The sequence below is a fragment of the Saimiri boliviensis genome, chromosome 14 (assembly GCF_048565385.1).
Source record: "Saimiri boliviensis isolate mSaiBol1 chromosome 14, mSaiBol1.pri, whole genome shotgun sequence".
NCBI classification, from domain to species: domain Eukaryota; kingdom Metazoa; phylum Chordata; class Mammalia; order Primates; family Cebidae; genus Saimiri; species Saimiri boliviensis.
Window position 1 is genome coordinate 1,639,973 of NC_133462.1, and position 143,131 is coordinate 1,783,103.

The following is a 143,131-nucleotide window of genomic DNA, read 5'->3' on the forward strand; positions in this document are numbered from 1 at the left end:
CTACTGACTAGGAACTATGTGCATGGAACAATTAGGATAAAATCCATATTAACATCTCTGCTCTTCTGAAGCTGAAAATCTAGTTGGGCATAAGAGTTATGCAAGATCGAAGATAGTAAATTAGGCACCTCCCAGACCAGATAAAGGCCAAAGGATTGGCCATGTAATACTTGGGAGGTTTTCTTTTTTTTAAGAGATGGGGTCACACTTTGTTGCCTAGGCTGGTCTCAAACATCTGGGCTCAAGTGATCCTCCTACCTTGGCCTCCCAAAGTGCTGAGATTACAGGTGTGAACTACTATACCTGGCCATGATTTGATTTTTATCCCAAGAGTTAAAGGAAGCCATAAAACGTTTTAAGGAAACGTAGTGGAGGCACAGTGAGGGGGAAGTAGAGCACTGTTAAATGTGAGATGGTTCTCTGGTTTCAGCCTAGAGAATGGATTGAAGAGAAAATGTGGGTAAGAGGAGACTCAGTAAACTGAAATGATAGATGATTGGAAGGACTAGGAAGAGGTGGTCGATTGTACAGAAGTGGAAATACTTGAGAGACATTTAATACTTAAAAATGACAACTTTCTGATGGCAGAGGAGGGAAGAAGAGATTGAGATAAGCGTGGTGAGCTGGAAATTTCTGGCCTAGGTAACTAAACAGTGCCATGTAGTAAAGAGGGAAGACTGAAGTAGATTAGAGTCAGGGAGAAGCATTTTATTGATCTTATTTACATCAGGTAAGGAATGAGGTATCTTTGAAACATCTATGTGACGATAGCAAGAAGATAATTGGTAATTCAGGTCTAGAGCTGTAAGGATTGCTCAAGACGGGGGTATTATATTTTCAATGCCTTCAAAGTAAGGAAGATAATTGAAGCCAAGGGCACATATGAGGCCTGGAGAGAGGCCATATGAGGTAAAAGAGCCTTGGACAAAACCTTCAGGTATTTCAACATTAAATGGACAGCTAGATACGGATGACTGCACAAAGAAGGGAGAGAAGGAGGGAACGAATGAGGAAAAAGATGTTACAGAGCCAAGGAAAGAGAACATATTTCAAAAATTGAGTATTAGACACAATGAAATTCTATTGATGGCCCAGATAAGCATGAAGTCGCTTCTGACCTTAGTCACAGTTTTGGAGACGGTGGCACTGTAGCAAGGAGTTTCACAAAGAGGAGAGGTTTGGGAAGTGGAGAGAAATAAAGCAAGAAAGAGGTAATGGAGAAGTGAAAATATTACGCAAGGAGGAAAACAGCTCCCACAGGCTCCTCTGTTAAAGGAGGAGAGGGAGGAAAGGACAAATAATCAAGCTGGAGAAGCCCATACACACCTAGGAACGATCATCGTGCTGGCGTCTGATACTCAGGCAGAAGTCAGTTACACAAAGATAACTTAGGAAGGGTCAAAGTGACCTTCCTAAGCAGATGAAAAACAGGCTTGTAGGTGGCCATGATGACAGCTAAGGCAAATGTCAGGAGGAAACTCAAGATTGCAAAGGAGGTGACGACTGCTTACATGTGATTGCAGGGATCAACAAGAGACCAAGTGAGAAGGGAACACTTCAAACGTGTCATTTTACCCAAGAGCAGGGACATGGAATAGCACTGGGAAGAGCAAAAGTAGCAGACAGATATGTTGAAAGGCTGTGCAACTGTAACACTGTAGGTCATAGAGAGTTAATGCAGATGCCCGAGGATATCAAGAAAACAAATGATGTCGGTAGGACTGAAAAATAAATAAACAGAAAGACATTTCTTCCTTCGAACCTCCAACAGTTTGGAGAAATGACAGAAACAATAATGTTTGTTTATCTGGGGCCCCCAGCTAGTTGTGCTTAGCGTTTTTCAGAAGTGCCCAACAGTAAGAAGGGCATCTGGAACTATTTTTCTGAAGTCTTGACTATTGAGATCACTGGGATCCTACCAACGCAGTGGGCCCTTCAATGTCTGGTTCCTAGTAAATTCACCTAAACAGTCCCCCCGGCATTGATCCATCTTCCAATCCATGGTTCTATACCATTTTTGCTTGTTGCAGATACCCAGTACTCTAGAAATCACATAGAAATGTAACTTCCATGTAATGGATTGAGTAGGCATTTTGAAAGGCCAGTTTTATTATTCAGATATGGTGAGGCCAACAGATCAGGAGATACTGCCATTAAAATACTTGGCTATTGGTCAGGCACAATGGCTCATGCCTGTAATCCCAGCACTTTGGGAGGCCAAGGCAGGCAGATCACGAAGTCAGGAGATCGAGACCATCCTGGCCAACATGGTGAAACCCCATCTCTACTAAAAATATACAAATTAGCTGGGTGTGGTGGCACATGCTGGTAATCCCAGCTATTTCGGAGGCTGAGACAGAAGAATCGCTTGAACTAGGGAGCTGGAGGTTGCAGTGAGCCAAGATGGCACCACTGCACTCCAGTCTGGCAACAGAGTGAGACACCATCTCAAAAAACAAAAAAAGAAAGAAAAACGAAATACTTAGCTACACAGAGTTCCCAAGAAAGGGGCGCACATGAGGCAGCGTAGGACCACACGGGGAAGCACCAGGATCGGAAAAGCGGGAGTAGGGGGAAAGCATGGGCAAGAGCCTTCACTGTGCTTTTGCAAGAATGGTCAAGACAGGGTAAGCAAGCTAAGCAGGGTTAGGCTTGGCTTTTTTTTTTTGAGACAGGTTCTGATTCTGTCACCTAGGCTGGAGTATAGTGGTACCATTGTAGCTGACTGCAGCCTCAACCTCCTGGGCTCATTTAATACTCCCACCTCAGCCTCCCAAGTATAGGCATACACCACCATGCCTAATTATTATATTTTTTGTAGAGATGGGGTCTCACTATGTTGCCCAGGCCGTTCTCAAATTCCTGGATTCAGGCGATCCTCCCACTTAAGCTTCCCAAAGTGCTGAGATTACAGGCCTGAATTTCATTAGGGGCTGTCCCTACTTGCTTAATATTTGACCTTGAAGTTGTTACAACAGGAATATAGTGGCTCCATGTGTGAGGCCTTGATAAAGGAGGTGGTAGAAGGGAATGGGCACTGAATTGTTTGGTTGCATACGAAAGGCACATACCCAGGTGAGACCTTTGCTACCACTTAAAATTATCTAGTCCTGGGATGGGCAGTTGGTCAGGATCAGCAAGGCCCCACCTGCCAAACAGCTGAATAGCCAGTACAGTGGCTCATGGCTGCAATCCCAGCACTTTGGGAGTCTGAGGTGTGAGTTTTACTTGAGCCCAGGAGTTTGAGGCTGCAGTGAGTTATGATTGCACCACTGCACTCCAGCCTGAGTGACAGTGAGACCCTGTCTCTCCCTACCTCTAAGCAAACAAAGCCAGCTTAAGAAACACACATGTGAATACATGGATCTCCAAATAAAATGAGGCAGAGTAGCTATGAATGTCCTTTCCAGCAGCTAAGAGCAAGGACAGAAAGTATAAGCAGGAAGTCTGTCTCCTAGGTCCACACCCCTGACACTGCTCCAAAAGAGGCAAAAGAAACTGTCCATTCACAGTTTAGCTGAGAACATTCAATTGTGAGATACGAAACGCAGATTTTGCTATGAGCAAAAATAATCCATTTCTTATCAATCATTAAAAATCTTCAATCCTCAAAATTAAAATACATCACTGAGCATTGTGGAGCCTCCTCAGCTTCCCACAATGGAAAGCTGGCTGCGGGCCAGAGTTTGAGTACAAAGAGGAGGTACACATACAAGAGACCAGATTCCTCAAGGTCTCTAGCACCATGTCTCTGTAAGGGCCCTCTCAGCTGGCGCCAGCTGCTCCCACTTCCTCCAAGCGAAACCCACAGACAGATCCACAAAAGTGACTAAGCCTGGAACAACATATTCTTTAATCTCAAATTATCCACATCTAATGATACAGGAATTATTATGGACTCCATATTCTTCAACTATCTCTGTTGTGGCCAGAGTAACAGAGATAGCAAGAACAAAGAGTAGATGAGAAACTGACATATGTGCTACTGAAAGAACACAGCATTTACCTACCCATCACACTTTTTTTTTTTTTTTTTTTTTTGCTGAAATAAAAGCCAACAAAGGTTTATTTGCAAGTCAAACCACTTGAAGCGTATCTATGAAAGATACTAGGCGGAGGCAAGATCCTTTCTCACAAGACTTCCTGTTCCCCGTCATCAGTGAATTAAATCGTGGCTAGTTTGTTAAGTATTTTCACTGTGATTGATTTTTTTTTTTCTTGGTTACAATGGTTTACAGGTATGTAAGCCTTCATTTCAAAGCTATAGTTTTTGTTATAATAATTTTTATTTGCTTAATGTTACAGAAATGTAAGCTAACTCAGCATTTTTCCACTTCAGTTACTGTGAAAAAGAGACAACACAACAGGCCAGAGACTGCTATTGTTTGATCTTGCAAGGTTCACCCTTGGCTGCAGTCTGGGACTTTAGGTTTTCGGAGGTTTCCCATTGTTCCCAGTAATGAGAAGTAGCTCCATGTGCCTAAATTGTCTGTGTAAACAATGTGGCTTATGCTGAACACCTCCTATTCTTCTGGAGGTCTAGAATTATGGTATGTGCTAGAAAATGAGTCCAATACTAACTCTGAGCAATGGGTGCCCAATAAGACTTTCTGGAACACATCATCACACATGTTGTTCTAAGTCCCAGATGGAGCTTCAATTAAGCACATCCTGTGTGATTTATATTGAGATAAGATCCTCGAAGATTGTGCCTGGTTTCTTCTGGACTTCAGTTTGAGCCTTTTCCTTTTACTGAGTTTGCTTTGGATTCTTTCAGTGTGGTAAATACAGCCATTGAGTATGACAAAATGCTGAGTCCTGTGAGTCTTTCTAGCAAATCATCAAATCTAGAAGGGGTCTTGAGGGCTCCAGCAGTCATTCATTCTGAGTTTTAAGATTGTGTACATAGGTCCATCAAAGCCCATGTAGTTTCTCTTTGAGGTCAAGGTATGCCATATATGGTGCCACCGATATGCACAGCTTTGTGGGAAACTAAAAATTATAATAATAAAAATACTCTGCTGTGTATGGCCGTTCACCAAAACACACATATATATTGAGGGTCTACTAAGGAACAAAAGGGAATGGGGCAGTGGTTGAATGTGGGGATGATAAAGAAAAAAGAAATGGCCACAATGTGTCTGGTTTGGGTAACAAGACAGAAATTAGGGGGACTAGCTGATGTTCTTCAGGCATCTCAAACCACGTGGAACCACGTGCATGCCTTGGCCCTTCTCGACTCCTTCTCCCCACCCCTCCCACATTTCCTCAAACCCAGATATTCTCTGTCTTTTCTGCAGTCACAACAGCTTATACAGGCATTAAAGAGTGAGTTTGGTTTATCTCCTTTAATTCAAAGAATGGACAAGATGTACTATCAAATGAGAATATATTATAAATAAATGAGCACAGTTTGACCCATTTTAGTAAAAATAAATGGTGACCAGGAAACAAAAACCCGCCTTATGAGAAGCAATAAAGAGGTAAGGACAGGGATTCTGAAAGCAGTGTAGTGGCTTCCAGTCTCCAAACCCAAATTTCATAATTGTGAAACCTTTGACAAATTCCTTAATCCTTCTGTACCTCAGTTTTTTCATTTGTTAAAGGGAGAAAATAACACTGTGCACCACATGGAGCTGTCATAAAGGTTAAAAGAGCTGATGCATGTAAAACATTCAAAACAACGTCTGATACACAGTAATACTGTAGCTTTTGTTCTCTTACGATGATTACGGGTGCATCTCCATGGCCAAGGTCATGGCCACATGATACATGCATATAGGCTCAGTGAGTACAAATACAGAAAAGGTGTGGAATGATGACCAGTGGGTAATGACACAAGAAACATCCAACCTGGAGACATGGATTTGGGGAAACTGTGTAGATCATTGAGAGTAAAGTGTCTTCAGCGCAAATTAACTCACTCATAGGGTGAATGACAAGTTAGACAACAGCAAGGATCACGACAGATGGTGGGAAGTAAAGCTGTTTTACAGACGGAAGACAGACATAGACCCTAAGGAAAACGAAAGGAATTCACAGAGCCCAGGAAAGGACCTTCAAGTCAGAGATTTAGCAGTAGAGAGGTCCAAAAAGAGAGCCGGGGGAGGAAGAGGGGGTCAAAAGGGACTTTTGTGAGACCTGCTTAAGTCAGGCAACAGTGGTGGAAGTTGCCATTTAGTAGTATCTGGGGAGTAAAAGAAAATGTAAAGGGGTGGGGACAGGTAGTGCACAGAATAGTTACTCAGGGCATGTGTGTGAGAAGAAGAAGGAATAAGCAGAGCTTGACAGGCAAGGAAGGATGAAATAGTTTGGAAATGAGGCTTGAAATATGAAAGCTATAGATTATGGGGAAAAAGTTGGTTAATAAGGAGAAGACTAAACAACAGAGTATGAAAAACAGAGGATCAGGCCAGGTGTGGTGGCTCACACCTGTAATCCAAGCACTTTGGAGGCCAACACAGGCAGATGACCTGAGGTCGGGAGTTCAAGACCAGCGAGACCAACATGGTGAAACCCCTTTTTTTAAAAAAAAAAAAAAAAAAAAAAGCCGGGCACGGTGGCTCAAGCCTGTAATCCCAGCACTTTGGGAGGCTGAGGCGGGTGGATCACGAGGTCGAGAGATCGAGACCATCCTGGTCAACATGGTGAAACCCCGTCTCTACTAAAAATACAAAAAATTAGCTGGGCATGGTGGCACGTGCCTGTAATCCCAGCTACTCAGGAGGCTGAGGCAGGAGAATTGCCTGAACCCAGGAGGCGGAGGTTGCGGTGAGCCGAGATCGCGCCATTGCACTCCAGCCTGGGTAACAAGAACGAAAACTCCGTCTCAAAAGAAAAAAAAAAAGAAAAAGAAAGAAAAACAGAGAATCTAGACAAGTTTGGTTGGGGAGGAGTATGTGGGTCTAATAACAAAGGGTTCAAGCAATCTTAGAAGAAGAATGATCCCTTCTCCACTGAGGATATAATGAGGCTTACAGAGCTGGAGAACTTTACATACAACCTTCCCCTGGAATACACAACTCTGAATGATATGCAGATCACCCTCAGTTATAAGATCTGTTAACAGAAATATTTAAGGAGCCAGTATAAAAGACTACAGGACTTCTACTCCTCCAAATAATTTACGATTTCTATTCAAATATTGAGACAAACCACCAGAAAAGCATGACTTTGGAACTCAGTTTTGTCTGTTTTCTGAGTCCTTGAGTATTAAAAACTAAGCAAAGAAATAAAAGATGTACAAAAGAACCAAAGAGAAATTAAACAACTGAAAAATACAAAACCCAACATGAAAACTCACTGGACAAGCTCAACAGTAGACTACATATGGCAGAAAAAAGAATCAGTGAGCTGAAAAAAAGTCAAAAGAAATTAACCAACATGAAAAAGGGGAAAAATAGACCAGAAAAAGGGGGTAAAAATGAAAGCACAAGAGACCTGTAAGACAGTAACAAATCACTGGAGTTCCAGTGAGGAGAAAGAGTAGGGGTGAAAAAATATTTAAAGAAATAATGGTTAAAAATTCCCAAATTTGGCAAAAGGCATAAACCTACATATCAAAAAGCTGAGGAAAAACTCAAAAAAATTCCATGTCACACAACTCATAACCAAACTTGTGAACACTACAAAAAACAAAACAAACAAAAAATCCCTCTTTGAACGTAGGTTGATAAAAATGACACGCTTACGAACTAGGGACCAATGGTTCAAATGGGAACAGATTTCTCATCTGAAACCACAGTGGACAGAAGGAACAAACGTGTTTCTCAAATACTAAAAGAACTGCAGATCTTAAATCCTATATCCCACAAAAATATCCCTCAGGAATGAAGGGAACATAAAGACCCTTTTAGAGAAAGGAAACCAAAGAACACCTGTCACCAGCAGACAGAGCCTAGAAAAAAAGGCTACAAGTTCACCAAACAGAAAATGTTAATAGAAGGTGGTTTACAATTTCAAGAAGGAAGAATAATGGAATGGGTAAAGAGATCAACAAGCAATACTCCCTGTGACTTTTGTAAGATATATTTGACAGTTGAAGCAAAAATTACATTTTCAAACATGGTGCTCAATTTTGAAGAGGAACTACTTTAGACAATTATATTAACAGGCAAGGTAAAGGGACCAATGGAAGTAAGGTTTCTATACATCTAAGTGCTAAACTTTTCATACCATTAACTGTGATTATGTTACATATGTACAGTGGACTACCCAAAGCAACCACTAAAAAATTAATACAAAGAAATGTATTTAAAACACTACAAATATACCAAATGGAATTCTAAAAAAAATGGAAGACTAAAAAAAAAAAAAAACAAAAACCAAAAAAACCGAAGGAAAAAAACAACAGGAAACACACACACACAAAATCATAAAATAGCAGACATAACACTAACATAATTATTGTAAACTTAAATGGTCCAAATACACCAATAAAAGACAGAAGTATGCAAACTGGGGTCAGGCAGAGTGACTCAGACCTGTAATCCCAGCACTCTGGGAGGCTGAGGCAGGCAGATCACCTGAGGTCAGGAGTTCAAGATCAGCCTAGTCAACATGGTGAGACCTCCTCTTTACTTAAAATACAAAAATTAGCTGCGTGTGGTGGCGGGCACCTGTAGTCCCAGCTACTCGGGAGGCGGAGGCAGGAGAATCGCCTGAACCTGGGAGGCGGAGGTTGCAGACTGCGCCACTATACTCCAACCAGGACCACAAAGCAAGACTCTGTCTCAAAAAACGAAACAAAAAGAAAAACAAAAAAACTGGATATAAAATCACAACCTGAATATATGCTCTTCACAAGAAACTTACAAATATAGTGATATAGATAAGGTTTAAAAAAGTATAAATAATGCAATCATTAACCAAAAATGTAAGAGTGACCATATAAGTATTAGATAAAGAAATGATAAGAGTATTATCAGGAGCAATCAAGGACACTGCGTAATTATACAAGGGTCAATATACCAAGAATACCAAGCAAACCTACATGTGTATGTACCAAACAACAGAGCTTTAAATCACGTGGAGCAAAAACTGATAGAACTTCAAGGAGGAATAGATAATTCCACAGTTATAGTTCAGGACTTCAACATCCCTCTCTCAGCAATTGACAGAAATACTATACAGAAAATCAGCAAGGATGTGGGAGACCTAAATAACACCACAAACTAACAGGATCATACAAACATTTATAGAAACTTTACCCAGCGACAGCAGAACCCACATTTTTTTCAAGCAGCTATGTAAAACAAGACAGCCTATATCCTGGGTCATAAGGAAAAAAGTCAACAAATTTAAACAGTAACATCAAATGTAAAACAAATTAGATTATCAATAACAAATAAATAGCATGGAATACTCCAAACACTATTAAACAATATACTTCTAAATAATTCATGGGTTAAGAGAAGATGTCTCAAAAGGAATCAGGAAAACTTAGAACTGAGTAAGATAATCAAAAACATATTAAAACTTGTTGGATCAAACTAACAGCAGTGTAAGAAAAATGTATAGAACTTAAAGCTTATATTAGAAAAGAAAAAAGCCTTAAACCAGTGACCTAAACATCCACCTCAGGAAACCACTGAGTCGAATACAATCAAAGCCAAGTAGAAGAAAGGACACAATACAGATCAGAGCAGGTATCAGTGAAATTAAGAACAGAGAGTGGAGAAAAACCAGAGATATAAAGTGCTGTTTCTTTGAAATGATCAGTGAAACTGACGTATGTCTACAAAGACTGACAATGATAAGTGACACATTTCCAATATCAAGAATACAACAAAGAACATAAGTACAGATCCTGCTGCCATCAAAAGGATAAAAGGTAATATTTAAAAGAACGCTACAAATTAGAAAGTTTACATAAAATGAACAATTCCCTAAGAAATATCTATAAAAATTCATTCAATATGAAATACTCTGAATAGTTCTATAGCTATTAAATAAAATAAATACATAATTAAAAAGCATCTAAAAGTAAATCTCCAGGTCCCACTTGGTCACTGGAGAATGCTATCGAACATTAAAGGAACAAATAACACTGATTCTACATACTATCTTCCAAAAAAACAGAAGAGAATTCCTTCCAATTCATGTTGGGAGGCTATTTACCATCTAGACATCAAAACCAAATAACATTTATCATTATCACTCATGAAATTAGAGGAAAACTTCCTCAACAAAATACTAGCAAATGAAATACTGTAGCATGGTATATATACAAAATTATACTCCACGACCAAGTACGGCTTATCACAAGGACACGAGGCTGGTTCAATACTCAAAACTCAATCGATGTAATGCATCATATCAACTGACTATAGAAGTAACAGCATACAATTGAATCAATTGATGGAGAAAAAGCATATGACAAATTGGACACTTCTTAATAACAAAAAAATCCCAGCAAATTAGGAATAGAGGGAAACTTTCTAAACTCAACAGGGAAACTCTTTGGAAGAAACTTTCAACATCATACTAATAGGAAACTGTCCCTTTGATTTGGGTAGGAAAAAAAAAAATAGAGAAACTGAACATTTCCCCCCTAATATCAGGAACAAGGCATGGATGACTTGCCACTCTTCATATTCAACGTCACACTGGAAAGCCTACCTAGTCCAATAACATGAGAAAAGCAAATAAAAGGTATACAGATGCGAAGAAAGAAAAAAAACTGTCCCAAATTGCAAATGACATTTCTGTGTTTAAAATCCTAAGGACTACCAGGCGCGGTGGCTCAAGCCTGTAATCCCAGCACTTTGGGAGGCCGAGGCGGGTGGATCACAAGGTCGAGAGATCGAGACCATCCTGGTCAACATGGTGAAACCCCGTCTCTACTAAAAATACTAAAAATTAGCTGGGCATGGTGGCGTGTGCCTGTAATCCCAGCTACTCAGGAGGCTGAGGCAGGAGAATTGCCTGAACCCAGGAGGTGGAGGTTGCGGTGAGCCGAGATCGCGCCATTGCACTCCAGCCTGGGTAACAAGAGCGAAACTCCATCTCAAAAAAAAAAAAAAAAAAAAAAATCCTAAGAATTAGGCCGGGCGCGGTGGCTCAAGCCTGTAATCCCAGCACTTTGGGAGGCCGAGGCGGGTGGATCACAAGGTCGAGAGATCGAGACCAACCTGGTCAACATGGTGAAACCCCGTCTCTACTAAAAATACAAAAAATTAGCTGGGCATGGTGGCATGTGCCTGTAATCCCAGCTACTCAGGAGGCTGAGGCAGGAGAATTGCCTGAACCCAGGGGGCGGAGGTTGCGGTGAGCCGAGATCGCGCCATTGCACTCCAGCCTGGGCAACAAGAGCGAAACTCTGTCTCAAAAAAAAAAAAAAAAAAAAAAAAAAAAAATCCTAAGAATTAGGTCGGGCGCAGTGGCTCAAGCCTGTAATCCCAGCACTTTGGGAGGCCGAGGCGGGTGGATCACAAGGTCGAGAGATCGAGACCAACCTGGTCAACATGGTGAAACCCCGTCTCTACTAAAAATACAAAAAATTAGCTGGGCATGGTGGCACGTGCCTGTAATCCCAGCTACTCAGGAGGCTGAGGCAGGAGAATTGCCTGAACCCAGGAGGCGGAGGTTGCGGTGAGCCGAGATCGTGCCATTGCACTCCAGCCTGGGTAACAAGGACGAAACTCCGTCTCAAAAAAAAAAAAAAATCCTAAGGATTCTCCTAAAACAAATGACAAGAAACAATGAGTTTAGGAAGGTTGCAATACAGTAAAATAACACTGAAAAAATAATTATGTTTCCATATACTAGCCAGTATCATGTGAAATTGAAACTTTGAATATCAATGCCATTGGCAATCACTCAAAAAACTATGAAGCTATAAATCTTATTTAAAATGTACAGGAGCTATACTGTGTGAACTATAAAACAGTAATGAAATATATCAAAGAGTATTTAAATAAATGAAAAGATATGCCATGTTCATGAATCAAAAGGCTAATAAAGATGCCAATTGCCAACATTATCGATCTACAGATTTAACTCAATTTCTATCAAAATCGAAGCAAGAATATTTAAAAAACAGAAAAACCAATCCTAAAGTATATATGGAAAGCCAAAGAAATTAGGAATGCTAAATGAAATTTAAATAAAAATAGTAAGAAAGAAATCACATTACCCAATTTTGAGATTTACCATACAGCTACAGCAATCAAGTGAACCAAAAGATAGGAATCAAGAAAAATTCTGAGTGTTAGTGTTCAAATTCCATTAAAAAAGGATTTTAAAAATCAAAGACCTAAACAGTCTTAACTGGTGCAATAAAATGTGCACATTCATGTTTCCTTTTATCGTTAAATATAAAAGTATTTCATAACTCAAGCCTTCACATCTCTCATATAAACAAGTGCTTCCCAAGAGACAATGTGGTAGAACAAAGACATTATGTTCCCAGACCTTCCCTTACTTTCCTGACATTGGACAGAAATGTACATACAAGACAACAGTATAAAAGAAGCAGTGTTTGCATTTCATTTTCTTTTCTATGTCACCTCTTTTTATAAAAATTCCTGAGATAACACTGCACTGTAAACTAATGAGAAAGATGGAGCTAAAGGTTTTCCTAAGTGCATAATAACCACTGGGTGTTTTTCCAGGACGAATTCAGATGGAGAATAAGGCTCTAAGCTGTGTGATTTTCTAATATGTCTCCTTAGGTGACACATAATATTCTGCAACAGGTTTTCTCACAGTGAAGACACTTGTGGGGTTTCTCTTTGGTATGGTTGATCAGAAGCCATGTAAGATGCTTCCTCTTGCAAAAGATTTTCCTCAGTGGTGACATTCAAAAAGTTTTTCCCCAATAAAAGTTCTTCGATGTTGACTGAGGTCTGCCCACTTGTGAAAGGTCTTCCCACATCTGTCACACTTATAGGATTTCTCCCAGTATGCATCCTTTGATGCTGAGTCAGGGATGAGCTGCGACTGAAGGCCTTTCCACATTCACTGCACTCATACGGTTTCTCTCCAGTGTGGATGATGGAGTGTCGAATGAGGTTTGTGCTCCAGCAAAATGTTTTCCCACACTCGATGCATTCATAGGGCTTCTCTCCACTATGAATCCGCTGGTGCCTCGTGAGGCCTGACCTGCGGTTGAAGGCCTTCCCACACTCCGTGCACTCATAGGGCTTCTCTCCAGTGTGGATGCTGAAATGTCGAATGAGGTCTGCCCTATTGCTAAAGGCTTTTCCACATTCTTTGCACTCAAAAGGTTTTTCTCCAGTGTGGGCCCTTTTATGCAAGATAAAGGTAGAGCAGTGGGTGAAGGCCTTTCCACATTCACTGCACACGTAAGGCTTCTCCCCAGTGTGAATCCGCTGGTGCCTCTTGAGGTATGATCGGTGGTTGAAAGCCTTCCCACACTCCAGGCACTCAAAGGGCTTCTCCCCAGTGTGGATGACATAGTGGTGAATGAGGGCCGCGCTCTCACAGAAGGCCTTCCCACATTCACTGCACTCGTAGGGCTTCTCCCCAGTATGAGTCTGCTGGTGCCACATGAGGTATGACCTGTGTTTGAAGACCTTGCCACATTCGAAGCACTCGTAGGGATTCTCACCACTGTGGATGATGTAGTGTCGAATGAAACCCGGCCTATCTCGAAAGGCTTTGCCACACTCTTTGCACACAAAGGGTTTTTCTCCAGTGTGGCTCCTGTTATGCAAGACAAAAGTGGAGCGGTGGGTGAAGGCCTTTCCGCATTCACTGCACTTGTAAGGCTTCTCTCCACTGTGAATCCGCTGGTGCTGAGTAAGGTGTGACTTGCGGTTAAAAGCCTTCCCACATTCCATGCACTTATAGGGCTTCTCCCCAGTGTGGACCATGTGGTGTTGCAGGAGGTATGTACTCTTGCTAAAGGTTTTTCCACACTCTGTGCATTCATAGGGCTTTACTCCAGAGTGAATCCTCTCATGCCGAGCAAGCAGGCGTTTCTTGTTAAATACTTTTTCACATTCATTGCATTTAAAAATATTTTCCTCTTCCTGAATAACTGGATTTTTACCTGATCCATGTGAGTCACAGTCATGGACATCATCTCCTAAGGAGACTTGATCCTGTATAATCCTTGAACACACACTATCAGCTGTCCCTAAACCATCATGTTTGGGGCTCATTTTTCCAGGAAGTGTCTCCTTTTGGGAATCTATGCCTGGTCGCAAGTGTTCTCCCTGCATTTCTGAAAACCCATCCTGATCCTTGGGTTGCCCCAACTGGAAGTCTCCTGAAGTTCCTTGTCTTAGTTGGCCCCAGAGCGAGACTCCTCCAGACAAGGCTAGCTTGCAAGTGGTAGGTTCTGTGTTCTTGGGTTTTGCTTTGTCACCTGAAAGAAATCCAACACACGGGAGGGCCTGTTAGTAATGTAAAAAGAGAAGAAACAAAATCACCACTTCAGTAAAGAAAATGAAGTTATCAATGGTGCCTTTATGTCTGTTGTATTTTGCCATATTGAACCCCAGATACATAATTTGTTTCTTCTCTTTTCCTTGGATTTCTGACTCTTTGAAAAAGAGAACAAGCAGAGAGATCAGGTGAGGGAGCAGGGACTAGAGTGGAGCTATCACCTCAATTCGAGACTGAATAATCATATAAAGGTAACTCATTATGGGTTCCTAAACAGTTTATCCTAAATAGATGATTCTGGCTGACGTCTGGTGGCACCAGAAAGACCAACCAGTGAGTAGCAGGTTAGGCCTCTGAGCCACAAGATACCAGCTGAACTCTGGAAAAGGAATGAAGGTTGGAAACTCCACATGACAACGTGGGCAATGTCACGTGGGCAATTATTTGATAAACTGTGTGTACGTAATAAAGCTCAACAAACTCTAAAAACCAGAGCTTCAGTGGGCCTCGGGGGTTCGTAATGCTCTGTGCACATATTTTCACACATCATTGCTGGGTGGGTAACATGTCACTGAGGAAACTTTGTGTTTGGAACATCTTCAGCCAGCTCCACATCCTGTGTCTCTTCTAATTTGTAGGCTTTGTAATAAACATTACTGTGAGCATAATAGGTTTTAGAAAATTTTATGAGTCTTTTTAGCAAGTTACGAAACCTGAGGGTGGTTTCAGGAAATCCCTGAATTTGCAGTTGGAGTTAGAGGATTTGGGTAGACTGGAAAGTCCCAGGGGACTGTGTCCTCAATCTTGAGTTTGGCTAATCCTGGGAAAAACATCAAGACAGTTTTCCAATAGAAGGTACCCAATGAAGTAAGTCCTACTGGTGACAAGACAAAGTGGGAAAGACACTGCAGCCTTAGGAGACAGAATATACAAAGGAGCTATAGCACACGAGTGGATGGTGTTGATGAGAGGCTAGGGGAAAGATGAGGCAGAGGGGAACTGATTCCCAAGATTCTGACTAGGTGACAGCTGTGAAGAGCAGTGCCACTCCCAGGAAAGGGCTCATAAGGCAACGTGGTACTGTCATAGACATAATGCAAACTGGGAATGAAGAAAAAGAGAGTTCAGAAATCTACTTACACACAGCTGGAGCTTTGGTAGATGGCGAGGAGGCATAGCACCTCAGTGAGGAGAGACTACTAAGGAAACAGAGCTAGAAAAATTGGCTACCCATACGAGGAATGGAAATATTGTATTCTACCACATTCCATACTGAAAACAAACTTCGGACTGACAAAGACGTAAATGCCAAATGGCAAGTTTTACACCCTACGATAAAGTAAACAAGAATACCTTTTTGATATTGGGTAGGGCAACATTTTTTTCCACAAGGCACAAAATAATCAGGTAAATAAACCATAAATTAGACTACAGTATGTAAGAAACTATAAACTCTAGTGAACAAAGGATACTTTAAAGAGAGTGGAAGGACAAAATTAAAAACTAGACAAATATACCTGCAGCAAATATAACTGAGAAAAGATAGGTAGGCAGAATGTATAAAAATCAAAGCAAAAAGAGAAAGCCAAACAAGTTAATTGAAAAATAGGTATTTATCATCAAATAACATCTCACAGAAGAAAATACAGATTGGCTAAGAATCATATGAGACACTAAACCACCTTACCAATGAGGAAAATGCAAATCAAAGAGCACAACAGATCCACTTGATCAGCAAACACTGAGGGGCCTTATAGTTTCAAGTACTAGATAGGATACGGATCAATGGAAATGTCTAAAAATTCCTGAGAGAAATTTTTTGATATAGGTCCTTTAGAAAACAATGGGAATGATCTTGCAAACTAGAACATTTGCATAGTCCATAATCTAATTATTTCACTCCAGAAACATTAAAAATGTACCCCTACAATGTGAAGGATGAACAACATATATGAATGTCCACAGCATCACTGATTATGGAGGATAAAAACATGTAAACAATTAAATACTCAGATAGTGAATGAATATAGGAATACACTGTGAACCATGAACATTTAGTTGTTTTATTTTCTTAAAGGGTAAGGAAGTTGAGCATATTTTTATGTTGAGTACAGAAAGGATAAAGTTACAAAACAGGCAGAATATAAGTGAAGAAAACATGTCCATGAGAAGGTGTGATGTAAACTCTTGAAAAAACTGACCGTGGCCAAGGGCAAGACCTCTTCCACCATGGGAAAAGAAAAGCTACTGATAGGAGAGGTTGAAATGAATGTGTAAGGGTTGCTCGTTAAGCAATGTAAGTAGATGACACTGTCAACATGAAAACCCGCTGATACATCATCAGCAGTCATATGCTGAGACACTGGTGGATGGGGAAGTATTAATTGTCTGGAACGAGGTCTGAATGCAGGAGTACCCATGCAGGAAAAAGAGCTGACCAGAGGCATAAAGCAGATACAAATATTAAGTTTTGGAAATCTGTTAACATCCCCTAGAAAAAAGATGGTAAGAACTTAGAATAAGAACACAAGGAGGGCAGGTGTGGTGGCTCATGCCTGTAATCCCAGCACTTTGTAAGACCAAGGCAGGCAGATCACCTGAGGTCAGGAGTTCATGACCAGCCTGGCCAATATGGAGAAACCCCTTCTCTACTAAAAACACAAAATTAGCTGGGCACAGTGGCACATGTCTGTAATCCCAGCTACTCGGGAGGCTGAGGCAGAAGAACTGCTTGAACCTGGGAGGTGGAAGTTCTGGTGAGCCAAGATTGTGCCACTGCACTCCAGTCTGGGCAACAAGAGTGAAACTCCATTTGAAAGAAAAAAACGAACGGAAGGATAGGTCTGATGGAGGTGGTAGAGGGATGAATTCAGGAGACATGTATAATGTGAAATCAAAAGGATCTAGAGATGGCTGGATGCAGGGACTCATGTAGGAGGTAGAGGGTCTGAGGCTGGGTCCAGTCCCCTAATCTGCCTGGATGGCAGAACCATTCACTGAAATTTGGGAGGTGGCAGGAATGAGCATGGTCATGGGTTCCATCTTAGGCATGTTGAGTTTTGTGCTTTTCAAATTTTCACGTGGAGATGCGGCACTGAGGAGGGAATGATCTGGAACAGACTCTGAAAGGCTAAAAAGGGAGTGCACAGACATTCACGGACTGGATGAGCAGCTCCAGGGACCTCTGCAGGCAGAGGCCATGGCTCTGCAGTGGCACCAATCCACACACCTGACAGACGACCCCAGTGTCCCCTGCAGCCTGAATGTGGGACAGGTGTCATCTGTCACCCTGAGGGGTTTGGAAAACAGAAGATATAGGAAGACATGGAAAAAGGACTGCTTCTTAGTGTCTGACTGACACTCAGGGGACGGGTGGAAGGAGAAGATGGGAAAGGCTGGTAGGCAGAATATAACTGGAAAGAGAAACTGGGAGAGTAAGAAAGACCCTATTCCCCAGAGTTCAGAAGAAAATGTGACACAGCATCACTCTTTAGGGTTAATAATGACATTGTGACGAGTCGCTTACTATCATAAGCTATAAAGCTTTATGCATTAATGTATCAAATAACTATATCTTCAAACTGCCCAATGGCATAACAATATTTTTTTCTTTTTTAAATAAAAATAATTTCTAATAGCATTTTTCAGGAACAGACTGAATATAGTGGACTGAGTAGGTGCTCACCAAACCATCTGCTCTTCTCTTTGGACAGGCAGCTCAGCCACAATTCCTAGACTCACGAGCCCAAGTACAGCCAAATGCCCAGTTCCTATGCATGAAATATGGGGGGAGATGGTACTTATGGAAGTGGGTGTGACTTCCCTTAATCCCTTAATTCTCTACCAGCAAGAGGATGTCAGGACATCCTGAAAGCAACAGGTTAATGACATAAGGGCCCTGAGTCCTGAATAACTGTGTGGTAGAGAATTCCCTGCTGACCCACACAGACCTCAGTATGAGTGAAAAATAATTTTTATATGTGAACCATTTAAATTTTGGAATTTGTTGGATATAGCAGCTGGTGTTAACTTAGCCAAGCTCATGTACAAACTTCACTAGGGTCACAGAGTAGGTGACTGGGAAACCAGGTTTCAGGCCCACAAGGTTGAAGCCCCAGGACCAATCTCAGTTCATACACCTCACTTCTCCCCAGGAGTGGTGACAAGTGTGATAGGGCTGTGAGAACAGAGAAACAACAGGTCAAAGGGCTCCAAGGCTCCCAAACCCTTAGAGAAGCCACAGTGAGAAGCATCCCAAGAGATCCCAGGGCCAGTGGCCTCCTCACAGTCTCAAACCTGCTGGGATTCCCACTTGCCCAGATCTTGGCTCCTACCTGGACGGGTGCCTTGGGAGAGGTCTTCCTTCCTGGTCCAGGGCTCCTGCCCATGCTCTAGGTGGTAGATCAGCTCAGGTCTGGGAACAGGACACCCTGTTTATGGAGAAAGTGGATACATGGATGCTGGTGAAAGGAAATACAGACCTACAATCTAGTCTGGGACTTCAGGATGGGGACCAGATCTTAGAAGGAATCTGCTCCTGTGCATGGGAACAAAAAGCTGGCATGTGACCTAGAAACCAAGAGCAGGCCATGTCATGCTGCCATGGAATCTCTACTCCTGATAGTAATTCAAAAACAAGTACTTATAGGCTATAACCATGTCCAGGGGACTATGTCAAGCATTTAAATGCATTATATCATTTCAAAAGTGAACAATATTTATGGAATACCTTAGAGAAAAGTGATATACTTTAAATATTAAATATTGATTATTTTCACTCAAGGTATGTGTCTTCATTGATCTAAGTTTTTTTTCTTAAAAAACATCCTAAGCAAGGTTTTATAATGTTCTTTCTCTAAACCACAGACTCAATGAGTCTGTCTTCTAGGCTGGAGTGCAGTGGCATGATCTCAGCTCACTCAGCCTCCCAAGTAGCTAGAACTACAGGAGTGCACCACCACGCCTGGCTAATTTGTTTTGTATTTTTAGTAGAAATGAGGTTTCACTGTGTTGGCCAGACAGGTCTTGAACTCTTGATCTCAGGTGATCCGCCCACCTCAGCCTCCCAGAGTGCTAGGATTACAGGCATGAGCCACGGTGCTCAGCCATTAAATGAGGATTCTGGTTGAGGATTCCCTCACAGTATTCCTAGGAAGTCCATATCATAATCAACACTATTTTGTTGACAAAGAAACCCAGCCTCAGGAGGTAAAGTGATTTGCAGAAGAGCACAGAACTGGTGAATGGCTGAGTCAGTAAGGACCTGCTCCTGCCATCTCTGTCTGTGCTGTTTAACCACAAAGCTCCACAACGCTGCCCAGAAAGTGCCAGGTCCAGGATGCTGACGACAATAATCGTGATGAGATGACCGTAACAGTACTGGTGGCAACAGAGATTGCAATGGCTCCCTGCACACAGCCTGGTCTCCCAGGTGCTGTTCTGAGCCCTTTTCATGTAATAACCCTTGACCCTGACAATAGCCTTGGGATGCGAATACGGTAAGTCCTCATTTGAACCATCTGAACACTGAGGCACAGACAAGTTCAGTAACTTGCCCAAAACCACAGTTTTTAAAGAACACAGCTGGGGCTGGACACCAGAGTTCTAGCTCCAAACCTTGGTCTCCCAAGCACCACACTAAGGAGGAAACCACGAGCACCAGAGCGGCCGGTAGAGGGTGGTGCTGAGGCAGAGATATGAGCTGGAGGGTTCATCCTGAGGGACCAGCCACCAGAGCGAGGGGCCGGTTCAGTGACTCTAGACCCAGCATTTCATGAACCATTAAAATATTTGAAAACTGAACATCCTACTATGATATGATTACACGAGGATATTTACAGAAACTTCATAGAGCAGGACAGTGGCTCACATCTGTAGTCCCAGCTACTGGAGAGGGTCTGAGGATCACAGTGAGCTATGATCTTGCACCACTGTACTTCAGCCTGGGTGACAGGGTGAGACCCTGTCTCTAATATAAAGAAATAACGAGTAGTACCTACTTTCATCAATATTTTACAAAAGAAGGCTGAGTGTTGTGGCTCGTGCCTGTAATCACAGCACCTTGAGAGGCCGAGGTGGGCGGACCACCTGAGGTCAGGAGTTCGAGACCAGTCTGGCCAACATGGTGAAACCCCATCTCTATTAAAAATATAAAAATTAGCCAGGCTTGGTGGTGCACACCTGTAATCCCAGCTACTCAGGAGGCTAAGGCAGGAGAATCACTTGAACCCAGGAGGCAGAGGTTGCAGTGAACCAAGACTGCACCACTGCACTCCAGCCTAGGCAACAGCGAGACTCTGTCTCAAAACAAACAAACAAACAAACAATGTTGTTCGGTCCCTGTGAGCTCATGCTGCTTGTTCAGGGCTGTGAGCCTAAGGCTGCTCCCTCTGCAGAAAAGGGGAAATTACCAACAGTTTGCAGGATGTTAAGACTTGGCACTAAACCAGACTTCTCCTCAAATGCTAAGGAGGCAAGAAAAGAAATAAAAGAACGACTTCCTCGGGGTGTCTCTCAGTACCAGCTCATAAAAGTGTCTGTCCAAGCACTCTCCGAAAAATAGTTTCTCAACCTTAGCACAACTGACGTTTAGGTCCAGATAATGCTCTGTTTGGGAAATGGTGGGGAAGAGGAGGTGAAAGGATCTGTCCTGCGCATCATAAGGATGTTTAGCAGCATTCCAGGTCTCCACCCACTAGATGCCAACGTCATCATTCCACTTTAACGACCAAAATGTCTCCACACGTACCCTAGCATCCACTGAAGATCAACATCGTCCCTGCTTGAGAACCACTAGCTTAGAAAGACATGAACAAGGTAAAGGTAAGAGACTATGGTGAGAAAGGGGCCTCCCTGAGATTTAGTGGTCAGGGAACAGCTGGGTGAGGAGGCACCAATGGTGCTGAAAAGGAGCAGCCATGTGAAATGCTGCATTACCCTGAGAACACTCATCAAAGAGAACAGCAAATACGATGGCCTAAGATGGGTGGGCACTTGTGGAAATAGCATGAAGCCCAGCAAGGCTGCAGCAGAGTAACTTTAGAATCAGAAGACGTGACGGTGATTGAAGGGTTGTTTAGAATAATATCTGGTGGTACTGAAGGTAAATGTCTCCTGGGGACCTGCCTGACCCAACCCTTCTCGGAAAATATCCCACTGCCCCTGACACCACTAACTGGGCTGTGGAGCAGATACATGAGCAACCAGGCACACCCAGCCAGATCCTGCTCTGGAACTCAAAAAAAGACCTGCAGACAGAGGCCGTCTATGCTGGGCGGTGGCTGAGAGATGGAGGGAAGTCCGAGCTGGAGGTAGAGCAGCACCTGCTGCCTGAAGCACGCCTCATCGACGCCAGAGAAACAGACAAGAAATCTGAAGGGGAAGGAGAGATCACAAAGCATAAAGCCTTGGGTGGCTATTCTTCCCTTGAAGTCGCTGAGGTAGAAAAGAACCATACAGAGTAGACAGAGACTTAAGCAGACAGAGAAGCCAGGACATTACTGTGGCGGTTCTCAGTTCCTACACCAGCCCCTCGTAACACACAGGTGGAAAGCCTACCGTTGGGGTCTGCAAAACACCCTGTTTCCTTCCAACACCTCCTTTGGCTGGGAGCCAAAGAGTACTCTACCTGTTGCCCAAAGAGATACAGGGAGACTATACAGCAAGAGGTGAGTTAGAAAATGACTGGAGCGTGGGAAGGAGGCAAAGCAGGTTCGAGAGGCCTTCTTGACCCGTTAGGCGTGGAGTCAGAGGATGGAATGAAGGAGGTGGCAGGTCCCCTGCATGGTGGAGAGGGAAGGCCTTACCCAGAGACACCAGGAGCCCACAGTTTTCCAGCATCACCTCCTGGTACAGGGTCCGCTGAGCTAGGTCCAGCTGCCCCCACTCCTCCTGGGTGAAAGTCACAGCCACATCATCAAAGGTCACAGACACCTGAAATGTCAAATAGAGGGAGTAGAGTTTGCCCTGGGACTGTCATATGTGCTTTGCTGGCAAAGGTGCTGCAAGATCAAGGCCCAACTCACTGAGGACCTCCTGAGGGCCTAACTTTGTACCAGGCTGAAGGAGGAAGGTGGACACTGCTTTGGACAGATTCCTGTAATGTAAAAGAGAAAGGCCTTCTATACAGGAGCTATCAGAGAATGACAGCAGACAATGGCAATAACTTGTAGACTGTGAGATGTAGAGATGTAGACAATTACAGTTCAAGAACATCAAAGGAATGAGAAAATAATGACGATGAAAATAATAACAGCAATAATGTTGACAACGACACTGCCTGAGCCTCACTGGGCCAGCTCATGCTGAAGGCTTCATGTTCTGTTTTAAAGCAACTACAAGTCCCCAAGCCTGAAGTCAGAATTCTCAAGTTTTAAACTGAAACTGACACTTGCCAGTTTTTGTGATCTTAGGCACCTCATTCATTTCTGCTTCAATTTCCAAGTCAATACAGAATTCCCACATTTCCCAGTAACAGACATGAGTTATTCAGCGCTTGATGGACTTTAAGATTTTATTAATCCTCCCACAGCCCCTGAAGTATTTCTAAACACCACCAAACACCTCCATGTCACAGTCACTGACCTAAGGCTAAGGAAGCTCCACAGATTCTCCCAGTTATTTTTTGTTGTTGTTGTTGTTGTTGTTGTTTTAAGAGACAGGGTCTCACTCTATTGCCCAGACTGCAGAGCAATGGCATGCTCAGAGCTCACTGTAACCTCAATCTCCTGGGCTCAAGCAATCTTTCTGCCTCAGCCCAAATAGCTGGGACTATAGGCACGTGCCACTGTGTCCAACTTTTTTTTTTTTTTTTTGGTGGAGCTGGGATCTTGCTATGTTGCCCAGCCTGGTCTCGAACGCCTAGCCTCAAGTGATCCTCTCGCCTCAGCCTCCCACATCACTGGGACTTCAGGTGTGAGCACCAGGCCCAGCCAGAGTTTCACATCCAATAAGCAGACACAGGATTTTAACCCAGGTCCCTCTGCTTCAGGGTTTAACACTGTGACCCTAACAATCCTCCATCACCAACGTGAATCCACGATAACAAAGACACAAAGTTGTAAAGCATTTCTACATACTTTTGCTGTTTAATCTGTTTTAGCAGCTCCTGAAAATATTCCCAAGACATGGGCAAAGCCCTCATCACCAAACTCACGAGTGCCAAATGCCTGAGGAGTGGCAGTGCCCGGACCAGCTCACTCTCTCCCCTGGACCCCAGGGAGACTGCATAATGAACCATCAGCCTTTTGCCTCCTTGAGTCCTGCCAGCAGGAATCCATAATGCCAGTGAACTTCAGGACCAGGAAACTCAAGTGGCTGAGGACAACGCAAGCTGTGGTCATGAGAATCCGGGCTTATGATGGGCCAAAATACCTTATGGGTGGAGGTAGGATGAATGTCCAACAAAAGACCACAGGATCTTGCTCTTCCAGGCCACGTCTCAGCTGGTGGGGGATGGAGGAAACCATGGTAATCTCACAAGTCCTCTTGGACCTCCTTAAACAACCAATACACTTTGCCTTGGTCTACACAGTCCTCTCTACTTGACTATCTGCCTTTTGCTTCCAATGGCCCCTGTGACTTGCTGGAGGAAAACTGCAAAGTTCACCTACAGGGCTTCTCAGCCAACTGTCTGTAAAAACAAAGGCTCTGGTGGCCCACATACTAAATATGAGTTTCTGTTACTTAACTACTGTGACTTTCGGCAGGAAACTGAACAGGTTGGAGTCTTGACCTCTTCTTGTGTAAAGCAGTGTTGAGGACAGAATGTCACTTTAAGGAGATCAGGATTAAATGAGATGATAAATAATGCCCACCTCTCAGTTCACATCAAGGACTTAATGAAGCCGTTACAGTTTCTGTGTTATTATTTATGCTCTTTGTCCCTACAAAGTCTTTAAGACCTCAACTCAGTAGCTGTCTAAAATTTTGCCAGATTCTCTATGCAAAAACGCCAGACCAAGGGCAGGTGAGAAAGGGACTACTTTTAGTCTGAACTGCCACGGAAGGCCTCTTCAAAGAAGTGACATTTGAGCAGAGCCAACAAGATGTCAAAGGGTCTTGCAGAGATCTGAGGACAGTGTCTGAAGCTGAATGAACTGTAAAGGTGAAGGCTGAGGGATGAAAAAGAATTCTGGGTGATCAGATTCGTGTGTCTGAAGAGCTGAGCCAGGGAGGAAAGGGAAGAAACAAGGACAGAGGTGGACAGCCATAGCGGACCGGGTAGGGACTTGGGCAGCCCATGGCTGAGAATTCGGCTTATGTGTGTGATGGGAGTCCCTGGGGTGGACTTCATCTATCCTTCAACCGATTATTGAGCACCTATCAGTGGCCTGACACTTTTGGCGGTGGAAAGCTACAGAAGGGCTAACTAGAAGTGGGGCATATTACGTGATTGGTTAGGCTGAGCAGGTATGGCTTTCTCTAGGTATGGCTTTCTCTGCTCTTGGTCCTCTGTTGGAAGCGGGGGTAAAAATTAGGGGCACAGTCAGTTATTAATCAGTCCTATTTGGGGCCTACTGTCCACAAGTTATCGTTTAGTTTCCTGAAATGTCACCAGAGAGTAATCTAGCTCCTTGCAAGACGAACTTAAGGCAGACTGGCTACCGGAGTTGTTTATTGCAGAAAAGGAGACTGGTTTCCCTGGAAGGTTGCTACACATTGCACGTCATAGCCCTATTTCTATGTATAGTTTGGCTACTGTTCACTTGAATATTCATTCAGTCTCTCAGGTACCACCACGACAGGAGACAACCAAGTGACGAGCCTGCTCCACGTTTCGTAAACAAACAAAACTACAAAGAGGAGAATCCTGTGACTGTCTTGGCTTCCAGCCTGCCCAGGGGGCTTCTCCGAACTGGGAAAAAAGCAGCGAAGCCGAAACCTAGTCCACTCACCTGCGCCGGGTCCGTCAATGCCGTCGCCATACTGGGACCCTGCAGCCCTGGCGGGGCGGGTCCCGCGGGCTCGGCCGAGCCCCACCCCTTCCCTGCGCAGGGCGCGGTGACCTTGGCTGACAGTCGCACTACCCCGTGACGGGGAGGCTCACCGTTCACGCCGAGACGCAGAGGTCGCTGTCTGCCTCCTACCTGCTCATTTCCCCAGAGCCGCCCGGGAGGGGGCGGCGTTCCACCGCCCCCTCTCTAGAGCCGGCGTGGACGGAACCGTCGCGCTCAAATGACGCCACCACCCAAACGCCGGAAGTCCCGCCCTAAGCTTCGCGGCTTGTCCTGGACCATTATTGGCTCCAGCGCCCGCCACGTACCGGGCAATGCCTTCTGGTTAATGTAGTTTTCCCTCCACAAAACACTCGCAGAAGGGACTCATCCTGAGCCGCTAGGCCTCGGCGTAAAAGACGCCTGCCTCTGTCCCGGGGGCACAACTCGGAAGCCTGGGGCAAGCTGGAAACCGTCCATTCTTCGCCGGGGGAGATCGAGCCAGGGTCAGGGCCGGTACAGAGACTCTGGACCAGGCTCCGGACCCTGACTTCCACCTTGTGTTAGCTCCCGTCCCAATCCTCTTGTACAGATCAGTGGGCAGAGTCACCAAAGGAGGACGCCGAGCGGCGCGCTGGCCCAGCGCGTTGCAGGCAAAGGGGTCAGATCGCTTGAGCCCAGGAGCTCAAGACTAGCTTGAGCAACATAGGGAGACTGTACCAAACATATACATAAGTATGAAACAAGCGGAGTGTGCTGGTGCACAACTGTGGTCCCAACTACACAGGAGACTGCGGCAGGAGGATCTCTTGAGGACAGGAGTTTGGGACCGGCCTGGGTGACAGCGCAAGACCTCAGTGGCACAAAAGAACAAATAGTCCAGGTGTGGCGGCTCACGCCTGTAACCCCAGCGCTTTGGGAGGCATAGATGGAGCACAAATGAGCATAGATGGAGAAAGTAATGGAAAGAGGTGAACATCGTTAAACAAAAATCACAGGAGGCCATTGTTTTGGAGCTCCTATAGCAGGCCCCACGACCAAACCAAAATGGAGTCTCATACTAAATGTCATCTAATCAAACTGAAGCTTTAAGGAAGCAGACAGATCCCAAAACAGAGCAGTTTTTCCTAAAAGCAGAGTTCAGTCTGTCTGAACTAGTGAAATTAGGAAGTCCCTCTGTTTTAACCCTTAGGAAAAAAGTAACCTGTTAACTAATCAGCTTTTTATTCTATTGTTCCCTTTCATTTTTCTCACCTTACAAAACCCACTGTTCTGCCACTGCCCACTGGGAACTCTAATTTCCCCAATTCATGAATCATTAAAGCCAATTGTATCTAAAACTAAATTTGTTGTGATTTTTGCCTTTTGACAACTCTGAACTAACTGGTTGCAAACAAGAAAGCAATAAAGTCATGTTAGGAATTATGATAATCCTTAAATAATTACTTTATACAGACTGGGTGCCATGGCTCACACCTGTAATCCCAGCACTTTGGGAGGCTGAGGTAGGTGGATCACCTGAGGTCAGCTGTTTGAGACTAGCCTGGCCAATATAGTGAAACCCCATATCTAATAAAAATACAAAAATTAGCTGGGCTTGGTGGTGTGTGCCTGTAATCCAAGCTACTTGGGAGGCTGAGGCAGGAGAATTGCTTGAACCCAGGAGGGGGAGGTTGCAGTGAGCCAAGATGGCACCATTGCACTCCAGCCTGGGTGACAGAGCAAGATGCTGTCTCAAAAAATAAATAAATAAATAAATAAATTAATTAATTAATAATAATAATATAAAACCTTAGTAGTCTCCATTGGTGACTTTTTTCTCTTCTCATGACTATGAAGGTTAAAGAATAAAATCCAGCTTTCAATGATTTGACAGTACATATGTGTAGCAAGCCAGAGTAGCCCACCCCCTCTGGGGGGATCAGCAGCATAGCTGTTGTGAACTTTGGGTGAGCTCCAGAGAAGTGAAACCATCATAGGAGGATGTGTATAACTCCGGGTAGAGCAGACAGCCTAGAGAGATACCAGCTTTCACTGACCTTGCTGCAAGATAGTTGTTAGTTGAAGTATGTGAACTGAAGTATGAGAATAATAACCACAGGCTGTTCTAAGTCACTGCACCCTCCCTCTGCTATGTGCTTTGTGAACAAATAAAATAAAGTATGCTGAAACAGGTCGGGGCCAGAGAGACCGACATCCTCACACTCCTGGACTGCCTGGCCCAGCTTTCTTCATGTTTGTGTCTGTGTTTTTCTTTATCCCCCACCATTCCCTCTTAGGTCTTTGAACCCTTGTGCAGCATGGGACGCGGTACACACCAGACAAACGGTTATGAAAACGGAAACAGCATGCGCAGAAAATGCCCTCCAGAGATTTAAGTGCAGTGAAAGTATCATGACAGGATGTTAACTGAGTGGAAATGGAGATGGAATTAATTTACTAGAAGGTGTTATTTATAAAATGAGATTATTGAGAAATGTGGCTTAATTCGCATACAAGCTGTTAACACTGTTATTCATCATTGACAATACTATTTTGCCCAATTTAGAGGAGTCATAATTCTCCTTTTCACATGTGTATGACATTTAGGATTAAATTAATTTTGGCTTTGGATGCATAACAGATACTAAAGTTAGTATGTTTATATTCCATCACAGGAGACCAGAATGTCTGTAATCAGTCCAGGTGAGGAAAGCTATGTAGATATTGGAGACTTTTTTTTTTTTTTTTTTTTTTTTTGAGACAGTTTCACTCTGTCACGCAAGCTGGAGTGCAGTGGTGCAATCTCGGCTCACTGCAACCTCTGCCTCCCAGGTTCAAGCGATTCTCGTGCCTCAGTCTCATGAGTAGCTGGGACTACAGGCAAAGCTATCATGCCCAGTTAACTTTTGTATTTTTTAGTTGAGATGCGTTTTCACCATATTGGTCAGGCTGGTCTCGAACTCCTAACCTCAAATGATCAGCCTGCCTCAGCCTCCCAGAGTGCTGGGATTACAAGTATGAACCACCAGACCTGGCCTGGAGACACTTTTAAATCCCTCATGTAAAGTATGTCAGAGAGTTTTTCTTATTTAAACATATATCATCTGGTGGTCAATGCTGAGGCCCTAGTGATTTTTCTGTCCTTACTTGCCAAAAATTGCCCAGTGATGTCTTTTTCCAGCAACTAAAATGTGTAAATAGCAGAGTTTATATGTATGAACCGGTTAATTTATAAATTGCCATTTTTGAAATGTTAACTCAGGAAAACTGATAGGATGAAGCAAAGCACAGAGAAGAAAGCACTGTGTCTCCTCATGCAGCTAAAAGAAAGAAAAAACAAACAAAAAAGACACGTAAATACTCAATGTGCAGCTTAAAAACCATAAACCAATGTCTTAGAGTATTTAACTTACAGGTCTGCAATAATGGGAGCTGTTCATCTGAGTGAAGTGGCTGAATTATTTACACTTAAGTGGTAGGTCTGGTCTCGACAGAAATCATTCCTGCAACTGCTGGACATTTCACAATGAGGAGCTTGTGTGGAACATAGTGACAGAAATAACATTAACAAGACCAACTCCATACGAAGTGCTTAACAACTAAAGTCAGAAGAAATACTGGTGTAACTGAACTTACAGCTGAGGGGTCTAGATGCTTACTGTGGTAGTTTATAATGGGTACAGGGAACAGCTGGCACATAAAACTGTCACAGGTTACAGAAGGCTGGAAGGTCACTCCCCAAATTGCAGCACGCGATAATTTCAAAAGAGGTGATGTTATATTTATTATGAGGGATGACTTACTCTAATGTAATCAGAGTATGACACAACTCAGAGGTGCTAGTGTATTCATTTGAGAATTGGGTTGCATTGATGTGCAGTGAAACACTGTGTTTTTGTTGTTGTTGTTTAGAGTGCTTCATTATCAATGCAGAGAAACATTGTATTTCTAAGACAGCAGCATATTGATGTCCATAAAAAGAGTGGACTTTTGGGTTGATGACAGTCCTGTTTTACAAATGGTATACTCCTGAAAACATGGAGAAATGTAAGGTGGATCAAGGAGCCACTGTGATAGGTAGCAGGTTATATACCCTCAGGGCATTCATCTGTAGAAAGCAGGCAAGAGGTTTTGTTGTTTTTTTGAGACAGTGTCTCATTCTGTCTCCCAGGCTGGAGTGAAATGGCATGGTCTCGGCTCACCACAGCCTCTGCCTCTCGGGTTCAAGCAATTCTCATGGCTCAGCCTCCCGAGTAGCTATGCTTATAGGCACCTGCCACGATGCCCGGCTAATTTTTGTATTTTTAGTAGAGACAGGGTTTTACCATGTTGGCCAGGCTGATCTTGAACTCCTGACCTCAAGTGTTCTACCTGCCTCGGGATTCCAAAGTGCTGGAATTACAGACGCGAGCCACTGCGCCCAACCTGAAAGTAGGCAACAGTTTTCAAGGAGAATGAAGTCACCATTTCCAGTGTGGAAGGTGGGGGCAGCAGGGAGAACAACCTTGGGCAGTTCTCATGGGAAAGATTTCCCACAAAAAATAAAGATTCTACCCAGTCACATATTAATTCCTACAACTGTGAGGAGCCGGTACACAATGATTCAGCTTTTATTAAGTAGCATCTTACATCTTAAAAGAGAAAAAAAAAAAAAAAAGACAAATGAGGTGGCAGAGCTAGGAGATCTCCCTGAGCAAACATAAACAGAAGCAGACAGGGCTCAGGAAGCCATCTGAGCACAGGGAGGCAGCACCCTTCGGGAATGGGTCTGAACCCAGGCATGCCTCAGAATCTGAGCCAGGGGCAGTCGCTCCAAGGGCTGGTATCTGAGAAGCTTGGAAATCAGGTCCTGGGCCCCTACAGGCATTGATAGCGGAAACCTCACATCCACCTGATGAGGCCAGGAAAAAAGAAAGAGAAGTCTGGTTAATTTCTCTGGTCAATGTTTTCTCCTTTCTTTGAGTCTTTTTAAGACACTGTTCTGGACCATAGCAGACAACCTGTGTGTGTGCCCCAGTTCCCACAGCCATCACTGGCCAACTCCCCCATGAATGCCCAAAGGTGACTGTCCCACCTTGAGGATGCGTCTGTAAGTCTCACTGTGGGAGGTGCTCTCAAAAGGTGGATATCCGACCAGCAGCTCATAGCAAAGCACTCCAATGCACCACAAATCCACCTTTTCATCATATATTCTCCCCTCAACCATTTCTGGGGGCAAGTAGTCCAGTGTCCCACACATTGTCTTTCTCCTGGAGGAAGGCAGAAACGGGAGTATTAAGCAGAGGCCCAGGATGAGGGAAATCCTTCCCCAGCTTTCACTGAGACGCAGAGACCCTAGGACATCCTGGAAAGTCTCTCCCAAGCACAGGAGTTCTGAGAGATAAATTTTTAATACAGATAAAGGTTTGCAGAAGGTTAAGTACCGGGACCTACTATTAATAAATCCCTATTTTGGATTATTCATACAGTGATTTAGCTCATGCTCCAGAATGTTTTCACAAGAATATTCTCAGCGTTAAGAAAGATCTAGAACAAACTGATGGTATGTCAACAAGAACCAAATAAATAAATTACGGTAAGAAAATTTCTATATGAAAATTATTCATACAGAAAAATAGACTCCTGGAATTATGGAGCAATGACTTCATTTACATGCAAACCTACTGGTGTAGTTATACATTAATAAAGATCAGAAAATAAAAGGTCTGACTGGACCACATTATTGAAATCTACAAATACATACTAAGTATATGTGTTTGAAAAAGGCAGTATTGGCCAGGTGCAGTGGCTCACGCTTGTAATCCCAGCACTTTGGGAGGCCAAGGTAGGCGGATCACCTGAGATCAGGAGTTTGAGACCAGCCTGACCACCACGGTGAAACCCTGTCTTTACTAAAAATACAAAATTAGCTGAGTATGGTGGCGCCTGCCTGTAATCCTAGCTACTTGGAAGGCTGACGTAGGAGAATTGCTTCAAACCGGAAGGTAGAGGTTGCAGTGAGGTGAGACTGCACCATTGCACTCCAGCCTGGGCAACAAGAGCAAAACTCCATCTCCAAAAAAAGAAGAAAAAGGCTGTATGCCAACCAGGCAAGGTGGTGGCTCATGCCTGTAATCCCAGCACTTTGGAAGGCCAAAGTGGGTGGATGCCCTCAGGTTTAGGAGTTCAAGACCAGCCTTGCTAACATATCAAAGCACTCTAATGCTAACATGGCAAAACCCGTCTCTACTAGAAATACAAAAATTTCCCGGGTGTGAGGGCACATGCCTATAATCCTAGCTACTTGGGAGGCTGAGGCAGGAGAACTGCTTTAACCTTGAGGCTAAGATTGTGCCACTGCACTCCAGCCTGAAAGAGTAAGACTCCGTCTCAAAAAAAAAAAAAAAAAAGAAAAAGAAAAAGGCAGTATTCCAATACAAACCCCATGTTTGTATCTAGGTTTTGCATGAGGACACGTGTAATACAATACATTGGATCATTCTTAACTGTTACTCAGAACTCACCGCCCCCCCAACCCCCACCTGACCTACCTCAGGGAGGGGGTGTGCACAGACCAGCCAAAATCTGCAATCTTCACCTCACCCCTGAACCCCAGCAGTAGGTTCTCTGGCTTAATATCTCTGTGAATCACTTTATTCTCATGGCAGTAGATCAGGGCATCTGCCAACTCCTCTATTATCTGTGGGTGCAAAGAAAGGGCAACCTGGAAGTGAAGCCTGCCACAATTTCCATCTGGGGTGGAACACTCATCATGAACTGTAGGACTGCAGTGGAATCATACAACCCATCAACTCCATTTCCTCCTTTTTAAATTGTACTAGTTACTGGTGTGTGGGGCATGGGGGTGGATTTCCTCTGCTTTTTATGTGGTCTTATAGGATGGACGGTAAAATGGAACAGATCCTCCCTACTGCCCTAGTAAAGCAAGTAGCCAGACACAGAATCGACAATGAGCCATTCAGATGATCTCTCACAGGACCTGAGGCCCAAGGAAATGAAACAGAAACAGGAGGAAAGATGGAAGACCATCCATCCTGAGAGAACAAGCTAAATGGACCATTGCTGCTGGGAAAATCATTACAGTGGTTCCCTTTCTGGAACCCTCTAGAAATCTCTTTGTACCTATCTCTAAGCCAGTTCTATCCATTTATTCAGTGAACTCCAAAGTCTTCCATTTCTTTACATAAGGCAGTGGAGTTAGACTCTGTTGCTTACAACCAAAAAATCCAAACCTATACACAGTACTGGAGATACACTGGGGTTAATTAGGGCATCCAAGTGTGAAGCTGTAGAACATCTGTGTCATTATATTAAATTTACACAGTAAAATTCAGAAGTAAACTTTTAAAAAGGCAATCTGGGCCAGGCACAGTGGCTCAGGCCTGTAATCCCAGCACTTTGGGAGGCCAAGGCAGGTGGCTCACAAGGTCAGGAGCTCAAAAACATCCTGGCCAGCACAGTGAATCCTATCTCTACTAAAAATACAAAAATTAGCAGGGCATGGTGGCCTGTGCCTGTAGTTCCAGTTACTCAGGAAACTGAGGCAGGAGAATCGCGAAGGTTGCAGTGAGCTGCGATCCCACTACTGCACCACTGCACTCCAGCCTGGGCAACAGAGCGACTCGGTCTCAACAACAACAACAACAAAAAGCAATCTGGACACTCATGACAGCCAGCCCACAATAAACTCTTACACCCCACAGCCTCCAGTCCCCCAAATCACCGTGGCTGTGCGCTGTTCATCTAATTTCTCGCTTTTTTGCAGCTCCTTGTAGAGTTCACCCCTCGGAGCATATTCCAGAATCAGGAACACCCGGCGCGCATCATGGAAGTAGTTATACAGGCGCAGGATATTGGGGTGTCTGAAGGATTAATGTTGGAAGAGTCAGATTTCTCCCTGAGGTCTATCAAGTGAAGCCACTGTCACTGCTTGGTCACACAAATGGCAAATTATGCTGGGACCAGAATCACAACAGCCCTCTCGGGGAGAACAGAGGACAGGAACCAGGATTCGGGTGCCTGCCCCAGGGTGGGAGTTCTAGGGACTGTAAATGGAACGAACTGCAGAAAAAAATTCTTGAAGGTAGAAGTGAAGGGTTTACTTGGGGTTAGAATTCGGGGAAAATGCGGGGCTCAGACGTCAAAGATGAAAGAGGAAGCAGAGCCTGTCCTTACTGTAGATGCGCCTGGATCTCAATTTCCCGGCGCAGCTGGTGCTCCAGTCCTTCCTTCTCTATCTGCGACTTGAAAAGAACCTTCAGGGCCACGATGAAATGGCTCTCCTTGAGCCGAGCCAGGTATACATTCCCAAATTTCCCCTTGCCCAGGGGACGCCCGATTTCAAAGTCATCGATTGTGAGGCGCCGCCTGACAGGAGAGGAAGAAAGAGCCTCAGCTTGGGAGGTGGGGTAGGTAGAGGGAAAGTCAGGGACCCCAATGCCCCCCTCCCTCTTTCACTGTATCCTTACCCTGCGTTCCTCAGAACAGTAGTTCTGGGTCCCAGGAGCTAGCACGCCACACACCCAGCCTGCCCTTCACCCCCGCATCCCACCTCCTGTCCTTTTTCAGATACCAAACCCAAGGCGCTCACATGGTTGGGGTGCTGGGCTGCTGGGCTGTTTGGCTTGCTGCAGTCACTGAAAGAGAGGGGGAGGGAGAGAGGAAAGGGAAGGGAAGGAAAAAGGGAGAGAAAGGGGAGGAGAACAGTAGAGGAGGAGTGGGACAGACAGAGGTGAGAAGCAGAGGGGGAGATGAAGCGTGGAAGGCAGGAAGAGGAAGAAGAGCAGTAGAGGGAAACGGGAGGGAGAGGTGAGGGGAAGAGAAAGAGGAGAGAAAGGGGGGAGGGGAAGAAAAGGAGACAGAATGGAGGGGAAGGCAGGGAGATGGAAAGAGAAGAGTAGGAGAGAAAGAGAGGTGGAGGGAGAGGTGAGGGGAAGAAGAGGAAATATAGTAAGGTAAGGGAGGGAGAGGGGAAGGGAGGGGCAGACAGGGAGGCAGAAGGGACAGAGTGGGGGCGGGGAAGGGGGAGAGATGACGGGAGAATGGAAGTGGGAGGGAGGCAGGGGAACAGTTGAGGGGAACAGAGGGGGTTGTGGGGGAGGAGAGGGAGGTGAGACGTCAGCAGATGTGCCTTCTGCGCACCCGACCCCGGGCCTGCTCCACGTCCCGTCTCGGGCCCGGCTCTCACCCGCTTGGCCTGCAAGCTGAGCTGTGCCCGGTGGGACCGCAGCTCCCTGGGAGCTCATGGGGACTAGAGGTGACGGCTCGGACGCCTTCCTGAGCTCTCTGGATGGCTGTCCCTGTTCACAGGGCCCTGAAAAGGCTTGGAGGTCACTTTCCCGCCAAGCCCCGACGTGAGCAGGCTCCGGGATCTGCGGCCTCACCAAGACCCGACGTGAGCAGGCTCCGGGGTCTGCGGCGTCGTGAGCGGCACTGGCTGCGCGGCCGTCTTTTATACCTGGCGCGTGTTTTATACCTGGCGCCTCCCGCGCAGAGCGGCACTTCCTGTTTGGCTCCCATTGGCTGAAATTCCTGACGTCATCGTAAGCACGCCCAATAGAAAAGACAGAAATGGGAACTTCCGCTCAGGGCCCCGGGTCAGGACGGGGCGGAAGTGGCGCGCCGAGGCAGGGGCTGGTTGCTGAAAGCGAGATCTAGGGGTGAGGCCGGAGAAGGAAGGAGGCAGAGGGTGCAGAGAGGCGGTGATGGGAGCGGACCGGAGGGAACAGCGCAAACAGCCACGGGGTGCGCATGCGTAAACCGGGAAAGACCCGCGATGCACGTGGTAATGAACATCCACGCCACTCCTGATGCGATGGAGCCCGGTGCAGCCCGCGACCCTAAACCACCTGGTTTCAAGGTCACTGCTGATTCCAGCCACTCTCCAGGGTCACCGCTGGGTGTATTTTTTAGTAGAGACAGGGTTTCACCCTGTCGGCCAGGCTGGTCTTGAACTGCTGACCTCAAGTGATCTGCCTGCCTCTGCCTCCCAAATGGCTGGGATTATAGGTGTGAGCCACCACGCCAGGTTTTCAGTTATATTTCCGCAACACCTGTTCCCTGTCTAAAAGAATTAAAATTTAAATGTTTTTTAAACCGAAGCCCGTGGCTGTGCCTGCTCACGTATTTATTTGTTTAGCAAGCACAGAAGTTTCGAAAACATTTAAAATTGAATTCTTTTAGACAGGGAACAGATCTTGCATAAATATAATACAAGGCCTGACATACTGGCTCATGTCTCTAATCCCAGCACTTTGGGAGGCCCAGGCGGGCAGATCACTGGAGGTCAGCAATTCGAGACCCCAACAGGGCAAAACCACATCTTTACTGAAAATACAAAAATTAGCCAGGTGTGGTAGCGCATGCCTGTAATCTCACTTGTTTGAGAGGCTGAGGCAGGAGAGTCACTTGAACCTGGGGAGCAGAGGTTGCAGTGAGCTGAGATCATGGCACTGCACTCCACCCTGGATGACAGAGGGAGACTCTGCTCAATAAATAAATAAATAAATAAATAATAAATAAATAATATATGTAATTGAAAACAAAATCTCTGAATCCAGAAAACCTCACCATATATAGCAAGATGATTTAGGGTAATAATAAGTGCTCAGAGGAATAGAGAAGAAAGTGGTAAGAGAAAGTGCTTGGCTGTCGTCACTCATCTGGGAAAATATAATTCAAAACAAAATCTGTTCCCAACCCAGAAAGCCCTTTACTGAATAAACATCAAACCGGTATGTGATGTGCATTACAGGAAATATGGTAAGACACTGCCAAGACAGAAAAACAATATATAAAACAAACAAAAAAAAGCAAAGACAGGGAAAAATAAATCTCACCTTTTGATATTCTCCATTACATACATGTTCTCAAAATAAACAATATTAGTCCTACAGTCGCCAGGTGTGGTGGCTCAGGCCTATGATCCTAAGATGTTGGGAGTCCAAGGCAGGTAGATCACTTGAACTCAGAAGTTCGAGACCGGCCTGGGCAACATCATGAAACTTTGTCTCTACAAAAAATAAAACTAGGGGGGCATTGTGGCACATGCCTGTTGTCCCAGCTACTTGGGAGGCCAAGGTGGGAGAATCAATTTGAGTGCAGGAGGTTGAGGCTGCAGTGAGTCATGATCACATCACTGCACTCCAGCCTGGGCAACAGAGCAAGACCCTGTGTATTATATATTTAAATAAATCATAAAGTTAAAAGTTTGAACAATAACAGGGAGAGACTTCCTTAATTATAGTGAGAAGTGCCCTGTAGATTCACTCCCCAGTGAAAGTGGTGAAAATACTTAAAAGGTTGGGCATGGTGGCACTCCTGTAACTTCAACACTTTGGGAGGCCAAGGCAGGAAGATCTCTTGAGCCTGGGAGTTCAAGACCAACCTGGACAACAAAGTGAGATCCCATCTCTATTAGAAAAATAAATTATTAAAAACATACGTGAACCAGGTAGTGATACCCCTTTAAAAAAGCTAACAAATATGCTAACCAACACAAATGCAAACATTTAATGTCTCTGGAAATGGTCCTAGAGTTATATAGCAAATTAAGAAACATTTATTCAAGAAATGAATATAACTCTATGAGAAGAGCAAACCTGTAGTATTTGAAACAAGTCCCATCTGGGTGCAGTGGCTCACGTTGTAGCCCCAGCACTTTGGGAGGCTGAGGTGGGTCGATCACTTGAGGTCAGGGATTTGAGATGAGCTTGGCCAACATGGTGGAACCCCATCTCTACTAAAACAACAACAACAACAACAACAAAAAAAATTAGCCAGGCATGGTGGTGTGTACCTGTAGTCCTAGCTACTCAGGAGGCTGAGGCAGGAGAATCGCTTGAACCCAGGAGATGGAGGTTGCAGTGAGCAGAGAAATAAATCTCACCCTTTTGTATTCTGAAGCTGATTAAACCCACTACATACATGTTCTCAAAACAGTATCAGTCCTACAGTCACCAGGTGTGGTGGCTCAGGCCTATAATCCCAAGATGTTGAGAGGCCAAGGCAGGTGGGTCACTTGGTTTAGATGATTCTAAATATAGCAACAGAACAGAGACTCCGTCAAAAAACACACAAAAAAAACAAAACAAAACAAAAAACTAAGTCCCTCACTTACCCTGAACTCTCTAATTCAACAAAATGGAAACTACTCCACCGTGGTGCAGACAAAAATACAGGGCTCCCCCACTCCCAGCTCCCAGTTGGAGAGGGATTTTTTCTTCTTCAGATGGAGTTTTGCTATATGTTTGCTTTCTGCAAGGGTTGTAGACTGGGTATTTCTGGTTATTCATGTGGGTTCTGCATTCCTACATGAATGATCCTTATGAAAACCCTGGACACCAAGGCTTGGGTGAGCTTCCCTGGCTGGCAATACTGTGAATGTTTGGCATACAGCTTTGCTGTGTGCCCTTGAGCAACTGCACTGGGAAGGAACAGCTGTTAAGTTTGTTCCTGGACCAGGCGTGGTGGCTCATGCCTGTAATCCCAGCACTTTGGGAGGCTGAGGTGGTGGATCACCTGAAATCAGGAGTTCCAGACCAGCCTGGCCAGCATGGTGAAACCCCATCTGTACTAAAAATACAAAAATCAGCTGGTGTGGTAGCATGTACCTGTAATCCCAGCTACTCAGGAGGCTAAGGCAGAGGATTGCTCAAACCCGGGAGACAGAGGTTGCAGTGAGTCGAGAGCATGCCACTGCACTCCAACCTGGGCGACAGAGCGAGACTCTATCTCGGAAAAAAAAAAAAAAAGAAAGAAAGAAAAAAATTTTGTGCCTGGTTTCTCACAGTTTCCGCCTATGTGCCTTTTTCCTTTGGTGATCTTGGTCTGTATCCTTTTGCAGTAATAAACTGTAACCATGAGTGTAACAGCTTTTCTGAGTTTTGTGACTTTCTTTTCTGAGTTTTGTTTGACTTTCGGGCAAATCATCGAGCCTGAAGAGGTACTGTGGAGAGAATGTCACATAACCTAAAATGTCGAAAATGATTAGGGCTCATTCACCTAACAAATATCTGAATATATACTATTGACTAGAAACTATGCACATGAAACAAATAATTAGGAGAAACTCTAGATCTGTGTTCTCTTGAAGCTGGAAATCGAGTTGGGGAGACACTCATTATTCAATAACCAAACAAATAAGATAGTCACGAAAGAATGGGTATGACCTAGCTGGGTGCTCTCGTGGGCTTCTGTGACGGTGTGCTCTTTGGGACAAAATGAAGGATGCATATTCGCTAACTGGGCAGAGCAGGTGGTGGAAGCTCCATCTCAGGTGGGAAAAGGAAAGGGAAGCATGGGGTGAAAGGAGAAGAGCAGTAAGACTTGTTTGAGAAGAGGGCTGGGGAAATAAGGTTTAGGGTGTTTACAGTAAAGTAGGTGGCTGACCCCAAGAGTGCAGATGAGGTGTGGGGAGAGGCCAGTGAGAGGAGAAAGAGGCCTGGGACAAAGCCTTAGAAATTTCAACACCAGCGCGGTGGCTCATGCCTGTAAGCCCAGCACTTTGGGAGGCCGAGGCAGGCAGATCAGCTGAGGCCAGAAGTTAAAGACCAGTCTGGCCAACATGGTGAAACCCTGTCTCTACAAAAATACAAAAATTAGCCGGGCATTATGGCAGGTGCCTGTAATCCCAGCTACTCAGGAGGCTGAGGTGGGAGAATCTCTTGAACCTGGGAGACAGAGGATGTAGTGAGCCGAGATCGTGCCATTGCACTCTAGTCTGGGCAACGGAGCAAGACTCTGTCTCAAAAAAAAAAAAAGAAAAAGAAAAAAAGAAATTTCAACATACACGCCGATGCGCCAACATGAAAGGGGAAAAGGTGTGAGGGAGTGCAGGGGAGAAAACCAGGAGCATAACCTTACAGAACCAAAGAGTATGTTTGAAGAAAGGGGTTTCAAGTCCTGTCCATAGCCCAGAGAAGACAAGAACTTACGATCCGTAAACAGGGAGCCACTGACGACCTTCACCAGAGTGGCAAGAAAGGTGGCACTGTAGTCCGGGTGTTTACAAGGAGAGGAGAGGTGTGGAAAATGGAAATAATGCAAGGAAGACGTAATGGGAACATTACACGAGTAAAGAGCCCCAAGAAGCTTCTCCATGAAAGGAAGAGAGTGAGGAAAAGACAAAGAACTCAAAGCTGGAGAAACCCATACACACACAGGGACATGTGGAAGATCATACTGGTGATGTCTGATACTCAAGAAGTGTGAGGATAATTCAGAAAGGGTTTGAAAATGACAAAAGAACATGCAGATGATGATCAGATGCGGTGGCTCATGCCTGTAACCCCAGCACTTTGGGAGGCTGGGGTAGGAGGACTGCTTGAGCCCACGAGTTTGAAACCAGCCTGGGTAACACAGGGAAACCCCTATCTTTATAAAAAAAAATTAAAAAATTATCTGGGCATGGTGGTGTGCGCCTATAGTCTCAGATACTTGGGAGGCTGAGGTGGGAGGATCAATTGAGCCTGGGAAGTCAAGACTTCAGTGACCTACGATCGTGTCACTGCACTCCAGCCTGGGCAACGGGACAAGACCCTGTGTCAAACACACACACACAAACGAACATGCAGGTGGAAAACAGGCTTGTAGATGGCTGAAATGACATGTATGCCAAAAGTCAAGAAACTCAGATGAGGAAAGAGCACAATCACTGCTAAAGCATCATTTAAAAGATCAAGAAACACACTTTGAACATATGTGAGTTGTTAAACCTGAGAGCCAGGACATGGAATGGGACTAGGAAGAACAAGAGTGCAGAGACGTTGAAAGACCACACAGCTACAAACGGCTAAAGGCTTAAGAAAGAAGGGAGAGTCATCGAGAAAACACCGTGTAGTCAGGGCTCGGAGACGACATGCATCCTCCAAACCTCAAAACAGTGAGAAAGGACCCAGGGAGAATGGTATCTGAAGGCATTGTTGGTGTATTTCGGGCCCTTGATCAGTCGTGCTTGAGCTTTCTTGAGCGTTGGGCTATAAAAAGGGCATCAGGAGCTACCTTCCTAAAACCCCAACCCCTCAGGTCATTATTTTACTAACACAATGGTCCCTCAAACGCCTGGGTCTTACCAATGCACAGGGACAGCCCCTCTTTTGCACTGCTCCCCTCCTGCATCCATGGCTCTCTACTGAGTTCCAAGCTAAGTATCACATTTGGCTTGGTGCACTGACACAGTTCTTTGGAAATGACATGGAAATGGCTGATTTGCTTTGCTGAATTCTTGAAATCCATGAGCGCTTTCAGGTAGGTTTTTTAAAATGTAGATTTTGTTATTTAGCGTTGATGATGCCAACAGATCAGGAGATTGCCGCTGACGAGTATGTAACTCCCGGTTCCCATGAAGAGGGGGCATATCAAGCTGCACAGGGCTAAACAGGGAAGCCTCACAGTTGGCCAGGAGAGAGTAGCAGCAAGGAGAAAGTGTGGTAAAGCCTGTGTTATCATTCCTTCATTTTTTTTTTTTTTAAGAGCCAGGGTCTGGCTCTGTTGTCCACGCAGTGGCTTAATCACAGCTCACTGCAGCCTCAAACTCCCAGGCTCAAGCAATCCTCCCACCTCAGCCTACTGAGTAGCTGGAACTAGAGGCATGCACTACTGGGCTCCATGAATTAAGTTTTGTAGAGATGGGATCTGGCTATGTTGCTCAAGCTGGCCTCAAACTCCTGGCCTCAAGTGAACCTCCTGCCTTGGGTGCCCAGTGTCGGATTAAAGATGTAAGCTACCACACCAGGGCTGTATTGCCATTTTCAAGCAAAGAAATGGGCAAGGCAGAATAAACAAGTTATGAATTGGCTAGTTTGAATAATTTCAGGGAGCTTGAGAGTATATGGACCACTTTTAGCTGCTAACTGGTACTGAGATGATTAAGAAGGGAGTAGTAGCTCCACATGTGAGAACTTGCCAAAGACAGTTGAGGGGTAAGGCTGTGGACTGCCTGGTTTGCATGTGAAAGGCAAGCTAAAACGGTACACTTTTGCTACCTCTAAGAGGAGCAGTGTCTCCAGGATCAGCAAGGTCCCATCTGTCAAAACATCAGAATAAAAACACATGTTGAGCCAGGCAAGGTAGCTCATGCCTGTAATCCCAGCACTTTGGGAGGCTCAGGAGTTCAAAACCAGACTGGGCAACACAGAGATCTCATCTCCAGATTAAAAAAAAAAAAATCATCTGGGCATGGTGGCAAGCACCTGTAATCCCAGTTACTCAAGAGGTTGAGGCAGAAGGATCACTTGAGCCTGGGAGATTGAGGCGGCAGTGAGCTATGATCGCACCATTGCACTCCAGCCGGGTGACAGGATTTCATTAAAGCCACCTGGCCAGTCAATACAAGGCCCATGGCTCATAATACTGCCTCAAAGAGTATTTCTTCTTGGAGCAGTTTAGTTGAGACCACACAACTCTAAGATGTATAACATGCCTGTGGCAAATAGACGAAAAACTTTTAACACTCAAATCCCGAGGACACTACTGAGCATTCCAGAGACACTCCAGCTTCCCACAATTGAGAAAGCAAAGGCCATGGTGAGGTGAGCATGATAAAAAGGTATGTTGTGCAATTCCCACAAGCCAGAGTCTCATGGGTCTCTGGGATCCCGCCTCTGCAGAGAACCTCTTGGCTTGAGTCAGCTGTTCTACTCCTCCGAAGTAAAACTCAGACATCCATGATTCCAATAACATACTCTTTAATCCCAAGTCCTCTGCTTTAATAATGTAGAAATTATTATAAACCCATATTATTTAAATCTCTCCCCATTGAAGCCATGAACTAGTTTTAAAAGCAGCAATAGGATGACAAATTGTATACATATATACTATAGAAATACACATTGATCTGGCAGTAACATCTTTACAAAGGTGAACAAAGGGAGCACCTGCAAATCGCAGCACTTGTAACCATATTTATGTATTCATACACATGTATATGTGTGCATATATATATAGCTTGAAGTGGTAGACACACACACACACACACACACACACAGCAGACTAGGTCATTTCTTACAAGACTTTCTCTGTACCTTGTCATAGCTAAATTAAACCTCTACGCTAGGTTGTTCATAAGTTCCACTGCAACTTAGGATTTTCCTTCTCCTCTTAACAAAACTGAAGAAAGGAAATTTTTTTTTTTTTTTAGACGGAGTCTCACTTTGTCACCCAGGCTGGAGTGCAGTGGCACAATCTCGGCTCACTGTAACCTCCACCTCCCAGGTTCAAGCGATTCTACTGCCTCAGCCACCCAAGTTCCTGGGACTATAGGCATGTACCACCATGCCCGGCTCATTTTTGGATTTTTGTAGACATGGGGTTTCACCATGTTGGCCAGGTTGGGCTCAAACTCCTGATCTCAGATGGTTCACCTGCCTTGGCCTCCAAAGTGCTGGGATTACAAGTGTGAGCCACCTCACCTGGTCTGGATTGATTGCAATCATTATATAAGCTGTCACCACAAAGTCATGCCCATTATTTTTTTGCTGAAAAAAAAATATTTGCTTAATGTTAACATAAATTTGACTTACGGTTTTTTAGTACCATTTAAGTCACTGTAGAAAAGTTAAAACAGCAGATGGCAGGCTGCTATCCTTTGAGTTTGCAAAGTTCACCCTTGCCGGAGCATGGGACCTTAGATTTTGGGAGGTTTACTACTGCTCCACCCACCCAAACGGCAGTAGCTCAGTGCTGTTTTTAGGTGCTATTAAATAAGGCACATCCCGTGTGATTTCACTGAAACAAGACTCAAAAGATTTTGCCTGGTTTTCTCTGATTTTCAGCCTTTTCCTTTACAATTTGCTTTGTATTCTTTCACTGTAGTAAATCTTAGCTGTTGAGTACGACAGAATGCTGAGTCCTGAGTCTTCTCAGCAAATTGTCAAGCCTGGGGGTATTCTTTTTTTTTTTTTTTTTGAGACGGAGTTTCGCTCTAGTTACCCAAGCTGGAGTGCAATGGCGCGATCTCGGCTCACCGCAACCTCCGCCTCCTGGGTTCAGGCAATTCTCCTGCCTCAGCCTCCTGTGTAGCTGGGATTACAGGCACGTGCCACCATGCCCAGCTGATTTTTTGTATTTTTAGAGAGACGGGGTTCTACCATGTTGACCAGGATGGTCTCGATCTCTTGACCTCATGATCCACCCGCCTTGGCCTCCCAAAGTGCTGGGATGACAGGCTTGAGCCACTGAGCCCGGCAAGCCTGGGGGTATTCTTGAGGATCCCAAGACAGTCATTCATAACAATTTCTAAAATCATGTACAAGTGTCCAAAAAAGCCCTGGTAGATTCTCTTTGAGGTCAAGGAATGCCATATATGGTGCCACCTGTATGCACAGGTTCGTGGCAAACATTCTGTGAGAACCAAAAATTGCAATAAAGGCCAGGTACAGTAGCTCACGCCTGTAATCCAGCACTTTGGGAGGCCGAGGCAGGTGGATCACCTGAGGTCAGGAGTGTGAGACCAGCCTGGCCAACATGGTGAAATCCTGTCTCTACAAAAAAATACAAAAATCAGCCGGGCATGCTGGCACACGCTTGTAATCCCAGCTACTTGAGAGGCTGAGGCGGGAGAATTGCTTCAACTTGGGGGAGAGGGATGGAGGTTGCAGTGAGCTGAGATTGCAACACTGCGCTTCAGCCTGGGTGGCAGAGTGTGAGACTCCATCTCAAACCACCACCACCACCACAACAAACTTGCAATAAAAATACTTTGCTGTATGTGGCCATTTACCAAAACAAACACATATATATGGAGGGTCTATTAAAAAAAGGTGGAATGAACAGAATGGGGCTGTGACTGGATGTGGGGATGAGGTAAGAAGAGATGGCTGCAATGTGTTTGGCTTGCGCAACAAAGTTCAACTGTGGGAAATTCAGCCTGATCTTCTTTAGGCACTTCAAACACTCCTAAAACCAAATGCATGTCTTAGCGCTTCTCTACTTCTCTTTCCCACTGCCTTTTCCTGTGAAAAGGAAAAGTGACACTGTGTTTTCTACAAAATTACAACACATACTGTGCCCATTAAACAGTGGGTTTGGTTTACCTTCCTCAAGTTGAAGAAATAGCCAAGATGTATTGTCAAATGAAGATAGTGGATTACAGCACTGTTGAATCAACTTTAGTAAAAACCACGACCAGAAAACAAAATCCCATCCTATGAGAAGCAATAAAGTGGTTAAAGACATGAATTCTGAAGCCAGTCTGTGGCCTCGTTCCTAAACCCAAACTTCCTAATTGTGTAACCTTGGGAAAATTCTTATTTTTTCTTTTTCTTTTTTCATGACCATGCCAACTCTTCCTTGTACCTTGGAAAAAATCTTTTTTTTTTTTTTAAGATGGGGTTTCACCCTGATGGCCAGGCTGGTCTTGAGCTCCTCACCTCAGGTGATCCACCCACCTTGGCCTCCCAAAGTGCTAGGATTACAGGCATGAGCCACCATGCCTGGCCAGAAACATTCTTAGCCTGAGTCTATCTATATTCTGATCTGCAAAATGGAGGAAACAGCACCTACCACACAGAGATGCTGTGAATGTTAAAAGAGATGATGCATATAAAACATTCACAACAATGTCTGATACACAGCAACACTACATTTGCATGCTCTTATGATAATTATGGGGCATCCCTACAGCCAGGGCCACGGCTACAAGGCACATGTACACAGGCTCAGTGTTTGTAAATACAGAGAAGGTGTAGAAACCCGGCCAGTGGGTCACAGACATGAGAAACATCTGGTCCAGAGACATGGATTTGGGGAAATTCTGTAGATTACCGATGTCAAGTGTCTTCAGCAGGAACCATCTCATTCACAGAGCTTACAGCAAGTGAAAAAGCAACAACCAATGACGGATTCCGGGAAACAAAAACATTTAAGAGTCGGAAGGAAGGGCCGGGTGCGGTGGCTCACGCCTGTAATCCTAGCACTTTGGGAGGCCAAGGTGGATGGATCACCTGAGGTCAGGAGTTCAAGACCAGCCTGGCCATCACGGTGAAAGCCCATCTTAAAAAAAAAAAAAAAAAAAAAAAAGAGTTGGAAGGAAGATACAGACCCTCTGGAGTAGAAAGACAGCAACTTGCAGAAGCCAGGAAAGAACCTTCAGGTCAGAGGGGGTGGTCAGCAGTACAAAGGTCTAATAAGGCAGTAAAAGGACAAATGATGGAAGCTCTTCTGTAGCTGCCCGTGGAGTGAAAAAAATGAGAATGGGAGGGAACAGGTAGTGTGCAGAACAACTACACAGTCTGCATCCGCAGGAGACAGAAGAAGTGGGGAGACTGATGCGCAAGCAAGTGGAAACAGTTTGGGGATGAGGATAGAGACTTGAACACAGATACAGATTAAGGGGGAAAATCTAGTTGTTACAGACAAGTTGAAGACTAAACGAGGAAGTATGACAGAGGAGCCTAGAAACAATTGGGCAGGAAGCGGGAAAATGTGTCCAGTAACAAAAGGCAAGAGGGATCCCAGAAGAGAAGTGGCTCCTTCCTGAGGATACAAGGCTTAGAGAGCTAGGGAATTTCACAAACATTCTACGGACAACATGACTCTCAACAATCTGCAGATCACCCTCAGTTTTAACAGCTGTTCATAGAAATCTTTGTGTAGCACAACTGAGAAGACTGCAGGCTTTCTATTCCCCCAGATAGTTTAACATTTCTATTCAAATGTCAAGACAAACCACCAGAGAACCATGACTCTGGAATACAGCTGTCTATTCTCTGAGAGTCTTTCTTTGGCAATAAAAACTAAGCAAAGAAATAGAAGGTGTACAAAAGAACGAAATGGAAATTAAACAACTGGAAAATACAAAACCAAGATGAAAAATCACTGGAGAAACTCAACAGATTAAGTATGACAAAAGAAACAATCAGTGAGGACCATGGACAATCAACAGAAATTAATTAATATTAACAGAGAAAATAGACTGGAAAAAGAAAAAAGATGAAAGCTTGAAGGACCTATGGGAGTGTAAAAAAAGATCTGCCATTCATGTTATTGAAGTCCCTAAAAAAGACAAGACTGGGGGTGAAAAAATACTTGAAGAAATAATAGTTGAAGCCAGGCGCAGTGGCTCAAGCCTGTAATCCCAGCACTTTGGGAGGCCGAGGCGGGTGGATCACGAGGTCGAGAGATCGAGACCATCCTGGTCAACATGGTAAAACCCCGTCTCTACTAAAAATACAAAAAACTAGCTGGGCATGGTGGCGCGTGCCTGTAATCCCAGCTACTCAGGAGGCTGAGGCAGGAGAATTGCCTGAACCCGGGAGGCGGAGGTTGCGGTGAGCCGAGATCGCGCCATTGCACTCCAGCCTGGGTAACAAGAGTGAAACTCCGTCTTAAAAAAAAAAAAAAGAAATAATAGTTGAAAATCCCCCAAAGTTAGCAAAAGGCATAGTCCTATAGATTAAAAAGCTGGGCAGGCACCAGAGAACACCAAATAAGATACACTCAAAAAATTCCATACCACGCACATCATAGTCGAACTTCTGAACACCACAGACAATGAAAAACACTTTGGATGAAGCTCAACAGAACTGATGCATTGCAAAATAGGGGATGATTATTTGAATGGTAGTAGATTTCTTATATTAAACCATAATGGACGGAACAAAGAGACATGTTTCTCAAGTATTAAAAGAAAACAACTGACAACTCTGAATCTTACACCCACAAAAATATTCTTTGGGGATGAAGCAAACATAAAGATACCTTTAGAGAAGGAAAACAATGAACAGTTGTTGCCCTAGAAGAAAGGCTACTGTAAGTTCAGTAGTGTATAACAGAAAGGAAATGTTAATAGAAGAAGGCTTGGGATTTCAAGAAGGAAGAATGAACAATGGAATGGGTAAAGAGGTTAAGAGACAATGCTACTCATGACCTTTTGTAAAATACCTGAAAGATAAAGCAAAATTACATCATGCAACATAGTGCTCAATTTTTGAAGAGGAATTACTTAAGATAGTCACATTAATAGGTAAGGTAAAGGAACCAACGGAAGTGCTAAATTGTTGATACTTGCATCAGCAATTACAATATTACAATTTTATCAGTGATAAAATTATCAAATTGCTGATAACTTATTAAACTGTCATAAGTTACATATTTATACTGCAATAGTACGACAATCACTAAAATATGCAGATATATGTAGTCCCTGACTTACGATGGTTCAACTTATTACTTGACTTTACCGTGGTGCAAATGCTTCATGCATTCAGTAGAAGCCACACTTGAATTTTTATTCAAAATTCTTTGTAGTAATTTTATTATAAAATAGGCCTTGTGTTAGATAATTTTACCCAACTGCAGGCTAATGTAAATTTTCTGAGCATGTTGAAGGCAAGATCAGCTATGATGTTTGGTAGGGTAGGTGTATTAAATACATATTTGACTTAATATTTTCAACTTGCAATGGATATATTGGGATATAACCCCATCATAAGTCAAGGAGCATCTATACTAAAAAACACTACACATATACCAAATCAAATTCTAAGAAAAAAAGATGAATAGCCTATAGGAAGATAAGTAAATAACCCCAAATAACAAGGAGAGGAACAATAAAAAAAAAAAAGCATCAAAAAATCATTTAAAGGCAGACTTAAGCCCTAAAATATCACTAGTTATTTTAATTTAACTGATTTCAATATACCAATTAAGAGAGAAATATGCAAAATGCATGGCCTGAGGATATGCTGTTCAAAGAAACTGACTTCATAAATAATGATACAGATAAGATTTAAAATAAAATGAAGGAATATTAACCATGCAAACATTAATCAAAATATGCAGGAGTCACTATAAAAATATCAGTTAAAGTATTGACAAGACTATTAAGAGGCAAAAAAAGGACATTACATAAGGATAAGAGTCAATTCACCAAGAAGATTTGGCAAATCTACATGTATATGTACCAAATAATACAGCTTTGAACTTTGCGAAACAAAAAGTGATAGAACTTAAAGAGCAACATACAACATATTTCCACAATTATATTCGGACTTTTTTTTTTTTTTTTGAGACAGAGTCTCGCTCTGTTGCCCAGGCTGAAGTACAATGGCATGATCTCGGCTCACTACAACCTCCACCTCCCACGTTTAAGCGATCCTCCTGTCTCAGCCCCTCCTCAGTAGCTGGGGATTACAGGCATGCGCCACCATGCTTGGCTAATTTTGTATTTTTAGTAGAGGCAGGGTTTCGCCATGTTGGCCAGGCTGGTCTCAAACTCCTGACCTAAGGTGATTCGCCTGCTTCGGCTTCCCAAAGTGTTGGGATTACAGGTGTCAGCCACCACTGCACCCAGCCTATGTTGAGGACTTCAACACCAGTCTTAGCAAATGACAGAAATGTAGACAGAAAATCAGCGAGGACACAGCTGACCTGACTAACAGTGAGCAGGATCATACAGAAATTTATAGAAACTCGACCCAGTGACAGCAGAATGCCCATTCTTTTCAAGCAGCCATATGGAACAAGACAGACCCTATCCTGGGTCATCAAAAATGTTAACACATTTAAATGGTCAGATCAAATATGGTTGAGAAAACAGTAACAAACACACTGAACACTAGAAAATTAAACATACTATTAAATAATTCATGGCTTATTAGAATTGTAACGAAAACATATTAAAACTTGTGGGATCAAATTGTGAAGTTGGGTAAATTTATAGGATGTAATGCTTACATTAAAAAAGCAAAAAAAATCTCAAATAAATAATCTAAAAACCCACTCTGAAAACTTACAAAGAGCCAAATACAACCAAACCAAGTGGAAGAATACAGATAAAAGCAGAAATCAAAGAAATCAAGAACAGAAAGAGACAAATCAATAAGATAAAGTGCTAGCTCTTTGAAGTGAGAGATGAAGCAAAAATTACATCTTTCAGCATGGTGCACAATAGAACTGATTAATGTCTAAGAAGACTCAATCATAAAAAGAGTACACACATTTCCAATATTAAAAATAAAATGATGTTAAGTACAGATCTTGCTATCAAAACAATAAGGGAATGCTACAAATTTAGATGAAATATTCCTTCAAAAGGATAGACTATCAAAATTATTACACAAGAAATAGATACTCTGAATAGTTCCACCTATCCAGTAAAATAAATATGTAATTTAAAAGCCTCCAGAAGAAAAATCTCTGGCCCAATAGTTGACTAGAGGTAATCAAATGACAAGCACAAATAACACCAATTCTACACAGTCTTCCAAAAATTAAAACCCAACTCCTTCCAATTCATGTTCAAAGGTCATGGTCACTGAGACATCAAAACCACATATAAGACATTTGGAACATAAGAAACAAAAGGAAAAAGAAAAAGAACTACACATTGTTAGGCAATAAATTAGAGGAATATTTCCTTAACAAAATACAAACAAAGGGAATAATGCCAAATGATATATAAAAACAATTATACTCTACAAACAAGTGTGGTTTATTCTAAGGATGCAAGTCTGGCTCAATATTCAAAACTCTATCAAAGCAATACATTCTACCAATAGGATGTAGAAGGAAAATGGCATGATGCTATCAGTGAAGAAAAAGCATTGAACAAAATTCAACACTCATTCACAGCAACACAGAAACTCAAAAAACTGTGAACAGAGGAAATTTTTTATCCTTATAGAAAACATATGCTTTATAAGACTTATGTTATACTTTATGATGAAAAACTGAACATGCTGGGCACAGTGGCTCACGCCTGTAATCCCAGGACCTTGGGAGACCCAGGCAAGCAGACTGCTTGAACCCAGGAGTTTGAGATCAGCCTGGGAATCATGGTGAAACGCTGTCTTTACAAAAAAAAATACAAAAATTAGCCAGGCGTGATGGTGCATGCCTGTAGTACCAGCTACTGGGGGTTGGTAGGGGGCTGAGGTGGGGGGATCACTTGAGCCTGGGAAGTCAGGGCTGTGGTGAGACAAGATCATGCCACTGCACTCCAGCCTGGGTGACAAAGTGAGATCCTGTCTCAAACAAAACAACTGAACATTTCCCCCATAATATCAGGAACCAGGTAAGGATGGCCTTTCTCATTACTCCTATTCAACGTTATAATGAAAGTCCCAGCTTGTGCAATGCAAAAAGACCAACAAAAAGGATATAAGAGGTATACAGATAAGATGAAAGTTTAAAAATGGTCTATATTTGCAGATAACGTTTCTATAGAGAAAATTCCAAGGATTCTGTCAAAAGAAATTGCTAAAAATAAGTGAACTCACCAAGGCTGGAGGATAGCAAAACAATGTCCAAAAAATTATAATTGTGTATACTACCAAAAATTGTGTGCAACTCAAAGTTTAAACATCAATGGCATTTACAATCACTCAAATTACACATACACAAACGAAAAAGCACCATAGGATGCAAATTTTAACAAAAATGCACAGGGATCTATAAGCTGAAAATTTTACCATTAATGAAATACTTTGAGGAACACTTAACTATTATAAATTAAGAGGCCTACTGAACTCATGAACTACAACACTCAACATAGTAAAGACACCAATTCTTAACAGATTAATCGACAGACTTAATTCAATTTCTGTGAAAATCTGAGCAAGATTGTTTTGTAAATATGTACAAACTAATCCTAAAAACTATATGGAATGTCAAAGGAACTAGAAATGCTAAGTCAATTTTAAATAGGAGCAAAAAAGAATCACTTTACTCAATTAAAAAATTTACCAATGGTTGGGCGTGGTGACTCATGCCTATAATCCAAGCACTTTGGAGACCAAGGCAGGCAGATCACCTGAGGTCGGGAGTTCAAGAACAGCCTGACCAACATGGTGAAACCCCATCTTAAAAAAAAAAAAAAAAAAAAAAAAATTATCATTGACATTTTGAACTAAGTAATTTTTAAAAATTTAACAAATAAAAATTTACCATAAAGCTACAGTAATGAGGTAAACCAAAAGATGGGCATCAAGAAAAAGCCTGAGTGTTAAGACATGTAACCTTACTGATTTAAATGTTGAGTATTGGCCGGGCGTGGTGGCTCAAGCCTGTAATCCCAGCACTTTGGGAGGCCGAGGCGGGTGGATCACGAGGTCAAGAGATCGAGACCATCCTGGTCAACATGGTGAAACCCCGTCTCTACTAAAAATACAAAAAATTAGCTGGGCATGGTGGCACGTGCCTGTAATCCCAGCTACTCAGGAGGCTGAGGCAGGAGAATTGCCTGAACCCAGGAGGTGGAGGTTGCGATGAGCAGAGAAAGTACTATTGGGAACACAGAAGATGTGCAATTAAAGTTTGCAGACTTTTCCTAAACCAACTCTTCTGACACTGAATAGCAATAAATGTATATACAAGACACAAAAAGGGTCAAGGCCCTTTACCTTGAAACACTTCCCTTCCCCCAAATATACTAAGGAATCTATGACAAAGCACTGCAGGCTTGGCAGAGAAGTCTGAAAAGATGTGTGCTTGCATTTCATTTTTTTCTGTTTCCTCCTCCATTTAAAAATAATTCCTGAGATAACATTGCACTGTAAACTAAGGAGAAAGATGCAGCTGAAGGTTTTCCTATGTGCACAATAACCACCAGGTCTCTCTCCAGGATAAATTATCAGATGGAGAATAAGGCTCTAGACGGAATGAATTCTAATGTGACTCTTCAGATGACACGTAATGTTCAGCAACAGAATGTTTTCTCACAGTGAAGACACTTGTGGGGTTTCTCTTTGGTATGGCTGATCAGATGTAGAGGAAGATGTTTCCTCTGGCAAAATATTTGCCTCAGTGGTGACATTCAAAAAGTCCTTCCCTAAAAGAAGTTCTCGAAGGGTAACTGAGGTTTGTCCACTTGTGAAAGGTCTTCCCACATCTGTTATTCTGACAGGATTTCTCCCAGTATGCATCCTTTGATGCTGAGTGAGGGATGAGCTGCGACTGAAGGCCTTTCCACATTCACTGCACTTGTAGGGCTTCTCTCCAGTATGGATAATTGCATGTCGAATGAGGTTTGTGCTCCAGCAAAAAGACTTCCCGCACTCAACACATTCATAAGGCTTCTCTCCACTGTGAATCCGCTTGTGCCTCGTGAGGCCTGACATGCGAGTAAAAGCCTTTCCACACTCCACACACTCATAGGGCTTCTCTCCAGTGTGGATGCTGAAATGTCGAATGAGGTCCTTCCGATTGCTGAAAGCTTTTCCACATTCTTTGCACTCAAAAGGTTTTTCTCCAGTGTGGGCCCTTTTATGCAAGATAAAAGTAGAGCAGTGGGTGAAGGCCTTTCCACATTCACTGCACACGAAAGGCTTCTCCCCAGTGTGAATCCGCTGGTGCCTCTTGAGGTATGATCGGTGGTTGAAAGCCTTCCCACACTCCAGGCACTCAAAGGGCTTCTCCCCAGTGTGGATGACATAGTGGTGAATGAGGGCTGCGCTCTCCAAGAAGACCTTCCCACATTCACTGCACTCGTAGGGCTTCTCCCCAGTATGAGTCTGCTGGTGCCACATGAGGTATGACCTGTGTTTGAAGACCTTGCCACAATCCAAGCACTCGTAGGGATTTTCACCACTGTGGACAACATAGTGCCGAAGAAAACCTGGCCTATGTCGAAAGACTTGCCCACATTCTGTGCATACAAAGGATTTTTCTCCAGTGTGTCTCCTGTTATGCAAGACAAAATTGGATCGGTGGGTGAAGGCCTTTCCACATTCACTGCACTTGTAAGGCTTCTCTCCACTGTGAATCCGCTGGTGCTGAGTAAGGTATGACTTCCGGTTGAAGGCCTTTCCACACTCCATGCACTCATAGGGCCTCTCCCCAGTGTGGATCATGTGATGTTGCAGGAGATGTGTGCTCTTAATAAAAGTTTTCCCACATTCTGTGCATTCATAGGGCTTCACTCCAGAGTGAATTTTCTCATGTCCAGCAAGGAGGTGTTTCTTGTTAAATACTTTTCCACATTCACTGCATTTAAAGATATTTTCCTCTTCCTGAATCATGGGGTCTTTACCTGATTCACATGAGTTATGGCCATGGACTGTATCTGCTGGAGAGACTTGCTCCTGTCCAATCCTTGAACACACACTATCAGCTGTCCCTAAACCATCACATTCAGGGCTCATTTTCCCAGGAACTTTCTCCTGGGGATCTATTCCTGGTATGAAGTGTCCTTCCTGCATTTCTGATAGTCCATCCTGACCCCTGGCTTGCCCCAACTGGGAGTCCACTGAGTTTCCTTGTGTCAGTTGTCCCTGAAGTGAGATTCCCTCTGACAAAGCTGGATCACAAGTAGTAGGTTCTGTGGTCTTAGGCTTTCCTTTGTCACCTGAAAGAAATCCAGTGCACGAAAGGGCCTGTTAGTAAAGGACACCACGGAAAAAAGAATATTACCATTTCTGTGCAAACCACAGATAAAAATATTGGTTCTGTGTTTGCTATTTTCTGTATCTCAAATTATTGGGTTCGCAATTTCTTTCTATTCCGGTCCCTGGACTCGGGATATCCTGAAAGGGAGACCTAGTGGGGAGAGGCTGGGTCAGGAGACAATGAGTTTGCAGTGGGGCCACCTTCACAATTACACATTGGACCTGGGTGGACAGAGTAATGATTATACCGTGCATGGTAAGCTTCCTTTAAGCAACTAAGCAAGGACGTTCTGTGTTGCTACAAGAACACGAGGAAGGAGCACCTCATGAACCCACATGGAAGACAGGAAGTAAGCAACAAAAATTAATTGCCAAAAAGAAGTATGCTTGTTGTGTGAAGTCATGGAAAGTAACCTGTAAACAATTCCAAATTGTTTTTACTCATGGTGGGATCCAACGGCCCAAACTGACAGTTTATGCAAACAGGTAACTCATGGATTCCTCCACAGTTTATCCTGAAGAGATGACTCAGGCCACACCACAATACTAAACCACGTGATTAGAAGCTTAGGGCTTAATATAACATAAACGCTGAATCTCTGGAAAGGATGACATGCTGGAAACTGAGCCACACAAGTGATGATACAATCAACTGTGGTTATGTCATGAGGCTTCGGTACAATTCTGGGCAATGAAGAGCTGGTGAGTGTCCTGGGTTGGCAACACTCTTAAGCTCATATTGTCATATGCCAGACTGGGGCACAGTGAGTTCCTGAAGATACTGAGGCTTTGTGTTGGGAATCTTTCCAACTTCACATTCTGTGTCACTTCTAATTTGCTCCCTTTGTCTGTAATAAATATGACTGTAACTAAAATAGGTTTTAGGAGTTCTGTGAGTCTTTTTAGCTAATTAGTAACCCTATAGTGGCTTTGGGATCCAAACTTGCAGTCTGTGTCAGAAGAGCTGGACAGACCTGGTAGTTTTAGAGGACTGTGTCCTTGAGTTCAGCTGATCCTGGGTAGGAAGAAATCAGAGTTTTCCTAGAAGATGTGCTCGATGAAGTGAGTCCTATGCTTGTGAAGAAGAGCTGCCAGGGCCGGGCGTGGTGGCTCACGCCTGTAATCCCAGCACTTTGGGAGGCCGAGGTGGGTGGATCACAAGGTCGAGAGATAAAGACCATCCTGGTCAACATGGTGAAACCCTGTCTCTAGAAAAATACAAAAAATCAGCTGGGCACGGTGGCGCGTGCCTGTAATCCCAGCTGCTCAGGAGGCTGAGGCAGGAGAATTGCCTGATCCCAGGAGGCGGAGGTTGCGGTGAGCCGAGATCGCGCCATTGCACTCCAGCCTGGGTAACAAGAGCAAAACCCCGTCTCAAAAAAAAAAAAAAAAGAAGAGCTGCCATAAAGAGAAAGTGGGAAGGAAGGACATTGTAGTCTTAGGAGACAACACAAAGAAACTGCAGGATGGTGTTGATGACAATCCAGGGACAGAGGGCAAACTGATGGCCATGATTCTGAGCTGGGTGTCGGTGAAGGTCATGTGACTAATGCTACTATCAATCCAGGGCTCACAAGGAAAGAGGTAAGAGGACCTGGCTTCCATGTGTGTACCTATGCAACAATCTTGCATGTTCATCACCTGTACCCCGAAACCTAAAATGCAATAAAATAAAATAAAATAAAATAAAATAAAATAAAATAAAAAAGAGGACCTGGCTTGACACACAAGAGTCTCATATGCCCAGGGAACAGCCTGGTAAAAAGAGTAGCACCATACACATAATCGATGGCCAGGATGCTGTGTATGGTGCTACTCTTTTCATCTTAGCCTCCCAAAGCCTGTAATCCCACTGCTTTGGGAGGCCAAGATGGGCAGATTACTTGAGCCTAGAAGTTCAAGACCACTCTGAGAAACACAGCAATCCCCCATCTCTATAAAAATTTTTTTAAAAACAAAACCAAAAGCACATTAGCCAGACATGATGTGGCAAAATACCCTGTCTCTTAAAAACAAACAAAAAACCCCAAATACACATAATTAAGATGAAGAAAATTATAAATCTTATTTGAAGATAATAAAGATCTGTATCAATGAAGAATTTAATAATATGAACTGACAATTTGACCCAAATTATATAAATTCAATATAATTCCTTGTAAAATACCAACTATACTTAATTAGGGAACTTGATGGTATGTTAAATTAAGTAAATGAAGCTAGAAAAACTGGCTAGCCACATGGAGAATGAAAATAACTGTATTGCTATCTCACTATATAGTCCAAATCAACCTCACTGAAGAAATGTCAAGTGCCAAGTTTTAAAACTTTTAGAATGTATGTATTTAATATTAGGTAAATCAACATTTTTTATACAAGACAAAAAGTGTAAGAAAAGTCTTAGCCGGGCGTGGTGGCTCAAGCCTGTAATCCCAGCACTTTGGGAGGCCAAGGCGGGTGGATCACGAGGTCAAGAGATCGAGACCATCCTGGTCACATGGTGAAACCCCGTCTCTACTAAAAATACAAAAAATTAGCTGGGCATGGTGGCGCGTGCCTGTAATCCCAGTTACTCAGGAGGCTGAGACAAGAGAATTGCCTGAACCCAGGAGGCGGAGGTTGCGGTGAGCCGAGATCGCGCCATTGCACTCCAGCCTGGGTAACAAGAGCGAAACTCCGTTTAAAAAAAAAAAAAAAAAAAAAAAGTCTTAAGTTAGACTACAGTAAATTAAGCAAAAAAGATATCTTTCGGTGAAAAAGGTACTTTGAAGAGAGTAAGAGAACAAAATTAAAAACTAGAATATATTTTTCAGCATATGTAAGTGATAAAAGGTATGTATGAGAAATGTACAGAGAATCCCTATCAAGCAAACAAAGAAAGGAAAACAGGTTAATGGAATACAAATTTATTGTAAAATAAATAATGACTTGTATTTTCACAGAAGAAAATATAAATGAACTAAAAATCACAGTAAGTTGCTAAAACATTTCAGCAGCAAAAGAAAGGCAAATCAAGAGCACATGAGACTATTCCGTGTTCATTTAATGAACAAACATTGAGAAGCCTTATAATGAAAAGTTCAACAGAACCTCTCACTTTCCTGGTTAAGTGCAAACTGGCATAGGCGCTTTAGAAAACAATGGGAATGATCTTGCGAACTTGAGCATTTGCACAGCCTACAAACCAGTAATTTCACTCCAAGAATTATAAAAAAATATACACCTACACATGTGGAAAATGAAGTACATATATGAACGTCCACAGTATCTCTGTTTTTGTGAATGAAATGTAGACAATTATTATTATTTTTTGCCTCTGGTTCATGGTCTCTCATCAATTATTTTTACTTATTTTTTTGACATAGGATCTCACTGTCACCCAGGATGGAGTGCAGTGGCATGAATAAGATCACTTCAGCCTCTACCTCATGGGCTCAAGAGATCCTCCCACCTCGGCCTCCTGAATAGCTGGGACCACAGGCATGAGCCACCATGCGCAGCAATTTTTTTAAATTTTGTAGAGATGGGGGTCTCGCCATGTTTCCCAGGCTGGTCTCAAACTCCTGAGCTCAAGTAACCCTCTCACCTCAGCCTCCTAAAGTGCTGGGATTATAGGCATGAACCACTGGGCCAGCCAAATCTAGACAATTAAATGCCCACATAGTAAACAACTATATCAATGAATATATAAATATGTCGTGAGCCACAAGCATTTGTTTCTTCTTCAAGTGTAAGAAACTTGAAGCCGAGCATGGTGACTCAAGCCTGTAATCCTTGTACTTTGGGAGTCCGAAGTGGATGGATTGCTTAAGGCCAGGGGTTTGAGACCACTCTGGGCAACACAGTGAAACCCTGTCTCTCCTAAAAATACGGCCAGGCACAGGGGCTCACGCCTGTAATCTCAGCACTTAGGGAGGCCGAGGCAGGCAGATCACCTAAGGTCAGGAGTTCAAGACAAGCTTGGCCAACATGGTGAAATCCTGTCTCTACTAAAAATACAAAAAATTAGCCTGGGGTAGTGGCAGATGCTTGTAATCCCAGCTACTAGGGAAGCTGAGGCAGGAGAACTGCTTGAACCCAGAAGCAGAGGTTGCAGTGAGCTGAGATTGTGCCACTGTACTCCAACCTGGGCAATTAGAGTGAAACTTCGTATCAACAATAAATAAATAAATAAAAATAAAAATACAAAAATTAGCCAGGTGTAGTGGCATGCACCTGCTATCTCAGCTACCTGGGAGGCTGAGATAGCAGGTGCATGCACCACTGCACTCCAGCACGGGCTACACAGTGAAACTCTATCTTAAAAAAAAAAGGAAAAGTTAAAAAAAAGAAACATGCATATTTTTATGTTGAGTAGAGAAAGGATGAAATTTCAAAACAAGCAGAATATAAATGAAGAAAGGATGTCCATGAAAGGAAATGTGATCTAGACCCTGGAATAGGAATTGGCGGTGGCTGGAGCAACACCTTGTCCAGTAAGGAAAAGAGAGTTATCAATACAAGAAGCTGAGATGCACATGTAACGGCTGCTGATCAAGGAATACAAGAGAGCAGACATTCTTTTAACATGAAAGCATGCTGATACATCAGCACTCATATGCTGAGACATCTGTGCCTGAAGAGGAAAACCGTCCGGTTGGCTGGATGCAGGGACTCATGGAATGGTGGGGTTGACCTGTCTTGAGGTTGGGTCTAGTCTCCTAATCTGCCTGGATGGCAGAAGCATTCACAGAAACTTGGGAGGCGGCAGGAGTCAGCGAGATCATGGATTCCTTCTTAGACATGCTGAGTTTTGTGCTTTTGAGATTTTTCAAGTGGAGATGTGACACTGAAGAGGGAACAGTCTGGAACAGACTCTGAGGGCTGAACAGGGACTGTACAGACACCGGGTTGCAAGAGCAGCCCAAGGAATCCATGCAGGCAGAGGCCTAGGCTCTGCAGTGGCACCAATCCACACACCTGACAGATGACCCCAGTGTCCCCTGCAGCCTGAGTGTGGGACAGGTGTCATCTGTCACCCTGAGGGGTTTGGAAAACAGCAGATATAGGAAGAAATGGGAAAAGGACTGCTTCTTAGTGTCTGACTGACTCTCAGGGGATGGGTGGAAGGAGAAGGTAGGAAAGGCTGATAGGCAGGGTATAACTGGAAACAGAAATTGGGAGAGTAAGGTAAACCATGCAGTTTTATGCATTACTGTATCATATGATTACATCTTCAAACTGCCCAATGACATAAAAATAATTTCTGATAACATTTTTCAGGAACAGACCTAGTGTAGTGGACTGAGTAGGTGCTCACCAAACCATCTGCTCTTCTCCTTGGACATGCAGCTCAGTCACATTGCCCAGATCCATGGACCCAAGCCAAATGCCTAGTTCCTGTGGGTGTTGGTATTTCTGGAAGGGGGTGTAACCTCCCTTATTCTCTCAATTCTCTGCCTGCTCAAGGATGTTAGGATAATCTTAATTCAAGAGGCTGATGACAGAAGGAACCTGAGTCCTGAATAACTATGTGGTATAGAACTCCCTGCTGACCCACACAGATCTTGGTATGAGTAAGAATTTTCCTATGTGAACCACTGAGATTTTAGAGTCTGTCTGAAATAGCAGCTACTGTTAACTTAGCTGAATGTTATATATAAAGACAGGAGATCCTGCATCTTCATCAGGGCCACATAGCAGGTGATTGGCAAGCCACATTCCAGGCCCACACAGTTGGAACCCTCAGACACATCTCAGTTTGTAAATCCCACTCCTTCCCAGGAATGGTGACAAGTGTGATAGGGCTGGGAGGACAGAGAAACCACAGGCCAAACGGCTCCATGGCTCTCAAATGAAACATTGTATTGTGATTTATTATAAGAGTTATATATAGAGAGGCCACAGTGAGAAGCTTCCCAAGAGTTCCCAGGGCCAGTGGCCTCCTCACAGTCTCAAACCTGCAGGGATTCCCACTTACCCAGATCTTGGCTCCTACCTGGACGGGTGCCTTGGGAGAGGTCTTCCTTCCTGGTCCAGGGCTCCTGCCCATGCTCTAGGTGGTAGATCAGCTCAGGTCTGGGAACAGGACACCCTGTTTATGGAGAAAGAAAGTGGACACATGGATACTGGTGAAAGGAAATACAGACCTACAATCTAGGCTGGGACTTCAGGATGGGGACCAGATCTTAGAAGGAATCTGCTCCTGTGCATGGGAACAAAAAGCTGGCACGTGACCTGGAAACGAAGAGCAGGTCATGTCATGCTGCCATGGAATCTCTACTCCTAATAGTAAGTCAAAACCTAGTACTTATAGGATATAACCATGTCCAGTGGACTAGGCCACACAAGTTAAATGCATTATGTAATTCCAAAAGTGAGCATTTATGGAATATCTTAGAGAAAAACTGATGTGTTTACATATTAAATAATGACTCTTTTCATTCAAAACAAGGTTGTGATTTCATTGACCTAAATCTTACTTTTTTTGCATTCTAAGCAATGTTTTATAATGCTCTTCCTGTAGACCGAAGACAAAATGAGGATTCTAGCTGAGGATTTTCTCACAGCATCCCTAGGAAGTCCACATCATGATCAACACCATTTTACTGACAAAGAAACCCAGGTTCAGGAAGTAAATTGATTTGCTGAAGAGCACAGAACTGGTGAATGGCTGAGTCAATAAGCACCTGGTCCTGCCATCTCTGTGCTGTTTAACCACAAAGCTCCACAATGCTGCCCAGAAAGTGCTAGGTCCAGGCATGCCAATGACAACAATCGTGATGAGATGATAGTAACAGTACTGGTGGCAAGAGAATTGCAATGGCTCCCTGCCCACAGCCTGGTCCCCCAGGTGCTGTTCTGAGCCCTTTTCATGCAATAACTGTATTAGTCTGTTCTCATGCTGCTAATAGACATATCTGAGACTGGGTAATTTATAAAGAAAAGGAGGTTTAAGGGACTCGGTTTCACATGGCTGGGGAGGCCTCGCTATAATGACAGAAGGCGAAGAAAGGTACATCTTACAGGGCAGCAGGCAAGAGGTCATGAGCAGGAGAACTCCCCTTTATAAAACCATCAGATCTCATCAGACTTACTTGCTTTCACGAGAACAGCATGGGAAAAACCATCCCCATGATTCAATTACCTTGCGCAACACAGGGGGATTATTTCAATTCAAGGTGCGATATGGGTGCTGACACAGGGATGTGTGTCACCCTGGGATGCAGATGTGGTGAGTCCTCATTTTACCAATGAGAACACTGAGGCACAGACAAGGTCGGTAATTTGTCCAAGGCCACACAGTTTTTAAAGAGCAGAGCTGGGGCTGGGCACCACGGTTCTGGCTCCTGTCCCAAACATTGCGCTAAGGAGGAAACTACTAGCACCACAGAGTACGTGGTGGGTGGTGGTGATGATGCAGAGATGTGAGCTGGAGGACTCATCCTCAGGGACCAGCAGCCAGGGTGAGGGGCAGGTTCAGGGACTCTCGACCTCAGTATTTCATGAACCACTAGAAATTTTAAAAAGTAAACATTCTACTGTGATAGAGTTACACAAGGACATTTACAGAAACATCAAATAGTGTACTCCCAATATTTTATAAAAAGAGAACTTTTTTTTTTTAAGAGAGAGTTTCGCTGGCCGGGCGCAGTGGCTCAAGCCTGTAATCCCAGCACTTTGGGAGGCCGAGACAGGTGGATCACGAGGTCAAAAGATCGAGACCATCCTGGTCAACATGGTGAAACCCCGTCTCTACCAAAAATACAAAAAATTAGCTGGGCGTGGTGGCGCGTGCCTGTAATCCCAGCTACTCAGGAGGCTGAGGCAGGAGAATTGCCTGAATCCAGGAGGCGGAGGTTGCTGTGAGCCGAGATCGCACCATTGCACTCCAGCCTGGGTAACGAGAGCGAAACTCCGTCTCAAAAAAAAAAAAAAAAAAAAAAAGAGTTTCGCTCTCGTTACCCAGGCTGGAGTGCAATGACGCGATCTCGGCTCACCGCAACCTCCGCCTCCTGGGTTCAGGCAATTCTCCTGCCTCAGCCTCCTGAGTAGCTGGGATTACAGGCACGCACCACCACGCCCAGCTAATTTTTTGTATTTTTAGTAGAGACGGGGTTTCACCATGTTGACCAGGATGGTCTCGATCTCCTGACCTCGTGATCCACCCGCCTCGGCCTCCCAAAGTGCTGGGATTACAGGCTTGAGCCACCTCGCCCGGCCTGAGAACTTCTAATTAAAAAAAAAAAAACAAAAAAACCCACAAAGGACAGCTTCATAGATGAAGATTTATCTTCTAAACCGAGTAAGTTTAGGTTCATTCAGACCAAAATACAGTAGTCGTATATTTTCTTGACTTTGCTCAGAACATCGTGAAGCCTTTTCAGACTTTGGGAGAGACTGCTCCTCTCAGGGACAGGTAATTCCTAGGGTAACAAACTCTCCTGGAAACAAGCACATGCCTTTCAATGTGCAATCCACCTAATCTCAAACCATACCCTCAACCACTTCCTTAGCAAACTCTCATATACCAAGTATTTCCCCTGCCCTAAATCAACCCAGGGCCAGGTGCCAGACAACTAGAGATAGTCCCTATCCCCCAAACCTCACTGAAATTACTCAAATTAGCCAGCCCTAAACTGTTTACCATGCCCTGGCTTGCTTTTCCAGAAGACACCCCACTATGAAGGGAAAACTCTAATCATGTTTTTCCTTTACAGCCACACCGTGACAACAATCAATACAGAACAAGACTTCTTCTATGACCAAATGTGTGTGGGTTTTTCCCCAGACTCCAAGCAGCGGACACCAATGTGGGGTGAGTGTCCTCTAACTCTGTTCCCATACAATCCACCCAGAGATAGCTTCAGATCCCACAGGCTGCGGGCTGAGTCTACAAGACTGCCCCACCCTACATACCTGTCCAAAGTCCAGGCCTCCAAAATGTCTGATTGATGGGCTTTGAGTTAGGGTTCCCGAGACCCCCTTTGGGTTCAATTAATTTGCTGGAGCAGCTTATGAACTGAAGGAAACACTCATGTTTACCAGTGTATTATAAAGGAAATGCAAAGGATACAGATGAAGCGACTCCTAGGGCGAGATGTGGGTGAAAGGGCACAGAGCTTCCATGCCCTTCCTGGGGGGACCACCTGGAAGCTCACTGAACTGTGACTTCTTACACAGTCTCACTCTGTTGCCAGGCTGGAGTGTAGTGGCGCCATCTCTGCTCACTGCAACCTCTAGCTCCCTGGTTTAAGTGATTTTCCTGCCTCCTGCCTCAGTCTCTCAACTAGCTGGGATTACAGGCATGCACCACCATGCCCAGCTAACGTTTTTATTTTCAGTAGAGATGGGATTTCACCTTGTTGGCCAGGATGGTTTCCATCCCATGACCTCATGATCCACCCACTTTGGCCTCCCAAAGTGCTGGGATTACAGGTGTAAGCCACCGTGCCCAGCCAACTGTGACCTCTTGAGTCTTTATGGAAACTTCGTAACGGCAGCATTCCTTCCCCAGGGTCTAGGGTTGGGCCCACTCATAAGACCCACAATCAGAAAGGTGGAGGAACGTTAGAGTGAAAGGAAGGCAGGAAAAGGTCAGAGGCCTGCCCTCAAGGCCTAACGCACCCAACGTTTTAACAAAAGGGCTATGGTGATTATGAACCAGGAACGGTGGACAAAACCCAGCATGTTTCATAAGACCCCTTCATTCTCCCCTTCCACGCCCATAAGATCAATGAGATTATGCACATAACAAAAGTATTTGGAGTCCAGAGCTCGGGGCCAATGCTTGGGTCCGGGGGACCAACACTGTAAACTCTACTCTTGTGTCTTTATTTCCTTTTCGCAATTCCTCGTCACCACCAGGACTAAGGGCACTGACATACAGGGTTAGGACTGGTACCCAAAGTGAAGAAGCTCAGTAGACTGTTGCTGCTTTCTATCCCTTAGCCAGGATGTCTCTGAGAAAGGATGGGACCCAAAGAATAACACACTTGGTCAAACTTCATGCAGTCAACTTGGCACCAAATGCCCCATCTTCAAATTTACTGCAAACTACTGACTGCCTAAAAATTGTCCCTTTCCAGGTAAATAATTCTAAGAATCTCTTCCCTCACTGAAAAAAACAAATCAAAATCACACGTCTACCCAACCAAGGCCACAGTACAAAGCCTTGCCAGGACACTCTTTATTCTCTTTGGAGTTACAGACATTACTGATAATAACCAAGGCACACATTTCACTTCTCAGAATAAACAATGCCAGACTCTAGAAAGATGCAGGCAATAACACTTTTATATTCTTTTTTTTTTTTTTTTTTTTTTTTGAGACGGAGTTTCGCTCTTGTTACCCAGGCTGGAGTGCAATGGCGCGATCTCGGCTCACCGCAACCTCCGCCGCCTGGGTTCAGGCAATTCTCCTGCCTCAGCCTCCTGAGTAGCTGGGATTACAGGCACGCGCCACCATGCCCAGCTAATTTTTTGTATTTTTAGTAGAGACGGGGTTTCACCATGTTGACCAGGATGGTCTCGATCTCTTGACCTCGTGATCCGCCCGCCTCCGCCTCCCAAAGTGCTGGGATTACAGGCTTGAGCCACCGCGCCCGGCCCAACACTTTTATATTCTTAACAGGATTTGTCTTTCAACAGCATTAACCTCTCTCTATTGTCACCCAGACACTTCTATAAATTGAAATTCTTTGAGTACATAGAACAAAGTTGTGTGAGAATTAAATGAGTGGAGTATGGACAGTGCCTGGAACAGGCCTGACACCCAGCTGGTGCTCTGGGGGCCTGGAATGTGACTATTAACTGCTTTTCTTTTTTTTTTTCTTGAGACAGAGTTTCGCTGTTGTTACCCAGGCTAGAGTGCAATGGCGCGATCTCGGCTCACAGCAACCTCCGCCTCCTGGTTTCAGGCAATTCTCCTGCCTCAGCCTCCTGAGTAGCTGGGATTACAGGCACACATCACCACGCCCAGCTAATGTTTTGTATTTTTAGTAGAGACGGGGTTTCACCATGTCGACCAGGATGGTCTCGATCTCTTGACCTCATGATCCACCCGCCTCGGCCTCTCAAAGTGCTGGGATTACAGGCTTGAGCCACCGCGCCCAGCAACTGCTTTTCTTAAAAGTGATCCACTTTTTATTTTTCTTAGATTTCTTTAGAAAGGGAATCCTCATCACTCTGTTAAGTGGAAAACCCTAGAGCCATTTGCCTTGATGGCAGGTCACCATGAAAATGCAGCAATAAATCAAAACAATGCAGCCTATTCAGGGCTGTGAGCTTAAGGCTGTCCCGCTGTGGAAAAATGGAAATTACCAACAGTTTGCAGGATGTTAAGACTCTGTACTAAGCCAAACCAGACTTTCCCTCAAACACTCAAGAGGAAGGAAGAGAAGAAATAAAAGAACGGCTTCCTTGGGTGTTTCTCAGTGCCAGCTGATGAAGTGTCCAAGCACTCTCTGAAAAAGCTTCTCAACCTCAGCACAAATGACATTTAGGTCCAGATAGCTTTTTGTTTGAGGGAGAAGGAACCGGAAGAGACAGGGTCTGTCCTGTGCATTTTAAGAATGTTTGGTCACATTGCAGGTCTCTACTCACTAGATGTCAATGTCATCATCCCAGTTTTAAAAACCAAAATGTCTCCGCACGTTGCCCAGTGTCCACTGAAGCTCAACATCGTCCCTGCTTGAGAACCACTAGCTTAGAAAGACATAAATAAGGTAAAGGGAGGAGAGTGAGATGAGAAAGGGGTCTCCCCAAGATTCAGTGGTCAGGGAAGAGCTGGGTGAGCAGGCAATGATGGTGCTGAGGAGGGGCAGCCATGCAAAATGCTGAATTACTCTGAGCACACTCATCAAAGAAATGCAATGGCCTGAGGTGAGTGAGCACTTGGGGAAATAGTAAGAAGCCTAGAAAGGCTGTAGCAGAGTGAGCTCAGGATGAAAAGACGTGAAGGTGATTAAAGAGATCAGTAGAGTTTTAAATAACTTTTTATTTTTAAAAAATTTCATTACAAACTACCTAAACCTAAAATATTTTTTGTTTTTATTTTTTATTCATTTGAGATACAGTTTCACTCCGTCATCCAGACTGGAGTGCAGTGGTGTGATCTTGGTTCACTGCAATCTCCACCTCCCAGGTTCAAGGGATTATTCTCTCCAGCCTCCTGAGTAGCTGGGATTACAGGCGGGCACCACAGCACCCAGCTAATTTTTGTATTTTCAGTAGAGATGGGGTTTCGCCATGTTGGCCAGGCTGGTCTCAAACTCCTGGCCTCAGGTGATCCACCTGTCTCAGCCTCCCAAAGTGCACCTGGCCCCTATAACATTTTTCTAACTTCACTTTCTCTCTTCTTATTAACACAGAATGTCATTCCAGTTCCCTAGGGCAAGTCTTACCCTAAACTGTTTAAAGAATTGCCTGGATTTAAACTCTCCTTTCCTCCAAGCTAAATGGAGTATGGCATACCTCACGGAGACCAGAAAAATAGACAAGGAATCCACGGGGTCACAGAGAGAAAAGCCCGGGTGGTATGATGGTTAACACTGAGTGTCAACTTGATTGAAGGATACATTGTTGGTCGTGTGTTTGTGAGGCTGTTGCCAAACGAGATTAACATTTGAGTCAGTGGGCTGTGAAAGGCAGACCCACCCTTAATTTGGGTGGGCACAATGTGATCAGCTGCCAGCATAGCCAGAATATAAAGCAGGCAGAAAAAATGTGACAAGACTAGGCTGGTTTAGCTTCCACTTTTTTTTTTTTTTTTTTTTTAAAGATGGGGTTTCACCATGATGGCCAGGCTGGTCTTGAACTCCTGACCTCAGGTGATCCACCCACCTCAGCTTCCCAAAGTGCTGGGATTACAGGTGTGAGCCACTGCGCCTGGCCTTAGCCTATGCCATTCTCTCGTGCTGGATGCTTCCTAGCCTCCAGCATCAGACTCTAAGCTCTTCAGCTTCGGGACTTGGACTGGCTTCTTTGCTCCTCAGGTTGCAGACGGTCTACTGTGGGATCTTGTGATAGTATGACTCAACACGCCTTAATAAACTCCCTTTATATATCTATCTATCCTATTAGTTCTGCCTCTCTAGAGAACTCTGACTGATTTTGGTACCAGGAGTGGTTCTAGAAGAACAGAATATTAAGGATGGAGTTCTTTTGTTGGTTTTGGGGTTTCTGGAGTTGGCCGCCTAATATGATTAGACCCCAAAATACTAACGATTCTAACAGTATGCAGAACACTGATAGTCCTTGGAGTAAACTGTTTAGAGAGTTATGCAAAATAAATGAATTTGACACTCCTGATTCATAGCTCAAAAGAGGGAAGGAGTTTAGTGACTCTATGTAACACCTTTGACTGTATGTGGAGAACCAATGAACATAATGAAGTTGGTTGGTTGCTCCTAAGTTCACTGGAAGAAGTGATGAAATAAAATGATAAACTCAGGGGTCTTTCCTCTCGGAAGTCCTCTCTCTCTCTCTCACTAGAGACAGAGCCATTTTCCTTACTCTTCTGACTCTTAAACCTCCACTCCCGCCTCCCCCAAAAAAGAAAAAAAATGATGAACTCAGGGATTCTAACTCTTGGCTTCAGGAGCAGATATTGAGCCTCAAATCTGCTAGATTGTCCTGAGTGAGTCTTAGGTCCTGTACAGAAAGAGCTGAAATTGTGGAAAAACAGACACAAGCTCTGTCATGTGGGTGGCTGACCTGCAATGAAACATGCACAGCCTCACCAGGTGTCTACAGTTAAAGTGAGGGCATTAAAAAATAATAATAAAATAAAAATAAATAAATAAAGTGAGGGCATTGATAAGAAAAGGATGGGACCCTGAAACTTGGAATGGGGACGTGTGGGAGGACCCTGATAAAGCTGGGGATGCTGCTGGGGATAAACTCTGATGAACCTTTTTTGCCAGAAGAAACAGCTCTCCCATCCCCATGCGGCCACCAGCCTTCCCACCTTTGTCTGAGGAGAGAAACCCTGTGCTGCCTGAGGCAACAGTGATCGCTTCCCCTGAGGCAGTCGCTAGGCAAGATAATGTTGATTCTCCTCAGGAGCCACCTGCAACATCTTTGTTTGCTTCTAGACCTAACTACAGTTCCTATAACTAAAGAACCTTACCCCACAGAGGTAAGGTTCAGAGTGTGATTCATGGGGAGGTGACCTACACTCAAATAGAATTGCTTGAGTATTCCAATTTATGTAAGCAGAAATCTGGAGAACAGGCATGGGAATGAATGTTAAGGGTGTGGGACAATGCTTGAAAGAACACACACATAGATCAGGCTGAATTTACTGATCTGGGCCCACTAAGTAGGGATCCTGCATCTAATGTTGCAGCTCGGGGAGTTAAAGGTTCAAATAGTTTATTTCCTTGGCTAGCTGAAATACAGATTAAAAGATGGCCCACTGTGGGCAAGCCAGAAACGCTTCAACTCCCTTGGTTTAATGTAGAGGAAGGCATCCAAAGGCTTAGGGAGATTGGGATGGTGGAGCGGGTTATTCGCTTTAGATCTACTCACCCCAGCTTGGAGGGCCCAGAAGATACACCCTTCACCAGTGATTTGCAAAGCAGCACCTGCATCTTTGAAGAGCCCTGTAATTGCTCTTCTCTGTATGTTAGATCTAGCAGAGGGAAGCAAAGCCACTCATCTACAAAAATTTAAATACAATGAAAATAACTGGATTCCAAGGTGGCAGGGGCCAAGTGGCAGCACTCAACCAACAAAGGCAAGGTGGGTATAGCTACCATAATGGACAGCAGAGGCAAAGCAGCAATCAGAATAGTCTGACTCATGTAGAGTTCTGGCACTGGCTAACTAATCACAGTGTTCCCAGAAGTGAAACTGATAGGAAGCCTACTGCATTCCTACTTAATTTATGTAAGCAGAAAACTTCCAGGTCAAATGGACAAAAAACTAATTTGAATTACAAAAGCAGAGAATCATGGCCCCTCAATCAATTTCCAGACTTGGGCCAGTTTATAGACCCAGAACCCCTTGAATGAAGGGGAGGTCAGGTCCCCTGAGGAAGGACCCCACTATACTACTGACACTTTGTGCTGTTAATCTTTCTCCCATCCTTCCCCAAGACCTCTGGCTTTCTACCAGGGCAACTGTGCACTGGGGAAAGGGAAATGATCAGACATTTCAGGGACTACTGGACACTGGGATTGAGCTGATGTTGATTCCAGGTGGTCCTCAAATTAAAGTAGGGGCTTATGGAGGTCAGGAGTTTTAGCTCAGGTCCGACTTACAGTGGGTCCAGTGGGTCCCCAGACTCCAACTGTGGTCATTTCCCCAGTGCCAGAATGCATATTTGGCATAGACAAACCTAGCAGCCGGCAGAACCCCCACACTGGCTCGGACTGGTAGGGTGAGGGCAACTATGGTAGGAAAGTCCAAATGGAAGCCATTAGAGCTGCCTCTAGAAAAACAGTAAATCAAAACCACTATCACATGCCTGGAGGAAATGCGATTAGTGCCACCATCAAAGACTTTAAAGACGCAGGGATGGTGACTCTTACCACATCCCCATTCAACTCTCCCATTCGGCCTGTGCAGAAGACAGATGGATCTTGGAGAATGACAGGGGATCGTTGTAGCTTAACCTAGTGATGATTCCAACCGCAGCTGCTGTCCCAGATGTGGCTTCACTGCTTGAGCAAACCACCATGTCTCCTGGTACCTGGTGTGCAGCCGCTGACTTGGCAAGTGCCTTTTTCTACATTCCTGTCCCACCAGAAGCAGTATGCCCTCAGCTGGCAAGGCCAGCAATATACCTATACCGTCCTACCTCAGGGGCATATCAACCTCCATCCTTGTGTCATAATCTTAGTCAGAGATAACTTGATTGCTTTTTGCTTCCACAAGATATCACACTGGTTCATTACATTAATGACATTAAGCTGACTGGATTCAGTGAGCAAGAAGTAGCAAACACACTGGACTACTCGTCAGACATTTGCGTGCCAGGGGATGGGAAATAAATCTAACTAAAAATCAAGGACCTTAGCTGGGCATGGTGACGCGTGCCTGTAATCCCAGCTACTCAGGAGGCTGAGGCGGGAGAATTGCCTGAACCCAGGAGGCGGAGGTTGCGGTGAGCCGAGATCGCGCCATTGCACTCCAGCCTGGGTAACAAGAGTGAAACTCCGTCTAAAAAAAAAAAAAAAAAAAAAAAAAAAAAAAAAAAAATCAAGGACCTTCTACCTCAGCACAATTTCTAAGGGTTCAATGGTGTGTGGCCTGCTGAGATATGCCTTCCAAGGTGAAGAACAAATTGCTGCATTTGGTCCTTTCTATAATCAAGAAAGAGGCGAAACATCTAGTGGCCCTATTTGGATTTTGGAGGCAATACATTCCTCATTTGGGTATGTTACTCTGGCACATTTATCGAGAGATCTGAAAGGCTGCCAGTTTTCAGTAGGGTCCAGCACAGGAGAAGGTTCTGTGACAGGTCCAGGCTGCTGTGCAAGCTGCTCTGCCACTTGGGCCAAACAACCCAGCAGATCCAATGGTGCTTGGGGTATCAGTGGCAGGTAGGGATGCTGTTTGGAGCCTTTGGCAGGCCCACAGGCGAATCACAGCAGAGGCCTCCAGGATTCTGGAGCAAGGCCCTGCCAGCTTCTGCAGATAACTACTCTCCGTTTGAGAGACAGCTCTTGGCCTGTTACAATATGGGTCATCAAGTCACCATGTGACCTGAACTGCCTATCATGAGTTGGGTGCTTTCTAGCCCAGCTAGCCATAAAGTGGGTCATGCACAGCAGCATTCCATCAACAGATGAAAGTGGTGTTATATGTGACTGAGCTTGAGCAGGTCCTAAAGGCACAAGTTACATGAGGCACTGGCTCAAATGCCCATGGACTACATTCCTGCCACCCTGCCTTCCCTCCCCGAGCCTGCACCAATGATCAGTTGGGGGGTTCCTATGATCAATTGACAGGGAAAGAAAAGACGAGGGCATGGTTCACAGATGGTTCTGCATTATATGCAGGCACCATCTCAAAGTGGACAGCTGCAGCACTTCAGCCCCTTTCTAGGACATCCCTGAAGGGCAGCGCTGAAGGGAAATCTTCCCAGTGGGCAGAACTTCAAGCAGTGCACCCGACTGGTGTACTTTGCACAGAAGGAGAAATGGTCAGATGTGCGATTATATACTGTTTCATGGGCTGTGGCCAATGATTTGGCTGGATGGTAAGGGACCTGGAAGAAGCATGATTGGAAAGTTGGTGACAAAGAAATCTGGGAAGAGGGACGTGGATGGACCTCTCTGGGTGGCCAAAAACTGTGAGGATATTTGTATTTCCTTTGAGTGCTCAGCAACAGATGGCCTCAGGAGAGGAGGATTTTAATAATTAAGTGGATAGGATGACCCATTCTGTGGACACCACTCAGCCTCTTTCTCCAGCCACCCTGGTCATTACCCAATGGGCCCATGAACAAAATGGCCACAGTGGCCGGGACTGAGATTATGAAGGGGCTCAGCAACATGGACTTCCACTCACCAAGGTTGACCTGGCTGTGGCCACTGCTGAGTGCCCAATCTGCCAGCAACGGGGACCAGCCCCTCAATAGGGCACCATTCCTCAGGGTGATTAGCCAGCTACCTGGCAGCAGGCCGATTACACTGGACCTCCTCCATCACAGAAACGGCAGAAGTCTGTCCTCACTAGAACAGATACTTACTCTGGATATGGGTTTGCCTATCCTGCCCACAATGCTTCTGCCAAGACTACCATTCGTGGACTCATAGAATGCCTTAGCCACCATCGGTATTCCACATAGTATTGTCTCTAACCAAGGCACTCACTTTATGGCTAAGGAAGTGCAGCAGTGGGCTCATGCTCACAGAATTCACTGGATGGAATGGTGGAATGGCCTTTTGAAGTCACAATTACAACATCAACTAGTTGACAATACTTTGCAGGGCTGGGGCAAAGTTCTCCAGTAGGCCATGTATGCTCTCAGTTAGCATCCAATATATGGTGCTGTTTTCCCATAGCCAGGATTCATGCCCTGTGATTAAGGTCAATGGCAAATCACAACAGCTGAATTCCGGCAAGACTAAAAATGGTCCAGACTCTTCAGCAATGAAGGTCTGGGTCACTCTACCAGGAAAAAACAAAACACAACCTGCTGAGGTGCTTGCTGACAGTAAAGTGAATACAGAATGGGTAAGAGAAGAAGGTAGTCATCAATACCAATTACGACCACATGGCCAGTTGCAGAAATGAGGACTACAATTGCCGTATTTCCTCCTTCTTTTGTTAAAAACATGCTTGTGATGTATACACTTGTACTAAGAAAGTATCTGCATTTTATTTCATTTATCATGCAATATAAGATTTATTGACTTCATATAAGCATGTAAGTATTGTTACCTTTATGTAACAGCACTTAGGTTGAAGATTGGTGTGTTTCCAGTTGTATGAAGAATAGCTGTATTACGTTAGGCATAATTATGACCTTATTATTGTCTTTATTTGAAGATTATGTATGATCTCAGGAGATGTGTATGGGTTCAAGTTGACAAGGTATGGACTTGATGGTTAACATCGTGTCAACTTGATTGGACTAAAGGATGCAATGTATCGATCCTGGGTGTGTTGGTTGCCAAAGGAGATTAACATTTGAGTCAGTAGGCTGGAAAGGCAGATCCACCTTTAATCTGGGTGGGCACCATCTAATCAGCTGCCAGCACAGTCAGAATATAAACATGAAAAACATGAAAGGACTAGACCGGCTTAGCCTACCAGCCTACATCTTTCTTCCACGCTGGATGCTTCCTGCCCTCCATCATCGGACTCCAAGTTCTTCAGCTCTGGGACTCGGACTGGCTTTCTTGCTCCTCAGCTTGCAGACAACCTACGCGGGACCTTGTGATCATGTGAGTTAATACTACTCAATAAACTTCCTTTTTTATATATGTCTATTCGTTCTGTCCCTCTAGAGAACCCTGACTAATACACGTGGTCTCTCTTGTCTTCAACTCACTAAGGCAGAAAAAGCCATAGAGAATAGACAGTGACATGAGCAGACCCAGACAGAGAAGCCAGGACACCATTATGGTGGTTGTCCGTTCCTACACCAGCCCCTCATGAAGCACAGCTGAAAATTATACCTCTGGGTTCTGCAAAACACCCCACTTCCTTCTACCACCTTCTTCTCCTTTGGCTGGGAGCCAAAGAGTACTCTGTCTTTAGCCCAAAGAGATACAGGGAAACCAAAGAGGAAAAGGTGAGTATAGAAAATGACTAAAGCTGTGGGAAAGAGGCAGGGTAGGTTCCAGAGGCCTTCCTGTGTAGCCAGGCCTGGAATCAGAAGGCAAAATAAAGGAGGTGGCAGGTCCCCTGCATGGTGGAGAGGGAAGGCCTTACCCAGAGACACCAGGAGCCCACAGTTTTCCAGCATCACCTCCTGGTACAGGGTCCGCTGAGCTAGGTCCAGCTGCCCCCACTCCTCCTTGGTGAAAGTCACAGCCACATCATCAAAGGTCACAGAAACCTGAAAAGTCAAATAGAAGTAGTAGTATTGGCCTTTCAGCGGCTGAATGTGATCACATATTGTACTCCACTGGAAAAGGTTCAGAGAGATGGAGGCGTGAAACACAGAGCACCTCCTGTGGGCCTAGCTCTGTGCTAGGCTCAAGAAAGCAGGTATTATCCTCAAGCTTTGAAGATAATACCAGAGTAAAGGAGAGAAGTCTCCTATTTAAGAGCCATTAGAGAATGACACAGGACAATGGAAACAACTTGTGGATTGTGGGATACAGATACTAAGGGTTTTAAAACAATAGGGAAATGCCGGGCGCGGTGGCTCAAGCCTGTAATCCCAGCACTTTGGGAGGCCGAGGCGGGCGGATCACGAGGTCAAGAGATCGAGACCATCCTGGTCAACATTGTGAAACCCCGTCTCTACGAAAAATACAAAAAATTAGCTGGGCATGGTGGCGTGTGCCTGTAATCCCAGCTCCTCAGGAGGCTGAGGCAGGAGAATTGGCTGAACCCAGGAGGCGGAGGTTGCCGTGAGCCGAGATTGTGCCATTGCACTCCAGCCTGGGTAACAAGAGTGAAACTCCGTCTCAAAAAAAATAAATAAATAAATAAAAAATAAAAAAATAAAACAATAGGGAAATGAGGAAATGGTAATAATAGCAATTATGGTTACAACAGCAATACCTGAGTCTCACTGGTCCAGCTAGGTGCCTGCCCCATGTTGAAAGCTTCACATCCTGTGTTAAAGTGACTAGAAGCCCCCAGCTCCAAACACGTGAAACTGACACTTGACAGCTGTTACCTCAAAGACATCATTTCATTTCTCTGAGCCTTGATTTCTGGATCAATACAATAATACTTCCCACTAGTAACAGTTGTTAAATTTAAAGAGAAATTATCCAATGCTCAGTGTGCTTTGGGATTTTTATTAATCTTTCCACAGCCCCTGCAATCAACACCATCATTGCCTTCACAGTCAGTGACTTGATGTGAAGGAAGCACTATCAATTCACCCTGTCACACATCTCACTACCACAGCTTGGATCTAAACATGGGGTTACTATGATTCATGGTCTAATAGTGTAACTCCAACGCTTCATCAAAGCAAACTAATGCAATGAAGTTATAAAGCATTTCCACTCATTTCTGCCTTTAAACCCATTTCAGTTAGCCCTGAAAACCTATCTGTGGGCCAGGTATGATGGCTCAGGCCTGTAATTCCAGCACTTTGGGAGGTTGAGATTGGTGGATCACTTGAGTCCAGGGCTCTGATACCAGCATGGCCAATATGATGAAACCGCATCTCTACTAAAAATACAAAAATTCGCCAGGTGTGGTGGTACATGCCTATAATCCCAATTACTTGGGAAGCTGAGACAGGAGAATTGCTTGAACCCGGGAGGCAGAGACTACACTGAAGCAAGATTGCGCCACTGCACTCCAGCCTGAGCGACAGCGAGAGACCCTGTCTCAAAACAAAACAAAACGGAAAAGCTATCTGTGAACACGGGCAAAGAAAGCATAGCATTCCTCACCGACCCCACATGAGAGGCACTGGAGGGGTTTGCATCTGCTTGGAGAACGACAGGCCCCAGACCAGCTTCCCATGCCCTCTGGGCTCTCCCTGGGTCTCCCAACCCACTCTGCCCACCTCAGCCCCGCCCCAGGAAGTTCCGACATAACTTCTCTCTTGACGCCAGCATACTCTGAGCCCACGGAACACGAGTGGCCAAGGATAATGCAGGCTGTAGCCACGACAATAAGAGCCTCTGACTGGCCACAATGTCTGTATTAGCTGCGAACGGGTGGAACATCCAGGAAAAGACCACACACTCTTTCCCTCCTTGTCTCAGCAGCCGCAGAAAACCAGGGCAAGCTCACAGGCCTTCCTGGGCCTCCTGGAACACACAATACACCTGGTCTCTGTCCACGCACCTCGGTCGGTCTGCTGCTGGCCTGCCCTCCGCTTCCCCACTCAGATCCCCAATTTCCTGCTGGAATGAGACCGGGTCCACCAGAGTGGATGGATGCCCGCAGGCCCAGGAGGAAGGGAGTCCCCAGAGGAAGCATCATTCACTCGACAAGCTACGAAGCTCCGTCCAGCAGGCCCAACACCCCTCAGGACCAGGTATAAACCAAGCGACAAGCCAGCTCGACTACAGCGAAGACAAATCCAGGGGCAACCTGGGCTCCCACCCACTACGGGAACCGCCCCCGGGCTGGCAAGGGAGCGGCAACGGCGAAGCCACCATCCCTCACCTGAGCCCGGTCCGTCAGCACCGCCGCCGCCATCACGTCACCCCCCGGGCCGCAGAGCTGGGACAGAGGAGGCTCGGGCGGCTTGGCGGACCCCACCTGTGCCCGGCCCTGGCCAGCTGCCCGCGGCTTCCAGCCGCCTCCTCAGTGGCAACGGCGCTCCAGACCCAGCGCGCAGCCCCTGGAGACCGCAGGGCTGAAGGGCGGGGGAGGAGAGACCGCGGCTTGACGGCGACCCAGGAACAAGCCCGCTGAGGCTCGGTCAGGCTCGTACAAAGGTGCGGCGGGGATTCCTACTCTCCTCCCCTCCTCGGGTCCTGACTAGGGCCCCGGAAAGCGGCCCTGGCCGGGGCCCTCAGCGGCTCCAAACCGCTCCCGCCACAAGCGCAGAGAAAAATGGCGTCCGCAGCGGCGACCAACCCGGAAGTCCCGCCCCCGCCGGTGCGGGCCGCCGGAAACGTCCCCGTCCTAGGCCACCATTGGCCCAGCTCCCGCGGCAAGCTGAGTGCGCGGACTTGCAGGGGCTGTGGGTTTCCTGCTGTGTTCAGCCACGTGAGGAGCGCTTCACGGCGCAAGTCTTCCTCCCAGGGAAAGGCACTCGAGGACCCAAGGAGACGCTCCAGACCCGCCTCTTTGCGGTGGGCACAACTCGAGGGGAAGGATGGAGGCAGGGAACCGAGGGACAGGGGCTTAGCCTGCTTTCTTCTCTCGGGAAGATCGGAGCTCGGGACACAAAGACTTTGGTTCAGGTCAGGGGACAGGCTAAGGCGCAGAACCGGGTCCTCAGCTCGCCTGGCCACCGACCCTCTTTCAGATGCCTCCTCCCCGCATCATCTTCTTGGAAGCCTCAAAAAAAATAGCCTGATGACCGTCTGGAAGCCCTGCCCCGACACGTGTGCGCAAACGGCCCTCTTTGGGGCCTTCTTTGGACCAGCGCAGCCTCCACGCGATGCAGGGGATCCTGTACTTGGCCCAGAGCACACAGAAAGTGGATTTGCCCACTTCTGAGGTGGGGAGCCTGCAAGTGGAGGAGGCTTGTAGACTCAGGATGGTTAGTTTGAAATGTCTGTAAAACCACAAAGTTATCTCTGTCACAGCAATTGAACTTACTGAGTGTTGGAAGAAGGTTTGAGCATTGATACATGAATTTAGGAGTTGTTATCTTACACGGTTATTTCAAGTCATGATACCGAGTGACACCATCAAGGCAATAAATGTAGTTGGAGAAGAGAATAGACAGAGCATGAGCGGATGACCAAGTCTACATCATTAAGTGATTAATGACAATATTGCTGGAAAGGCCAGACTTTACATCTAGGTGCTTGCTGCACAGAAGGCCAATCAGTGAGACAATGAATGTTGCCAGGGATGAAGGCTTTATTCGGTGTTGCAGTTTAGGAGAATGGGAGATTAATACCAAATCCCTTTCCTCAACTGACCAAAACTAGGGGTTTATACATCAAGGAAGAAGTGTAACTATGTGTGAGAAAACAGGAATTAGGAAGGGGTCAGGAAGAGGAACGGGTCAACAGGCAGCAGATGGTTAGTTAGGCAGTCTTGATGGGTAAGGGGTACAGCATCTCATTTTCCAGATGTGGTAATCCAGTAAGTTTTAACTTCTTGATACTATTTGGGAGGCTTGATGTTTGGTTTCCTGAGAAAGGAAATCAGATTAGGCAACTCTAAGTGTCTCTAGTTTTAGGTATGGGAGGCTCAATGTCTATAACATGTTTATTCAAAAGAAACCATAAATATCAGGTTTTTTGGACACTGGAGCTGGTTTCAGTTCCCTCTTTCTGTTTATCAATTCCTCAATCATGGGGAATCTGGACTTGATCTTTCTGGCTGTGGGCAGCTCCATACCATAGATGACCACGTGGCCACTCAGATTAACCCAAAGATTAATGTAACACTATATTTTTCTTTCCTTCCTTCCTTCCTCCTTTCCTTCTCTTTCCCCTTCCTTTCTTTTCTTGGATGGGGTCTTGCTCTTTCGCCCAGGCTGGAGTGCAGTGGTGCAATCTCGGCCCACTGCAACCTCTGCTTTCCGGTTTCCAGTGATTCTCGTGCTTTAGCCTCTTGAGTAGCTGGGATTACAGGTGCCTACCCCCACGCCCAGCTAATTTTTGTATTTTTCGTAGAAACAGGGTTTCACCATGTTGGCCAGGCTGGTCTCAAACTCCTGACCTCATGATCCCCCTGCCTCAGCCTCCCAAAGTGAGCCACCACACCTGGCAGCACTGTAGTTTTCTATGGAAACACAGTTTTTCTCTCTCCAGTCCCTGACTTCCATCAAAGGCAAATCATAGTAGGAACAACCTATCTGCAAAACAAGCTTCTGTCCCACTATACTTACCCAAACAAAGTGCAGCAAGAATCACTGTTTATACAGTTCTTGCTAAATTGGCCTTGCTGGAACCCCTTACAAGGAATCTCTCAGACTTGACCTCCAAAGACCTCTCAAGCTCGGCCAAAGGTTTCTCTCCGCCTGCAGATACCTGCATGAATTAGGTGAAACCCCCTTTTCTTAAGGCTCCAAAACACCTTGAGGTTCCTGGGCCCGTTAGAAAATGGCACCACACCTGCCTAATTTATTTTTTTTTTTTTGTATTTTTTGTAGAGATGGAGTTCTGCCATGTTGCTTAGGCTGGTCTGAAACTCCTAAACGCAGGCAATGCACCTGTCTTGTTCTTCTAAAATTCTGGAATTATAGGCATGACCCACTGTGCCAGGCTAAAACTTTATTTATTGACTTCTTCCCCTCTAATTCAACCTGTACACTAGAAGCAACTTTCTTTTTCTAAACCCATTACTCTCATCTGTAAGATCACTTTTTTTGTATCAACCCTCCAAACTCATCCAAACTACAGCTGGGATATATCTAAATGTAATGCTTATACTTTTCTAGTTTCCGTTCTTTCTCACATAGACAAAGACACATGCAGAGAGCAACATTGGCATTAGAGGAGCATGGCATCTATATTAGTCTGTTTTCATGCTTCTATGAAGATGTATTCGAGACTGGGCAATTTATAAAGAAAAGAGTTTTGACTCACAGTTCTGCATGGCTAGGGGAGCCTTAGGAAACTTACAGTCATGACAGAAGGTGAAACGGGCACATCTTACATGGTGGCAGGCGAGAGAGGTGAGAGCCAAGTAAAGGGGGAAGCCCATTATAAAACCATCAGATCTCATGAGAACTCACTCACTATCATGAGAACAATATGGGGGAAACTATCCCCATGATTCAGTTTTCTCCACCTGGCCCTGCCCTTGCCACATGGGGATTATTAAAATTCAAGGTCAGATTTGGTGGGGACACAGAGCCAAACCATATCATCATCCTTTTTCCAGCATCTGGTTTATTGTAGTGTTTTGACTGATAGACCTTCATTTTATTCAACAAGCATTTGGGAATGCAGAGTTTTCCCTGATCATCAAACTTGGCTTTCGTTTGTCCTTTGACTAATTCTGATGTCCTAATAATGGACATTATGCTACCACATAAGTCCTCCTTTACAGCTTCATTAAAAAAATTAAAACTGCCGTAGAAGTACATATATACATGTAAATGAGAGATGTGGAGAACTGGTTAAATCTAAATGAGAACTACAGATTGTAGCAATGTCCATTTCCTGGTTTTAACTTTGTACGGTATAAAGATGTCATCATTTGAATAAGCTGGATGATGAATACACAGAACTCTGCACTATTTTTAATAATTTCTGCATCTCCATAATTATTTTTTAAAATCTAAAAATGCAAATAAAAAGGCACTATTTTAATTTCCAGATGTTTATATGTGTTCCCACTCTTACACAATCACTCAACATCCCATTTCTGACACCACGTCTAAAGGAAAAAGCAAACTGTTCTTTTCTTTCAACTCATTCAAAACAGAACACTTGTGTGACCAAATGAGTGGAGTTTTCATCCATCTCAATTCTCCAGGAGACATCACTAGGTGTCCTATAAATCAAATCTGACACTATCTACTTGAAAGAAGTGTCAGATCCCACAGGTTGAGGACTAAGTCCCAGAAAATTGCCCTTCACTTCAGATGCCAATCACAATCACCAGGTTGTGGCCTGTGCTTTTGACCAACTACATTAGAAATGGGGTTCCCACAACCCCCTGGAACTCATTTCTAGAATGAATCACAGAACTCAGAGAAACACTTTGCTTATCTTTACTGTTTTATAATAAAATACATCACAAAGGATACAAATGAATAGCCAGATAGAAAAGATACACAGGGCAAAGTATGTGAAAAGAGGTGTGGAGCGTCTATGCCTTCGCCAGGCATACTCAATGTGTTCAGCTGTGGGTAACCCATCTAGGCACAGAGGAAGGAGGGCTAAGCAGAACCCTGGCATGGTTAAGGCCTGAAGAATATCTCAGTTTATAGTGTTAGTACTCAGTTATTTCCCTTTATATAATCTTCTCTATATAATCATATAGCAGTTCACAGTATGAGTGCTTAAAGAATATTTCCCTACATATATGTATAATTATATCTTAGTTCGTAATTGGAGGAATGCCTAGAGTAGACATAGTACAGAGCATGAATTAAGAAATAAGCAGCTTATGATCGGAGGAATGCCTAGAGCAGACACAGTGCAGAGCGTGATTTAAGGGAAAAACAGTTATGCCAGGACAAGAATCCATGGCCCAGGCAGCAGCATTCAGTATTATAAAGATACCCACTGTATGGCAGGCTTGGGGCAAGAGCCACTCCTCCTGATAAAGGAGTTGTAGGACCTTGCTCCAGTTTTTATGGAAGGCTACCCTCAAACCAGTAATCACACCTTGGTGACTGTGAGCTTTATCAGCTCTTGTTACTGTGCTGCTCGAAAAGCATCTTCCTGTAGAACTCACTGGAAACTGCCAGTAGGTAGCAAGGTAGCAGTAACCCTGACAGCTCTGTCACTACTGTGTGACTTAAAGCATTCCCCCATAAATCTTCTTCTTCTTTTTTTTTTTTTTTTTTTTGAGACGGAGTTTCGCTCTTGTTACCCAGGCTGGAGTGCAATGGCGCGATCTCGGCTCACCGCAACCTCCGCCTCCTGGGTTCAGGCAATTCTCCTGCCTCAGCCTCCTGAGTAGCTGGGATTACAGGCACGAGCCACCATGCCCAGCTAATTTTTTTGTATTTTTAGTAGAGACGGGGTTTCACCAGGTTGACCAGGATGGTCTCGATCTCTCGAGCTTGTGATCCACCCGCCTCGGCCTCCCAAAGTGCTGGGATTACAGGCTTCAACCACCGCGCCCGGCCCATAAATCTTCTTAGAATTAGTTTGCCCATACATAGAGGTATTGCACACTGCACCCTCTTCACTGTGCATGGCCCACCTTCAAGCCTCGGTGACCTAATGGGGGTGGACCCCTTACTGCTCACAGCCCTTGCCTCAATGACCTAATGGGAATGGACCCCTTGCTGCGCACTGTCCACCTCTTAGCCTAGGTGACCGGGGTGGGGGTGGACCCCTTGTTTTATTGCTCACCACCCTATTACTATCCTTAAAGATGATTACACTCACTGCCCTGCCTCCTAACCTACACACAATAAATACTCACGCTTCTAGACATTCGGGGCCTCGCCTGACTCTGCTCATAGGTGGCGTGGCCCCTCGAGCCCAGCTGCGTTTTCCTTGTACTTCTGTGTCCTGTCTCTTTATTTCTCGGATCCTGCACTTCAGCACAGCATAAGAGACACCCCACGACCCTGTGGGGCCATCAGCCCTACACTCAGCATTCTGGAAAGCTAAAGTCTAGTTGTCCAAGAATTTTTATAGAGCTTCATGTCGAGCTACCCCACCCTTTCCCCTTCACAGAGGTTGGTAAGTGGGGCTGAAAGTTCCAACTCTCTAATCTTTCTGGTGACCAGCTTCATCTTGGGGCTCTCTAGGGGCTCCACTCTAAGCCATCTCATTGGTATAAACTGAGTTCTGATCAAAAAGTCATTACAAATAAAAGACATTTCAACACACAGGAAATTCCAAGGGTTTTAGGAGCTCTGTGATAGAAGTTAGAAAGTTAAGTACTTGAGTTTGGGGAGGCTATAACACTGGCTAATGTGAGCACCAATACAATGATAGAAATGGATTTTAATGCAGCAGATAAGAATCCTTGAGTCCATGTGGCTTCTAAAATAATTAACTCACTTAGAAAGGATGGGATGGGGCCGGGCGCGGTGGCTCAAGCCTGTAATCCCAGCACTTTGGGAGGCTGAGGCGGATGGATCACGAGGTCAAGAGATCGAGACCATCCTGGTCAACATGGTGAAACCCCGTCTCTACTAAAAATACAAAAAAGTAGCTGGGCATGGTGGCACGTGCCTGTAATCCCAGCTACTCAGGAGGCTGAGGCAGGAGAGTTGTTTGAACCCAGGAGGTGGAGGTTGCGGTGAGCCGAGATCGCGTCATTGCACTGCAGCCTGGGTAACGAGTGAAACTCCGTGTCGGGGTGAGGGGGGAAGGATAGGATGGGCTGGGCATGGTGGCTCATGCCTGTAATCTCAACACTTCAGAAGGCTGAGGCAGGTAGCTTACCTGAGGTCAGGCGTTCAAGACCAGCATAGCCAACGTGGTGAAACCCCGCCCCCTCGGCGCGCCCCGCCCTAACAGATTTCCCTTGGCTGCACCCCAGTGGGTAAAAGGGTAGACGTGGCAGCTCAGGGCACCTGCTTCCAGCAGGCTTCAGTCCCCACCCTCCCAGGGAGACCTACACACCTGCGAAGCCGCACAGAGGTGAAGCTGAAAGGTGGTACTGGAGATGACATCCCGGGTTTTGAGATCACAGAATTGAAAACTGGAGTGAAACATAAAAATGAAAAGAAATAAAAGCTCGTCAAGGTTTCTTTGTATTGTTGACGGTGTAGCACAAGTCAGATACCTGCCCTGCAGAAAGGTCAGGTCAGAAATCTAGGATGCAGAATGACTTGTGAGTCTTCTCCCAGAGGCTCCACCTGTGCATTGCTGGCCTCCCTTCTGCACGACTTCACCTGCATTTTTATGTACAATTTTAAAGTTTCTGGATATACGGTTGGAAGTGGAATCCTACCTGTGTCGTTTGGTAAACATTTACTAAAAGGCATCACATCTCGTTCTCCATTTTCACGAAGTGCACTCTCCCCCGCAACCCCCCTGGTCAGTACTTTAACCAGTTAGACAATTAAAATAAACATAGATCCAATTTAGAAGAATGCTATAAAGACACACAAAACATAAAAACAAAATATTGTTTTAAAATACTGAATTAAGAAAACACTTGCAGGACATAAGACAAATGCAGCACGATATTTAAGCCTCAAAGAACTGTTCTACCTAAGAAAGAAGCAAAGAATCGGAAAGACAAGAAAAATAGAATACGGCAAATACATTTGATTAAAGTTGTTCAAACACACTAGCACTCAAATTAAAAATAAAGCAGGCCAGGAGTGGTGGCTCACGCCTGCAATCCAAGCACTTCGGAGGCCAAGGCGGGCGGATCACCTGAGGTCGGGAGTTCAAGACCAGCCTGACCAAAATGGTAAAAGCCTGTCTTTTTATTTTATTTTATTATTATTATTTTTTTTATAAAGACGGGGTTTCACCGTGTTGGTCAGGCTGGTCTTGAACTCCCAACCTCAGGTGATCCACCCGCCTCGGCCTCCAAAGTGCTTGGATTACAGGCGTGAGCCACCACGACCAGGCAAGCCTGTCTTAAAAAAAAATGCAATAAGATATTATTTCCAGCTGTAAGATTTATAATGATTGAAAATTTGATGGCTGGGCATGGTGGCTCATGCATTTATTCTCAGAGCACTTTTGGAGGCCTAAGGGGTAGAATCGCTTGAGCCCAGGAGTTGGAGGCAAGAGTGAGCCATGGTTGCACCAGTGCACTGAAGCCTGGGTAACAGAGCAAGACCCTCTCAAAGTAAATAAATAAGTAAAAAGTAAGAAAAATATTTTAAATAAACGGAAACAGGTCAGGGTCACTGGTCTCATTGTTTAAGGTGTTATCTAAGCTCATGGTCTCATGATCAAGAAAATTAAGGAGTATGGACACAAAGAGTAAAAGTTTAATACGCTGAAGAAGAAAGTACTCCACAGAGGAGAGGGGTCCTGGACAGGTTGCCATTTTTACAGATGAATTCAAAAGATTTTTATCAGAAACTGCTCTTGGCCAGTCATGATGGCTCATGCCTATAATCCCAGCACTTTAGGAGGCTGAGGCGGGCAGACCACCTGAGGTGAGGAGTTCGAGCCCAGCCTGACCAACATGGTGAAACCCCATTTCTACCAAAAATATTAAAATTAGCTGGCCCTGGTGGCTTGCACCTGTAGCTGGTCAGGAGGCTGAGGAAGGAGAGTTGCTTGAACCCAGGAGGTGGAGGTTGCAGTGAGCCAAGGTTGAGCGACTGCACTCCAGCCTGGGTGATAGAGCAAGACTCTGTCTCCAAAAAAACCCGCAGAAAACCAAAAAAACAAAATCCAAAATACTCAAACTAATAGAAGCAGAGTGTAGAATGGTTGTTGCCAGGAGCTTGGGTGAAGAGGTACAAATTTTTAGTTTTGCAAGATAAGTTTAGGGGATTTAACATACATGGTGATGGTACTTGACATAAGTACGTAGTGACATTATGTGACATAGTTAACAAACTAAAAAAAAAACTTAAGATGCGATGTTCAGAAACAAACCATACTACTTGATATCTGCTGAAAGGATAGTTTTTTGTTTGTTTGGTTGGTTTTTTTTTTTTTTTTGCTGCAAGGATAGATCTTAAGTATTCTTCTGCCTGGGAGAGATAGAATGTTTTTTATTTTTATTTTTTGAGATGGATTGTTGCTCTGTTGCCCAGGCTAGAGTGCAATGGCGTGATTTTGGCTCACTGCAACCTCCACCTCCTGGGTTCAAGCCGTTCTCCTGCCTCAGCCTCCCCAGTAGCTGGGATTACAGGTGCCCACCAATGTGCCTGGCTAATTTTTGTATTTTTTTAAAAAGTCTGTATTTTTAGTAGAGACGGGGTTTCATTGTCTTGCTCAGGCTGATCTTGAACTTCTGACCTCGTAATCCATGTGCCTTGGGCCCCCAAAGTGCTGGGATTACAGGCGTGAGTCACCGCACCGGACAAATGATATTTTTTTAAAAAGTGTTCTGGCCAGGAGCAGTTGCTCACACCTGTAATCCCAGCACTTTGGGAGGCCAAGGTGGGTGGATCACCAGAGATCGGGAGTTTGAGACCAGCCTGACCGACATGGAGAAACACTGTCTCTAATAAAAATATAAAAATTAGTTGGGCATGGTGGCGCATGCCTATAATCCCAGCTACTTGGGAGGCTGAAGCAGGAGAATGTCTTGAACCTGGGGGCAGAGGTCGCACTGAGCTGAGATCATGCCATTGCACTCCAGCCTGGGCAACAAGAGTGAAATGCTATCTCAAAAAAAGAAAAAAAAAAAAAAGTGTTCTGACCACATACATTCACAAACACAAAGGATGTAATTTCAGGTGGTAAATACATTAATCAGCTTGATTTGATTATGGTAATCATATTATATGTGCATATCAAAATTCAAATAATATATTTAAAAAATATATATCATTTTTGGCTGGATGGACACAGTGGATCACTCCTATAACCCCAACACTTTGGGAGGCTGAGGTCGGCAGATCGTGAGTTTAGAAGTTTGAGACTAGCCTGACCAAAATGGTGAAACCGAGTCTCTAAAAATACAAAAATTAGTTGAGCATGGTGGGAGGTGCCTGTAATCCTAGCTACTCAGGAGATTGAGGCAGGAACTCAGGAAGTGGAGGTTGCAGTGAGCCAAGATTGGCCATTGCACTCCAGCCTGGGTGTGATTTGAGGTGGTAAATACATCAATCAGCTTGATTTGATTATGGTAATTATATTATATGTGTATATCAAAATTCTAATTGCATATTTGTATTATTTTTGTCAACTGTACCTCAATAAAGCTAAAAAGTAAATACAATATTTAATTGGAGTAAATATATTATGTAATATGTAACATATATAATGTATATGTTATATATACTATATGTTATATCATATACGTTAATATATAACAGATAATATGTTATGTATTACATAATATAGTATTTATTATATATCATATATTAATATAATATATTAGATAATATATTATAATTCCTTGTGAATATTCAATTGTATAAATTAACTTAAAACACATTCGTAATTGTAATATGTAATGTTTAAGTACATTTGCACATAATTTATATCAAAATAACATCAACATAAACAAACAGCGGAAAATTGTGCTCTAGATTTCCAAACAAATTTGGTGTAAAAAAGTTGTGACAGAATGTCATATGTAGAAAACGAAAACAACTTAGCATTTATTTAAATAAAGTGTAAAATTTTCCTCAAATATTATTTCATGTTATTTTCCTAGTTCAAAATTGTTTATCAAAAATGGCTTGATATCTGGCCAAATTTTATTTGTGGATGGTCAAATATATCAATAAATGAAATGCATATCACTTCTGTATGTGCTCTTAATAACATTTTAAAAATTACATGAGTATAGGTATGTAATAAAACATTCCCTTCCATTCTGTGGTATTGTCGATTACAGCTACAAACAGTGAAAACCACCAGCCAACTTCTCTCAAGGCTGATCAATGACTGATCAATGACTGGTCAATGGTGAGACGTCTTTTTCAATGCACAGGTACCCTCACTTGCATAACTTGCAGGTCATGCACGTGCAGGGTAGGATCTTCTTATTTACAATGTTTATGTTTTGTCAAGATGGACTTTTACATGATTTAAAAACACATTGCGTCCAAATATTATTTATCTTGATCATAGAATTTTTAGTGCCCCCTTCAATTTTGTTCCTGTCTCACTAGCCTTACTCTTATTTGATAGTAATTAGAAATAACACTTTAAAATTATTAAGAAAAGGCCTCTATGTCAACAGATAGGTGGAGAGCACGCAAATCTCATTTAAAGAAGAACGTATGTCTTTAACAAGCATTAAAAAAAATATATGTAAGCAGACTAGTACTCAAGGGAGTTGGGGGTGCCAAGGAGCGTGACTCTCTGTATGTGAGTTGGCATGGGGCAAAACGTGCTTCTTGTGATGATGGCTTAGGTGCAGGGATTGGTAATCGTTTCATGGAGGGTACGTGTTTCTAAGGAGTTTCTAAGGCGTGCTACAATTAGGGCGGAATTAGAGAATCACGAAACGGGTTTAAAAAAAGTGGGCGGGACAACCTGGTTCGACATATAAAAGCCAGCCTCGGTGCAGATTTTCTCCCAAACAGTGGCTCAGCCTCCGGGACTCTTCCAGCGTGGCCGGAGACACCTCTTCACACAGTAAGTTCCCTTGTGCTTGACTGAGCTCTTGTTGGTTTGGGGGAAAAAAAGGGCTACAAACCTAGTGGTCTTGTCAGAAGTGGTGAGAGTTCCATTCTTAAACTTTAAAATAACTGCAGCTGGATGAGGGAAAACCATCGTCTCTGAGTGATGTTAGGAAAATAGGCTGTTTCCAGTGCATTTGAGCATTAGGAATTTCAGATAGGTACAGATATTCAGGAACCAAAGAAGACATATTTGAGCCTCAAGAAGGAAGAGGGGAGGAAGGAACAGAAACGAGAACAAGGAGCGTGAGACAGATACTAAAAAAGCACCTGAGGGAGACATCACAACGTTTAGAGCTCAGAATATCCTTGGAATCAAAGCGCTTTCCAGATTTCTTTCTACAGAACTTTTGAACTTTTCTCCTGAACTTTGGACTGCATCTAATTGCCTACTTGTCTCTAACAGGCATCCCAGACTCAATGTGTTCCAAGCTGAACTCCCGATGTTCCTATCTAAACGATTCCTCCCATTGTTTTCTCCAGCTCAGGAGGTGCCAGGTCATGACTCATGTCTAGAAAACACCCTGACTCCGTTTTTTCCCTCATAACATTATCTAGTCAGGCTGAACATCCTGGTGGCTTTAACATTCAAATATTTAAGAAATTTGACCATTTCTTGGTCCATGTCATCAGATTATTGGTCTCTCTCTCTCTCTCTCTCTTTTTTTTTTTTCAAAGATGGGGTTTCACCATGTTCGTCAGGGTGGTCTTAAACTCCCAAACTCAGGTGATCCACTCGCCTTGGCCTCCAAAGTGCTTGGATTACAAGCGTGAGCCACCACGCCCCGGCCAGATGATTGGTTTCTCACATTAGATTATTAGTCCATCTCATTAGATTATAGGTCCATTGGGTTAGATATCTAATCCATCTCATTAGATTATAAGTCACTTGCATAAGATTATTGCAGTCCTTTTTTCTTTTTCTTTTTAGTGCTTATTTCACTGTATATTGCAGTCTTTTTTTTTTTTTTTTTTTTTTTGAGACGGAGTTTTCGCTCTTGTTACCCAGGCTGGAGTGCAATGGCGCGATCTCGGCTCACCGCAACCTCCGCCTCCTGGGCTCAGGCAATTCTCCTGCCTCAGCCTCCTGAGTAGCTGGGATTACAGGCACACGCCACCACGCCCAGCTAGTTTTTTGTATTTTTAGTAGAGACGGGGTTTCACCATGTTGACCAGGATGGTCTCGATCTCTTGATCTTGTGATCCACCCGCCTCGGCCTCCCAAAGTGCTGGTATTACAGGCGTGAGCCACTGCGCCCGGCCTATTGCAGTCTTTTAATTGACCTCTCTGCTTCCATCAATCTATTTTCAGCCCTGCATCTCATGTGATGTTGTTAAATTGTTAATTAAATCATGTTGGCCAAGCTCGGTGGCTCACACCTGTAATCCCAGCATCTGAGGAGACGGAGGTGGGCAGATCACAAGGTCAGGAGTTTGAGACCAGAATCAGCCAGGCATGGTGGCACGCACCTGTAATCCCAGCTACTAAGGAGGCTGAGGCAGGAGAATTGCTTGAACCCAGGAGGTGGAGGTTGCAGTGAGCTGAGATCATGCCACTGCACCCCAGCCTGGGCAACAGAGAGAGACTCTGTCTCAAATAAAATAAGATAAAATAAAAATTATTTCACTTATCTGCTCAAAACCCTCAATGACTTCTCACATTACTCAGAGTAAAAGGCACCTGGCCCTATTGTGCCCTAGGTAACCTGGAGGCCAGTATGGTCTGTGACTTCATCTACTTCCTTTTTCTTTTATCTCCAGACATTCTGGCCTCCTTGCCTTATGAGAAATAAGACAGCCAGCATCCCAGCCCAGGGGCTGTCCTCTCTTTCTGCAATGTGTCTCTCAAACATCAGCATCGCTTACTCTCTAATCTGCCTCAAGTCTTTGTTCATGTTATACTTTCTCGTGAGCCCACCCCTAACTATTGCACTTAAAACCCCTGCACTCTCTACTCTTCCCACTTCATTATCTGCCATGGAAATACTCATTATCTGATACACTACGTGTTTTACTCATTTGCTTGATATCCTTCAGCTCCTCATAACATCAAGTGTATCTTAATTGTTTTGTTTATGCTGCCTAGAATACGGTCTGGCTTTTAATAGGTGTTCAATACTTTTGAGACAAATGAAAAATTAGATGAAAATATTCTAGTTAATTCTACCAGGACTTACCTAGCCATTCCCTGAAGTGAATGCTTGATGTGTGGAGAAGGGTGAAGGGTCAGAAATTAGAATTCAAAGAATGACCAAAAAAAAAAAAAAAAAAAAAAATCTAGATTTTTTTTTTTTTTTTTTTGAGATGGAGTTTCGCTCTTGTTACCCAGGCTGGAGTGCAATGGCGCGATCTCGGCTCACCGCAACCTCCGCCTCCTGGGCTCAGGCAATTCTCCTGCCTCAGCCTCCTGAGCAGCTGGGATTACAGGCACGCGCCACCATGCCCAGCTAATTTTTTGTATTTTTAGTAGACACGGGGTTTCACCATGTTGACCAGGAACGGTCAACATTCTAATCCAGAAATGTAGAAGTTGAGGAAAAGCAAAATGGATTTTTTTTCGGGAGTGGCTTTCTGAGGTTAATTACAAAAGTAGACAGGATCAATTTCTGAAGGCATCAGGGCAGGTCTACGTAAATCTTATGAAGTGGTCTTTTGAGAGGGGTGGTGTTACTTACAAACAGTTATTTTAGGGCACTTGTTTTTAAAGTATGGTCTGTGGAGCCCCAGAGCCCTTTCCAGGAACTGTAAGGAACTGTAGTATCAGGGTAATACTGGCCCTGTAGAATGAATTTGGAATATTCTCTCCTTTTCTGTTTTTCGGAATAGTTTGAGTAGCATTGGTATTAGTGCTTCTTTAAATGTCTGGTAACATTCGGCACTGACGCCATTGGGTCTCAGACTTTTCTTTGCTGACAGATTTTTTTTATGGGTTCAATTTTGTTACTTGTTATTTGTCTGTTCAGGTTTTGGATTTCTTCATGGTCCAATCTTGGTAGATTGTATGTGTCTAGAAGTCTATCCATTTATTCTAGATTTTCCAATTTCTTGTCATATAGTTACTCATAGTAGCCTCTAACAATCCCTTAAATTTCTGTGGTATTAGTTTTAATGTCTGCTTTTTCGTCTCTAATTTCATTTATTTAGGACTTTGCTTTTTTCCCCCATCCTATTCCATTCACTCTCTTTCTTTTTTAAGTCTGGCTAAAGGATTGTCAATTTTATCTTTTCAAGAACCCAACTTTTTATTTCTTTGATTTTGTGTACTTTCTTTATTACAAACATTTCTTTCTTTTATAAAAAAAAACATTTTTTTTTTTGAAGGGCAGTGGTGTGATCTTGGCTCACTGAAACCTCTACCTCCAAAACTCAAGCAATCCTCCCACCCCAGCCTCCCAAGTAGCTAGGAATGTAGTTGCCATGCCCAGCTAATTTTTTTTTTTTTTTAATAGAAATGGGGTCTCATTGTGTTGCCCAGGATAGTCTCAAACTCTTGGACTCAAGAAATCCATCTGCCTTGGCCTTTCAAGGTGATGGGATTACGGGTGTGATGCCACCCATGCCCAGCCTAAACTGTTATTTTATTTTATTTTATTTTATTTTGAGACGGAGTTTCGCTCTTGTTACCCAGGCTGGAGTGCAATGGCGCGATCTCGGCTCACTGCAACCTCCACCTCCTGGGTTCAAGCAATTCTCCTGCTTCAGTCTCCCGAGTAGCTGGGACTACAGACGTGCGCCATCATGCCCAGCTAATTTTTGTATTTTTAGTAGAGACGGGGTTTCACCTTGTTGATCAGGATGGTCTCGATCTCTTGACCTCATGATCCACCTGCCTCGGCCTCCCAAAGTGCTGGGATTATAGGCGTGAGCCACTGCGCCCGACCTTTAATGGGTTTTCAAAACAGAGGATCCTGACTTTTTAGTCATGGCATTCAGATGAGCTAAAGAAGCTGCAGAATCGCCATTGTGTGTTCAAGAGCTCCCTAACTGTATGAGGGTAGTTCTCCTCCAGTGAGTTCCAGTGGATTTGGGAAGAGGAAATGAGAGACTAGCTTGAACCTGAAGTTTGAGTATAATAAATTAACCTATTAAATGCTGCTTCTTTTCTAATCTTCCCTCAGAGATGGTAGGAACAAATCATAGGCGCAGTCGCACCAAATTCACCGAAGATCAATTGAAAATCCTCATCAATACCTTCAATCAAAAGCCTTACCCAGGTTATGCCACCAAACGAAAACTTGCTTTAGAAATCAACACAGAAGAGTCCAGAATCCAGGTAACTTAAAGTTCTATATCTGCAGGACTGGAAGTAAAAGGAGGGAGAACCGCTAATGGGGCCCATGCTGTGTACCCGCGTGCTAAGAGCTTTCTGGGAGTGTCCCAACTGACCCTCAATCAACCCACAGAGGTGTTGCTGTTAACCTCACTTCACAGATGTGGATACCGAGGATGACCGAGCTCACAGGAAGCCAGAGAACCTGTGTAGGCATACCTTCAAAGAGGAGATTTTGAGCTGGCTTTTAAACATGTAATAATTGTAGCAGCTATTTACCAATTAAATATTAATAACTAGAGCAAATCATGTTGGGAGCAGATTGTGAAGGTGCTGAATGCCAAATCTTTTATTTTTTTGTTTTCATCTTTTTGAGACAGAGTCTCACTGTCTCACCCAAGCTGGATGCATTGGCTCAATCACGGCTCAATGAAGCCTTAAAATCCCGGGATCAGCCGGGCGCGGTGGCTCAAGCCTGTAATCCCAGCACTTTGGGAGGCCGAGGCAGGTGGATCACGAGGTCGAGAGATTGAGACCATCCTGGTCAACATGGTGAAACCCCGTCTCTACTAAAAATACAAAAAATTAGCTGGGCATGGTGGCTCGTGCCTGTAATCCCAGCTACTCAGGAGGCTGAGGCAGGAGAATTGCCTGAACCCAGGAGGCGGAGGTTGCGGTGAGCCGAGATCGCGCCATTGCACTCCAGCCTGGGTAACAAAAGCGAAACTCCGTCTCAAAAAAAAAAAAAAAAAAAAAAAAAAAAATTCCGGGATCAAGCAACCCTCCCTCAGCCTCTCAAATAGCTGAAACTATAGGCATGTGCCACCACAGCTAATTTTTCACTTTTACTTTTTGAGACAGAGTCTTGCCTTGTCACCCAGAGTGGAGTGCACTGGTGTAATCTCGGCTCACTGCAACGTCCTCCCCCCGGGTTCAAGCAATTCTCATGCCTCAGCCTTCCAGGTCGCTGGGACTACAAGTGCCCGCCACCATGACCAGCTAATTTGTGTGTGTGTGTGTGTGTGTGTGTGTGTGTGTGTGTGTGTGTGTGTTTGAGACGGAGTTTTGCTCTTGTTACCCAGGCTGGAGTGCAATGGCGCGATCTCGGCTCACCGCAACCTCCACCTCCTGGGTTCAGGCAATTCTCCTGCCTCAGCCTCCTGAGTAGCTGGGATTACAGGCACGCGCCACCACGCCCAGCTAATTTTTGTATTTTTAGTAGAGACGGGGTTTTACCTTGTTGACCAGGATGGTCTCGATCTCTTGACCTCGTGATCCACCTGCCTCGGCCTCCCAAAGTGCTGGGATTACAGGCGTGAGCCACTGCGCCCGGCCTTAATTTGTGTATTTTTAATAGAGACGGGGTTTCACTATGTTGGTCAGGCTGGTCTTGAACTCCTGACCTCGTGATCTGCCCACCTTGGCCTCCCAAAGTGCTGGGATTACAGATGTGAGCCACTGCGCTTGGCTTTTTTTTTTTTTTAGTAGGGACGATGTTGTCACACTATGTTGCCCTGGTTGTGAATGCCAAGTTCTGTCCTAAGACTTAGTAGATGGGCCGGGTGCGGTAGTTCACGCTTGTAATTCCAACGCTTTGGGAAGGTGAGCTGGGTGGACCGAGCCTGAGGTCAGTAGTTTGAGACTGGCCAGACAAACCTGGTGAAACCCCATTTCTACGAAAAATACGCAGATTAGCCAGACTTGATGGCACGTTCCTATAATCCCAGTCCTTGGGAGGCTGAGGTAGGAGAATGGCTTGAACTCGGGAGGTGGAAGTTGCAGTGAGCCGAGATTGTGCCACTACACTCCAGTCTGGGACACAGAGTGAGACTCCATCTCAAAAAAAAAAAAAAAAAAAAAAAAAAAAAAAAAAAAAAAGACTTTGTAGAATGTCACAGAAATGAGTAATAATTCTGGGCTTAGGGCCAACCAATAAGAATTGCTCACTTGGGAACAGGCAGTGATGGAGCTGAAATTAACATGTGATTCTCTCCTTTTCTTTTCTTCACTTAGATTTGGTTTCAGAATCGAAGAGCTAGGTTCGGACTCCAGAAAAGATCAGGACCTGAGACTTTAGAATCAAGCCAGACCCATGGGCAAGGCCAACCTGTTACAGAGTTTCAAAGTAAATAGCCCTCTCACTTCTGTTTCCCAGCCAAGCTTCTCTGTGGTACAGCCAACTGATACTTTGATTGGGAAAAGAATTTCTCTTCCCTGATGACATCCTATTCAGGGTCTTAATGAGGCAAAGCAGTCATCATTCCCTAGAATTTCTTCCCTGCCCTCTTCCTGGACCTTCTGAGTGTTTCTCTTGCCTACTTTCTATTTTTTTCTTTTTCTTTTCTTTTTTTTTTCTTTTTGTGACAGAGTCTTACTCTGTCGCTCAGGCTGGAGTGCAGTGGTGTGATCTCAGCTCACTGCAACTTCCACCTCCCTGATTCAAGTGATTCTTCTGCCTCAGCCTCCTGAGTAGCTGGGACAACAGGCATGCACCACCATGCCTGGCTAATTTTTGTATTTTTAGTAGAGACGGGAGTTTCACCATATTGGTCAGGCTGGTCTGGAACTCCTGACCTCGTGATCCACCTGCCTCGGCCTCCCAAAGTGCTGGGATTACAGGTGTGAGCCACTGCACTGGCCTCTTGCCTACTTTCTTTCTGCTGGGAGTCCAGAAGCCCAGACATATCATCCTGTGTCTCCTCTAGAACCTTCCACCTAAAGTCCTCTCAGGAAGAGTCAGTGGGATTGAAATGAGATGGAGAGTGACCAGTGTGATTCTGTGTTTGAATATGTGAACTGACTCTTGAAATATTCCTTGACCACTCCCACCCTTCACTCAATCTTGTCATGCCTTCCCTAGGTAGAGAAGCCAGACGGTGTCGTACCATCTACAGCACCTCTCAATTACACACTCTCATCGAGGCATTTATGAAAAATCCATACCCTGGGATTGATTACAGAGAACAACTTGCTAAGGAAATTGGTGTTCCAGAGTCAAGAGTCCAAGTGAGTGATAAGAAGTGTTTGGCTGTCCCATTTCCCAGGGACTTGGGTACACAGGAAGGGAAGCCACCTGGGCCTCAGGCCGTTCCTCATCATGCTGGGCACATTTCAGGGTCTTTCACCAGCTGTCCCCTCCCAGGTGTCCACAGGGCTCAATCTCACATCCCCTTCTGGTATTTTCTGTCTGTCCCGAACCATGTTGTATTCCTAGGGCCCTGAACAGTGTGTGGCATTTGACACCCAATGAGAATTTGTTGAGTGAGTGAATATTTGTTATCACTTCATATAAGCCAGGCATTTGGCTAAAGCCTCCCTCCCCACCCCACTGCCAGACAGGGTCTCACTCTATGACCCAGGCTGGGGTGCAGTGGTAAAATCTTGGCTCACTGCTGCCTTGACCTCCTGGGTTAAAGCAGTTTTTGTGTTTTGGCTGCCTGAATAGCTAGGATTACAGGTGTGTGCCACCATGCCCGGCTAATTTTTGTATTTTTAGTAGAGACGGGTTTCACCATGTTGCCCAGGCTGATCTTGAACTCCTGGCCTCAGGTGATCCACCTGCCTAGGTCTCCCAAAGTGTTGGGATTACAGGGTTGAGCCACCGCACCTGACCTATTTGGCTAAAGTCTTTATGTCTACTGTATCCTTCAGATCTTTGAATTATGCCCTGAGGTTAGAACTATGAGGTCCAGCCCGGGTGCTGTGGCTCACGCCTGCAATCCCAGCACTTTGGGAGGCTGAGGTGCGTAGATCACCTGAGGTCAGGGGTTCAAGACCAGCCTGGCCAACATGGTGAAACCCCATCTCTAGAAAAATACAAACATTAGCCAGGCATGGCGGCACACACCTGTAGTCTCAGCTGTTTGGGAAGCTGAGGCAGGAGAATCACTTGAACCCGGAGGTGGACGTTGCAGTGAGCCGAGATTGTGTCACTGCACTCCAGCCTGGGCGACAGAGTGAGACTCCGTCTTAAAAAAAAATTATGAGGTTCGCTTTAGACATTTAACATTTAGCTAAGAGTAATGTTCCAGTCTGCCCAAGGATTCATTCCTGACACATCTGAAAATGGAATAAAATTCTGTCAGACTGCTGTGCAGGGTGTATGTGTGTTTAAACCAGTGTCCTTCCTGTAAGGAGAACACCAGTGCACATGAGGGGTTCCGATGGTGCATTCCTTTTACCTACCTTCTTTTATTTTCATTTTTCATCCTCTCTTTGTTTCATTTTGCATTATTTGGAGCATATTCTATGTGCCGGGTGTTGTACTAGGTAGCGATTGCTACGGTTTGAATGTTTGTCTCCTCTGAAACCAATGTTGAAACTTAACTGCCATTGTAACACTGTTAAGAGTTGTGGCCAGGTTTGGTGGCTCAGCATTTTTGGAAGCTGAGGCAGGACAATCAGGGAGATCGCAACTCTACAAAAAAATAGTAAAAATGAGCTGGGTGTGCTGGCACATGCCTGTGGTCCCAACTATGCCAGAGGCTGAGGCAGGAGGATCACTTGAACCCAGGAGGTTGAGGCTGCAGTGAACTATGATCGTATCACTGCACTCCAGCCTGGGTGACAGAGTGAGATTTTCTTTAAAAAAAAAAATGTAGTAGCTGTTGGAAGATAAGGGGTTTGGTGAATGTGTGCATATATGTATATATGAACTGATATTTCAAATTACACTATATATGTGAGTATATATGCATACATCTTACACGCATATCTGTATGATCTGTGGACACAAAGAAGAAACAAATTAAGTTTGTCTTGGGGGATGAAGAATATCTTCTTAGACATTTTCTATTCTGGGTCTTGGAAGTAATATGGCATTTCTGAGGGGAAGAAAAAGAGAGAGAAAAAAGATTCCAGGCAGAAGGAAGAGCTACAATATAGGACGTCACTTTAGAGAAAGACCAGTATTTCTGAGGTGGACCTGGGAGCTTTCAGGATATAAAACCTATCACAAAGGGACTGGATGTGAGTTTCAGAATTTTGGATATTCTCTTCAGGCCTTATAGACTCTCATCAATGTCATAAAATGTTAATAATATTCTTGGGCTGGGCACAGTTGAGTGTGCCTCTAGTCCCAGCTACTTGTGAGGATTGCTTGAGCCCGGAAGTTCAAGATCAGCCTGGGCCACACGTGGTGAAACCTCATCTCTACAAAAAACTTAAAAATCAGCCTAGTGTAATGATGCACACCTATAGGATTAGCTACTCTGAGAGAGACTGCTGTCTCAAAAAAAAAAAAAGAAAGAAAGAAAGAAAAAAGAGAAGAAAGCAATGATGAGTTTCACACAACATTCTTTGTTTAAATTAAGTTTCTTTGTCTTGCCCACTTAGATTTGGTTCCAAAATCGAAGATCTAGATTTCATCTCCAGAGAAAAAGGGAACTTGTGTCCTCGGAACCAGAAGACCAGGGCAAGATTTCTGAGGGACTGCAAGGTAATGAGCCAGTTGTTTCCCATTTGGCTCCCAAGAGGAGCTCTTGGATGGCCAGTGGCCAGCACTTCGTCACGGTGGCGCCGACAGCTCCTCCTGGGAGGTGGAGGATCTTCCCACCCAAGTGCGCCACAGTATTGTGGGGTTGGTCACAGTCCCCGAAGACTCTTCCCAGGTCTGTGGACCTTTTAAAGAATTCCACAGCCGGCTGGGCGCAGTGGCTCAAGCCTGTAATCCCAGCACTTTGGGAGGCCGAGGCAAGTGGATCACGAGGTCAAGAGATCGAGACCATCCTGGTCAACATGGTGAAACCCCGTCTCTACTAAAAATACAAAAAATTAGCTGGGCGTGGTGGCACGTGCCTGTAATCCCAGCTACTCAGGAGGCTGAAGCAGGAGAATTGCCTGAACCCAGGAGGCGGAGGTTGCGGTGAGCCGAGATCGCGCCATTGCACTCCAGCCTGGGTAACAAGAGCGAAACTCTGTCTCAAAAAAAAAAAAAAAAAAAAGAATTCCACTGCCCATTTTCCAGCTGGAGTCCAGCAACCTCATGGATACAGATTTTGTGCACTGATGTATCCTCAGTACCTGGTCCAAAGGAAACACTCCATAAACTTCTGTTGAAGGTGTGATTGACTGAGTGGAGGAGTGAATCTTCAGATGTGTCCTGCCAGGGGCAGCGGGGGCATGGCTTTCCCAGGAAGTTGGAGGTTCCATGTTGGAGTGAAAAGGCAGGAAAAGGTTGACTTCCATGTTTGTGAATATAAACTGACCTCATATTTTTTCCTCCTTAGGCGCAGAAGATACACAAAATGGCACCAACTTCCCTAGCGACTCTCATTCCTCTAGAGCCAGAACGTAGTGAACATGTTCAAGTTCAGTGTACTTTATATTATCAGTTGGACCCCAAATCTCTAGCAGTCTGGGGGAAGAAAGTTGCCCAGGTGCCAAGGCAAGAGACTGAAGGCACACTCTGTCTCAGTATCATCAATAACTGATTACTTAGTTACGGCAACGAAACCAAATATATTCACTGATTACTTAGTTATAGCAGTGCTACAAGACAGATTTGGAAACAATCACATAATCAATTATATAATCTATCATATTAAATCATAATTCTCTATTATTTATCTTTGCTTTAGTTTTATAGCATAGAATCATTTTAGTCTTATAGACATAATCGGGTGAAATATAATTAGGAACTGAAGGGACATTGTGAGAAGTGATCCTGAGACAACAGTGAGAGCCTTGTGGTAACGCCAGCACCTGGGAAGGCACCCCATTACTTAGCCGTCAGGCCTTGTGGTAACGCCAGCACCTGGGAAGGCACCCCATTACTTAGCAGGCCATGAAGGGGAGTTTCCTTTCACTGGGGGAGTTTAGAGAACACTCTGCTCTGCCCAGCTCCTGAGGAAGGCCTGACGTTAGCCAGGCCTGCCCAGACATCCAGGGGCTTAAATGCCTCTCCGTGGTGCTGTGCTCCAGCGGTCACCATCCTTGTCCACTTTCACGTTCTGCTTTCCCACCCAGAGCTCCTCAGAAATCGTGAGAAGTAAGAATAGAGGAATCCTAAAAGCCTTTGATCTTTCTGATAAGTACATAGGCAGATGCTGACGTTTGTGCCTCCCCTCCTTGCAGCGGCTGCCTGAGAGGGAGGGGCCCCCTGTACTGTAAACACGTGATTTGCTTGACCCTATCAATCATGTCAGATGAGTCGCTTTCCTTATCCTGCCCCCCTGCCTTGTACACAATAAATATCAGCGCGTCCCGGCATTCCGGGCCATGACTGGAAGACGCAAGGATTTTCCTCTAGAACCTCCCGAGGAGAAAGCAGACCTGCCGACACCTTGATTTTAGGACTTCTGCATTCCAGAACTATAAGATAATAAGTGTGTGTTTTAAGGCACAAAGTTTTTGGTCAGTGATTACAGCAGTAAACAGGGAACTAATATACCTTTGTTTCATTGTCTGTGCGTGGCCCACAGCAGGTGCTCAATAAATGTTTGTCAAATGTGTGAAGCCGTGTTTGAGTGCACTTGATACTGAAATAGGAGAATCAGAGGACTTGCCAGGATAGCTGGTTAGTATGCCAGGCATGGTGGCTGAGGCTGGCAATCCCAGCGCTTTGGGAGCTTATGGCAAGAGTTTGAGACTACTCTGGGCAACATAGCGAGGCCCCCATCTCTGCAAAATATAAAAATGAATTAGCCAGGCACGGTGGTGTGCACCTGTGGTCCCAGATACTTGGGAGGCTGAGGCGGGAGGATTGCTTGAGTCTGGGAGGTCAAAGCTGCAGTGAGCTGTGATTGCACCATTGCATTCCAGCCCTGTCTCAAGAAAAAAAAAAAAAAAAAAGCCAGTGGCCCCCTGGTGGCCCAAATCTATAATCCCAGCACTTTCTGGGGCTGAGGTGGGTGGATCACCTGAGGTCAGGACTTTCAGACCAGCCTGGCCAACATAGTGAAACCCCTCCTCCAGTAAAAATACAAAAAATTTAGCCGGGTGTGGTGACAGGCACCTGTAATCCCAGCTACTTGGGAGGCTGTGGCAGGAGAATCACTTGAACTGGGGAGGCGGAGGTTGCAGTAAGCCGAGATCACACCATTGCACTCCAGCCTGGGTGACAGAGTGAGACTCCAAATCAAACACACACACACACACACACGCACAGACACACACACACACACACACACACACACACACACACAGAGTTAATATAAGATTTGACGTGACCTACATTAAGTGATGCTCGCTGGAGAACAGAGAATATGAGGACAAGTATGGACGTAGAGAAACTAACTACAGCGTTTGCAATAATGTGAGTAAATGATGATGGAGACTCAAAGTACCTGGGGAGGCGGCCACCAGGAGAGCTCGTTTTCTAGAAACAGATTTTTATTTATTTATTTATTTATTTTTTTGATACGGAGTTTCGCTCTTGTTACCCAGGCTGGAGTGCAATGGCGCGATCTCGGCTCACCACAACCTCCGCCTCCTGAGTTCAGGCAATTCTCCTGCCTCAGCCTCCTGAGTAGCTGGGATTACAGGCACGTGCCACCATGCCCAGCTAATTTTTTGTATTTTTAGTAGAGACGGGGTTTCACCATGTTGACCAGGATGGTCTCGATCTCTTGACCTTGTGTTCCGCCTGCCTCGGCCTCCCAAAGTGCTGGGATTATAGGCTTGAGCCACCGCGCCCGGCCTTAGAAACAGATTTTAAAGGTAAGAGTCAACAGTTCACAAGGAGAGTCAAGCACACCTCTGGAATTTTGAGTTTGCCTGGCTGGGTGAAACGAATTGGTATTGACTGAAATAAGAATTTTGGCAGATTTTCTGGGGTGGTGAGTTACGAGATTTCAGTTCTGACCAGGCACTGTGACTCAGAGCTTTAATACCAGCTTTGTGAGAGGCCAATGTAAGACACTTGCTTGAGCCCAGGAGTTTGAGACCAGCCTGGGAAACATGATGAGACCCCCTACTCTATCAAAATATAAACAATTAGAATTTTTAAAAAGCAAAAACCATTTCAGCACTGGGTGTTACTTTAGAGATGAAGATAATAGCAAGCACATATTTTCTGCTGGGCACACATCTGAGTTCTTCAGTCATTTAATCCTGACAACCTGTCCTCCCACTTATGGTTATTATTACACATGAGGCAATTGAGGTAAAAGTGGATCATTTGCCATGGTTTGTCAGTTAGTAGTGTATGTTGGAGCAGGAGTGTGGCTCTAAAGTTCACTTTTTTTTTTCTTTTGAGGCAGAGTCTCACTCTGTCACCAGCTTGGAGTACAGTGGCACGATCTTGGCTCACTGCAACCTCTGCCTCCTGGGTTCAAGCAATTCTCCTGCCTCAGCCTCCAGAGGAGCTGGGACTACAGGCGTGCGCCACCACGCCCAGCTATTTTTTGTATTTTTAGTAGAGACGGGGTTTCACTATGTTGGCCAGGTTGGTCTGAATCTCTTGATCTTGTGATCCACCCATCTCAGCCTCCCAAAGTGCTGGGATTACAGGTGTGAGCCACAGCGCCTGGCCAAGTTCACTTCTTTTTTTTTTGAGACAGAGTCTCGCTCTGTCGCCAGGCTGGAGTGCAGTGGTATGATCTCGGCTCGCTGCAACTTTTGCTTCCTGTGTTCAAGCAATTCTCATGCCTCAGCTCCCAGAAGGGCTGGGACTGCAGGTGCACGCCACCACGCCCAGCTAATTTTTGTATTTTTGGTAGTGACAGGGTTTCACCGTGTTGGCCAGGATGGCCTCGATCTCCTGACCCTGAGATCTGTCTGCCTTGGCCTCCCAAATTGCTGGGATTATAGGCGTGAGCCACCACACCCGGCCACACTTTTTTTTTTTCCCTAATAGTGGCAAGGCAAGGATTGCTAACGGAAATCTCTTTTATCATCTTTCAAAAGAGTTAGGATGAGAGTTTAGTGTTAGAATTAGTGGAAAGGATTTGTTAAGATCAATGGTTTGAAAAATAAATGTGGTAGAGCCTGCAGGGATCTTCCCATCTGGAATTTAGAGTCACATGTTCTGATCTAACAGTCTCACGGTTATCTCCTCATGGCAGGAACACGTTTTTCAGAGCAGTTTTTCAATTCTTATTTTAAAGAGAGACAACTTGAAAATGCTTCTGCCCAAACCAGTCCACTCCCTAAAGGTGACCATGATGTAACAAAGCATAGGCATTGTCCTCAAGGTACAGAACTGGAATCCAATATTAAAGCAATCTTTCGTAACTAAAAATAATTGGAAAAGCAATTACCACCGAACGCTTTGGAAATATAATCCAGGGACTTTCCCATACCTCACGTCACAAGATTATGCTGTGGCTAATATGTCGTGGAAATGCGTGGCTGTCATGTCGGTTCCTCACCCCAGCAGGGGCCACTGCTCTGAACTGCAGAATACCTACTCTGAGACGCTCCCCAAGGCTGTGAGAAGCTGGGTGCTTACTGGTTAAAGAAGTAAACTTGAGCCGGGTGTGGTGGCTCACACCTGTAATCCCAGCACTTTGGGAGGCCAAGGCGGGTGGATCACAAGATCAAGAGATCGAGACTATCCTAGCCGACATGGTGAAATCCCGTCTCTACTAAAATACAAAAATCAGCTGGATGTGGTGGCGCGTGCCTGTAGTCCCAGCTACTTGGGAGGCTGAGGCAGGAGAACTACTTGAATCTGCAAGTGGTAGGTTGCAGTGAGCTGAGATTGCAACACCCCATTCAGCCTGGCCACAGAGGGAGACTCCATCAGAAAAAAAAAAGAAAGAAAAAAGAAAAAAAGATTTACATGACTCCACCCCTTTCAGTTCACCCTCAGGCCTGCTCTTATCCCTCGGGCTGGAATGCAGTGGCAAGATCTTTGCTCACTGCAGCCTTGACCTTTTGGACTCAATTGATCCTCTCACCTCAGACTCCTAAATATCTGGGACTCTGGAAGTGAGCCACAGTGGCTGGGATTCAGGTGTGAACCACCAGCCTGGCTGGGTCATTTGCCTTTTTTTCTTTTTTTTTTGGAGACAGAATCTCCCTCTGTCACCTAGGCTGGAGTGCAGTGGTGAGATCTCGGCTCGCTGCAACCTCCACATTCTGGGTTCAAGTGATTCTCCTTCCTCAGCCTCTTGAGTAACTGAGTAATTGGGATTATTACAGATGTGCACCACCATGCCCAGCTAATTTTGGCATTTTTAGTAGAGACAGGATTTCGCCATGTTGACCAGGCTGGTCTCCAACTCCTGACCTCAGGTAATCCATGAGCCACCCCTCCCCCAACGGCCACTTCAGCCTCCCAGAGTACCAGGATTGCAGGCCTGAGCCACCGCGCCCCGCCCAGCGTCTTTGGATACCTCTTCTCCTGGGAGGAGGTTCAGTCTGGTGCATCTCTCAGAATTCAGTTGGATGCTCAATTTTGGAACGCCTCCATATCTACAGGCAAGGGCATGTAGCATGGGTTTAAATTCAACGCCCAGATTAGGGTGGAGCTGGGTTGGCCTGTGGATCTCATTTTGAGAGTATTAGTAGAGCTGAAGAGTGTTTGCCGGTTGGAGCCTGAATACTTCCTGCTGGGCGGAGAGCACATGAAGTCGTTGTTCCGCCTCCGATGACTCTATTTCTTTCTTTTCCTCTTTTTTTTTTTTTTGAGACGGAGGCCCCTCTTGTCACCCAGGCTGGAGTGCAGTGGCCCCGTCTCTGCTCACTGCAACCTCGGCTTCACGGGTTCAAGCAATTCTCCTGCCTCAGCCTCCCGAGTTGCTGGGATTAAGGTGGGTGTCACCACAACCAGCTAATTTTTGTATTTTTAGTAGAGACGAGGTCTCCGCATGTTGGCCAGGCTGGCCTCAAACTCCTGATCTCCCAAAGTGCTGGGATTACAAGTGTGAGCCACCATGCCTGGCCAATTTTTTGTTGTTTTATGTCATTGGGCCTCTGACCCTTACTGTTTCAAAGTTAAGATGAAACATTTTTACTTGCATGAACTTTAAAAAGTTTCCATTGGAAACAGATTAGGCAGGTTTGAAGGCAAAGCTTTCAAAATCACAATTTTTATGAGAGTTCATTCAGTTTTGGAGAAGTGGAGGAAAGAGTTGGGAATTGAAGTTTTGACATGGCCTGATAGGATCAGGTGGGGCTTTTGATAGGCAGTGAGTGTTCTGGATTGTTTCCTGACTAGATTATGATAAGGAATACAGTGGGGAGGGGTGATTAGGTTTTGGTCGTTAGTCAAGTTTCCAGTATACATGTCTTTTCATTTTCAGTCCCTACCACAAGGAAAGACCACAGGCTTCGGAAGTCAACCCAGGTGCTGATTTATACCAAATTCCATTGGCGGTAAGCTGATTTTTTTCTCTCCCTGAAAGCCAAATGTTTAGGATTTCATTTCTTTTTTTTTCTTTTTTTTTTTTTTTTTGAGACGGAGTTTCGCTCTTGTTAACCCAGGCTGGAGTGCAATGGCGCGATCTTGGCTCACCGCAACCTCCGCCTCCTGGGTTCAGGCAATTCTCCTGCCTCAGCCTCCTGAGTAGCTGGAATTACAGGCACGCGCCACCATGCCCAGCTAATTTTTTGTGTTTTCAGTAGAGACGGGGTTTCACCATGTTGACCAGGATGGTCTCGATCTCTTGACCTCGTGATCCACCCGCCTCGGCCTCCCAAAGTGCTGGGATTACAGGCGTGAGCCACCGCGCCCGGCGGATTTCATTTCTTTCTTTCTTTCTTTTCTTTCTTTCCTTCTTTCTCTTTCTCTCTTTTTCTTTCCTTTTCTTTTCTATTTTTATTAAGTTTTATTTTTTGACCTCTCCTATTAGCCAGAATAAGCCAAATGTTTTACATTAGAAGGTTAGATTTTTTTTTTTAATTGGCATATTGAAAAGCGATGCTCCCAGAACACCCCCAATTCTTTTCATGGCCCTCCAATCAGCATTACTGTTGGCCGGCTACTTCTAAAAACTTTTTTTGTATTGACAAATAATAACTGCATTCATTTATGGGGCACAATGTCATGTTTTGACACAGGTTTACATTGGGGGAAGATTAAATCAAACTAATCTTTTTTTCTGTGGTGAAAGCATTTAAAATTTACTCTTTTCTTTAAAGTATCTGTATTTTTTGTGGTAGAATTGAACTCCTCAAATTTTGTTTATTTTATTTTATTTTTTTGAGAGGTAGTCTTGCTCTGTCACCCAGGCTGGAGTGCAGTGGTGCGATCTTGCCTCGCTGCAACCTCTGCCTCTGGGGTTCGAGCTATTCTCCTGCCTCAGACTCCTGAGTAGCTGAGATTACAGGCGCGCACCACCATGCTCGGCTAACTTTTGTATTTTGAGTAGAGACGGGGTTTTACCATGTTGGTCAGGCTGGTCTCAAACTCCTGACCTCATGATCCGTCCGCCTCAGCCTCCTTAAGTGCTGGGATTATAGGTGTCAGCCACTGTGTCGGTCTTGGACTCCTCAAACTTTAATAAACATTAAAGTTGTGCCTGGCAAGTTTACTCTTTCTTTAAAAAAATCGTGACTTACTTAAAACTTTATTCTTGCCTGTGTTTGGTGGCACATACACATAATCCCAGCATTTTGGGAGGCTGAGACGGGAGGATTGCTTGAGCCAAGAAGTTTCAGGCCAGCTTAGGTGACATAGCAAGACCCCTTCTGTACAAAAAATAAAATGTTAGCTGATGTGGTAGCATGCGCCCATAGTCTCAGCTATTCGGGAGGCCAAGGTAGGAGGATCTCTTGAGCCAGAGGTTTTTTTTTTTTGAAATGGAGTCTCACTCTGTAGCCCAGGCTGGAGTGCAGTGGTGTGATCTTGGTTCACTGCAACCTCTGCCTCCTGGGTCCCAGTTCAAGCAATTCTCCTACCTCAGCCTTCCAAGTATCTGGGATTACAGGCACGAGCCACCATGCGCAGATAATTTTTGATTTTTTTAGTAGAGATGGGGTTTCACCGTGTTGGCCAGTTTGGCCTTGAACTCTGACCTTGTGATCCACCCGTCTCAGCCTCCCAAAGTGCTGGGATTACAGGTGTGAGCCACCCCACCCGGCTGAACCGGAGATTTTTAAACTGCTGTGAGCTGGGATCACACCACTGCACTCCAGCCTGGGTGACAGAGAGAGACCCTGCCTCAATAAAATAAAATAAAAAATAAAAACTTCATTATTTAAACAGAGACAGGGCTTCACTATGATGCATAGGCTGGTCTCAAACTCCTGCGCTTGACTGGCCATGGTGGTTCATGCCTGCAATGAATGATTTTGGGAGGCTGAGGTGGGTGGATCACTTGAGATTAGGAGTTCAGGACCAGCCTGACCAACATGGTGAAACCCCATTTCTACAACAAATGCAAAAATTAGGCGTGGTGGTGCATGCTTGCAATCCCAGCCAGCTACATGGGAGACTAAGGCAGGGGAATCTCTTGAACCTGGGAAGTGGAGGTTGCAGTGAGCCAGGATCCCACCACTGAACTCTAGCCTGGGTGACAGAGCAACCTTGGTTAAAAAAAAAAAAAAAAAAAAAAAAAAAATCTAATTCCTAGGCTCAAGTGATCCTTCCACCTTGTCTTTCCAAAGTGCTGGGATTCTAGGTATGAGTTACCAGGCCTGGTCAGAATCTGCTCTTTTGAAAAGAAATTACCAAGGATCCAGCTGGCCCACGTTCACCGTGGTGTTTTTCATCATGACAGGGCACGGAAGCACAGCTGCTTCAGGTTTCACGGCTTTCTGCTCTCGGCCTCCATCTCTGTGCTCTAGCTGAATGATGCTTGCCTCATTGTCTTTGCCCAGGCTTGTTTTAAAGGTGCTGTTAAACTGCTGTTTAGTTTTCTTTCTTTCTTTTTTTTTTTTTTTGAGACAGAATCTCACTCTGTTGCCCAGGCTGGAGTGCAGTGCTGCGATCTTCACTGCAACCTCTGCCTTCCGGGTTCAAGCGATTCTTCTGTCTCAGCCCCCCTGAGTGGCTGGGACTACAGGCCTACACCACTATGCCCGGCTAATTTTTGTATTTTTAGGAGAGACGGGGTTTCGCCATGTTGGCCAGGATGGTCTCAATCTCTTGAACTCATGATCCACCCTCCTCTGCCTCCCAAAGTGCTGGAATTACAGGCATGAGCCGCTGTGCCTGGCCAGAAAACTACTTCTGAAAGTGATCTCATGCCAGGTGTGGTGGCTCACACCTGCAATCCCAGCACTTTGGGAGGCAGAGGTGGGCGAATCACATGAGGCCAGGAGTTCAAAACCAGCCTGGCCAACAAGGTGAAACCTTGTCGCTACCAAAAAAATACAAAAATTAGCCAGGTGCAGTGGCATGTGCCTGTAGTGCCAGCTACTTGGGAGGCTGAAGTGAAAGACTCGCTTGAACCCAGAAGGTGGAGGTTGTGGTGAGCTGGGATCACTGTACTTCGGCCTGGGCAAAAGAGGGAGACTCTGTCTCAAAACAAAACAGAAAAGAAAACGGTCTTACATACAGGGAAGATTACTGGAGTGATTTATGTATGGTTGACATTAGATCCCTGGTCTCGTATGTATTGTAAGCTTGCCCCATAGTTTCTTTAAGGAAAACCCTGTGCCTCCCAGGTTCAAACAATCCTCCCGCCTCAGCCTCCCAGGTAGCTGGGATTACAAGGGTGCACCACCACACCTGGTTAACTTTGTATTTTTAGTAGAGATGAGGTTTCACCCTGTTGGCCAGGCTGGTCTCAAATTCCTGATCTCAGGTGATCTGCCTGCCTCGGCCTCCCCAAAGTGCTGGGGTTACAGGTGTGAGCCACCATGTCCTGCCTGTACTTTCTTCTTTGAGACCCAGTCTCAATAAAAAATAAAAAAAAATAAATTAAAAAAAAAAAAAACAAGAAAAAAAAAAAAGACACGACAGCCATGAGAACTCCATGACACACCACAGTTACATTGACATGGAAGTTGCCGTATTGTTCAGAGGGGATCATGGAGATACAAGTTGGGGCTTTTCTGAGTGGTGTGAGGAGAGCCTTTCTTTATCCAGGGCGTGGAGCATTCTACACGGGATGACCCCCAATTTCTAAAGCAGTTCTGCCGTTTCATGGCTCTTTTCCATTTTCCCTCAGATCTGCCTTCCCAAGACTTTATTGACTGGTGAAGAACAGGAAATGGAGAATTCCCAGGTGAGTTTTTAAAAAAAATCTAAATCTTTATCATAAACAAACATATGGCCCATGTTCCTCTTGCTCAGAATTAACCTCCACTGACCTTTTGGCATATTTTCCTCCTTCCTTCTATACTTTTATTAAAAGGTAACACACACTCTACTTTCTCCTTTCCTATTAAAGCTAAAACATTTCAAGTAAAGCTGAAGGCTTGGCATGGTGGCTCACACCTGTAATCCTAGCATTTTGGGAGGCTGAGGCAGGTGGATCTCTTGAGTTCAGGAGTTTGAGACCAGCCTGGGCAACATGGTGAGATCCCCTCTCTATAAAAATTAGCCAGGTGTGGTGGTGGACACCTGTATTCTCAGCAACCTGGGAAGCTGTGGTGGGAGAGTGGCTTGAACATGGGTGGTTGAGGCTGCAGTGAGCCATGATCGTGCCGCTGCACTCCCACCTGGGTGACAGAGTGAGACCTTATCTTAAAACAAAACAAAACAAAACAAAACAAAACAAAAAAACCAGGCACAGTGGCTCAAGCCTGTAATCCCAGCACTTTGGGAGGCCCAGGCGGGTGGATCACGAGGTCAAGAGATCGAGACCATCCTGGTCAACATGGTGAAACCCCGTCTCTACTAAAAATACTAAAAATTAGCTGGGCATGGTGGCACGTGCCTGTAATCCCAGCTATTCAGGAGGCTGAGGCAGGAGAATTGCCTGAACCAAGAGGCAGAGGTTGCGGTGAGCCGAGATCGCGCCATTGCACTCCAGCCTGGGTAACAAGAGTGAAACTCCGCCTCAAAAAAAAAAAAAAAAAAAAAAAAGCTTCATTACCAAAACACCAGGGGTTTGGTCTCAGTCCCGCTACTGGCTGTACAGAAAGCCAATGACTGAGACAATGTGTATTGCTAAGGAAGAAGGTTTTAATCAGCTGCTGTAGCTGAAGAAATGAGAGCTTAGCCTCAAACCCATCTTCCTGAGCCACTAAAACTAGGGGTTTATACAGCAGGGAAGAAGTGTGACCATGTGTAAGAAAACAAGAACTAGGGAAAGGCAAGGAGACATTTGGTGTGGTGAGTTTCAGTTTTTTGAGAAGGAGTCTTGCTCTGTCACCCAGGCTGGAGTGCAGTGGTGTGATCCTGGCTCACTGCAACCTCCACCTCACAGGTTCAAGCGATTCTCCTGCCTCAGCCTCCTGAGATGCTGGGATTACAGGTGTGGGCACCATCACTCCTGACTAAAGACACGGCTTCACCATATTGGGCAGGCTGATCTTGAACTCCTGACCTCAGGTGATCTGCCTGCCTTTGAGAGATCTGAAGGTCCTTTCCTGAGGAAGGAGCTCAGATAAAACAAATACAAGTTTCAAGCTTTAACAGCAGAAGAGCCAATTTCTATGTTTATCCAAAAACAACTGTGTATGGATTACTGGGTTGGTTTCAGCTCAAGTATCTTTATCTTTTTTCTTTTCTTTTCTTTTCTTGTTGAGGCAGTGTCTCATTCTGTCACCCAAGCTGGAGTGCAATGGCATGATCTCAGCTCATTGCAGCCTCTGCCTCCTGGGTTCAAGTGATTCTCCTGCGTCAGCCTCCCAAGTAGCTGGGATTACAGGTTCATGCCACCACATCTGGATAATTTTTGTATTTTTAGTAGAGGCTGAGTTTAACCATATTGGTCAGGCTAGTCTCAAACTTCTGACCTTGTGATCAGCCTGCCTCGGCCTCCCAAAGTGCTGGGATTACGGGTGTGAGCCACTGTGCCTGGCCTCAAGCATCTTTTGACTACTGTTCTTTTTTTTTTTTTTTTGAGACGGAGTTTCACTCTCGTTACCCAGGCTGGAGTGCAATGGCGTGATCTCGGCTCACCACAACCTCCGCCTCCTGGGCTCAGGCAATTCTCCTGCCTCAGCCTCCTGAGTAGCTGGGATTACAGGCACGCGCCACCATGCCCAGCTAATTTTTTGTATTTTTAGTAGAGACGGGGTTTCACCATGTTGACCAGGATAGTCTCGATCTCTTGACCTCGTGATCCACCCGCCTCGACCTCCCAAAGTGCTGGGATTACAGGCTTGAGCCACCGCGCCTGGCCTTGACTACTGTTCTTATAAACATGGTCAACTGCTAAGCCTGAGATGTAGCAGTGTTATGTGTGTTTCACCCCAACCTACTTTTTAAATGATTGGTGTCTTGAATGTGTGTCCTCTCCCCACTCTGTTCTGTGTACATTTGCAATAAATTCCATGAATCTACACAATAAACTGAAAAAATCACAAACTGGTAACCAGTCAGAATCGATGTAAATTATGAATAGTGCAAAGACCAAGGGTAAGTTGTATGCAGTTAGGCAGATAGTAGTTTCTTTGCCACTGTTAAAATTTAGCCTGATGTTGGAATCTTGACAGGAAAGGCATACTAAGACTGGGCGTGGTGGCTCACACCTGTAATACCAGCACTTTGGGAAGCCAGGGCAGGAGGACCACTTGAGGCCAGGAGTTTGAGACCAGCCTGGACAATATAGTAAGACTCTGCCTCTACAAAGAATAAAAAATGAGATTAGCATAGTAGTCCCAGCTACTCTGGAGGCTGAGGTAGGAGGATTGCTTGAGCCTGGGAGGTTGAAGTTGCAGTAAGTCATGATCATGCCACTGTATTCCAGCCTGGGTGGCAGAGCAAGACCCTGTGTCAAAAAAGATATACAAAAGCAGGCTACAACACAAACACCACTAAAAAATTTATCTGTCCAAGAGGACTCTAGGTGCTGACTCTTAGAGGCGACAATTTCAGTTTCTGACAAAGGAAGTGGCTTTACAAGTGTGATTTCCAACACTTTGAGTGTTGAGTGCCAGCAACAAAATGCTGCTGTGAGTCCAGTATGTCTGCAGGAGAGACCAGGGAGCGTGGTGTGACCCTGTGTGAGTGGGAACGTGGTCGACATGCCAGACACTGACCCATGTAACGGATGTCACCCTTTCCCCAAATGCGAGGAAAGCCGATAAATTAAGGGAGTGCACCAATCCAGTCTGCATGCTGACTGTGGAAAGCAGATTACAGTCAGTTTGGAAGAATTACGGGGCTGCCGGCTTATTCTACTTACTTGTTTATTTAGACGGAGTCTCATTGTCTACCAGGCTGGAGTGCGATGGTGTGATAACTGTTCAGGTGATTCTCCTGCCTCAGCCTCCCTAGTAGCTGGGATTACAGGCATATGCCGCCACGTCTGCCTAGTTTTTGTATTTTTAGTAGAAACAGGGTTTCGCCATGTTGGCCAGGCTGGTCTCAAACTCCTGACCACAGGTGATCCACCTGTCTTGGCCTCCTGAAGTGCTGGGATTACAGGTGTGACCCCCTGCGCCCAGCCTCTATTTAAAAAAGAATTTCTAATAGAAGCAGGATGTCTTAAAGAAAAATAGAAAAAAAAAATCTTTTATTTTTGAGACAGAGTCTTGCTCTGTTGCCCAGGCTAGAGTACAGTGGTGTAATCTCAGCTCACTACAACCCCCGCCTCCTGGGTTCAAGTGATTCTCCTGCCTCAGCCTCCTGAGTAGCTGGGACTACAGGCATCTGCCACTATGCCCAGCTAATTTTTTTTGTATTTTTAGTAGAGACGGGGTTTCTTCATGTTGGCCAGACTGGTTCTGAACTCCTGACTTCAGGTGATCCACCCGTCTTGGCCTCCCAAAATGCAAGGATTACGTGCATGAGCCACTGTGCCCAGCCAAAATAACGAAATTTTCTTTGAGATGGGGGTTTCGCTATGTTGCCCAGCTAATCTCAAACTCCTGGTCTCAAACGATCCTCTGCTTTGGCCTCCCAAAATGTAGGGATGACAGGTGTGAGCCACTATACTCAGCCTCTGCCTTACTCTAAGTAAAATAGGATGATGTGGATTAATGAATGGTGGAAAAGATACATAATTAGTTTCCAGTTTTACTTCCTGAATCTCAAACCCATCCATTAGGCATGCTCTTGTCACCCAGGCTGGAGTGCAGAGGTGTGATCTCAGCTCACTGCAACCTCCACCTCCTGGGTTCAAACGATTCTCCTGCCTCAGCCTCCCGAGTAGCTCAAACCCATTAGGGATGGGTCTGAGATTCAGGAAGTAGAATTGGTGGGACTAGAAGATGGAGAAACATAGCTGTGTCATGAATAGGTCTAAGGTTTATGGCTCATTGGCAAGATACTCTGGGCACAATTTTTTTTTTTTTTTTCAGAGTAGAGCAAATTATGGACATGATTAAAGCTTGGTTCAGCAGAAACAAATTTCCATATACCAGCTGCAGGATTCAAAGGCTTTTTTATACTGATTGGGAATCCGTTGTTACAGGGAAGAGTGACCTTCGAGGATGTCACTGTGAACTTCACCAAGGGGGAGTGGCAGCAGCTGAATCCCGAACAGAGGAACTTGTACAGGATTGTGATGCTGGAGAATTACAGTAACCTCGTCTCTGTGGGTAAGGACAGCTTCCTGGGCAGGGGGACTCAAAACCTAAGGCCTGAAACTCACAGACTCCCATGGCTTGCTGAGGTGCTCCTTACTTTGCATGTTTTTGTATAGCCAGGACTAGGGTGAGGTGAGTGAAGTGTACTGAGTACTGCATTTAAGGAGCCCTCATCCTCAGGGTCCTGCAAGTGCCTGGAGAACGAGGGCCTCTCAGGTGGGAGGCGGTGGGCTGGGTGCCCCGCCCTTCACCCTACTCCCGGTCCTGATTTTTGGAAACACTTCATCCTCCAAGAAGAAAAACCATTTCCTTCCTTCCTTCCTTCCTTCCTTCCCTCCCTCCCTCCTTCCCTCGCTCCTTCCTCCCTTCCCTCCCTTGCCTGTGCGCTCTCTCTGTCTCTCCCCCGCCTTTTTCACGGTCTGTCTCTGTTACCGAGACTGGAGTGCAGTGGTGCAATCATAGTTAATTGCAATATCTTTTATTTTGATTTCCGGAGATGGAGCCTTGCTCTGTTGCCCAGGCTGGAGTGCAGTGGTGTGATCTTGGCTCACTGTAACCTCTGCCTCCCACGTTCAAGCAATTTTCCTGACTTAGCCTCCCGAATAGCTGGGATTACAGGTGGGCACCACCATGCCTGGCTGATTTTTGTTTTTTTTTTTTTTTTTTTTTTTTTTTGAGACGGAGCTTCGCTCTTGTTACCCAGGCTGGAGTGCAATGGCGCGATCTCGGCTCACCCCAACCTCCGCCTCCTGGGTTCAGGCAATTCTCCTGCCTCAGCCTCCTGAGTAGCTGGGATTACAGGCACGCACCACCATGCCCAGCTATTTTTTTTTGTATTTTTAGTAGAGACGGGGTTTCACCATGTTGACCAAGATGGTCTCGATCTCTTGACCTTGTGATCCACCCGCCTCGGCCTCCCAAAGTGCTGGGATTACAGGCTTGAGCCACCGCGCCTGGCCCCTGATTTTTGTATTTTTAGTAGAGACAGGGTTCCATGTGGATGAGGCTGGTCTCAAACTCCTGAGCTCAGATTACCTGCCTGCCTTGGCCTCCCGAAGTGCTGGGATTACAGGCGTGAGCCACCCTGTCTGACCTCACTGCAACATTGACCTGGGCTCAAGCCACTCTCCCACCTAAGCCTCCTCAATAGCTGGGACCACAGGTGTGCACCACCAAGCTTTCCTTTTGTTTTGTAGAGACTGGGTCTTTGCCAATTTGTCCAGGTTGGTCTCAAATTCCTGGGCTCAAGTGATTCTCCTGCCTTGGCCTCCCAAAGTCCTGGGAATCTAGGCATGAGCCACCACACCCAGCCCAGAAAAAGCATTCTTTGCTTAGTTTAAATGCTCATGTGCGTTCCCTCAAACTGTTCATCCACACAACTCCCCTCAACCAATGGCACATATGCTTACACTCACACACAAATATTCATACATGCACACACAAGCACTTACATCCACTCACACACTTACACAAACAACTCACACATCCACCAACACCAGGCTCTGCGGTATCTTCTGTAACAGGACGAGAGGAAACCACCAAACCCAACGTGATCTTGAGGTTGGAGCAAGGAAAGGAGCCATGGTCAGAAGGAGAGGAAGTGCTGAGAGGTGGCCATCCAGGTAGGTGACCAGGAGAGCACTGTGGGTCAATGTTGCAATTCAGTTCTTTTTTTTTTTTTTAGATGGAGTCTCACTCTGTTGCCCAGGTTGGAGTGCAGTGGTGCAATCTCGGCTCACTGCAACTTCCACCTCCCGGGTTCAAGTGATTCTCCTGCCTCAGCCTCCTGAGTAGCTGGGATTACAGGTGCCTGCCAAAATGCCTGGCTAATTTTTGCATTTTTAGTAAAGACAGGGTTTCACCATGTTGGTCATGATGGTCTCAAACTCCTGAACTCGTGATCTGCCCACCTTGGCCTCCCAAAGTGCTGGGATTACAGGCGTGAGCTACTGCACCCGGCAAATTCAGTTTTTTTTTTTTTAAATGATGAGGTCATTTGACAGCGAGAAGAGCCCGCTGTGACTTCCTGGGAGTGCAGAAAGAAATCTCCACGTATTATTCTCCACTCAAAAATGTTATTTATATTCTCTGAGTTTTCCTTTGCAGGCAAACTCTATTTCCTTTTTTTTTTTTTTAAAGACAGAGCCTTGGTCTGTTGTCCAGAATGGAGACAGTGGTGCGATCTTGGCTTACTGCAACCTCCACCTCCCAGGTTTAAGCGATTCTCCTGTCTCAGCCTCCCAAGTAGCTGGGATTATAGGAATCCACCACCACACCCAGCTAATTTGTGTATTTTTAGTAGAGGTGGGGTTTCACCATGCTGGCCTGGCTGGTCTTGAACTTCTGACCTCAGGTGATCCGCTCACCTCTGCCTCCCAAAGTGCTGGGATTACAGGTGTGGGCCACTGTGCCCGGCCTGGCAAACCCCATTTCTTAATCTTCCTCTCCCTGGTATCCCTGGGTTCTCTAACTCTACGTTCCTTAGTCCTTTGCCGATAGACATGTGACAGCTTCAGGCAACATTAGTTCAGCTAGAACTCTAACAGAGCTTACGTGAACTTTGGTTTCTCATAGGCATTAGGTTTGAAAGCAGAACAATCACAATAGTTTGTTTATGGCATTTTATTTCAAGCATGTGAGTGGAAAGTTTTTCACAGGACATTCCTTTGTATTCCATTTTAGAAAAAAACTGGGACATTGGAGGGCAGATTTGGAACCCCCAGAATGTGGAAGAGAATCTTTCAGGAGAAGTCCCACCAATCAGTAAGAAAACGCGGACTACACAGAAAGGCACAGAACATGACAAATCTAAGCGAATACTTCGACTGAGCATAGATGATGTTTCTTCCAGATCTAGATTCCTCGAATGTGGCCCATTTGAAAGGCATTGGAACTGTAATTTCAATTTGAAAAGCTATGTACAAAATAATTCTCATAAAGACAGTGGATACAGACAATTATTTGGTGATAATCCATCCAAATTTGTAGGAAAACAACTTAACTGTAATGCGCGTAGAAAGTTATTCAGTTCCAAGTCACGCCTTCAGAGTCACCTGGGGATGCCTGCCAGCCAGAAATCCTTTGAATGTCCTAACTGTGGAAAAGCATTCCAGAAGAAGTGGAAGCTGAATAAACATCAGAAAACTCATGCAGAGGGAAGGCCCTATAAATGTGAGAAATGTGGAAACGCCTATAAGCAGAAGTCAAATCTCTTTCAACATCAGAAAATTCATACTAAAGAGAAGCCCTATAAATGTAAGACCTGTGGAAAAGCCTTTTCCTGGAAATCATCCTGCATTACTCATGAGAAAATTCATAATGCCAAGAGATCCTATCAGTGTAATGAATGTGAGAAATCCTTCAGTCAGAGCTCAACTCTCATTCAACATAAAAAAGTTCACAGGGGAGACAAACCCTTTCAATGTAAGGACTGTGGAAAGGCTTTCATTTACAAGTCAGATATTGTGAAACACCGGAGAATACACACGGGAGAGAAACCCTATAAATGTAGCGTATGTGAGAAGGCCTTTTCCCAGAAATCAAATGCCATTGATCATGAAAGAATTCATACTGGGCAGAGAGCTTATGCATGTGAGCTATGTGGAAGTACCTTTATCCAGAAGAAAAACCTCATTAAACACAAAAAAATCCATACTGGGGAAAAATCCTATGAATGTAATAGTTGTGGAAAAGCCTTTTATCAGAAGTCAAACCTTCATACGCATCAGAAAACTCACAGCAGAGAAAGGGCCTACAGATGTAGTGAATGTGGAAAGACTTTCATCCGGAAACTAAGCCTTAGTTTGCATAAAAAAATCCATACCCGGCAAAAGCCTTATCAATGTGCTGAATGTGGAAAAGCCTTCGCTGACAAGTCATACCTTGTTAGGCACCAGAAAAGAATTCACTCCGGATAGGAACCCCATGCACTTTAAAAAACATGGGAAAATATGGTAGCCTGGAATTGTCACCACAGAATTCATGTTGAAATGGCCTGTAATTTGAAGGCCATCTTTGAAGGTAGTGAGGACTTATTATGCACAGTACCCTTTGAAAACTGATTTGACTTACTCAGCAAATGTTTATTAAGTATAAATATTTATTAGATGCCTTTTGTGTACCAGGAACTCTTAAACACTGAAGATGTAGCAATAAACCAAATGTGCCAAAAACCCTTACGGAGTTTTATTCCAGTGATAATGACCAGTGGTATCCATATCTTTAAAAACATTTAAAAGACTCTACTTTTGGCTGGGTGCAATGGCTCACACATGTAATCCCAGTACCTTGGGAGGCCAAGCCGTGCGGATCACCTGAGCTCAGGAGATCAAAACCAGCATGACCAACATGGTGAAACTCCGTCTCTACTAAAAATGTAAAAATTGGCCAGGCATGGTTTTGGGCACCTGTAATCCCAGCTACTTGGGAGGCTGAGGAAGAATTGCTTGAACCTGGGAGGTGAAGGTTGCAGTGAGCCAAGATTGCACCATTGCACTCCAGCCTGGGCGACAAGAGCAAAACTCTATCTCAAAAATCAAAGAAAATAAATGAATGAATGAATAAATCAAATACAGTACTTTATACTTTTAAGGATCATTTCTATAATTCTTGAGTGGAGAAGTTTCTCTGGAGGTATAGAGTACTGGAAACCATGACCAGGAAGTACAGCTTTCTCTCCAGAGCACAAAGCTATCTTGGCATTGCTTCATGGGAACTCTCTTTCTTTCTTTTTTTTTTTTGAGACAGGGTGTCACTCTGTTGTCCAGGCTGGAGTGCAGTGGTGTAGTCATAGCTCATGACAGCCTCAAACTCTCAGGCAATCCTTCTACTTCAGGCTCCCAAAGTGCTGGGATTACAAGTATGAGTCATGGCACTCAGCTTGTTTCTTATAGTACTTTCCTTCATTTCCTCTTAAATGCTAAAAATAATATATGTTTTAAAACCTCATACATATGTTTCTGGTTGCTCTTCTCTTTTTTTCCACACCTACTCTGCCTAATTTTGCCCCATTCCTTATATAACACCAGACTCTTATCTCTTTGTACACACAAAATCCTCTCAACTTCCATCTATCTACTCACATGGCCATTTTTTTCTTTTAATGGAGTCTCACTCTGTCACCCAGGCTGGAGTGCAGTGGCACAATCTCAGCTCACTGCAACCTCCACCTCCCAGGTTCAAGTGATTCTCCTGCCTCCACATCCCAAGTAGCTGGGATTATAGGAGCCCACCGCCATGCCCAGCTAATTTTTTGTATTTTTAGTACAGACGGGGTTTCACCAAGTTGCTCGGGCTGGTTTTGAATGCCTGACCTCAAGTGATCCACCCACCTTGGCCTCTCAAAGTGATAGGATTACAGGCGTGAGCCACCGCACCCGGCCGGCTCTTCTATTCTTTCCCATACCTACTCTGCCTAATTTTGCCTTGTTCCTTGTATATCAATCACTAGGCTCTTCTTATCTCTTTGTACCCACAAAATCCTCTCAAGTTCCATCTATCTACTCACAAGGCCATTTAAAAAAATTGTTATTCACTCCTTGCTGAATTCAAAGTCTAACACATCACCTATTGATACTGTGTACACTATTTGCTGTTTAAGGCTTGGCCACTAGGCAATGTTGTACATTTATGAAGATGGGCTTATAGTTTTATTCATATTAATAACATAAGCAGCATTTTACAGTGCTTTTGAATTCACAAAATCACATGGATATTTAATATACTGCATTTTCCATATAACCCTGATGTTATACCCTGAAATTCATAGAAAATGGTAAATACAGTTGATTGCTGCAAAGCAAATTTTACTAGTAACCAGTCGAAAACACATGTGGAAGCCAGCAAATGGTATATATATTGATTTGGCTATTATTTTAAGAAGTTTACAAAGGAAAAGTATTCACTCCCTGCTTTCTTCGTGTGTCCTAGCTGAAAATCATGGAGTGCTTTGACTGTTCTGACCAGACAAGCTGCTGGTTTTTCCCAGGGGCTTGAATCCAAAGCAGAGCCTGAAACATTCCCAGGCACTGATAGAGGTGTTTAAGTTGTTGCCCAAAACACTGAAAGAAAATGGTCCCAGCCCTCAACCAAATTCCTTATAAACTGATATAAATCCCATACCCTGCCAGGCGCAGTGGCTCATGCCTGCAATCCCAGGACTTTGAGAGGCTGAGGCAGGCCGATCACCTGAGGTCAGGCGTTCAAGACCAGCCTGACCAACATGGTGAAACCCCGTCTCTACTAGAAATACAAAAAGTTAGCTGGGCGTGCTGGCAGGCGCCTGTAATCCCAGCTACTTGGGAGGCTGAGGCAGGAGAATCAGTTGAACCCGGGAGACAGATGTTGCAGTGAGCAGAGACCGTGCCACTGCACTCCAGCCAGAGCAAGAGACTCCGTCTCAAAACAAAAATTAAAATAGAATAAACCCCATAGCCTGATGCTCTCACTGCAGCAGACACACCAAGGTAGACCATCCTCCCTTCCTTCTTCTTTTTTGGGAAACAGGGTCTTTTTCACCCAGGCTGGAGTGCAGTAGTGCAATCATAGCTCACTGCAGCCTTGAACTTGGGGCTCAAGTGATCTTCCCACCTCAGCTTCCTGCGTAGCTGAGACATGCCTGGCTAAGTTATCTTTGTGGAGACAGGGTCTTGTTATATTGCCAGGCTGGTTTTGAACCCCTCTGTTTAAGCAGTCCTCCCACCTTGGCCTCCCAAAATGCTGGGATTACAGGTGTGAGCCACTGTGCCCAGCAGGTAGACCATGCTTTTTTCTCTCACCATCCACCCAAAGATAGGCTGCAGCACTTATTTATTATAAGTTCCTTCTAATAAATGCTCTGGACAGGTCCCCCTGGCGTTTAGTGATTCTTCCTTTGGAATCCCAACTGACCCGCTCTCAGAATGGTTTTGGGCATTCATCTGTTGGAATTTCTCTGCTGCCACTTTTGGGGTGACTCTATCTAGTTTTAGGTTCAGTGGGACAAAATAAAGAGATGTAAAACATTCAATGAAAATCATTTATATAACATAAACAATCCATATCAACAGTATAAAAATACACCAAGATAATCCATGCATTAACAGTGTTCTTCAAACTTTCCTGAGCACTGGAGTCTCCATCAGATTGCTAGGCCACACCTCCTGTTTCTGCACCAGTTGGTCTGGAGGGGACCCAAGAATCTGCATTTCTAATCGGTCCCTAGCTGCTGCTGTTGCTGGTTGAAGAACATTTTGAAAACCATCGTGTCAAAACATGAAAAGCGCCATTCTAATCTTGTAGGGAAAATATGCATATGGGCCTAAGTTCTGGGATCTAAATAAATTCCCCCAAAATAAGGGTTTTTCATTGAGCTTTCATCCTGAGATACTTGTTCCTTCATTCTGGTGAAGTATAGGATTCTCCTTTTGTGGATGAAGTGAGGCCCAGGGAGTTTGTCAAGCAGGTCCGTATAAAGCAGGCGTCCCCAAACTACGGCCTGCGGGCTGCATGCGGCCCCCTGAGGCCATTTATCCGGCTCCCCGCCGCACTTCAGGAAGGGGCACCTCTTTCATTGGTGGTCAGTGAGAGGAGCACAGTATGTGGCGGCCCTCCAGCAGTCTGAGGGACAGTGAACTGGCCCCCTGTGTAAAAAGTTTGGGGCCGCCTGGTAAAAAGAGTCATCTTACTCCCCCTGAGGAATCACCTCTGCCTGTGTGCTAAGCAGCCGAGAGTTCTCTGCCTTTCTTAACAGCTCCTCAAAAATCCCATTGTGCATGTAAAAGAAGATATATCCAGAGTGAAGCCTCGCCTCCTGCATTTTGGTCTCTGAGATTTCTGATACACATAGATCATTGTATGTGAACCAGGCCTGCTTCTGAAAGTCATATGCATCGCTGATGTAATGGCCTGAATTTGGGGAGTTCCCAATATGGCTGACAACACTGATGAGTCTGTAGGCCTGGAGAGGATCCCCCATCTTCATGTTTCTCATCAGTTCCTTGACTTCGTCTCTTGTGTTCTCTGTATCTAAAATGTCTTTGTTTCCTGGGTTATCAGAACCAAATGCCCCCAGGTGATTCAGGTCAGCCTTTTGAAGTCTGAATTCTGTAGGTGGACTGAGGGTCTCCTCTGTATGTTCCTGGGCATCCAGCTTCCTAACACCTGGAGGTGGTGCCTGCTGAAGAAGTTCCTCTATGATGCTCTTCTCAATACATCCAATACAAGGATACTGTTCAGACATCCCTGGATATCCTTCCGGAATCCTGTTTTCTTTACACTTATAACAGCTATCAGTCGACTCAGTGACACGGTCAAAATCAAACTCTACAAATGTATTGGTTTTTTCATACTTCTGAAGTTCTGGATGTTGAGGCATCTCTTGAAGGTGACCGTCGAGAAGCCTTGCGTCTGGGCTGCTGATCGGTTTACTACCATTTTCACAGATCACAGGAATAGAAATGTCTCCCTGATCCATCAGTGAGTCAGCCACTGGAGACTCATTTTCACCGAATGCCCTATCTCTAAAGTTGACCAATAATGACTCTAGTGCAGAGCCATTTTCCAGGACTCTCTGATGCTGCTCTTGGCTTGCTTCTCCACAGTCTCTCTGGAATCTTTGAAGGTCAGCATTCTTGTCTGGTTCCATGGGTAGAACCAGGGAGTCACTGGATGCTGAGGTCGGCTTCATGGACGGTGTTAATGGGCTGGTGACCTCAGAAATCATCTCCTGAGAGACTTCCAGGACTTCACATTTCCCCACGGGTGCATTACTGCTCAAGGGAAGAGGTTGTTTGGTGCTTTCATTGCAATAAGAAGATAAGCTTAAATATTTGGGAATATAAACTTGCTCATTATTCTTCACCAGCAACCAGGCATCGTTGAAGCTATAGCGCTTCAGATGAATGATAAGGACCCTGGAGAGCCTACTAAGTGTGTGCATTGCAACGCAACTCTTGTGCTTACACATCTCACAGTTATACTCAAGCTCTTCTTCTCTAAAGAAAAGATCTAAAGAATTCTGAATGGACATAGGAAGTGATTTTGTGTCTTGGTGCAAGTTGATGGAGAGATAATTATTAGGTTCTACCTTGAGAACAGCATGACCACAGGCTTTACAAATAACGGAGAGTTGCAATTCAAACTCAAAATTAGCAACAACAGGACAAACAAACACTTTGGTGGCAGCATTACCAACATGCAATTGTGAAGATAAATCTTCGTCCCCACGTTCTTTCCCAGTCTTCAAAATGGCATTTAAGTTTTCCATGTCTTCTTTCAGCTGGTCTAAACATTGACCTAAAAATTCATGAGCATCATTCTGCATGTCGCCAGAAAATATTTCTGCAACTGCCGAAATGACTTTTTTAACATTCCCAAGTAATTCTTTCTTGATCTCTGTACTACAGAAATCTTTCAAAACAAGCAGCTGGGTCAAGGTCATAAGAAGAGCCTCAAAGGGAATATATTCCCATGGGACATCTTGAGTGAGTAAGTCATCAGCAAAAGACGGAATCGCAAATAGTGATTGTAAAATTGCATTCATGTAACAGGTGTTTCCCAGGTTGGGGAAGCCTTGCTGCAGTTGCACTGAAAGAGAGTCAAGAGGCACCTGGGCTTCGTTGCATCTTGGGTCATCCTGGCTGTGCTCTGGTTCTAATGGAAACGTCAAACCATTTTCAGCCTCGAGAATCTGGGTTGCAAGAAGAGTCTCATCTAGGTTAGGGTTTCCATTAGAGTTGAATGAAGGCTCAAGTTCCAAATTTCCATCTTTTTCTGAGTCCTCTAAACTTGACGGATTATTCCCATAGCTTTGTATATACTTCAAGGAATCTGTCTTATATTTCTTGTTTGATATGTCCTTCAGAATGTCCTCATTCATCTCTAGGTCAGACGATAGTGTGTCTTTTCTCTTCCCACCTTGATTTTCTAATAATCCCTTTTTCACATATGTTGGTGATTTTGACGTAAACAAAGGCACCCTCTGAGGGAAAGGCGTTTTGCCTCCTTTTTCATAACCTGGCTTGTAACAAATGTTGTAAAATGAAGTTTTGTCAATTTCCTTCGGCATATTCCGACTTTCGAACACACTCCAATCGTCATCAGGTTTCATGGGTTGTTGAAATTTGTTTCGATGGATGATGTCCAGGAACATATTCAACTGTTTAGCATCTCTGTAGGATAATTTGTCAATAGACAAGAAAACATTGTTTTTCAAAGTTAAATGCAGGTGACTTTTTCTTTTTTTACAATGTCTAAGAACCACACTTCTAATGTTATTACTGAGCTGAAAAATTCTTATAAATTTTCCAGATTTGAAAGTGACCACCAGTTTAATTTCCTTTTTTCTTTGCACTGTTTCAATGAGAGCTTCTTTCAATTTAGTAATCCCAGTCTGCCGGCTCCAAATTTGGATGAATCCACGCATCTTTAGAGATATCATCCTTTTATTTATGTTAACCTAGAGGAAAAAAGCATACATGCATTTTAACCAAAACCTTATCCACATACAATAATAATTTTTTTAGTCTTCTCCTTATGCTTTAAATAAAATACTATTTTGAGGAACTCCTTATATTCTGAAGCTATGCCAGTTCTCTAGAAGATATAGACTGAGGGCACACACTCTTTAAAGGGAGCTGTTAGGTGAGAAAGAAGATGAGGAAAGAGGCATACAAATGGCCAACAGTTGGGCCGGGCGCGGTGGCTCAAGTCTGTAATCCCAGTGCTTTGGGAGGCTGAGGCGGGTGGATCACGAGGTCAGGAGATCGAGACCATCCTGGTCAACATGGTGAAACCCCGTCTCTACTAAAAATACTAAAAATTAGCTGGGCATGGTGGCGCATGCCTGTAATCCCAGCTACTCGGGAGGCTGAGGCAGGAGAATTGTCTGAACCCAGGAGGCGGAGGTTGCAGGGAGCCGAGATTGCACCGTTGCACTCCAGCCTGGGTAACAAGAGTGAAACTCCGTCAAAAAAACCCAAAAAACAAAAACAAAAACAAATGGCCAACAGGTATATGAACAGGTGCTCAACATCACTGCTCATCAACAAAATCCAAAATTTGGTTGGGTGCAGTGGCTCATGACTATAATCCTATCCCTCTGGGAGGCCAAGGTGGAAGGATTACTTGAGCCCAGGAGTTCAAAACCAGCATGGGCCACATAGGGAGACCTCATTGCTACATCAAGTTTTAAAAATTAAAAAAAGGGAGGGGCCAAGATGGCTGAACAGGAACAGCTGCAGTCTGCAGCTCCCAGTGAGATGAATGCAGAAGGCAGGTGATTTCTGCATTTCCAACTGAGGTACCCAGTTCATCTCATTGAGACTGGTGAGGCAGTGGGGCAACCCATGAAGGGTGAGCAGAAGCAGGGTGGGGCATCGCTTTACTCGGGAAGTGGAAGGAGCAGGGAAGGGAAGCCACGAGAGACTGTGCTGCCGGCCCAGATGCTATACTTTTGCCATGGTTTTTGCAATCTGCAGATCAGGATACTCCCTCGTGTGCCTATACCACCAGGGTCCTGGGTTTCAAGCACAAAACTGGGCAGCTGTTTGGGTAGACAGCAAGCTAACTGCAGGAGTTTTCTTTTGTATCCCAGTGGCGCCTGGAACCCCAGTGAGGCAGAACCGTTCACTCTCCAGGAAAGGAGGGGGCCAGGTGGTCTCATTCAGTGGGTCCCACTCCGATGGAGCCCAGCAAGCTAAGAACCACTGACTTGAAAACCTCAGCGCCTGTACAGCACTCTGGAGTTGACATGGAATGAATGAACTTGGTGAGGGGAGGGACATCCGTGATTACTGAAGCTTTGGTAGGCAGTTTTCCCTGGACAGTGCTAAGGAGAGTGGGCGATTTGGACTGGGCAAAATTTACCACAGTGTGGCAAAGTGGCTGTGGCCAGACTGCTTCTCTAGATTCCTCCTCACTGGACAGGGCATCTCTGAAGGAAAGGTAACAGCCCCAGTCAGGGGCTTACAGATAAACTCCTATCTCCCTGGAACAGAGCACCTGCGGGAAAGGGTGGCTGTGGGCACAGCTTCAGCAGATTTAATCTTTCCTGCTTGCCGGCTCTGAAAAGAGCAGCTGATTCTGACAAGAGGGATTATCCCAGCACAGCGCATTGGCTCTGCTAAGGGACAGACTGCCTCCTCAAGTGGGTTTCTCACCCCCATGTCTCCTGATTGGGAGGGGTTCACAGACACCTCATACAGGTGTGCTCTGGCTGGCATCAGGCTGGTGCCCCTCTGGGATGAAGCTTCCAGAGGAAGAAGCAGGAGGGAACCTTTGCTATTCTGTGAACTCCACTGATGATAGGACACAGAGTGTGGAGTATACCTCCAGCAAACTGCAGTAGACCTGCAGAAGAAGGGTCTGTTATAAGAATAACTAACAAGCAGAAAGCAACAGCATCAACACCAACAAAAAAGACTCCCCCACAAAGGTCATCAGCCTCAAAGATCCAAGTTAGATAAATCCACAAAGATGAGGAAAAACCAGCACAAAAATGCTGAAAATTCCAAAACACAGAATGTCTCTTCTCTAAACGATTGCAACTCCTCTCCAGCGAGGGCACAAAACTGGACAGAGAATGTGAGTTTGACAAATTTACACAAGTAGGCTTCAGAAGGTAGATAATAACAAACTCCTCTGAGCTAAAGGAGCATATTCTAACCCAATGCAAGGAACCTCAGAACCTTGCCAAAAAGTTACAGAAACTGCTAACTATAATGACCAGTTTAGAGAGGAACATAAATGACCTGATGGAGCTGCAAAACACAGCACAAGAACTTTGTGAAGCATACACAAGTATCAATAGCCAAATCGATCAGACAGAATAAAGGATATCAGAGATTGAGGATCGACTTACTGAAATAAGGCGTGAAAACAAGATTAGGAAAAAAATACTGAAAATGAATGAACAAAGCCTCCAAGAATGGGACTATGTGAAAAGACCAAACCTATGTTTGATTGGTGTACCCGAAAGTAACAGGGAGAATGGAAGCAAGTTGGAAAACGCACTTCAAGATGTTATCCAGGAGAACTTCCTCAGCCTAGCAAAACAAGCCAATATTCAAATTCGGGAAATACAGAGAACGCCACTAAGATACTTCTTGAGAAGAGCAACCTCAAGACACATAATTGTCAGATTCTCCGAGGTTGAAACAAAGGAAAAAATGTTAAGGGCAGCTAGAGAGAAAGGTGAGGTTACCTACAAAGGGAAATCCATCAGACTAATAGCGTATCTCTCTGCAGAAACCCTACAGGCCAGAAGAGAGTAGGGGCCAATATTCAACATTCTTAAAGAAAATAATTTTCAAACCAGAATTTCATATCCAGCCAATTAAGCTTCATAAGCAAAGAAGAAATAAAATCCTTTACAGACAAGCAAATGCTGAGGGATTTGATCACCACCAGGCCTGCCTTACCAGAGCTCCTAAAGGAAGTACTAAATATAGAAAGGAAAAACTGGTACCAGCCACTGCAAAAACACACCAAAATATAAAGACCGACGACACTGTGAAGAAACTGCATCAACTAATGTGCAAAATAACCAGCTAGCAACATAATGGCAGGATCAGATTCACACATAACATAAACCTTAAATGTAAATGGGCTAAACGCCCCAGTTAAAAGATATAGAATGGCAAATTGGATCAAGAGTCAAGACCCGGCCGGGCGCGGTGGCTCAAGCCTGTAATCCCAGCACTTTGGGAGGCCGAGGCGGGTGGATCACGAGGTCAAGAGATCGAGACCATCCTGGTCAACATGGTGAAACCCTGTCTCTACTAAAAATACTAAAAATCAGCTGGGCATGGTGGCGCGTGCCTGTAATCCCAGCTACTCCGGAGGCTGAGGCAGGAGAATTGCCTGAACCCAGGAGGCGGAGGTTGCGGTGAGCCGAGATCGCGCCATTGCACTCCAGCCTGGGTAACAAGAGCGAAACTCGGTCTCAAAAAAAAAAAAAAAAAAAAAAAAAAGAGTCAAGACCCATTGGTGTGCGGTGTTCAGATGACCCACCTATGTGCAAAGACACACACAGGCTCAAAATAAAGGGATGGAGAAATGTTTACCAGGCAAATGGAAAGCAAAAAAAAAAAAAAAAAAAAAAAAAAAAAAAAGGGAGGGGTTGCAACCCTAGTCTCTGATAAAACAGACTTTAAACCAACAAAGATAAAAAATGACAAAGAAGGGCATTATATAATGGTAAAGGAATCAATACAACAAGAAGAGCTTACTATCCTAAATATATATGCACCCAATACAGCAGCACCCAGATTCATAAAACAAGTTCTTAAACACCTACAGACAGACTTAGACTCCCACACAATAGCAGTGGGAGACTTTAACACCTCACTGTCAATATTCGACCGTCACTAAGACAGAAAATTGACAAGGATATTCAGGATTTGAACTCAGCTCTGGACCAAGTGGACCTAATAGACATCTACAGAATTATCCACCCCAAACCAATGCGATATACATTCTTCTCAGCACCATATAGCACTTATTCTAAAATTGACCACATAATTGGAAGTAAAACACTCCTCAGCAAATGCAAAAGAATGGAAGTCATAGCAAACAGTATCTCAGACCACAGTGTAATCAAATTAGAACTCAGGATTGAGCCGGGCTCAGTGGCTCACGCCTGTAATCCCAGCACTTTGGGAGGCCGAGGTGGGCAGATCACTTGAGGCCAGGAGTTTGAGACCAGCCTGGCCAACACAGAAACCCTATCTCTAAAAATAATAAATAAATAAATAGAAAGAACTCAGGGTTAAGAAACTCTCTCAAAACTACACAACTACATGGAAACTGAGCAACCTGCTCCTGAATGACTACTGGGTAAATAACAAAATTAAGGCAGAAGTAAAGAAATTCTGTCCAGGCATGGTGGCTCACACCTGTAACCCTAGCATTTTGGGAAGCCAAGGCAGGCGATCTCTTGAGGTCAGGGGTTCAAGACCAGCCCAGCCAACATGGTGAAACCCTGTCTCTACTTAAAATACAAAACTTTGCTTGGTGTCATGGCTCCTGCCTGTAATCCCAGATACTCAGGAGGCTGTGGCATGAGAACTGCTTGAACCTGGGAGGCAGAATTGCAGTGATCCGAGAACACATGGACACAGGGAGGGGAACATCACACACTTGGGCCTGTTAGTGAGTGGGGGAAGGAGAGGGAGAGCATTAGGACAGATACCTAATGCCTGTGGGGCTTAAAACCTAGATGACGGGTTGATAGGTGCAGCAAACCACTATGGCACATGTATACCTATGTAACAAACCTGCATGTTCTGCACATGTATTCCAGAAGTTACAATTAAAAAAGAAAATTGGCTGGGAGTGGTGGCTAATGCCTGTAATCCCAGCACTTTGGGAGGCCAAGGCAGGGAGACCACCTGAGGTCAGGAGTTCGAGGCCAGTCTGGTCAACACAGTGAAACCCCGTCTCCACTAAAAATACAGAAATTAGCTGGGCATGGTGTCCGGCGCCTGCAGTTCCAGCTACAGTACTCGGAAGGCTGAAGCAGGAGAACGGCTTGAACCCAGGAAGCGGAGGTTGTAGTGAGCTGAGATCTCACCACTGCACTCCAGCCTGGGTGACCCAGCAAACTCTGTTGGGGTGGGGCGAGGGGGAGTGAGAAAAATACAGGTAGTAAGGAAAGAAAGTAAGATGGTGAGTTGTTGTGCTAGATAATTAGCAAAAAATTGAGGCGGGGAGAGAGAGAGAGAGAGAGGGAAATACACAGAGTGATTTTCCCTTCTTGAAGGGAAAGACTTCTCAAGAGACAAACAGGTTTCAGGAAGAATAGAAAATATCTCTCTTCATTTGCTCCCTCCCCTGACTCATTTGCCCATTTCTCTCCTGGCATTCAGGAATGCCTACTTCCTTCCTACATTCCAATTTCAGGAAAAGCAGTGAAATCCCAGTGAAACCAACAGTTTGCTTACTCACAGTTCTTTCCCAAGAAACTTGAGTCAATTCACCGAAGTTTAAGCTTTGGAGAGCTGTCCATGGTCACAGTGCAGGCAGAGCCCTCACTGCCAAGGTAGGTACCAGAAAAAAAAAAAAAAGGGTAAGTCCTGAAACTGAGCTTTATTTTAAAAGCTGCACATAGTCCCAACCATCTTTCATGTTAATTTATTGCATTATATCTTAGAAACTAGGAAAACCAACCTTCCTCCAAAGCCGTATATGTTAATTCAATCTGTGAGAAAATCTCGAGTGTTAATGGGATTATCTCTAAATGCAATCCTAAAAGCCTCCCTCCCTAATTATGCAGATTAGATTAATATATCGATTGACCTCCCATTCAATGGTTTTCTTGGAACTCCACCGCAACCAGACCTTCTAACAATATTTACTGCTTGAGAAACCCTATACTTTATTTGGGTCTACAACTTAAAGACTAGTTCTGACTTTGCTCACCTAGAACTTTAGGCAGCTTTATTTGTTTCTTGTTACAAAGAAGCAATACAGAGGGGATGCATCAAAATCACACGCTGTACATTCCAACTTCCAGGATCTGAGGCCTGGCTTCACCACTTACTGCTTTTATAACACTAAGGCTGAAACTCAATCCTCCCGAGTCTTAGTTTCACATAAGTGAAAATGGGACGGCAATAATAATAGCTACTTCTCAGGTTAGGATAAATCATTGGGCTAAAATGGCTCAAAATCATGTCTGCACATAAGTAATTATCATAATTGTCAACAATCATATTCTTATTGCTAATTCTAAGAATATATTAAACTACAAGGATGTCTCATCTGGACAAAATTAAGGCTCCATCATGGGAGGAAAGGAAGTTTAGCGACTTTTATTACAGGTTTGTTGTTTGTTGTACTACACACTCTGTATGATTTACATGCCTCAATACAATTTAATTCTGCAAGTGACCACATGATATTCAATTTTGTTACATTTAACATAGTAAGAAAACTGAGGTCCAAATATATTATTAACACATTAAGGGACTTCTGGAGTTGCCCAGTTAAAGAAAGAGGGATGTGTAATCAGAAATGGCTGCTGTTGATGGGTGCCCACATTTCTTCAATATAGGGCATGAATTATGCTGAAACCAGCAAACCATGTGGGAAACAGAAAATCTTCCATGAAAATAATTAACGTGTCCTCAATTTCCTGAGAGATCCTAATATAATATCTAGAGTGTGAAGAAAAGCCCCTCCATTTCATCCTGTGGCTGCTGATAAATTAGTGCCTCTTTAGGGAAACTTAACCCTCACTGGACCTTAAATTTGATAAAAGGAGGAATCACAAAAATTAGAGATCGTCGCTTTTCCCTGAGCTGAGTTCAAAAGATAGTCTTCATCATTTTCGTTTTGAATGCATGTTCTTTTCTGAAAATGCCAATACCAATGTCACAGAAAACAGAAAACTATGCCTCAAAATAAAAACCCAGAATCAGGATTTTCTAATTTACACTTCAGCCTCATAAGGGCAGAAGATGAAATTCCCTTTATCAAGTATCAGACAATACCTTTAGGGCATTAGGTATAGACAAACACTGCTTCCAACACATGCACACACATACACACACATCCCATCACCTAAACAAGCAAACTTTGAATGAAACTTACAGTTTGGAGAGCTGTTTTGGGTGAGAGTGGATGATAACTCTTTTTTAAGAAATGAGATCTTGCTATGTTGTCCAGGGTGGTCCCAAACTCTTGGCCTTGAGCGATCCTCCAGCCTAGCCTTCCAAAGTACTTGGATTTGACTCCATAGTGCCTGGATGAGAATTCTGAAAGTTGAGTCTGACAGTAATTATGATGTTATGACCTTTTATACCCAGGTGGCTGCACCCATTTCACAGGTTTTTCCAGTACATACCTTTCTTAATTAACTTATCTCTGTTTGAGAGTTTAAAATATTTGTATAGAAGAGGCTAGTTAGTAGACCTATTTTCCTTTGTTTCAATTTATAAATTTTAAACTTTTTTTTTTTTTTTTTGAGACGGAGTTTCGCTCTTATTACCCAGGTTGGAGTGCAATGGCGCGATCTCGGCTCACTGCAACCTCCGCCTCCTGGGTTCAGGCAATTCTCCTGCCTCAGCCTCCTGAGTAGCTGGGATTACAGGCACGCGCCACCATGCCCAGCTAATTTTTAGTATTTTTAGTAGAGACGGGGTTTCACCATGTTGACCAGGATGGTCTCGATCTCTTGACCTTGTGAGCCACCCGCCTTGGCCTCCCAAAGTGCTGAGATTACAGGCTTGAGCCACCGTGCCCGGCCAATTTTAAACTTTTATTTAGAAATCATTGCAAATATACCTAAGAATTGCAAGATTAGTAGAAATAATCCTCATATTTCTTTGATCCAAATTTACCAATTGTGTATATTTTGCCACATCTGTCTACTTTCTCCCTCTTTTAATGTTTTATCTATTTATTTTATTTTATTTTTTGAGACAGAGTCTTGCTCTGTCACCCAGGCTGGAGTGTAGGGGTGCAATCTTGGCTCACTGCAACTTCTGCCTCCCAGGCTCAAGCGATTTTCCAGCCTCAGCCTCCCAAGTAGCTGTGAATACAGGCATGTGCCACCGCACCCATCTGATTCTTGTATTTTTAGCCCAAGCTGGTCTCCTACTGTGGGCTCAAGCAATCCTTCCACCTCAGTCTACCAGGGTTAGTATTACAGGCATAAGCCAACCGCCCACCCTTCTCTCTCTTTGCATACATCCCAAACCAACCGAGAGTGGTTGCAGATATCTTGTTCCTTTTTTTTTTTTTTTTTTTTTTTTCTCTCTCTTTTTGAGACAGTCTTATTCTGTTACCCAGGCTGAAGTGCAGTGTTGGGATCTCGGCTCACTGCAACCTCCACCTCCTGGAGTCAAGTAATTCTCCTGCTTCAGCCTCCCAGGTAGCTGGGATTACAGAGATGCCCAGCTAATTCTTTTGTATTTTTAGTAGAAAAGGTGTTTTTCCACATTGGCCAGGCTGGTCTCGAACTTCTGACCTAAGTGATCCAACTGCCGCACCCTATGGGCAGATCACTGCTCCCAGCTCTTGTTCCTTTTTCTTGAGACAAGGTCTTGCTCTGTCTCCTAAACTGGGGTGCAGTGGTGTAGTCATAACTCACTGCAGCCTCAATCTTCCAGGCTCAAGCCATCCTCCGACCTCAGCCTCTCAATTAGGTGGATCTTCAGGTTTGCACCACAATGCCTGACTATTTTTTAATATTGTTTTCCAGAGGCATGGTCTCACTATGTTGTCCATGCTGGTCTCAAACTCCTGAACTCAAGGGATCCTTCCACCTCCACCACACCTTGTTTCTTTACTCTTTAATCCTTCAGTTTCTGTTTCCTAGGAACATTGATGTTCGCTAACATAACCACAACAGAGTTACTGAATTTAGGAAATTTAGCATAAATATAGTATTTTAATTTTATCCACTCCAAATTCAATTTCACAAACTATACCAATAATATCCTGTAGAGAACATTTTTCTGGTAGAGGATCCAGCTCAGAATTACACAATACATTCTGTATTATATTGTTGTATACCTGTAATTATGTTATATTACATATACTGTATCTAATTAATATAATTTGTCCCTTAGTATCCATGAGGGATTCTTTCCAGAATTCCCCTTAGACACCAAAAGCCACAGATGCTCAAGTCCCTTATTTATTATTATACATGTATATATATTTATTTATTTATTTTGAGGTGGAGTTTCACTCTTTATCCCAAGCTGGAGTGCAGTGGTGCGATCTCAGCTCGTTACAACCTCTGCCTCCTGGGTTCAAGCAATTCTCCTCTCCTGCCTCACACCGCCCCCCTATTATTATATTATTATATAATTAATATATCTAATTATGCAGATTAGATATATTAATCTAATCTGCATAATTAGAGAGGGGCGCTTTTAGGGTTGCATTTAGAGATGATCCCATTAACACTCGAGATTTTCTCATAGATTGAATTAACATACAGGGCTTTGGAGGAAGATTGGTTTTCCTAGTTTCTAAGATCACAAGCACATGCTGCAACATCTAGGTAATTTCTGTATTTTTAGTAGAGTTGGGGTTTCACCATGTTGGCCAAGCTGGTCTTGAATTCCTGACCTCTGGTAATCCACCCGTCTCTGCCTCCTAAAGTGCAGGTGTGAACCTTCTAAAGAATTACAGGTGTGAACCACCATGCCCAGATAGATGTTCAAGTCCCTTATATAAAATGACATACTTTTACCGCAATTAATGTTTACCTGTTTTCCTTGTAGTAACTGTGCTTTTTGTTACATAAGTATATATATAAAACATATATATATCTCCTACATTTTCAACATATGTAACTTGTGTAACAAATGTGGATAGTTTCAAAAAGATCATTTTACGTTGTAGTAGTTACCCTGGTTGACCAGTGTGCACTATTTTTATTTTTCTATACAGTACATTTTCTTTTTTTTGAGAGGGAATCTCCTTAAATCGCCCAGGTTGGAATGGGATGCCGAGATCTCAGCTAACTTCCACCTAGGCCTCCCAGGTTCAGGCGATTATCTTGCCTCAGCCTCCCAAGTAGCTGGGATTACAGGTACCCACCATCATGCCCAGCTAATTTTTTTTTTTTTTTTGAGATGGAGTTTCACTCTTGTTACCCAGGCTGGAGTGCAACAGCGGATCTCGGCTCATCACAACCTCCACCTCCTGGGTTCAGGCAATTCTCCTGCCTCAGCCTCCTGAGTAGCTGGGATTACAGGCACGCGCCACCATGCCCAGTTACTTTTTTGTATTTTTAGTAGAGATGGGGTTTCACCATGTTGACCAGGTTGGTCTCGATCTCTTGACTTCGTGATCCACCCGCCTCGGCCTCCCAAAGTGCTGGGATTACAGGCGTGAACCACTGCGCCCGGCCTGCCCAGCTTATTTTTAGTAGAGACGGGGTTTCACCATATTGGCCAAGCCGGTCTCGAACTTCTAGCCTCAGGTGATCCGCCCGCCTTGGCCTCCCAAAGTGCTGGGATTACAGGCGTGAGCCACCGCGCCCGGCCCTTTTTTCTTTAATATACTTTTTGAGACAGCGTCTCGCCCTGTTGCCTGGAGCGCAGTGGTGCAGCCTCGACCCCTGGCTCAAGTCATCCTCCAGCCTCCGCCTCCCGACTCTGACACGACAGGCGCCGGCCGCCACGCCCAGCTAACTTTTGTAATTTTTTGTACAGGTTGGTGGGGGAGGGTCTCACTATGTTGCCCAGGCTGGTCTCCAACTCCTGGGTGCAAGCGATCCTCCCGCCTCGGCCTCCCAAAGTGCTGGGATGACAGGCGTGAGCCCGGCCAGCATTTTCTGTTTGGAGGTTTTTACGTAACCAGAGCCGTCATGGTGGAGGCACAGTGCCTTGCACTTCCGGCTCCCCTGCTGTGGAAATCGCCGATCAGACCCGCCCCTTCCGGTGCGGCCGCCCGCGGTTCTTCCGGGTCCGTCTCGGAGCCACGCGCTGCGCCTGCGCAGTGCCGGGCGTGAGCCTTCCCGCGTGGAGCGCGGCAGTCTGACGGGAGTCGCTGGCCTAGAGCCGGTGGGGCTTAAAGGCAGGAGTTGGGGTTCGCCCCGCTCACCCATTCTGCCTCCAGTGAGGTGGGGTGTGGGCAGGCGGACAGGTGCCAGAGTCCATGCCAGGAATTGTTAGGCTCACACCGGTCAGGCCAGCGCTTTGGGAGGCCGAGGTGGGCGGGTCACCGGAGGTCGGGAGTTCGGGACCAGCCCGGCCAACAGGGTGAAACCCCATCTCCACTAAAAATACAAAAACTAGCGGGGCGTGGTGGTGGGCCCCTGAAATCCCAGCTACCGGGGAGGCTGAGGCAGGAGAGTCACTTGAACCCGGGAGGCGGAGGTTGCGGTGAGCTGAGATCGCGCCATCGCACTCCAGCCTGGGCGACAGAGCGAGACTCAGCCTCCAGACAACGGAAACACCAAAAAACAAACAAAAAGGTCATCCTTCGGGTAGAAGAGACAGAAAAAAGGGCGCGCAAGGGACTTAAAAGTGTCAGGCTTTGACGCGGGTTTGCCTCAGCCACCCGGGAATCCTACAGGGACACTGAAACAACATGGCGACGAGCCCCTGAGTCTTGGGGAAGAGGACGGTTTCCCAGCGGAGCTTGAGGAGGGCTCCCCGCGGGGCCTCGCAGGTGACGTCATCGCCGGGGGTAGTTTGGGGGTGGGGGTCGCTCGGGGCGCGCGGAGGGCCGCGTGGCGCCTGGGCCAATGATGCCCCAGGCGCGGTCACTTGTGGCCCTGTTGCCCTGCGCGAGGGGACGAGGCTGGCTGGGGCCTGGGGGCGCGCGCAGTGGCGACTGCATCCCGCCGGCTTCCACCTCTCCCCCCGAGGCCTGCGCCCGTGCCCGGGGAGGTCCCAGGATGCTGGGAGACCTCGACCCGGCCGGGTGTCCAGGCTCTTGACGCTGGTGTGAGAAGGGATTGATGGACAAGCAGAACGAAGTCTGTAGATGTGTTGCGAAGGGAGCGTTCACGGGGCAGAACCCAAAGTGCAGTCATACCAAGGAGCATCACGCCCAGCGGTTTTGGGGGCTGCTGCCTTTATACATTTAACCCAGGGGTGGAATATTCAGGAAGGTTCTTGGTACTGTGGTGCCACCCATCTTTATACTAAATGTGGGTGTTCCCAGAACTTTCACAGTGGGCGTGTGACTTGGTACATTTATGAGCACAGAACGAGGTCCTAGGTGAAACGGGTCCAATCCAGCACCATGTTGGGTCCAGTTGGCTTTACCCAGCTTGGCCCACACCCTGGTTTTCAGGGTCTTATCTGCCCCTATCTTAGGCAGCTCTTTTAACGGTTTCCTTTGCTAGTCATGTGAAACGGTTGCCTGGAATTTTCTGGTCTCCTGCGACCCCTCTATTATTCCTGTCTCAAGGAGCATCCATTTGTGCACATAAGGAGACTGCACTGGGACGAGGCCCCTGGCTGCTCATGGAGTTGCAGCCAGATGGTTGTGTGGCTGAGTCCTGCATTCATTCCACTACATGCAGCAAGGCTGGGTGGGTTCGAGAGCTGCCTCCAGCACTTTCTCGCTGCGTGACGCGGGCAAGTTGCTTAAGCCGTCTGTACCCAATTTCCTCCTCGATAAGGCAGGGGCGGTGATAGCACTAGCTCCAAAGGGTGGTTGTGAGAATTCACACACTACGTGAGTTAACATGTTTAAAATGCCTAGAACTTTGGCTTTGGAGTCCCTCAGACCTCCAAGGTGTGTGTTTGTTCACTAAAAGAAGACAACCAACTTAATTTGGGTTCTACAGACCTTGCATTATTTGCAAAATACCACTGGCTTCTTGACACTGAATTTATACAAATGTGCCATGATTTCCTTCACAAGTTTCTGGTGTAGATGTTGCTTGAACTAAAACAACCCTGTGACAAGTGGCCTCATGGAAGTCTTTGCACATGGCCGTGCTTGTTTTCTGTGGCTGAACTTGTGGGATTTACTTGAGTCACCTGTAGGCAAGGTTGTCCCTGCCTCAGTAAGGTCCCCTCTGCCCTTTGCAAGACTGCAGTGTGGCCCCATGTCAGCTAAGGCGAAGATTTGGGGCTATATTAGAGGCAGGACATAGAGCCAATCTGGATTCTCCTATTTGTTTCTCCTTCCCAGGATCTGCTCATCAGCCCTATGCCCTTTCTCAGGAGGTGAAGGAAATGACCAAAACCCAGATGAGGTGTGCATTATCTTTTTTTTTTTTTTTTTGAGTTGGAGTTTTGCTCTTGCTGCCCAGGCTGGAGTGCAATGGCAGGATCTTGGCTCACTGCAACCTCCACCTCCCAGGTTCAAGCGATTCTCCTGCTTCAGCCTCCCTAGTAGCTGGAATTACAGGCGCCCACCACCACACCTGGCTAATTTTTGTATTTTTAGTGGAGACAGGGTTTCACCATGTTAGCCAGGCTGGTCTTGAACTCTCAACCTCAGGTGATCTGCCTGCCTCAGCCTCCAACGTGCTGGGATTACAGGCATGAGCCACTGCGCCCTGCATTTGTATTACTTTCTAACTTGCCCCTACATCATTTTCCAGCCGTGTAATACATTCTGCAAGCATTTATTGTGTGTTGCATGCTCACTTTTCTAGGTTAGTAGTTTTCACTTGGTTGCAGTTTTGCCCCCTAGGGAACAACTGGCAATGTCTGGAGACAGTTTTGGTTGTCACAACCTGGAGGATGCTTCTGCCAGGGTAGAGGCCAAGGATGCTACTCCGAATCCTACAGTGTAGTGGACGGGACCCTCCCCAGCCTCCCCACCCTCCTACAGAAAGAGTTATCCAGCCCAAATGTCAGCAGTGCCCAGGCTGAGAAACTTTAGGTAGGGGAGATGTGGAGGGAAACCTAGCTAACAAAAATCCCTGACCTCATGAAGTTCATGTTCTCCTGGGCCACATTCTAACTGAAGGATTTACATGTATTATCTATTTATCTATCCAGCTTTCTGTATATTTGCATAGAAAAATACCTGGGATTTTATTATTTGCCTACTGTGAAAGAGTAACTTCTGGGAACTAGGATCTGCAGTGATTACTTTCATCTTTGTTGCTTTGGTGGAATGTGTAATTATTTTCATAAGCATGTGTAATTTTTACCAAATAAAAGTGATTTTTTTTTTTTTTTTTGTAAAAAAAAAACGGGATGTGTATCTGCCAAGATGTTAAGGAAGTGGTACAGGTGTTGTGACACAAATGTTTGTAAAAGTGGGGGAAATCATGATTATTTAGAGCAGCGTAGTGGAAGGGGTCTCAACCAGAGGTGGTTCTGCCCCGACCCAGTGGACCTCTGGCCATGTCTGGAGGCAGTTTTGATGGTCACCACTGGGCGAGGGGCTGCTCCTGGCCTCTAGACGGTGAAGCCAGAGATGCCATTTAATGCTCTACAATGCACAGCCCAGACCTCCACAGCAAAGAATCCTCCAACCCCAAATGCAGAGGGTGTCAGGGGTGGGGAGCCAGCCCTGATTTAGAGCAACAGTGGAAGGAAAGGGTGCTGGTGAGCTCACAAGCACTCCTACAGGACACTGGCTCTGCTCGGAATTCAAGTCCAGCTTCTTTTATTTTTTATTTTTATTTTTATTTTTTATTATTATTTATTTATTTTTGAGACGGAGTTTTGCTCTTGTTACCCAGGCTGGAGTGCAATGGCGTGATCTCGGCTCACCACAACCTCCGCCTCCTGGGTTCAGGCAATTCTCCTGCCTCAGCCTCCCGAGTAGCTGGGATTACAGGCACGCGCCACCATGCCCAGCTAATTTTTTGTATTTTCAGTAGAGACGGGGTTTCACCATGTTGACCAGGATGGTCTCGATCTCTTGACCTCGTGATCCACCTGCCTCGGCCTCCCAAAGTGCTGGGATTACAGGTGTGAGCCACCGCACCTGGCCTATTTTTTATTTTTTATTTTATTTGAGATGGAGTCTCCTTCTGTTGCCTGAGGTGGAGTGCAGTGGTGCAATCTCGGCTCACTGCAACCTCTGCTTCCTGGGTTCAAGCAGTTCTCCTGCCTTAGCCTCCTGAGTAATTGGGACTACAGATTCCCACCACCACTCCCAGCTAAGTTTTTGTATTTTTTAGTAGAGATGGGCGGGTTTTCAGCATGTTGGCCAGACTGGTCTCGAACTCCTGACCTCGGGTGATCCACCCACCTTGGCCTCCCAAGGTGCTGGGATTACAGGCATTAGCCACTGCATCCGGCCAAAAAAGTTTTTTAGGTTCTTAATGAAGAACCTAAAGTTATGTTTCTAAAGAATTTTTTTCTGCAGAGCAAATTCAAGCCCCTATTCCCAACTCGACTGAATGTATAAACCAGGAGGCATTCAAGCAACATCTCAGAGAACAGTTCTCATGTTTTTCTTTTCTTTTTTTATTTCTGAATGGTGCTGCTCCTTGAGGAGCAGGACTAACTCACCGGCAGTAGGTGTGGAGTCTGCCCCAGGTTCTTCTGTTGAAAACAAGGAACACAGGCTGGGCGTGGTGGCTCACAGCTGTAATTAATCCCAGCACTTTGGGAGGCCAAAGCACGAGAACTGCTGGAACCCAGGCGTTTGAGACCAGCCTGGGAAACATAGCAAGACCCTGTCTCTAAACAAATTTTTCAAAAAATTTGTTCTAGTGCACACCTGTAGTTCCAGCTACTTAGGAGCTGAGGTGGGAGGACTACCTGAGCCCAGAAGATTGAGGCTGCAGTAAGCTGTGATCATCCCACTGCACTCCAGCCTGGGTGACAAAGCAAGACTCTCTCCAAAAAAACAAAACACAGGGAACATGATACACATTTGAAAATATCATGTTTTGCGCAATAAATGTATACAATGTTTGTCTATTAAAAATAATTTAAAATTATTTATTGAGATGGAGTCTCGCTCTGTCGCCCAAGCTGGAGTGCAATCAATGGCATGATCTCACCTCACTGCAATCTCTGGCTCCCGGGTTCAAATGATTCTCCTGCCTCAGCCTTCCGCGTAGCTGGGATTATAGGCATGCATCACCGCACCTGGCTAATTTTTATATTTTAGTAGGGATGGGGTTTCACCACATTGGCCAGGCTGGTCTTGAACTGACCTCAGGTAATCTGCCTGCCTCAGTCTCCGAAAGTGCTGTGATTGGGAGTGTGAACCACTCTGCCCGGCCTAAAAATAATTAATTAATTATTATTATTATTTTTTTTTTTGAGACAGAGTTTCGCTCTTGTTACCCAGGCTGGAGTGCAATGGCACGATCTCGGCTCACCACAACCTCCGCCTCCTGGGTTCAGGCAATTCTCCTGCCTCAGCCTCCTGAGTAGCTGGGATTACAGGCACGCGCCACCATGCCCAGCTAATTTTTTGTATTTTTAATAGAGATGGGCTTTCACCTTGTTGACCAGGATGGTCTCGATCTCTTGACCTCGTGATCCACCCGCCTCGGCCTCCCAAAGTGCTGGGATTACAGGCGTGAGCCACCACACCCGGCAAAATAATTAATTTTTAAGAAGAAAACAAGGGACATGAAAGCAGGAGCAGGCTGGGGTTGAGAGAACATGGTTTGATTTAGCCAACAGCTTGGCAGAAGGGGAACCTGTGGCCAAGGTTAGAACGTGGGTTTAATAAAGCTAAAGGAGTCAACATTACATGATGTCACCGTTGTAGAGACCGTGGGATTCGGTGTGACCCTCCTATTCAAGGAAGCCAAAATGTGGTAGAAAATAGCATGGGAGAGAAACCCAAGTATGAAAATGCTTAGAAAGAGAGGCAGCCTCGTGTAGCAGTTAAACCCCTAGAACAGGCGTCCCCAAACTTTTTACACAGGGGGCCAGTTCACTGTCCCTCAGACCGTTGGAGGGCCACCACATACTGTGCTCCTCTCACTCACCACCAATGAAAGAGGTGCCCCTTCCTGAAGTGCAGCGGGGGCCGGATAATGGCCTTGGGGCCGCACGCGGCCCGCGGGCTGTAGTTTGGGGACGCCTGCCCTAGAATGTAGGTTCAGGCTTCCTGAGACTAAACCGCAGCCCTGCCCCACAGAGCTGGGTCTTTCTCCATGGACTTCACCTTTTGATCTCACCTTTCACACCTCTGAAGTGGGATAATAGCAGCGTCTTCATCATAGATGTTCTGTGAGGATAAAATAAGTTAATGGATGCAAAGTACCTAGAAGGGTGCGTAAATATTGTCTGTAAATGCCCCCAAGAAAGGGTCAGAATAGGATTTTTTTTTTTCTTTTTGAGACGGTCTCACTCTGTTGCCCCGGCTGGAGTGCAGAGGTGTGATCTCAGCTAATTGCAACCTCCTCCTTCCAGATTCAAGTAATTCTCCTGCCTCAGCCTCCTGAGTAGCTGAAAGTACAGGCACCTGCCCCACACCCAGCTAATTTTTTTTTTTTTTTTTTTTTTTTTTTTTTTTTTTTGGTATTTTTAGTAGAGACAGGGTTTCAGCATGTTGGCTGGGCTGGTCTCAAACTCTTGACCTCTGGTGATCTGCCCACCTTGGCCTCCCAAAGTGCTGGGATTGCAGGTATGAGCTACCACGCCTGACCCAGAATAGCAAATATTTGAGGCTCTGCAGGCCACACAGTCTGCTGACCTCTGCTGATGTAACACAAAGCAGCCACAGGTAATGTCAGCGAAGGGATGGCCATGCGCAAACACAGCTTTATTTGTGGAAACCGAGATTTGGATTTCATACAATTTGCACATAGCATGAAATATCATTTTCTTTTATTTTCTCTGTTTCCCTTCTTTTTATTCTGTTCTCTTTCTCTCTTTTTTCTTTTCTTTATTTTTTTATTTTTATTTTTTTAGTAGAGACGGGGTTTCACCATGTTGACCAGGATGGTCTCAATCTCTTGACCTCGTGATCCACCTGCCTCGGCCTCCCAAAGTGCTGGAATTAGAGGCGTGAGCCACCGCACCCGGCCCTTTTCTTTCTTTTTTGAGACAGAGTCTTGCTCTGCCACACAGGCTGGAGACAGTGGTGCAATCATAGCTTACTGCAGCCTGGATCTCCTGGGCTTAAATCATAGCTCAGCTCCCTGAGTAGCTGGGACCACCACACCCAGTGCCACCACACTCAGTTAAGTTTTTAACTTTTTGTAGAGATTGGGGGAAGGTAGGTGTCTCACTATGTTGCCCAGGCTGGCCTTGAACTCTTGGGCTCAAATGATTCGCCTGCCTTGACCTCCCAAAGACAGGATTACAGATGTGAGCCAGTGTGCCTGGCCTGATTTATTTTCAATAACTTGAACACATCCATGCTCAGCTTGAAGGTCCTACAGAAACAAGTGCTGGTCCATATTTGGGTCTGGCAAACTCTGCTCTAGCTCTGCAGTTGGCTTTCAGGAAGGCACATGTAAGTGTTGGATAAAGAGAAAGAAAAACAGAAAAGTTCTGCCAGGGAACCGGAGACTCTGAATTCCTCTGTAGGGTGGGGAGAGGCATGTAAAGCTGTTCCCTTTACACCACAGGCTCCGAAGGGGAGCAGCCTGAAGCCTGGGGACACTTGTCCACCGAAGACCATTGGTCAGCACAGTCTTTAGGAAAGAATAAAGACCTGACCTTCTTAAACATAAAATGTGGAAGATTTCACTTTAAGGAGCCCAGATTTCTGGGTTTTGTGACCCACGTTCCTATGTGGCAGCAACAGGTTGGAGAAGAGCAGGGAGCTCCTTTATTTATTTTTATTTTATGAATTTTTTATTTTTTTGAGACTGAATCTTGCCCTATCACCCTGACTGGAGTGCATTGGGGTGATCTCGGCTCACTGTAACCTCCGCCTCCTGGATTCAAGCGATTCTTCTGCTTCAGCCTCCTGAGTAGCTGGGATTACAGGCACCTGCCACCACTTGTGGCTAATTTTTGTAATTTTAGTAGAGACGAGGTTTCTCCAGGTGGGCTAGGATGGTCTCAATCTCGTGACCTCGTAATCCACGCACCTCGGGCTCCCAAAGTGCTGGGATGACAGGTGTGAACCATGGAGCCCGGCCAGGGAGCTCCTTTAGATGGGATGGGGAGGGTCCTCTGTTCAGGCTACCCAACTTCCTTCTCCTCTCTCTTCTTCCCCTCCCTCTTCCATCTCTCTCCCCATTCCCCATCCTCCATTCATCCACCTGAGGTGCCAGACCCTGGTAGACAAGGAAGATACTCAAAAGATTTAACAGTCACTTGCCCATACACCCAACTTCTTTTTTTTCTTTTTCTTTTTTTAGTAGAGACAGGGTTTCAGTATATTGGCTGCCTAGGATAGAACTCCTGACCTGTCAAAAGATTTAACAAGGGTGGCGCCGTAGCCAGACCTGATAAGGTCCTGACCAATCGTACACAAGCCCCAGCTGAGAGCCATAGGTGCCCCGCAGCTCCTGTAGACATTGACGTTTTTATAGAATGATATGCATGTCTCAGATTTAAACTTTTTTTTCGTTTGACATAGAGTCTCACTATGTCACCGTGGCTGGAGATTCTCAGCTCACTGTAACCTCTACCTCCCAGGTTCAAGCGATTGTCCTGCCTCAGCCACTTGAATAGCTGGGATGACAGGCATCTGCCATTACGCCCAGCTATTTTTATTTTTTGTAGACACGGGTTTCACAGTGTTGGCCAGGATGGTGTTGATCCTCTGACCTCCTGATCAGTCTGTCTCAGCCTCCCAAAGTGCTGGGGTTATAGGCATGAGCCATTGGGCCCGGCCTGCTTGTCAATTTTTACAATAAATAAAGATCTAAAAACCGAAAAGCCCAGTGCAGTGGCTCACACCCATAATCCTACCACTTTGGGAGGCCTAGCTCGGTGGTGGGGTGGGGTGGGGAACATCAGCTGAGGTCAGGAGTTCGAGACCAGCCTGGCCTCAGACATGGTAAAATTCTGTCTCTACTAAAAATAATAATAATAATAACAGGAGGCTGAGGCCGGAGAATCACTTGAACCAGGGAGGCGGACATTGCAGTGACCCAAGATCATACCACTACACTCCAGCCTGAGTGACACAGTGAGACTTTGTCTCAAGAAAAAAAAAAAAAAAAAAACCACCAGCAAAAAAAGGCCGCAAACTACTTTATTACTTGTCTTCTCCCACCACCTAGTGGCAGCACCTAGTAACTGCTACAGAGACTCCAGCTCCCTCAGGTAAGGCCGATAATGAGGTAGTGGAAGGAGGCAGGTGTGTCTTCTGGAATGCAGTGAGTGTCTCTCATCAATTACAGGGGCATTCATGGCTTAGTAAAATGCAGATGTCCTGATGGGATTTTAAACTCACCTCCCTGTGTGCATGATTTCAGTATTTCTCTGCATAGTGGGGGATATCATGATTATTTAGAGCAGGGTGGTGGAAGGGGTCTCAACCAGAGGTGGTTCTGCCCCAACCCAGTGGACCTCTAGCAATGTCTGGAGGCAGTTTTGATGGTCACTACTGGGCGAGGGGCTGCTCCTGGCCTCTAGATGGTGAAGCCAGAGATGCCATTCAATGCCCTGCAATGCACAGCCCAGACCTCCACAGCAAAGAATCCTCCAACCCCAAATACAGAGGGTGCCGGGGGTAGGTAGCCTTGATTTAGAGCAACAGTGGAGGAGAGGGCACTGGTGAGCTCACAAGCACTCCTATAGGACACCGCCTCTGCCCGGTATTCAAGTCTAGCTTTTTCTGTTTTTATTTTTTATTTTTTTGAGATGGACTCTCCTGTTGCCCAGGGTGGAGTGCAGTGATGTGATCTCGGCTAATTGCAACCTCCTCCTCCCAGGTTCAAGCAATTCTCCTGCCTCAGTCTCCTGAATAGCTGAAATTACAGTCACCTGCCCAGACACCCAGCTTTTTTTTTTTTTTTCTTCCTATTTTTAGTAGAGACAGGGTTTTAGTATACTGGCTGCCTGGGATAGAACTCCTGACCTCTGGTGATCCGCCCATCTTGGCCTCCCAAAGTGCTGGGATTGCAGGTGTGAGCCACCACGCCTGGCCCAGAGTCTACTCAGCTCTGCTGATGTAACACAAAGCAGCCACAGGCAATGTCAGCAAAGGGATGGCCATGCGTAAAACACAGCTTTATTTGTGGAAACCGAGATTTGGATTTCATATACTTTGCACATAACATGAAATATCATTTTCTTTTATTTTCTCTCTTTCACTTCTTTTTTTTCCTTTTATCTTTCTCCCGTTTTTATTTTCTTTCTTTTTTGAGACAGTCTTGCTCTGCCACCCAGGCTGGAGACAGTGGTGCAATCATAGCT

The 143,131-nt window shown here is 45.0% G+C and overlaps 5 protein-coding genes and 1 non-coding gene across 16 annotated transcripts; 3 read left to right on the forward strand and 3 right to left on the reverse strand.

Moving 5' to 3' along the window:
• Positions 1 to 3,834: 3,834 nt before the first annotated feature.
• Positions 3,835 to 25,504, reverse strand: LOC101033262 (uncharacterized). 2 transcript variants are annotated; one of them, XM_003944021.3, is made up of 4 exons: positions 25,251 to 25,504; positions 22,161 to 22,287; positions 18,690 to 18,785; positions 3,835 to 14,335 (listed from the first exon to the last, which is right to left on the reverse strand). In XM_003944021.3, exons 1-4 carry the CDS (start codon positions 25,278 to 25,280, stop codon positions 12,705 to 12,707), a joined length of 1,884 nt encoding a protein of 627 aa, XP_003944070.1. In that variant the 5' UTR covers positions 25,281 to 25,504; the 3' UTR covers positions 3,835 to 12,704. The 2 variants fall into 2 exon arrangements, with proteins under 2 accessions (XP_003944070.1, XP_074241958.1); XM_074385857.1 differs by lacking the exon at positions 22,161 to 22,287 and having other exon boundaries at positions 25,251 to 25,380.
• A 4,361-nt stretch (positions 25,505 to 29,865) lies between these two features.
• Positions 29,866 to 75,743, reverse strand: ZNF264 (zinc finger protein 264). 10 transcript variants are annotated; one of them, XM_003944022.3, is made up of 10 exons: positions 59,571 to 59,632; positions 36,872 to 37,011; positions 34,655 to 35,330; positions 34,459 to 34,584; positions 33,862 to 33,907; positions 33,447 to 33,638; positions 32,995 to 33,133; positions 31,802 to 31,950; positions 30,346 to 30,520; positions 29,866 to 30,162 (listed from the first exon to the last, which is right to left on the reverse strand). In XM_003944022.3, exons 3-10 carry the CDS (start codon positions 34,788 to 34,790, stop codon positions 29,992 to 29,994), a joined length of 1,134 nt encoding a protein of 377 aa, XP_003944071.2. In that variant the 5' UTR covers positions 34,791 to 35,330; positions 36,872 to 37,011; positions 59,571 to 59,632; the 3' UTR covers positions 29,866 to 29,991. The 10 variants fall into 10 exon arrangements, with proteins under 10 accessions (XP_003944071.2, XP_074241955.1, XP_039322679.1 ...); XM_074385854.1 differs by having other exon boundaries at positions 34,655 to 35,334; XM_039466745.2 differs by lacking the exons at positions 34,459 to 34,584; positions 34,655 to 35,330; positions 36,872 to 37,011 and adding exons at positions 72,964 to 73,090; positions 75,340 to 75,743 and having other exon boundaries at positions 59,571 to 59,666.
• A 15,102-nt stretch (positions 75,744 to 90,845) lies between these two features.
• DUXA (double homeobox A) lies at positions 90,846 to 97,290 on the forward strand. Its single transcript, XM_010331910.3, has 5 exons — positions 90,846 to 90,998; positions 93,009 to 93,120; positions 93,856 to 94,001; positions 96,330 to 96,432; positions 97,223 to 97,290. Exons 1-5 carry the CDS (start codon positions 90,846 to 90,848, stop codon positions 97,288 to 97,290), a joined length of 582 nt encoding a protein of 193 aa, XP_010330212.1.
• A 9,748-nt stretch (positions 97,291 to 107,038) lies between these two features.
• ZIM3 (zinc finger imprinted 3) lies at positions 107,039 to 115,387 on the forward strand. Its single transcript, XM_039465780.1, has 4 exons — positions 107,039 to 107,053; positions 111,356 to 111,482; positions 112,994 to 113,092; positions 114,153 to 115,387. The coding sequence occupies exons 1-4, from the start codon at positions 107,039 to 107,041 to the stop codon at positions 115,385 to 115,387; spliced, it is 1,476 nt and encodes a 491-aa protein (XP_039321714.1).
• Positions 115,388 to 116,044: 657 nt separating this feature from the next.
• On the forward strand, positions 116,045 to 116,252 carry LOC120362925 (small nucleolar RNA U3). The gene has a single exon (XR_005578711.1). It is a non-coding gene; the product is annotated as a small nucleolar RNA U3 (small nucleolar RNA).
• A 2,878-nt stretch (positions 116,253 to 119,130) lies between these two features.
• USP29 (ubiquitin specific peptidase 29) lies at positions 119,131 to 121,887 on the reverse strand. Its single transcript, XM_003944023.4, has one exon. The coding sequence runs from the start codon at positions 121,885 to 121,887 to the stop codon at positions 119,131 to 119,133; it is 2,757 nt and encodes a 918-aa protein (XP_003944072.1).
• Positions 121,888 to 143,131: the final 21,244 nt, after the last annotated feature.

Excerpts from the sequence above, each read along its gene's own strand:
- LOC101033262 (XM_003944021.3), bottom strand. The coding sequence starts at position 25,280 with ATGGCGACGGCATTGACGGACCCGGCGCAG. Across the intron at positions 22,288-25,250 it reads CATTGACGGACCCGGCGCAG|GTGTCTGTGACCTTTGATGA; the intron begins GTGAGTGGACTA and ends TTGACATTTCAG. Across the intron at positions 18,786-22,160 it reads TGGGCTCCTGGTGTCTCTGG|GGTGTCCTGTTCCCAGACCT; the intron begins GTAAGGCCTTCC and ends CTCCATAAACAG.
- ZNF264 (XM_074385853.1), bottom strand. The coding sequence starts at position 75,372 with ATGGCGGCGGCGGTGCTGACGGACCGGGCTCAG. Across the intron at positions 59,667-72,963 it reads TGGGCTCCTGGTGTCTCTGG|GGTGTCCTGTTCCCAGACCT; the intron begins GTAAGGCCTTCC and ends CTCCATAAACAG. Across the intron at positions 53,554-59,552 it reads AGGTAGGAGCCAAGATCTGG|GTGACAAAGGAAAGCCTAAG; the intron begins GTAAGTGGGAAT and ends GATTTCTTTCAG.
- DUXA (XM_010331910.3), top strand. The coding sequence starts at position 90,846 with ATGGTAGGAACAAATCATAGGCGCAGTCGCACCAAATTCACCGAAGAT. Across the intron at positions 93,121-93,855 it reads ACCTGTTACAGAGTTTCAAA|GTAGAGAAGCCAGACGGTGT; the intron begins GTAAATAGCCCT and ends TGCCTTCCCTAG. Across the intron at positions 96,433-97,222 it reads GATTTCTGAGGGACTGCAAG|GCGCAGAAGATACACAAAAT; the intron begins GTAATGAGCCAG and ends TTTCCTCCTTAG.
- ZIM3 (XM_039465780.1), top strand. Across the intron at positions 111,483-112,993 it reads CAGTAACCTCGTCTCTGTGG|GACGAGAGGAAACCACCAAA; the intron begins GTAAGGACAGCT and ends CTTCTGTAACAG. Across the intron at positions 113,093-114,152 it reads GCTGAGAGGTGGCCATCCAG|AAAAAAACTGGGACATTGGA; the intron begins GTAGGTGACCAG and ends ATTCCATTTTAG.
- USP29 (XM_003944023.4), bottom strand. The coding sequence starts at position 121,887 with ATGATATCTCTAAAGATGCGTGGATTCATCCAAATTTGGAGCCGGCAG.